Genomic DNA, 144,179 nt, shown 5'->3' with positions numbered 1-144,179 from the left:
TACTAACCTCACTGGATTTTGTACAAGGACATTTTTAGGTCAGAGCTGTTTTTAATTAATACATTTTCCTCTCAATAACAGAAACCTAAAAAAGGAAAAAAAGGCTTCTTGTAATTCTCCTTAAGTGGAATCCCCTGTTCAAAGTATGTCAGATAGTGATCTCATAAACAGCTGTCAATTCTGGCAGGTGGCAAGAAGCCTAGAATGTACTATTCTTAGATCAAGAAAATATAAGTAGGTCAAGTTACAGTGGTTCTTGTAAACATCATCTCCACAAGAATCAAAAACTGATACGAGGTCAGAAAGTTCTACTAAGCTGAGTACAGAGAGGAAAGAATGACAGGGTAGATTTAGTCTTAAAATATCCATCCTTCTGTCTAAACTCAAACTTTACCAAATTAGTTTTGTTTTAGATTCTGGCTGCAACGGAACAGTCTGAGAAAGTTTTACGCCACAGAGCCTTCACTAAGGCAATCGGGACAATGCTTTGGAGAGGTTTTGTTTATTTTAGCAACCTAAAGGAAAGCCAAAGAGATCAAACAGACCAAAAAGGAAGTTGCATCTTGATAACTACTTAATGCTTGCTAGCAAAATATAATGCCTGAGGACTGTAACAACCATATTAATTACAGCACTTCAGAGTCTTATTTTATTATATCTATACCGGTGCTCCTCTAAATGCTTCACCTGCCTCTGGAAATTTAAAGTTTAGCTCTTTGCAGGCACTGTTGTGATACAGCCAAGAACTACAGACTCCAATCTACAGATGGGGAAACTGAGGCACAGTGAAGTCCAGGGTCAGACTGCAACTCTTGCTCAGGTTTGATTAATCTCCTCATAGAGTAAGGTACTAATTAGCAGAATAAGGGTGGCAAAAAATTGTCTTTAAGTGGTTTGCCCATGGCTGATCAATGGCAGAGACAGGATTAGAACTCAGAAATGCATAGTTCCTAGTCTTATTATCAGGCCAGACCACAGTCTTTTTTTCTGCAGAAATTAACTGTTTTTTCTTTCATTTCTGGTGGTCACTTCCATAAATACAATTAGATGTGATCTATCCTCCTACCTACAGGGTTTTTTTAATTAGTGCCCATCACCATTGTATCTAAGCCCTTATCCATCGTCTCTCACTTTCCCATCCCGGTCAGTTTCCCAACACATTTTGAGCTACTTATACCTTCTGGTTGTGCAATATCTGGCCAGAACTGTAGGAGCACAGGGCTGCCCATGTAAGGCTGCCCACCCAGAGCAAGTCTTCCGAAAAGGAGGAGTTAGGGGCAGGAACAGACTGAGCAAGCTGGTCAGCAAGGCTGGCTGGTTGCACAGGAAAAGAGTATGTTGCACCTCTTAAAGTGCTGTAGCAAACTACTCCCTCTGCACAGCCAGGGAGCTTCAGGAGTCAACGTGCCTCTGGAACAGAATGTCTCCTGATGCTCTGGCTGGGGTGGTGCAGTTCTGCACTGCCTCTAACTATGGACTGTGGCTAAATGCTATGTGCACCATTGAAATCAATGGGAAATGGCCACTGACCCAACACTTCCTTACTGGGAGGAGATGGATTCACAGCCTTCAGGATAACCAAGCATTCTGCACAGCGTGAAGCATTCAAACGCATTTACAAGAATCTACCATCAACAAAATTCCAAGGCTGAAAATAAAGTTAATGCTGTTATTCAGCTCCTGTTATCAGTTCTAATAGACACACTCAGCCTTGACTAGGCTTGTACAGAGAGTCAGCAAATTCTCACCTCTTGCTTCCTTTTTCATGGCCATGTATTATACCTCCTGCTTGCTCCTCAACATATAGACCTAATAGGAACATTTGCAAATTGAAGTATTTTAAATTATTTTAAGTTTATGGTAATCTTTCTTTTCCACAGTGAATTGGATGCAGATTTTAACCCGGCCTGCTTTCATTTATTTTCAGGCTTTATTCCATATTTTATCTCTTTGCTTCTGGGCTGTTCCCAGCAAATGTCTTAAATCTTTTTCTAGTTTCTTACCCATTAAAATTTTGTTTCTATTCTTAGTTCTCTTTGGTGTCATGTTATACCTTAGGGATCTCCTCTCCCTAGATCAGATATTACCTAACTTCTTCTCAAGCTTGCATTTCAATAGGCATGAGACCCTTTTCAAGTAATGTTCAGCTATGCATTCTCAACTGTTATTTTTTACTTACAGACATAGAAAACAGAGATTAATGTTCCAGACCTTTATAGTGATGTTGAAAGAGGCAATGATACAGGAACATCAGTCGCTATTTTGCATGTGTAGGGATCACCCTCTGCAAAAGGGAAACTGCATGAGACAGAACTTCTGTATTTAATGGCAAAGGTACAAGCAAATATCACTCCAGAAGGATGTTTCAAAGTAATCCAGATGAACAAGTCACCATGAGAAAAATAAGCAAAATCTTTCTGTGACTGATACTTATACTACTATTATAACTGAATCAAGTGACCTAGTTACAGCGGGTTGTTTCTTGCCCTCATTAAAACATATTTAAAATTGTAGCACAGTTGAGATCTAACTGTATCCCAGAAACCCAATTAAAGTCTTTGACAGTCCAGGATTTTCATATGGATTTTCACAGAGCTGCCAACTCTTGGGGATTTTATTATTAGTCACATGATATAGAGTGTTTTCCCTTAAAGTTCCAGTTCTTAGAGTCATGTTATTACATCATAAATGTCAGATTTCATTTTAAACAAAAAATAAGTTTCTAGCCTTCATGGTTGCAGAGAAAAACTTCAAAATATGAATCTTCAGGGCTCAGAAACCTGAAGGCAAATAAAGAGAATTCCAGATTTGAAGTCTTGAGGTTAGCAATACTGTGATGATGAGGTCCCAGGTAGCGCCTAGTCACAATACAGCTTTTTAAGGGTGGAGGGCAACTGTGCTGTAACCAGCTGCCCTGTCTCAAATGTAATTTTAGTGTAGATGAGACCTACAGGCAGATGTACAGGTGAGTCAAACAAAGCAACTTCAAGTAACAGAAATAAATACAGACTCAACTCAACTACAAGAATGTGCAATTCTGGAACTTTTGTGAATATTAAAGAAAATGATGCCAAAATAGGGATTGGAGTGACTGAGAGGATCACAGCACAAGTGGCTAAAATTCTGCTGACGCACAAACAAAAACCAGCTAAGGTTAAACCTGATAAAGGTCAGCTCATCTGTGGCAAATTCGACAAACAACCTTGTTCACAAGTCAGAGGGGTTAATGTTTGGCCCTTTCCTCAAGAGCAGGTTATTACTCCAAGTTTTCATAGTGAACATGGAAATTGCTAGTGGTGGGAGACGCCAAATTGAATCCCTTATTAATTTGCACAGGAAAGAAGCAAGTGATTATTGGCAGAGCTCACTGCATCAGGTGATGATGCAGCTGTTCAAAGTGCTGCCTAGTTGTCCTTTTTGAATCTGCTTATAATTGTGTTTCAGGATCAAAGGTTTAACTTAAAAAAATTAAACCTCTAGCCTTTATAGTTGCAAAGATAACCTTCAAAACATGAAACAAACGTATATCAATGCAGCGATGTCCGCCCACGTCTACAGACAGGCTGAAACAATCACTCTGGCCTGGTCTACAACTGGAACTTAGTTTGATCTAGCTACATTGCTCAGGTCTGTGAAAAATGTCATGCCCTGTGTGATGTAGTCAGGTCAGCCTAACCCCCAGAGTAGGCGCAGCTCAGTTGATGGAAGAATTCTTCCATCAACCCAGCTACCTTCTCTCAAGAGAGTGGATTTACTACAGTGTCTACACTACAGCAGTATAGCTGCAGCATGGCAGTTGTACCACTGTACTGCTTGCAGTGTGACCATCCTCTCTGAGAGAGGTACAGATAACCACATTCATTTCAATGAAGTGTTAACTCTGAAGCTTTAATGACATCAACATTGTTAAAGAATGAAAAGCAGAATAACGCATTTCCCTACCATTGTGTGATGTAGTGGAAGATATTGCAAAGAGATGTAGTGGGATTGGTAGTTGTTGTCAAGATTTGATGGGGTATGGAGTGGCGAACTCAACCCCAGTTGCCAAATTTAAGGTCACCTCTGCCCTTTCCAAGACAAAAAAGAGAAGGCACATCCCGTCCTGGGTAGCAGGAGGCATGTCTACCCATTTGCCAAACCCTCTGTCTTTTATTTTAGCAGCTTCTCTGATGCTATGACAGGAATTGGCAGAAAGCTGAAATGTGAGAGTATGGCTGCAGCATAAAATATATTGAATCAACGTATTTAAAAAAGATGTACTGTATGGATCACGCTGCTCTGGATTATGAGTGAAAGGACGGGATCAGTGCCACATTAATCAGGCCTCTCTGCTGCATAGGTCATTCAAACCTGGCACATCATTTGAAACTAATGTTCCTCATAGGTCGGGGGCACTAGTAACTTAGTTAACAGTTAGTTTAAATAATTTAACTACTATAAGTTATATATATGTACTTTTATATTTTGACTTTGTATTTATTGAAGAATGCATTTTGGATTAATTTAATTTTTTAAATAGTCACCAAGTTTGGGAAAGGAAGAGGGCTAGTGTGCAATAAAAGTTAAATTAGCACAACCTGACATTTATGGGAAAGTAACCTAAACAGCTGTTTCATAGATTCATAGAGTCTAAGTGAGAAGGGACTACTGTGATCATCTAGTCTGACCTCCTGAACAGCACAGAGCATAGCACTTCCCCAAAATAACATCTTTTAGAAAAACATACCATTTCTGATTTAAAAATTGTCAGTGACGGAGAATCTACCACGACCCTTGGTATATTGTTTCAATGGTTAATTACTCTTACTGTTAAAAAAATTATGCCTTATTTACAGTCTGAATTTATCTAGTTCCTACTTCCAGACATGTTATATCTTTCTCTACTAGATGGAAAAGTCCATTACTAAATATTTGTTCCACATGTAGATACTTATAGAGGGTAATCAAGTCACCCCTTAACTTCTCTTTGTTAAACTAAATAGATTGAGTTCCTTGAGTCTGCCATTTTAAGGCATGTTTTCTAATCCTTTAATCATTCTTTTGGCTCTTCGCTGAACCTTCTCAAATGATTCATCATCCTTCTTGAATTGTGAGCACCAGAACTGGACACAGTATACAGCAGCAGTGCACTAGTGCTTACTATAGAGGTAAAATAATTCCTCTATTCTTAGTTTAAATTCCTCTGTTTAGGCATCCTAGGATTGCAATAGTTCTTTTGGCCACTTCGTCACCCTGCGTGCTCATGTTCAGCTGATTATCCACCATGACCCCCAAATCTTTTTCAGAGTCACTGCTTCTCAGGATAGAGGCTCCCATCCTGTAAGTATGGCCTACATTCTTTTTTCCCACATGCATTCGTTTACAAGTAGCCATATTAAAATGCATATTGTGTGCTTGTGCCCAGTTTAGCAAGTGATCCATATTGCTCTGTATAAGTGACCTGTCCTCTTCATTATTTACCAACCCTCAATTTTTATGTCATCTTCAAACTTTATTGATGATGATTTTGTTTTATTCTCTATGTTTAATAAACAAAGAGTGGGACAGAATCCTATAAACACCTTGTCACTCAATCAGAGGGGTTCGAAAATGCCTCATTAAATAAAATACATCCAGCAGAGACTAGTTTCCTGCTTTTCTGTGGCAATGTGGCCTGATAAATAACTGTCAGTGCTGAAGATGTGAGAAGCACAAGTATGACACTGGACTCATACTGTGGGCGTACCCCTGCCTAATCTTAATATAGAACTAGATGAGTGACGTTCTGAAATGCATACTAGGACACCCACACCTGGGTTTACCATTTCAGTACTATCAAACAACTTCAAATCACAAGTCTCTCCGCCCCAAGAAAACAGTTGGTAGCTAGTGCGCTAGAATGTGCTAAATGATTAATGCTACCTAGGTGGTGCATCCGCTCTCATACACTAAAAAACTGTGGATGGGAAACAGCATCCTTTGAAAAATTAATAAACCAGCTAAATACAACCTGGCTAAAAACAAGAGGCCCATTTTTCAGTTTTCCATTCCTGCACTGAGCAAAGGAATGGGAAAGGGAGGAGAAGGAGGTGGGGGCTACCTTAGTGCTCTGCCTTAAGCTACCTTAGTGCTCTGCCTTTGGAGCTGCTGGTGCCCCAAGCAGTTAGTCTCAAGGCTGTGATTATTTATGTTCCATTTTCCATGCCTCCAAGGAGTCCTGGGTAACTGAGATTAACCATAGGGCAGTTTACTGTGGCTACCTTTCCTACACAGGGGGCTTGGGAATAGTGCCAGAGCAGAATCCTTAAACCAGCCCTCAGTTCAGAGCTTGGACTGGGTAATTCAACCTGCGTACTTTGTGTTTGGCGCAGGCTTGCTCTCCAAAGTCTCAGCTTTCATTTGAAAACCAAACTTTCTAGCTGTTGCAGCAAAACCTTGAAAATGTGACTTGAGTGTCAGTATGTGACTGATACTGTGATGTGTGCTTGAGTCTGCTGAGAGCCTGAAGTCACCGAGGGTATGAACTTTCCTCTTCACGTCAAAGAGGTGTTAATTCAGGTGCCAAATGATAAAATGTCTCAACTGTTAATCATTTCACTGCTGCTCAAGGACCCACCACCGAATTGCTGCCGAAGAATGAAGAGGCACGGTAGAGCTGCTGCTGAAGCGCTGCTGATTGCGGCTTTATCTTTTTTTTTTCTCCGCTTCACCGCTTGGAGCAGCAAAAAAGCTGGAGCCGGCCCTGCCTACAGACTATGCAAATACTTGTTCTCAATTTCAGGTGACACTGTAAATAAGAAGTGGGCAGCAGTATCTCCCGTAAATGTAAACAAAGTTGTTTGTCTTAGTGATTGGCTGAATAGGAAGTAGGACTGAGTGGACTTGTAGGCACTAAACATTGTTTTGTTTTTGAGAGCAGTTATGTAACAAACAAAATCTACATTTGTAAGTTACACTCACCAGGCTACTGTGTTTGGACTCTGGGTCCGTGTGCTTTTTTAAGCATCATTTGGTCACTGGGTAGTCTCTGGCACACTTCCTTGGCACAGACTCTCACTCTGATGGCTCTCATTGGAAGTGGGGCCCCACTGCAATCTTGGAGCTTAGGCACATCCTTCCCCAAAGCTCTACTTCAAGGCCACTCTTGTTTACAGCTCCAGTCCTCAAACCATCACACCTGATCAGTTCACCACCCTGGAAGACTTTGCTTGGATGAAATGGCGCAGTATGGAAACTTGTATATTTACAGCACAATGGCAAAAACAGTCAAGTTTAAGCATCTAAATCCATAATTAGCCACCTAAATAAAAGTGACTTGATATTGCTGAGCAACCCCAGTTCCGACTGACTTGAACTGGAGTTGGATTGCTCAGCACCTCGGCAAATCAAGACATTTTTATTTAAATGCCTTAACACAGATTAAACTCAGGAGCGGAGGCCCCCTAAAAGTGGGGGACTGCTGGTACCCGAACCATGGCCCCATCCCCTGTGCTGCCCCTTGCCATGAGGTCCTGCCCCCGCACCACCCCTTCTCCCTGAGCCTCCACCCTCACACTGCTTCTATTCCCCAAGACCACCCCCCAGCTTGCTTCTCTCCACCCCCTCCCACCCTGTCGCTCGTCCTTACGGCTGGTAAAAAGTGATGGGGCCATGGCCCTCTGGACCCAGTTTCAGCACCCTTGATTAAAGTGTCTAAATTTAAGATCTATATTTGGCTATATGCAGCCATACGTAACACTATAAATCCTCATTTATTTCAACAAATAATTAATGTGTCTTTTTGATTTCTTCTGATGTATTTCTCTACTGCAAGGGAAGATTTTAGCTGCATTCCTCAGGCCATATATGAACTCATTCTCTTGACAGTTAGGTCAGCTAAGTACATTGTGAGCTGACCCTTTGTAGCTACATTTATTAATACCATACGAGGAAATGAAGGTTTTTCTTCAATAAAATGTTATAGTGGATTATTCTCCTATACCTTTGGGGGGTTCATCTAACCTTTCTAATGTTTCCTGACATAGCCTTGTCGTCTGAAGGAACACTTAAACCGAACTTTAGCTGAAATATTAAACCACAGCTTCTCCACTGTAACAATAATTCATCCAAGCAAGTCCTTCTGAAGTCAGATAATGTCCACCTGGCCCTTAATGAGCTCTTGTAGCCGAGAGTGACAGGTATTCTGCTGTCTGTGAAATAAATACAAGTTATGAAGTGGTTACCAAGGGAATTTTATAGTGTAAAGAGATACGGTAGCTATGGCAAAAAGATATCAAAGCCCTATTATTCACAGTGTGTGTTTGCTGCAAGTTGTATTTTTGTTGTCTTTCAGGCTTATGGAACAGAACAGTCTGGGAAAGCCAAGTCACATATGTATGTTGAAATAGGCTCAGTGTGAATACATATAATCACAAGCAGCAAAGAAAAGGATGCTTTGAATGCAGTTCTAACCAAGTACTAAAAGGTAACCTCTCTCTGGGATTCTGGAAGAGAGGATGCCACAAAGATTGATTAGTCATTACCCTTCAGGAAATTATTTTTAGCTTTACCCTTTTGTGACAGGAGCAGTTAGCCAAAGTTTGGGGCCCTGCAGGTTGTTTACTTTAGAAGGAGAAATTGATGACTGGGTCAGGAGCTTCTTTGATGCAATCCTGTTTATTTACAAAGAATATGCCAAGTGTCTTTCTTGAACACCAACAGAATGAAACAGCAGGGGGCAGTTTCTTTGCTCATAGCTCCAAGACCCTTTCATGCAGTACTCAGCCCAATAAGTTCTCTCTCTCTCTCAGCTTTTCTCAGGACCACGCTCCTGGTGCTTCCTGGCTGCCTTTTCTCTCAGCTTCTCTAGTCCTTCTGCTGTTTCTTTCACTGAAACACAAACATTCGCGCACACACACAAACCAAAATAGCCAGCAAAACCTGTCTGCCTACATATGCCATTGTTTTTTGAAGTTTCAGAATAAGTGCCCCTCAATCTGCCCCTGTGTGGTGCACTCCAGGAGTGCCCAGTCAGGTCTCAGGTCTGCAGTCGTTACCTGTCTCTGGAGAAAGACTCTTATCCCATACCATTATGGCCGGAGGGTTTTAGGTCTGCGCAGCTTCCTTACACTGTCATATCCCTAGCAAGCTAAAGGCCAGGGCCTATGTTTTGCTTTCTCTCTGAGGCTGTGAACAGTGTATTGCCAGCAGGCACAAGCTACCACACAGCTCTTTTAAAGTAAACACATTTATTCTTAAGGTAACAGCCCTGAAAAGCAAACATAATAAAAACAATATACAGATTTAAACCCACACTAAACATACCAAGAGTCAGCCATCAGTCTTATGGGGCCCCATTAGTCCAAAGTACTTCCAACCCTTCTGCAGGATTGGAGTCCTGTGATAGGATAGCTAGCTCATTAAATGAAATAGAGTACAATTCTCCTGCTCCAGTCTAGCTGTGCCCTATTTTGGTGTAATGAGGAGGGTGGGGCTTCCTCTTGGGAGTTGTAAATGGGCAGATGCCTCAGGGGGGAGTTCAGAACCCAGTGTCCAGAATTCAGTGCTCAAGAGTTTAGAAAGGGAAAGAGTCCAGAGCCCTGAGAGCACAGAGAATGAGCAGAGCTGGGCCAAGTGCTTTAGGGAGGGGATGCCTCGAAGGATGGAATGGTGAGAATTCCCTGGTTGGGCAGTGGAGCCAGACCAGGCTGCTGAAAATGGATGGCAGGGAGGCAGTGAGTCAATCAACTACAAACTTCCTCAGGCCAGAGAGTGATGGCTGGAGAGGGCTGAAGGCTGAGAACAGTAGAGGAAGATGCCTGCTGGCTTTCAGAGCTGGAAAGCTGAAGCCAGAGGGCTGGAGGCTGGGGAATGATGAGGAGTGAGTCCGCTGATGTCTCCAGGCAAGAGCTGGAATCCTATCTGGAAGAGAAACAGGGCAGAGAAACACCCCAGCTGGGGTGAGATGTGGTGAGAGATGCTGGAACCATCCCCAGGTGCTGGGATGAAGCACGGTGAGAGACCCTGGGGTCATGCTGGGAGCTGGGGTGAGAAATTGTGAGAGATGCTGGAGCTGTACTTGGTGCTGGACTGTTGAGATGAATGTACTGTTTGGTTTGTGCTAGAGGGATTCTGGATTCTTGTAGTGGGACTTTTAGTAATTAATAAACCCCACAAAAAGGGTTGTTTATATGCTCTGAAGGCTGTATTGAGTTTATCTGAAGAATCAAGAGGGAACCTGAGGTGAGGGGCCACTTGCAGGGCTTCCTTGAGGCATGCATGTGAGGAGGCACATGTCAACAGGCTCCTTATGACAAAAGTTCATGTCCATTTGCTGGTTTAGAAAGAATGCCCTGTGTCAGTTCAGACTCAGCCTTTTTATGCTAAAAGCCATTTCTTTGTCTGAGTCTCTGGAAAACCCAGTTTGAACTAATATACACAAGTCTCCACAGGAGGTGGTACCCCTCTAGAGCTGTTTAGTCTCAGTGACTTGCTTTAATCAACCACCACTGTTTTTTAGTGAGAAGCTGTGGTAACACTCTGCCCTTCCTCCCCCGATGGAATTAAACACAACTGTATGTAAAACATTCATAAATTTAATTCAGTGGGCCCCAAAGATACTGCCTAGAGTTATAATATCTAATATGGCCTGTGTTTCGAGTGGAGGCCACTTTGTTTCAGCTACATGATTATATTAAAGAACTTAATGGCAATCTTCAATGAAGAACATTGGTTACGCCTCCCAGTTTCAAAGAGGTTTGACCCAACCCTTCACATTATTTATTATTCATTCAGTGCAAGTATAGTTAGGTGCGTTCCAGGGAGGAAGACATAGTCTGTGCCCCAGAAGTCTTACAAAGTTATCACTAAGCTGAAACTGGAGAGTCCTGGGCTCACATAGTTTTGGCATAGAAGCCTATATAATGTATTTCTGCCTACGATCTCCTTCAAAGATATGTTCAATTCATTTCATGAAAAATATTTGTTGTGGAGCAGATGTGATGCTGATTCCAGTGGAAGGTTTTAACCTGGATGACTGTCCTCCTTCAATAGCCATCTCTTTGCAATGTGTGGATTCAGAATTTCTAAAGTCAGAAACAAGTCACCACATTACTCACACTGACTCTCATCAATCCAGACCACAAAGTCTTAACCACTCAGGTAGGTTAAGCAAGAAACAACCATAATAATAGGTGTCATAAACAGATAGTTAAGAGTTAATAGAACAGGAGTACTTCATGTCTCTTTTGCCTGTAAAGGGTTAACAAGTTCAGTGAGCCTGGCTGTCACCTGACCAGAGGACCAATCAGGGGACAGGATACTTTCAAATCTTGAGGGAGGGAAGTTTTTGTGTGTGCTGTTAGTGTTTGGTTGTTGTTCTCTTTGGGTTCTGAGAGTGACCAGATGTGCAACCAGGTTTCTCTCCAATCTCTCTGATACAGTCTCTTATATGTCCAGAATAGTGAGTACTAGGTAGATAAGGCGAGTTAGGCTTATGTTTGTTTTCTTTATTTGCAAATGTGTATTTGGCTGGAAGGAGTTCAAATTTGTATTTTGCTGAAAGGATTTTAATTTGTACTTGTATACTTAGGCTGGGAGGGTATTCCCAGTGTCTGTAGCTGAAAGGCCCTGTAACATATTCCATCTTAAATTTACAAAGATAATTTTTACTGTTTTTTCTTTCTTTAATTAAAAGCTTTTTTTGTTTAAGAACCTGATTGTTTTTTTTATTCTGGTGAGACCCCAGGGGACTGGGTCTGGATCCACCAGGGAATTGGTAGGGAGAAAGGAGGGAAGGGGGAGAGAGAGGTTAATTTTCTCTCTGTGTTAGGATTGCTTTCTCTGTCAGGGAGTCTGGGAGGGGAAAAGAGAAGGAGGGGGGAAGGTGGATTTTCCTCTCTGTTTTAAGATTCAAGGAGTTTGAATCACAGCGATCGTCCAGGGTAACCCAGGGAGGAGAAGCCAGGGAGAGGCAATGGTGAGGGAAAGGGTTTACTTTCCTTGTGTTAAGATCCAGAGGGACTGGGTCTTGGGGTTCCCCGGGCAAGGTTTTGGGGGGACCAGAGTGTACCAGGCACTGGAATTCCTGGTTGGTGGCAGCGCTACAAGTACTGAGCTGGTAATTGAGCTTAGAGGAATTCATGCTGGTACCCCATCTTTTGGACGCTAAGGTTCAGAGTGGGGGATTATACCATGACACTAGGTGTTTTTTTAATACAATACAGTTTTCTCATATTTTCTTTTGAAGATTCTAGGAAGAAATTTGACCTAGTGCAATGGTTTTATTATCCATGAACAGTATTTAAGCAGAGGGCTGCAGAGAGTCATTTATCATATGGAAAAAGTTATAGTTTGATCTCCGTGGGTGTTCAGAGCCTTTGAAAATCAGGTCACAGATATAGTGTTAAATTAAGGCTCTGTAAAAAAAACAAATAACTTTGCTGTTTTTAAAAAACAAAACAATAAAATGTCATTTAATTATGAGTGCAGCAGCTCAAAGCTTATTCTTTCTGCCTTTTTGATGTTTTACTGAAATTGTTCCAAAGATTTTGCAACTATGAAGAGTAAAACTGATAAGTGGAAATAGTTCCACTTATCTGGTGACCTTTTGTCACCTAGACCCATCCTGTGTTTGTAAGAGCAGGTAAGGCACAAGTGACAAATTGAATAAAGACTTAATTCAAAATCCATTGACGTCAATGGAAGGACAGTGAGCTTTGGATCAGGACTTAGAAGAAGGGTATTTTGCAAACTAGTCTCTTTTAGCACACTCACAAATAAAAATCACACTAAACCTGAACTTTTGCTTTATTGGTAATTTTAGATTTCTCAGGAAACATAAGAGCAGCCATACTGGGTCAGACCCAAAGTCCATCTAGCCCAGTATCTTGTCTTCCGACAGTGGCCAGTGCCAGGTGCTTCAGAGGGAATGAACAGAACAGGTAATCATCAAGTGATCCACCCTGTCGCCCATTCCCAGCTTCTGGCAAACAGAGACTAGAGACACCATCCGTGCCCATTCTGGCTAATAGCCTTTGAGGGACCTATCCTTCAGGAACTTATCTTGTTCTTTTTTGAACTCTTATAGTCTTGGCCTTCACAACATGCTCTGGCAAAAGTTCCCCAGGTTCCCCAAGTTGACTGTGCATTGTGTGAAGAAATACTTCCTTTCATTTGTTTTAAACCTGCTACCTATTAATTTCATGCGGTGACGCCTAGTTCTTGTGTTACGAGAAGGCAAAAATAACACTTCCTATTTTACTTTCTCCTCACTAGTCATGATTTTATAGACCTCTACCATATACCCCCTTAGTCATCTCTTTTCCAAGCTGAAAAGTCCCAGTCTTATTAATCTCTCCTCATATGGAAGCTGATCATCTGGTTGGATCTCCTGCATAACACAGGCCATAGAATTTCACCCTGTGATTTCTGAATCAAGTCCAGTAGCATTTGGCTGAGCTAGAACATATCCTTAAGCAAGTTACAAAATCTTGATTAAATATCTCCAAGTGATGGAGAGCATCAGAGGGGTAGCCGTGTTAGTCTGCGTCTGTAAAAGCAGCAAAGAATCCTGTGGCACTTTATAGATTAACAGATGTTTTGTAGCATGAGCTTTCGTGAGTGAATACCCACTTTGTTGGATGCAAAGAAGTGATGGAGAATTCATCCTTTGGCAAGTTTGGGTACCGGTAACTCTTTGAAAAACTTCTATAACCACAAACCAAAATGAGGTTAACCCCAAACATGCCTAATTTAAGATTTACACACAGAGCAAGGAGAGCGCTCCAAATTAAAAATGAGGCAATTGTTTGATATCTAACATTTTTATTTATATAATTGTATTTACTATATTATTTTCCTGTTGGGGGAGGTAATGTACTAGATCACTGTCTGAAAAATACATTGACTTCCTTTTGTCTTTCATCTTCCTTAATGCACTGTTACTTCTGTTCTTTCCTTGCATCACTTTGCTTAGGAAGTCCTTATATTGGGAAAGGGGTCTGCCTGGATGGATGCTGATGCACCTGCTGAGTCTCATTAGGGATTAGGATAATAGAGGGTATCGTTATCCCAATTGCTCCATTATTTCCTTATTTAGCATAATGTCTCTTTTGTGTAACTACTAACAATACTCATCATTATGTTCAGGTTTATTTTCAGTCCAGCTGTACCTTTTTGCAGTCTATACACACGCTCCTTTACCAATCCTTAGTGGAACTATACAAGTTTCCATACATTTTCCCATGCTCTCTGTGCATCAGAGGTTAGTGAATTACTCCCACATGAAGTTATGTATAGATTTCTACCTACGTCAATCTCTGGCAGGTATTCCTGAGGAAAGATAGAAGCAGTGGGTGGGGGGGAGGAGGGCACTGCCAGTTCCTCAGGTGGTATAGAGTCATAGAATCATAGAATATCAGGGTTGAAAGGGACCTCAGGAGGTCATCTAGTCCAACCCCCTGCTCAAAGCAGGTCCAATACCAACTAAATCATCCCAGCCAGGGCTTTGACAAGCCTGACCTTAAAAACCACTAAGGAAGGAGATTCCACCACCTCCCTAATTGGCATAGCTCTTTTGACTGGCCCATTGTTCGTTTGTGTGAACTGCACACTGTAGTTTAAAGAAGGCAAATTTGGCTGATTGTTTTTTTCATACCCTGCCCTCCCTGTTCCCTTTGAAGCAGCTGGGACCCCAGGCTTGCCAGGATGGAGCAATCTGCAGCCATCCTCAGGGGACGAAAATGCTCTTTTTACTATCTTCTATCTGCACAATTGTACCAGGGCTAGGAACAATCAAGCCCTTAATGTATATCTGGTTCAGTGTTCACTTTTTCTCTGTTCTTTTAAGCATATTGATGAGGTCTGATGGTGTCCAGTATGTATTTCCTAGGAACTCTGTGTAACCGTTGCCGGTTCTGTGTTTGTACAGAGCCTACAACAAGAGGGTCCAGGTCCATGACTAGGGCTCCTTGGCACTAGGGTGATACACATAATAATAAAAGAAAGCTGAACACAATGTGCGTCCCTTCTTAGTCTGCCATTCCTGCAAGAGCCTGACCTTATGCCGTTCCAATGCTGCATCAATCAGAGCAAGTGACATCTTATTAAAAATCCTAATCAAAATCCAGACATTTATTTTATAAATATTTCATTGATTGTAAACAGTTGCTCTCTGGTGGCGATGCTAATAGCATTGCCCCAGTCTGCTGGGATTCTCATTTCCCTAATGCATGTTATGAGCACCACAGCTCTCCTGTAAACTGCCTCTCACCTGCATTAATAATAAGCACCAAGGGCTGTCATCATCCCTTGGTATAATTTTGTGTCTTGTTTCACTCATCCCCAAAGCATCTACAGAGGAGTCAAAAGGTGTGAAACCCTGGGGAATGGACTGGAGGGGGGGGGAGGAAATGCAACCCTAGGGTAGATTTGGATTGTGGAATCCAATCATAGCATGATCAAAGGATAGGAGCAGAGGGAAAGTTTAGAGCTGAAATTTTGGTTTGGCATATGGTAAAATTTGAGGCCGTTTGCAAAATTTGTATCTGAGTTCCATTTTCAACATCCTTTAAAGTTCAGTGCAGACCCATTGTCTGTGGCAAGAGACTGCCCCGGTGTGTTCTAATCTATAATTTTTGCCCTGGTCAATCTCTAATATCTAAGCACTGTATGGAAACCACATTAATTTGTTAGCTGGTAACATACAGGGAGAAGAGGATTGTTTATTTCAATATTTAGATACAAATCTGCAGTTCATATCATTTGGAGCAGCATGTTTCATTTCAGACTTCATGCAGCTCACTTAGGGTAAATGAACTATGACAGTAGACAAGCATTAAAATGCACCCTCCCCCCATGACTTTATCTCTGGGTGTAGCTAAACACTTGAAGGATGGCAGAGGGAGGAGAGTGACTGCTGAGCTAAGCTCGGCTCCATCCTTGCTTTCCTTCATACCACTAGAACCTGAGCCTACTTCATGTTACATCACGAACATGACACAATGCTACCAGTTATAATTAGGGCCTGCTCCTGCTCCAATTAAAGTCTATGGTAAAAACTGACCTTAGTGGGAGCAGGATGAGACCCTTACGGTATGTCTACACTGGGATAAAAGTCCTGCTGCATGGCTACAGCTGGCCAGGGCTATACAAGTTCAATTTAGATGTTCAGGCTTGGGCTGGAGCCCATGCTGTGAGACCCCTGCGAGGGGAGAGGGTCTCAGAGCCAGGTCACCTTCCCAGGCTTGAATGTTTGCACTACAATTTTTAGCCCTGCAGCCTGAAGCCTGCAAACCTGAGTCAGCTGACTCAGACTCTGATACTCAGTGCTGTGGAGATTTTATTACAGTGCAGACATACTCTTAGTGGGCTAAGGAATGTGAGGCAGGCCTATAACCATGAACGGATGATAAATGTAGCTGACTGAAACATAGCTGCTTAAATTTAAGGTCATGTTTGCTATTGCATTTCATATTTCTCTCATTTATTTGGCTTCTGTGTTGCTATGGTTACTAGTTACTGTTGCTCAAAAAAATTCATCTCAGTCCATCAGGGAAATACTGTATGTAGGCAGTTAACAAACAAAACCACAGAAATACCGCATTATTTGTAGCAAAGATCTCCAGACTGGCTCAAATCTATTAACTGAATACTGCAGGTACTGAGGTAATTTCCCACTTGCTTTCAGCTCGTGATATAAATTATGATCTTTGCTGATTTCTCTGGAGCTATACCCATCTATACCAGCTGAATATGTGGCCTGGTAATTGAAAAGGCAATGCAATAATAATACTGTATTAACCCCACTTCAGTGAGTGTTGTGAGATACTAGCCCCTCTGGTATTTGGTAGCGTGCTGTGTTTATCACAAGTCGTAGGTACGCACTCCAGGGAATCTCACATACTATATATTTTTAGGCACAAGTATTTTTCTAAAGCATCTAAGACTTTGGTTGCATCTGCCTTTCTCTCCATCTGCTAACTGTAAGTGCTGACAAACGAGGCAGTAGTCCACCCACTTCTGTGTTCAGTGGAGCAGCTCTGACTGCCATGCTATCTTTGTCCAGCCTCAGAGCCACTTCATAATTCGTCCAGGTGGCCTGAAGATGCCCCAACTTCTCACAGGCGTTCTCATGCATTTGCATTGCAGCAGGCAGTGGAATGCTGCTCGCCGCCATTATTAATTGGACTCAGTGCTTCCAGGCAGCCATAATAAAGAATTAAAGCAGTAAAGAGCTGCACAGAGGGTGCCACTTGTGGTGCCCAACAGGAAGAAATGTAATTGGTCCCACAAAGCCCGTGAACTACGGTACATAGTTCTTCAGAGCTACCTACTGCCAACTTCTCTATTAACTACTTATATATATACTGACCCCTCACGTGTAAAGCACTTCTTTAGCACCCTGAGGACTAGGCTGGTCCATTCTGAGTCCAGAGGATACCTTACCTAGGGCTGCTTCAAACTAAAAAGTGCGATTTTCCTAGGCACAATTACTTCAATTACCATAACAATAAAGATCAACCCAACAGCTCCTAAACCTGTCCTTAGGGCTGTGCAGTACTGGGGTATAAAGATATCAAAATATTTGCATTCACCTCTGCACTGTGCTCCTGCTGGGCATAAGCATTTGCCCCCATGCCTCCTGTTTGCAGGCTGTGATATCTGCTCAGCCATGAAGGGAGGGAATGAGCTAGCTGGTTCATTACAACAATATAGGCACCGTTAGCCATTCTACTATATAGTTCTTTGTCTCTGTTCCAGACTCTGGTTCTGCCCTGTGTAGCTGAAAGTGTGCAGGCAGCTCTTTCCACACCCTCTAACATAGGGGTGGGAAAACTATGGCCTGGGGACCACATTTGGCCCTCCAGACATTTTAATCTGGCCCTCGAGCTCCCACCGGGGAGCACGGTCGGGGGCGTGACCCTCTCAGCACGGCTCCCAGAAGCAGTGGCATGTCCTCCCGCCGACTCCTATGCATAGGGGCAGCTAGGGGACTCTGCACACTGCCCCTGCCACAAGTGCCGCCCTTGCGGCTCCCATTGGCTGGGAACCACAGCCAATGGGAGCTGCGGGGGTGGTGTCTGCGGATGAGGCAGCACACAGAGCGGCCTGGCAGCTCCTCCCTGTAGGAGCTGGAGGAGGGACATGCTGCTGCTTCTGGGAGCGGCTTGAGATAAGCATCCCCTAGAGCCTGCACCCCGACTCTCTCCCGTGCCCCTGCCCCAGCCCTGATCTCCCTTCCCACTCTCCCTACCCCTCAGTCCCAGCCCAGAGCACCTTCCTGTATCCCCAACCCTCATCCCCAGCCTCACCCCAGGAGCCTTCACCCCCCTGCACTCCAACCCCCAATTCTGTGAGCATTCATGGCCCGCCATACAATTCCCATACCCAGATGTGGCGTTCGGGCCAAAAAGTTTGCCCACCCCTGCTCTAAAGGGTTTAAGTCAGAAGCCCAGTATTTATACTTCCTGAGCAGAAGCAGGAGGGGAGTTATAGTAATGTCAATGATGATAGGCACTCCAAAGAGGTGATAGAGTGTGGGGCCATAGCCCTCACCACATCCACATTGGCTGGCAAGCCAGACTGGTGCAGACATTACGCCTCCAAACGGTAGGTCCCATTTCTAAGCATGGTCCTTGTAGCACCCTTGAGACAGTCTATCTGCCTGTGTCTTCACAGTCAGAAGGCCTGTGGACACTGTCAGTGGTTCAATGCTCCTCTGAAGTCATCCTTGCAACATGGCTGAGGCTTATCCACCCGCATAATAGCCCTTACAGTACAGGCTGAGTGTATCACGCTGCATTGGCACAGCAGTTGGTGGCTACTGTAGCCAGGATAAAAGGTATCAAGTATATTTAGGATACAGAGGTGAAATATAAGGATTAACTAATGTTGTAACACAGGGCCTACAGGCCTCAGGCCTGTGAAATATTTAGCTTAGCAAAATTAGGCCTTAGAGCTTAGGCTAAGTTAGCATAAGTAAGTTAATAACAAAACCTATTAGGCTTATGGCTATGTTGTGGTAAGCTGATGTTTTGAAATTAACTACTGAGTTTGGATAATAATGTCTACGAGAGACCAGTAGACACCACAAGAGGACTATTGGTAGCCAGGGATAAATGTTAGAGACTTCCTTAAGGGAACCCATTGGTACTAGGGTGATATGGTCACATACACGTTAATGAGTATCAGAGGAACTAATGAGTTAGTCTATGAAATATGGGTCATCCCAAAAGTAGTGGGGTGTGGAAGTTCAAATAAGGAAAAGGGGTTAAAACCTTCATAAATACATATGGACTCCAGTGGGTGTCAGCATAATACATTATAAAAGCTGTTTCCTGGCCTGCATGCCGTGGTGGGGGGAGATACAAGGCTGGCTCACTGGTGATGATCATGAGGATGAGGACTAACATCCTCATCAACCCTTGTCGGTTTTTCCACAAAGCATAGTGTGAATAATGCAAATATTATGCATTCTGTATTGGTCTCTCTCTCTCCTTTACCAAATTGAAAGTGTGTGTATTGTTTGTTTGGTTTGATTGATAAAAGTCATTATTATAGAAGGAGCACTATGTATTCTCTGTTGTGCACCATGGGGTTCCCCTTTCTATTGATAACCTCTCTTCTATAGTCAATCTTGGGGGCTGAACACTTAGAACATCTTGGGGTGGGTAATTGGTTAAAATACTCCATAACTATAGATAAGGTTACAGTACATAGTAACCCTGTGCAAACCTCTCCATGTGGCAAGTATTTACAAGCTGCCTTGTAAATGACTCTGGAGATTTAAGATGCTTGCATGACAGCTATATGAGTTAGAGCTGAAAACCTCTCATATAGCAGTAGTGCTGATACAGCTGCTCATGAGGATAAAAATTGTATTTCTATGCTGTGCCAAAATGTTGTCTGTTACACACCAACCTTTTGTCCTGTAAGGGAACCAAATCTGTTCCTAGCATCCTGTTTGTACTATGAAATCACCTTTTTGATAGTACAGCAGAATGTATTATACAGTGACAGCTACTCTGTCTCCAAAGTGTATAATGTGATGGCAACCCTTGCAGTTCTACACCTGCGGAACAAACTATTGCCTTAATGTTATGCAATATATGGCTAACAATTATAAGGAAAAAATCTAGAAAATTACAAGGATGATCACACTCCTCTTTTTGCCCCTGGTAAATTCTGTTAAGTAATGGGTGTGATGTCATACTCAAGAGCCACCAAATTCTTCCAGTGTAAAGAGTTGCACTGACAGCTTCTGAGGATCAGCTGCTTAATGAGTAACCATTCCAGCAGTGCATTACCTGCACTAGTGTGTCATAAACAGATAGCTAAGGGTTAATGTCTCTTTCACCTGAAAAAAAGTAACCTGAAACACCTGACCAGAGGACCAATCAGGAAACCAGACTTTTTCAGGTCTGGGTGGAGGGAAGTTTGTGTCTGAGCTCTTTGTCTTTTGCCTATCTCCCTCTCGGCTATGGGAAGGATTTCTCTAGTTCCTGCTTTCTAATCTTCTGTTTCCCAGTTGTAAGTACAAAAGATCAGATAGTGATTTATATGTTTTTTTGTATTTTACATGTGTGTAGTGGCTGGAGTCTTTTGAATTGTATTTTTTTTTAATAAGGCTGTTTATTTATCTATTTTTTAAGCAATTGACCCTGTATTTGTCACCTTGATACAGAGAGACCATTTTTATGTATTTTTTTTTATATAAAGCTTTTTTTTAAGACCTGTTGGAGTTTTTTTTTAGAGGGGAACTCCAGGGAATTGAGTCTGTGCTCACCAGGGAATTGGTGGGAGGAAGAAGTCAGGGGGAAATCTGTGTGTGTTAGATTTACTAGCCTGACTTTGCATTCCCTCTGGGTGAGGGGGGAAGAGAGATTAGCTCTCGGTACTTCTGGTTTCCAAGGCTGGAAATGGGGAGGGTGGAATCCCTCTGTTTAGATTTACGGAGTTTGCTTCTGTTTATCTCTCCAGGAACCCAGGGAGGGAATACCTGGAAGGGAGAAGGGAAGGGAAATGGTTTATTCCCCTTTGTTGTGAGACTCAAGGGATTTGGGTCTTGGGGTCCCCAGGGAAGGTTTTTGGGGGGACCAGAGTGCCCCAAAACACTTTAATTTTTTGGGTGGTGGCAGCTTTACTAGGTCCAAGCTGGTAACTAAGCTTGGAGGTTTTCATGCTAACCCCCATATTTTGGACGCTAAGGTCCAAATCTGGGACTAGGTTATGACATGGTGTGCAGTGGTGGGATAGATAGAATCCAGAAGCCAGTAGGAATATTATATTTTTCTTTTCTCTGCTAGGGGCTTTTAAGCAGAGAGAAACAGTTTGGTTTTAAAAGGAACCAGAGATAATTTTTTTTTCTCTGCTCTCTCTTGCAGTTTCTGGCTTGCATATTAAGCAAGCAACCATTAAGTAACTATTACGGGTCTTTTGTCACACAATAGCACTCCCATTAGGAGTCAAATACCAGCACTATACACATGCAAATAAAGTGGTTTTTCTGGTTTACTTTACATTGAAAACATTAGCTAGAGGAAGAAAGGGAAAAAGACACTGTTGCTAGGCAGACGCCAGGAGGCAACAGAGCCTGCAGTTCAGACAATAAACACCAGAGGGCACTCCAACACAAGAAAACAGGAACCATGACTTCCAAGGAAAAAAGAGAGGCAGAAGAACAAATCAAAGAAGCTGAACACAGGTGACAACTGGAGCTGAAAGAAAAGGAAGAAAGCATCAAACTGGCAGCCTACAAAAGAGAACAAGCAGCCAAAGAGGCAGCCCACAAAAGAAAACTAGAAGAAGAAGAGGTGGCCCACAGAAGGAAACAAGAAGAAGAAGACATGGCCCACTGCCGAGAAATGGAAAAACAACAAAAAGAAAGTGAAGAGAAGGAAAAACAGAGAAAACATGAACTAGACTTAGCGCAAGCTGGGCTGCATGCGCCAGCCAATCCTAACAACCCTTTGCCAATTATGGTTCCACATCACAGAAAATTTCCCACCTACAGGGCAGGTGATGACACTGAGGCCTTCTTGGAAAATTTTGAAAGAGCCTGTCTTGGGTACAGCATCCCTGAAAACCAGTACATGGTAGAATTGAGGCCACAGCTCAGTGGACCTTTAGCAGAGGTAGCAGCTGAAATGCCTAAGCAGCAAATGAATGACTATAAACTTTTTCAAACCAAGGCCAGATACAGAATGGGGATAACTCCGGATCATGCCCGTCGACGTTTCAGAACCCAAAAGTGGAAACCAGATGTGTCATTTCCCAAACACGCCTATTACATTGGGAAAAATTATGAGGCCTGGATATCAGGACACAATGTTAAATCCTTGGAAGAACTGCACCTCCTCATACAAATGGAGCAGTTCTTGGATGGTGTTCCTGAGGACATAACACGGTACATACAAGATGGAAAACCCAAAAATCTCACTGAGGTGGGGGAGATTGGAGCCAGATGGATGGAAGTGGCAGAAAGCAAGAAAGCTACTGTCAAGGGGAATGAATACCCCAGAGGGCACACCGACCATAAACCCTACAACCGAGGGCAGCCAAAAACCCCACCTACAACCCAAGTAAAGCCACAGACACACTATTCTTCCACCTCACCAGTCTCCAGTAACTCACCTCGACCCAGTGACCCATCAGATGGAAGATGCTTTAAGTGTAATGAACTGGGACATATCAAGGCCAACTGTCCAAAGAAGGCCATCCGAGTGCAGTTCATTACACCACCATCACCCAAAAGATCCCCAGGCCCAGATGCCTCTCAAATACCCTTGGAGCGAAGGGAAAATTTGAGAGTGGGTGGAAAGAAGGTTACTGTGTGGAGAGACACGGGGGCACAAGTGTCAGCTATCCACCAATCCTTCGTAGACCCCAAATTCATCAACCCAAAGGCCCAAGTGACAATTTACCCCTTCATGTCACAAGCTGTAGACTTGCCTACAGCTGAACTGCCTGTCCAGTACAAAGGCTGGTCAGGGATGTGGACTTTTGCAGTCTATGACAATTATCCTATCCCCATGCTACTGGGGGAAGACTTGGCCAACCAGGTGAAGCGGGCCAAGAGAGTGGGAATGGTTACACTTAGCCAAACCAGGCAAGCTTCCAGACCCATTCCTGTTCCTGAGCCATCCACAGACGCCCCATCTGTGTTACCAGAGACCCAGACAGAGGTAGTGGACCCGGATTCCATGCCAGCCACTGAAACAGCCACAGCACCTCCAGTCCCAGGCCCGGAACTGGAACAGCAACCAGCACCAGCAAGTGCAACCACATCTTCAACACCAGAGGGCGCCAGCGAGCCAAAACTGGCAGAAGCAACAGACAGCCATACCCAAAAGGCTCAGCCAGAGCCTGAAATACCCTCAGGTGCACCAGCGGAGAGCGGTTCACCAGCAACGGAAACAACCCCATCACCTACATCGCTTCCAGAGAGACCAAGCCAAGTCCCCAGTCTGAGGAAGAACTGGTGACCCCAGCCTCAAGGGAACAGTTCCAGACTGAGCAGGAAGCAGATGACAGCCTTCAGAAAGCTTCGGCGGCGTCACGGAGCACCCCACCGCCTCTCAGCTCTTCTAATCGATCCCGGTTTGTTATAGATCAAGGACTTTTATACAAGGAGATTCTTTCTGGTGGACACCGGGAAGAATGGCAGCCGCAAAAACAGTTGGTGGTTCCAACTAAGTACTGGGGGAAGCTCTTAAGCTTAGCCCATGATCATCCCAGTGGCCATGCTGGGGTGAACAGAACCAAGGACCGGTTGGGGAAGTCCTTCCACTGGGAGGGGATGGGCAAGGACGTTGCCAAGTATGTCTGGCCTTGTGAGGTATGCCAAAGAGTGGGAAAACCCCAAGACCAAGTCAAGGCCCCTCTCCAGCCACTCCCCATAATTGAGATCCCATTTCAGCGAGTAGCTGTGGATATTCTGGGTCCTTTCCCAAAAAAGACACCCAGAGGAAAGCAGTACGTACTGACTTTCGTGGACTTTGCTACCCGATGGCCAGAAGCAGTAGCTCTAGGCAACACCAGGGCTAACTCTGTGTGCCTGGCCCTAACAGACATTTTTGCCAGGGTAGGTTGGCCCTCCGACATCCTTACTGATTCAGGATCTAATTTCCTCGCAGGGACCATGCAAAAACTGTGGGAAACTCATGGGGTGAACCACTTGGTTGCCACCCTGTATCACCATCAAATCAATGGCCTGGTGGAAAGGTTTAATGGAACTTTGGAGGCCATGATACGTAAATTCATCAACGAATACTCCAATAATTGGGACCTAGTGTTGCAGCAGTTGCTGTTTGCCTACAGGGCTGTACCACATCCCAGTTTAGGGTTTTCACCGTTTGAACTTGTGTATGGTCACGAGGTTAAGGGGCCATTACAGAGTGAAGCAGCAATGGGAGGGGTTTACGCATTCTTCCAGTGTAAAGAGTTGCACTGACAGCTTCTGAGGATCAGCTGCTTAATGAGTAACCATTCCAGCAGTGCATTACCTGCACTAGTGGCACATTGAAAGAGGAAGGATAAGGGTTGGTGGAAAAGGAGGGAAATAAGAAGAGGGTGTTCCTGTGTAATATCCATGGAAAGACAGGACACCTTTAATTAGATTGCTAGAATTCCCTCTCAAGGTTTTAGCAGATGGACAATCTTCCTCTGCTTCAGTCTCAAGTGATTCCCAGGGGAGAATTCAAATAGGAGGAAGTCAAATGGGTTGAGATAAAACAAGCAAACAAACAAGAAGAAAGCAACCCTGGAAAAGGCCAGGGACTGAACTTCAGGGGATATTAGTGTGGGCTGTGGTGGGCTAGCAATAAAGGAAAGCATTTGGACAGACAGGAGTAGAATAAGAAGGGCAAGGTGTCTAAGACTCAAGCAAACTGTAGAAAGTGGCTGAAGAGGTTGTCATAGCTGATGCAATGCTGGAAGTTAGGAAGAATGAGAGGAGAGAAGGTTCCCAGGCCAGACTACAGAAAGAAGATTCTCTAGGAGATTCACTGAGCACAACTGGAAGGGCACCTTTGATTCAGCAAAATGAATAAGACTGGTAGTGGAAATGATCAAGGGGGGTTGTTTGGGAGAGGAGGTTAGCTAAATAAGATGAGTTTCTCCGAAGATTTAGTACTGTGGGCCTTGGTCCTGGTCCAAAGCCCATTGAAGTCAACGAGAGTCTGTCTAGTGACTTGAATGGGTTTGAGATTAAGCCCTTGGACTGTAAGCTTCCTCTAATAAATTCATGAAGTTGCTCAACTTGATCTGCTGATAAAATGGTGTTTTTAAAATGAGCAGTTTAAGAAAAACATTGTTCATTTATTCTATTTTGTTTTAGGAAAGATGTTTACTGTGTGAGCAGGTCATATGTTATTGATCCTGCCTCATCAGGATCCTTGGGGTTTTGTTTTATTTTGATTTTTTTTGTTTTGCAACTGTTTTGGGAATTTGGTTTATCTAAATTCTTCTGTTTAGTTTTAGTTTGGATTACACTTGGGACATTCTCTGACTTAATCTGGATGAGTAAAATATGGATACTTAGTAACATAAAATTGCTTCAATTAGCTAATTTTGTAGGGCACATATATTGTCTTGATTGGCCTCTGACTGGGGCCATTGCTACGCAGGTGTATGATGCCATGAAAAGGCATTCTTGCACTGGGTTACAAAGCTTGGTAATGCACAGGAGATCATTGGTGGCTTTGTACGCATGGCGTTCTCAAACTGTATTAGGGCAATTAACAGGACCCAGGTACCTCTTATTTGTCACCCCTTCAACCAGAGTGCAGAATTTATAAAGAAAAGGCCTATTCCTCCATGGTGCTCCAAGGGCGGGCTGGCTGGCTACCCAGCAGGTTTACAGACATAAATGCAGGATTGTTTGCAAAGGGTCACAGTGCTAGGATGTTTCTGAACTCAAGTCTATTTACCTTAATGGAGAAAGGATTCTTTGCCCCCATGTACATTAATGGCCTGGATACTGCTCCAGTTATCGGTGTGGACATTGCTCCAGTTATCCTGGGAGATCCAGCTTATCCCCTGCTTGCCTGGTGAGTGAAGCCATTCACAGGCTGCTTGGACAGAAGGAAGGAGCTGTTTAACCACTGCCTCAGTAGTTCCAGCATGATAGTGGAGTGGGCGTTTGGCCTTTCGAAAGGAAGATGGCCCTGTTTGTGGAATAGGTTGGAAGCAAGAGAAGAAACCGTGCCGAAGATCAGAGCAGCATGTTGTTTTTTTGCACTGATTGTGGGAGTAAGGGAGAAAGCCATAGCGATGGGTGGGAGGCTGAGGAGCAGAGACGTGCTCATCAGTTTAAGCAGCCAGCAGGGCATCCAAAAGGAAATGGAAACAGTGGGGCAATACTATTGGGGATGCCTCGTGCTCCTACTGGGAATCACAGGGCTGAAGATGTGCAGCTATACATTCAGCCATTAACCTGTGGAGGGGCATTGGGATGGATTGTGAGCAATGCAGTGTTGTTTATGGGCAGTAGAAGCTGAACACTGTGGCAGCCTTTACCTTGTGTCTGTGCCTAGATACTTTTGTAAAGCTCTATGAATTATTTAGAATCTATGGATTTTTCTATGTAAAATGCATTGACTCTGTAAATGAATTTTCAAGAGTTTTTATTATTAAACACTGCATTATATAGCAAACCAAAAAAAAAAAAAAAAAAAAAAGGAGAACAACAGAGAAACAAAAATTCAAAGTGCAAAAAAGAAAAAGAAAGAACTCAAGATTGAAAGTGACGTCATGCAGTGGAAGGCAGAACACAACAAGGGGATGGGGAATTCAGGTCACTGGTGAGTATATGCCAGCCTGTGCCTCGGCCTCATCTTGTTCTTGGCCCTTCTGACGATGAGTGGCAAGCTATTAGGGGCCTTAGATGGCACAAAAGAGTTGGGCTCCCAGGTGTAGCTGATCTCACTGTTCTGAACTTAAGTCTGTGAAGAGAATGGCTTCTGGGAGCACTGCTGTAGCCATATAGCAGGGCGGAGTTGGTGTTCCTAGTCCCCTGTATTGTCTAGGGCAGTGGTTTTCAACCAGCTATACACAGATCTTCCAGGGCCTACATCAACTCCTCTAAATACTTGCCTAGTTTTACAACAAGCTACATAAAAAGGACTAACGAACTCAGTACAAACTAAAATTTCATACAATGACTTGTTTGTACTTCTCTATGTATCATGAACTGAGATGTAAGTACCATATTTATATTCCAGTTGGTTTATAATTATATGGTCAAAATGAGAAAATAAGCAATTTTTCAGTAATAGTGTGGATGTGACACTTTTGTATTCTTATGTCTGATTTTATTAGCATATTGTTTTTAAGTAAGGTGAAACTTGGAGGTCCACAGACAAATCAGGCTCCTGAAAAGGGCACCATAGTCTGGAAAGCTTGAGAGCCACTGGTCTAGGGCTGCAGAATATGGCTGGGTCCTGGTTTACAGCACGGCATTGCCTGCTGCCCTAAAGGCTGTATGTGCTGCAACCGAGCATTCTGGCTCTGTATTGTCTCTAGAGTTCCGCTCCATCCCCCTGTCTTTTTCAATGGTGTCTTCTGCCATGACTACTCTATAGCTGGCCATTGTGACACTGTCTCTGGCCACTCCAACAATCTCTCTGCAGAGCCCCATCTATTTCTCCCTCTCTGACCCCCAAGTTTGAGAACCACTGTTCTAAACTGAACATTCCCAGTCTTTTTAAACTCTATTCAAGTGGAACCTGTTCCTTAGTCCTTTTTGTTGCTCTTTTTTGTACTTTTTCCAATTCTAATACATCTTTTTGAGATGAGGCGACCAGAACTGAACGCAGTATTTAAGGTGTGGGCATACCATAGATGTATAGAGTGGTATTATAATATTTTCTGTCTTGTTATCTATCCCTTTCCGATGGTTTCTAACATTCTCTTTGCTTTTTTCACTGCCGTTGCACATTGAGTGGATGTTTTCAGAGAACTATCCACAATGACTTGAAGATTTCTTTCTTTAAAGATAACATTTAATCTAGACCAGTGGTTCCCAAACTTGGGCCTCTGCTTGTTCAGGGAAAGCCCCTGGTGAGCCGGGCCAGTTTGTTTACTTGCTATGTCCGCAGGTTTGGCCAATCGCGGCTCCCACTGGCTGCAGATCACTGCTCCAGGCCAATGGGGGCTTCAGGAAGGGCGGCCAGCCCATCCCTTGGTCTGTTCCACTTCCTGCAGCCCCTATTGGCCTGGAGCAGTGAACCACAGCCAGTGGGAGCCACGATCGGCTGAACCTGCGGACGCAGCAGGTAAACAAATGGGCCCAGTTCAGCAGGGACTTTCCCTGAACAAGTGGTGGCCCAAGTTTGAGAACCACTGATCTAGACCCCATTATTTTGTATATAAGCTTGGATTATGTTTTCCAGCGTGCTTTACTTTGCATTTATCAACAATGAATTTCTCTGCCATTTTGTTGCCCAGTCACCCAGTTTTGTGAAATCTCTTTGTAACTCTTCACAATCAGCTTTGCATTTAACTATCTTGAGCAATTTTGTGTTATCTGCAAATTTTGCCACTTCACTATTTACCCTTTTTTTCCAGATCATTTATGAACAGCACTGGTCCCAGTAGGGGACACACTATTTACCTCTCTCCACTATGAAAACTGACCATTTATTCCTACCCTTTGTTTCCTATCTTTTAACCAGTTATTGATCCATGAGAGGACCTTCCCTCTGAGCCCAGGAATGCTTACTTTGCTTAAGAGCCTTTGGTGAGGGACCTTGTCGAAGACTGTCTGAAATTCTAAGTATGCTATATCCATTGGATTACCTTTGTCCACGTTTGTTGACCCCCTCAAAGAATTCTAGTAGATTGGTGAGGCATGATTTCCCTTTACAAAAGCTGTATTGACTCTTCCCCAACATATCACATTAATCTACGTGTTTAATAACTCTGTCCTTTACTTTAGTTTCAACCAATTTGCTTGGTATTGAAGTCAAGCTTACTGGCCTGTAATTGCCAGGACTGCCTCTGGAGCCTTTTAAAAAAATTGACATCACATTAGCTATCCTCCAGTCATTTGGTATAGAAACTGATTTAAATCTGCAATTTCATATACATAGGAACAGCTGTACCGGGTCAGACCAAAAGTCCATCTAGCCCAGTATCTGTCTACCGACAGTGTCCAATGCCAGGTGCCCCAGAGGGAGTGAACCTAACAGGCAATGATCAAGTGATCACTTTCCTGCCATCGATCTCCATCCTCTGACAAACAGAGGCTAGGGACACCATTCCTTACCCATCCTGGCTAATAGCCATTTATGGACTTAACCACCATGAATTGATCCAGTTCTCTTTTAAACACTGTTATAGTTCTAGCCTTCACAACCTCCTCAGGTAAGAAGTTCCACAAGTTCACTGTGGGCTGCGTGAAGGACTTCCTTTTATTTGTTTTAAACCTGCTGCCTATTAATTTCATTTGATGACCCCTAGTTCTTGTATTATGAGAATAAGTAAATAACTTTTCCTAATCCACTTTCTCTGCACCACTCATGATTTTATAGACCTGTATCATATCCCCCCTTAGTCTCCTCTTTTCCAAGCTGAAAAGTCCTAGCCTCTTTAATCTTTCCTCATATGGGACCCTCTCCAAACCCCTAATCATTTTAGTTGCCCTTTTCTGAACCTTTTCTAGTGCCAGTATATCTTTTTTGAGGTGAGGAGACCACATCTGTACACAGTATACGAGATGCAGGCGTACCATGGGTTTATATAAGGACAATAATATATTCTCCGTCTTATTCTCTATCTCCTTTTTAATGATTCCTAACATCCTGTTTGCTTTTTTGACTGCCTCTGCACACTGCGTGGACATCTTCAGAGAACTGTCCATGATGACTCCAAGATCTTTTTCCTGACTCATTGTAGCTAAATTAGCCCCCATCATATTGTATGTATAGTTGGGGTTATTTTTTCCAGTGTGCATTACTTTACATTTATCCACATTAAATTTCAGTTGCCATTTTGTTGCCCAATCACTTAGTTTTGTGAGATCTTTTTGAAGTTCTTCACAGTCTGCTTTGGTCTTAACTATCTTGAGCAGTTTAGTATCATCTGCAAACTTTGCCACCTCACTGTTTACCCATTTCTTTAGATCATTTATGAATAAATTGAATAGGATTGGTCCTAGGACTGACCCTTGGGGAACACCACTAGTTACCCCTCTCCATTCTGAGAATTTACCATTAATTCCTACCCTTTGTTCCCTATCTTTTAACCAGTTCTCAGTCCATGAAAGGACCTTCCCTTTTACCCCATGACAGCTTAATTTATGTAACAGCCTTTGGTGAGGGACCTTGTCAAAGGCTTTCTGAAAATCTAAGTACACTATGTCCACTGGATTCCCCCTTGTCCACATGTTTGTTGACCCCTTTAAAGAACTGTAATAGATTAGTAAGATTTGATTTCCCTCCACAGAAACCATGTTTACTATTACTCAACAGTTTATGTTTTTCTATGTGTCTGACAATTTTTTTCTTAACTATTGTTTCTACTAATTTGCCTGGTGCTGGTGTTAGACTTACCAGTCTGTAATTGCTGGGATCACCTCTAGAGCCCTTTTTAAATATTGGCATTACATTTGCTATCTTCCAGTCACTGGGTTCCAAAGCTGATTTAAAGGACAGGTTACAAATCTTAGTTAATAGTTCCGCAACTTCACATTTGAGTTCTTTCAGAACTCTTGGGTGAATGTCATCTGGTCCCGGTGGCTTGTTAATGTTGAGTTTATCAATTAATTCCAAAACCTCCTCTAGTGACACTTTAATCTGTGACAGTTCCTCAGATTTGTCACCTACAAAAGCCAGCTCAGGTTTGGGAATCTCCCTAACATCCTCAGCTGTGAAGACTGAAGCAAAGAATCCATTTAGTTTCTCCACAATGATTATATCATCTTTAAGCGCTCCTTTTGTATCTCGATCATCAAGGGGCCCCACTGGTTGTTTAACAGGCTTCTTGCTTCTGATGTACTTAAAAAACATTTTGTTATTACCTTTGGAGATTTTGGCTAGCAGTTCTTCAAACTCGTCTTTGGCTTTTCTTATTATACTCTTGCACTTAATTTGGCAGTGTTTATGCTCCTTTCTATTTGCCTCACTAGGATTTGACTTCCACTTTTTAAAGGAAGTCTTTTTATCTCTCAGTGCTTCTTTTATATGGTTGTTAAGCCATGGTGGCTCTTTTTTAGTTCTTTTACTGTGTTTCTTAACTTGGGGTATACATTGAAGTTGGGCTTCTTTTATCGTGTCTTTAAAAAGCACCCATGCAGCTTGCAGGGCTTTCACTTTAGTCACTGTACCTTTTAACTTCTGTTTAACTAATCCCCTCATTTTTGCATAGTTCCCCCTTTTGAAATTAAATGCTACAGTGTTGGGCTGTTGAGATGTTCTTCCCACCACAGGGATGTTGAATACTATTTTATTATGGTCACTATTTCCAAGCGGTGCTGCTATAGTTACCCCTTGGACCAGCTCCTGTGCTCCACTCAGGATTAAATCTACAGTTTCCTCTCCCCTTGTGGGTTCCCGTACCAGCTGCTCTATGAAACAGTCATTTAAAGTATCGAGAAATTTTATCTCTGCATTCCGTCCTGAAGTGAAATGTTCCCAGTCAATATGGGGATAGTTGAAATCCCCCACTATTATTGGGTTCTTAATTTTAATAGCCTCTCTAATTTCCCTTAGCATTTCATCATCACTATTACTGTCCTGGTCAGGTGGTTGATAATAGATCCCTAATGTTATATTTTTATTAGAGCATGAAATTTTTATTCATAGAGATTCTATGGAACATGTGGATTTGCTTAAGATTTTTACTTCAGATTTGAGTTCCTTTAAAACTCTTGGGTGAATAACATCTGGCCCTGCTGACTTATTACTGTTTAATTTATCAAATTGTTCCCAAACCTCCTTTATTGATACCTCAGTGTGGGACAGTTCCTCAGATTTGTCACTTAAAAAGTGTGGGAATCTCACGTGTGGGAATCTCACGTGTGGGAATCTCCCTCACATCCTCAGCCATGAAGATCAATGCAAATAATTCATTTAGTTTCTCTGTAATGACCTTATTTTCCTGGAGTGCTCCTTTAGCATCTCGATTGTCCAGTCACCCCACTGGTTGTTTAGCCAGCTTCCTGCTTCTGATGTACTTTAAAAATTTTCTTCTAGCTTTGGGTCTTTTGCTAGTTGTTCTTCGAATTCCTTTTTGGCCTGCCTAATTGTACCTTTACACTTGACTTACTAGAGTTTATGCTTCTTTCTATTTTCCTCAGTTGGATTTAACTTCCAATTTTTAAAATATGTCTCTTTGCCTCTTCTTCTCTTATATAAAAGCAGCAAAGAATCCTGTGGCACCTTATAGACTAACAGACGTTTTGGAGCATGAGCTTTCGTGGGTGAATACCCACTTCATCAGATGCATCTCTTATATAGGAGGTCAGACTAGATGATCACAATGTCTCTTCTTGCCTTGGAATCTATGAATCTGTGAACTATTACAACTTCTGGGGCAAATCTTGTAGTCCTTATTCAATAAAAATGTCCATGAAAACCAAGGACTACAAGACTTGGTACATAATATTTAGATTCCAACTAGTATATAGTAGGAGAATGAAACAGGCTGTCTATAGAATTTTAAAGACCAGTATTTTGTATATTTGACTTCTAAAATATGCTATCAGTGGTTTTCGACCCTATTTAATCTGATTTAAACAGTGATTTAAAAAAAATCATCTTATGATCAATTATATCCCACAGTTCTTTGCAGTTGTAAAAGCTTATGGATCATGATAAGAAACCATAGGTGGTGGTGGTGGTGGTGGGGGAAATGGTGCTGAAAGACAATAGAAGGTCCTCAGGAGGGGATAGCTAATGCTGGGGAATGACAGAACTTGGGTCAGAATGCTGATGGAGATCTCTGTCCTATAGTATCACTGGGGAATGGAGATGCTATTGCAATGGTGATGGAGGGGTGCTATGGCCACAGGCGCTGATTTTCATTTTTCCTGTGGGTGCTCCACCCCCACTCTGCCCCTTTCTCTGAAGCCCCACCCTTGCTTTACCTCTTCCTGCCCCTGCTCTGTCCCCTCCCCCTAGACCCCACTCTCATTCTGCCTCTTCCCATCCTGCTCCACCCCCTTTGCTGAGACCCCATCCCACTTGCAGATTGCTGCTCTCCTCCCTCCCCTGAGCGCCTCCTGCCAGCAGCCAAACAGCTGCTTGGTGGCCCCACTGAACAGCTGTGGCCGGTGGCTTCTGTGCACCTACTATCTTTTTTCCGTGAGTGCTTGAGCCCCAGAGCTCCCACAGAATTGGTGCCCATGGCCTTAGCTGCTGGAGTGAGGTGGGGGTGGGTTGTGCTGCAAGTGGTTCTCTTCCTTCCCACTCCTCACCATCCTCTGAGTACTCTGCCCAGAGGCAGCAGCACTGCTTCCCCTCCCCGAGGGGAGGATCATGAGAGTGGGGATTGAGAGGCAGAGGAGCAGCCTCAGGCTTGCATGTCACCAGAGCTGGTCAAATAATTTTGTGCAGAAAGTTGAAACCAACATTTTTCACAGGAAAATGTCAATTGTGATTTAAAAAATTATTTTTCTCATGGAAAATCTCAAACTAAAAGTTTCATTTGGAACTGACCTTTCTAAATGCAACAACAATTTTTCATTTTGACTTAAAATGTTGATTCCTTTTGGCTTTTCAGTTTAAAAAAATGAGGCAAAACAACGTTATGATGAAGTGTTAATTGGAAATGACAATTTTCGTTTCTTTGGTGGTGCTTTGCTCTCTCCCACTCTTTGCTTGTGGCACACGGTTTAGTCTCATGAGGACTGAAATGTTTTGATCTAACTAAAATCTCTAGGCTCAAAATGAGGGTGTCGGGGTGAAAATTAATGGTCTATGTATACAGGAGGTCAAACTAGATGATATAGTGGTCCCTTCTGGCCTCATACTCAATTAAGTTATTCTGACATAAAAAGTTATTTCATCTTAAAACTGAAAAATGAAATGACATTCTGAGTTTAAATGAAATGAAATTGTTGTTCTGTTTAATAATGTTGATTCTAAACAAACACTTTCTTTACAAATTGGTTCAGAACTTCCGGAAGGAAACCCAAAAAATTTTGAACCTAGATTTTTCACCTGAAGTTTCTCATGAGAAAAATGTTGGTTTTATGACCAGCTCTTGGTAGTAGCCAGAGCAGGGCTGGTGCCAAGGACCCATGCAATTGTAGAGGGAGAAAGACAACTCCTTTCCTCTCCTGCCTTTGCTTTTAGTGAATGTTGGAATTTGCTATTTCTCCCTCAACCAGTGGAGTACACCCCACTGGGTGGGTCCTCACAAATCCACTCTGTTAAAATTACTGCTGCTGCTTCCCCTCCCACCACTCTGACCACATCACCTTGCCACTTACTCCTAAATTCCACAGGGACAGGACCTGGCCCTGGTAGCACAGGTCAGAACCAAACAGCTAAAGAACAGAACAGAAGAGAAGGGACATCATTAAGAGGGCAGTGGTCTTTGAAACTGTAATGCCTCATGCACTGAGAGGATTTTTGAGTAGCTTCCTGAAGGTCAGAGAGGGTGAGTGGCAAACACTAAGGACCTGCTCGTGTTTCTTTTGGAGTTTATGGGAGTTATGTTATTGACTTCTGTGGGAGCAGGGTTCGGCCCTAATTGTGAGGCTTACAGGTTTGAGGCTACTTTTATGAGGGGGAGGGATAGCTCAGTGGTTTGAGCATTGGCCTGCTAAACCCAGGGTTGTGAGTTCAATCCTTAAGGGGGGCCACTTGGGGACCTGGAGCAAAAATCAGTACTTGATCCTGTTAGTGAAGGCAGGGAGCTGGACTTGATGACATTTCAAGGTTTCTTCCAGTTCTAGGAGATAGGTATATCTTCAATTATTAATACATAATGGAATCAAATGGATAAGTCAATAAATGAAGTACATATACTTTATTTTATCTTATTGACACAGTGGCTTTTCAATAATGAGGTGCTGTCAGTTTAGAATGTATTTTAATTGTCAAAGCAAGTTCAGAGACTTCTTGCCAATTGTTACTATGCTGAGTAATCTAACTTGGTGGGTATTTTTATGCACTTATACCCAGACATGGTAACTGTATGCAACATACACACACCAGAGATTTATGTACCTTACAACTGTTTCATGTTTACCTTTGTGTATATAGAAAGAGGTCATTTTATCAAGTGGATCTTTTGGCAATACACTTCTGTTACACTAAGAACAGAGAGTCCAAGGCCACCATTGCCCAGACACTGACACTTAAAAAAAACTATTAATGAGATTTTATTAAGACGTCTTAAGACAGTCTCCACTGCAACAATGAATGCAGCCTTGTTGTATAAGAATTACTTGGAAAGATTGCATGGTACTTGATGTGTAGTCTAGAAAGAATTTGAGACAGACACAGCAACTTTAAATATAGACCAGAGCCTTAAGTTTGAATATGTAAGGCATGAGTAGGGAACTTTGGCAGGGTGTATGTGAAATGTTAGAACAACCAAATCTGTCAAAAGAAAATCAACTGGCCAACAAAAGAACTATTTAGTACATCACCAAAACCCAGCTTTATATTTAAAATATAATCATTTATCTCATCCTTTGCCTTCCATTCTCTTTTCCTTAGTCATTAGATGAGGTTAACTCACTAGATTAAGTATCAGAGGGGTAGCCATGTTAGTCTGGATCTGTAAAAGCAGCAAAGAGTCCTGTAGCACATTATAGACTAACAGACATATTGGAGCATGAGTTTTCGTGGGTGAATACCCACTTCGTCGGATGCATGCTGCTTTCACTAGATTAAATAAAGCATCCTCTTTTGCTACTGCCTTTAAGGTCTTTCACACTTGATAAAGAGCAAGGATATAGCTTAAAGAAATGGCTCAGCGGTTGACCCTATGGCGATTTTAGATTGTAGACTCTAAGCTGTGGCATACATAAGTCAGAAAAAGTGCCAAACATTGCATGATTTTTTTCTTTCACAGTTCAAGTCAACGAATGTTCCTCATCTTAATAATATCTAACATGGCACCAATTAAGCTTAAGGTCTTTTTGCAAGCCTTGTAGATATCCTGCCAAATGGCACAAAATCTAAATGTAATACAGTAGTTTGTCTCTTCTAAAATTACTATGGACTGTATCTGCCACTCAAAAATGTTCTTCCTTTGCCAGCTGTGTCTTGTGGTGATATAAAAAGTTCTGTCAAGTGAGTTGTCTCAACGTTGTCCATTGCAAGAGGAAAAATAAATTACTTCTGTCTTGATGAACATATAAAGCAGAAAGCCCTAATTAGAGTGTTATTGAATTATATTTTGTATAGTGCCAAAAAGCATGCCTGATATGTTCTAGACAATCATATATATGGGCAAGTTCCCTGCTCTGGAAAGTTTACAATGTAAAGCTCCAATCTTGCTAGCAGGACTCCCTGCAGGCATAAGCCTTGACTTGTGTGCCTCTGATTGCAGGATTGGACCTTAAAATCAGATTCTGTCAACCTTATCTGCATTGACTAGTAGTTTATTCCATAAGCAGTCCCAGCGAAAGCTCACTGAGTAAGGTCCTACACCACACAAGTAAGAGTGAAGGATCCGGTCCTATTTAGACACTATAGAAATAAAGGAAGGGATGCAAAAGAAGTGGTGATGTTTAGCATGTGACTGGTTAGTTCCACATTTATAATATTGTGTGGTTCAATAACACCTGAAGGAAGAGAGGGCTAGGTTTTATAGAGCTCTTAAACGAACTGTGGTTTAAAGCAGAAAGGATGGAAGGCCAAATCAGGAAAGAAATTTCAAGCATAGCGAGCCACATAGAAGAAGATGTGGACATGAGGGTGGTGGCTAGAGTTGCTTTTACCGTCATAATGATTTTTGATGGAAAATGTAGTTTCTGGCAAATAAAATTTTTCCATGAGAAAATTTCAATTTCACCAACATTTGTCAATTTCAGTTTTTCCCTTTGGGAAAAACCAAAAATGAAATATTTTCTTTTGGGCTGGTGTGATGCTAATCAAAATATTTCAGTGTGTTGAAGTGACCTGAAATGTTTCGTTATGAGTCAGTTCTACATTTCTCTCTGGTGCCATGTGGGAACTGCAGCTTGGGTATCTCAAATTCCCCCATCCTCTCCTATGGGCTGGGCTGGTGGCTAGTTGTGTGACTTGGATGGAACTGTATTACTTGTTCTGAAATAACGTCAGTAAATTAGGGAGTACAAACTGGAGTCAGTAGCTATTAAATGCAAAAAGTTAGTGAAATATTATGGTTATGACTTTAAATGCACAACAGTCATATGAAATTATAACTAATTTGTGTAACCACAGTATGCAGTTTTTGGAAATAATTGTAAGGGACCGATTTGGATATCCTTCCTAACTTGAACCAGATGCTGATACCCTGACTCATGTTGGGTAGCTCCTTATTCAATAGTGGCTGAATTGACTTCATAGAAATATTTGTGGAGTAAGGTATTCAGTGTAATTGAGGTGTCTGAATTTGGTCCAGTGGAGTGAGGACGGTAGAATCTTGCCCCAATTCTGTATTATGTCACACTGTTATAGTCTCTTTCAAATGTATTTATTTGATGAAAATGCTTTTCTGTATTTTAATAATATTTTTTGGTGACGTGTGTCCATTTTTATGACTGCCAAGGAGAAAAGCTAAGGTAAGGTGGGCAATATAAATTGGTTGGACTTCAGAGCAGTGTAATTTAGGGGGACAAATTCCACATTTGGTGAGAAAATATTTTATTGCAATTTTTTTACTAGCAACTCTTTCAAGTAGCTCAGGGGGTTAGAATGTTAGAGAAGTTCCCAGGGAAATGGGCTAATAGGCAGAATGCAGGAGAGGCAGTTAATGGGGCATGGCTAATGCAACTGACCATGATTTTCAGATACTTTAATTTATTCCCAAATCCTTATGTCCAGTAAATATTATTTTATTTAAGTACTGCATATCCAAGTGCAAAAATATTTTGCTCTAGTTATCTCTCTGAGACTAAATGAATAAGAACATGAGAAGTTGTTGAGACTATAATAACTATGTAAGGCAGCAACAGGTGCCTGTGCTTGTAAAGTAAACGATGTAGTCTGGACTTTGTTCAGTTTCTAAAGACTGGAAAGCGTCGTATATAGATCCGGAAAATGAATGTGGAATATTTCAAACTCCGGTTTTTACATTACGGATGAAGATCTTAACTGGTGAATTTGAAGCACAAAAGAAACGTTTGTAAAATCCAGTTGGTTCCAATGGTTTTGTGCATGTCTTTAACATTAAAGCAACTCATCAGAGGAAGAAATGAAATGGTCATATGTAAATCCATCCATATGCTCAAATGCATAAATAGCCCTAACTGAATCCTGAGGCCCAGCATAGCCTTTTTAAAATATTTAGTTGGTGATGTCATCACTTTTGTTGCCAATACACTTGTTGCTCTCCTCCCTCTGACTACTTTAGTTCCAACACAGAAACTGGGAATCCAGACTGCACTGGGAGATAGGCAGAAGCTGAGGAAGAAATAATATCTGATTGACCTAGGGTTCCAGAAGCTGTAATACCGTTTCATTTATCCTCTTCAGGTAAATCATGGGCTACTTTTTAGATCTATTTTTCCTTTGTACAAATAAAATATGAAGCTGACAGAGAAACATGAGGGCATGGGAATTTGTATAACTGCATTACCACTTATTGAGCTTTTAATATTTCATTAGTAAACTAAGACAATGTCCAGTTAAAGCCTTCTGTCTTTATTATGGTATGATACTGAACTTGCTCTTGTTTCCATCATAGATGTTACTTTCGAATCTAGCTTCTCCTTTAAGAGTTTGTTTGCATGGCTGCATTTCTTTTTTTTGCCCAGAACTTATTTCTCTCTTTATTTTTTAAAAAAGTTTTCATTTTTATTACACAGCATACAAATGGGGTTAGGCAGTAGGGTACTCGTCACAAATGTTATCACTTCTCCATGTATGCTCTGAGAAACATACACAAATCTGGACTTTCTGTGATTAAAGTGAATCACACAAAAACAATAGCTGATTAAAAGTTTTGGAATATATCTCAAAAGGCATTACTACTTAAGAGAACTGTAGCCACTTGAAAATGCAGGAGAGTCAAAAGAGTTTAGAGAAAATCCTATTTAATCTACTAGCATTAGCCCATGAATTTTGATGTTTTTCAGAAACAAAACTGTATAACTCTGCCTCTCTCTTTTTAGTTATAACAAAAATCCTTCAAGTTGTTTTCTCTTACAATAACTGCAAAGAAAGACTGAATTTAGTGATTCTTACAAGTTATACTTGCAGTATTAAAGTAAACCTACTATTAGGGAATGAAGAGAGAGAGATGTAAATATTATAGAGTTTAAGATTTGAATATCAGAAAAAAAATTGAATGCTAGTAATTTTTAATAGTAATATGTTTGCAGTAAGTATCACGTCAAAAGAATATGGCAGAAGCTTTTTTAAAAAAATAACTGTGCAAGTCAAAGCTGACGTCCAAAGATTGCTTGTTATGTGAGATGTATTTTGGGGTGACACTGAGAACATGTTTTCTCAAATGCTGGAAATCAAAGAAGGTGATAAGCTGGTAGAGATACTCTTTGCTTTTTAACTTCTGCAGCACACACTAACTTTTAGCAATAGAAATAACATTTACTTATAGTAATATATATAGCTGTTAGGCTTCCTAGCTTCATATGTCTGTTCTGTTGGTGTGTTTTTTTCAGGCGAGACTCTGACCTGGAGGCTGATCTCAAGGACTCTCGTGGAGGATTCCTTGAGAGTTTCCCTTTGCTTCAGCTGTTAGCCTCTGTGCTTCCCTGATCATTCCTGAAAATGGAACGATCCACACAAGAGCTTTTCCTCAACTTCATGATTGTCCTCATAACTGTGCTCCTCATGTGGATTCTGGTGAAATCTTATCAGGAGTAAAAGACTGTGCCATATGCCATGAATGAGTTTAAGTTTGTGTCTGCAGCAGTATATGACATCTGTACAACTGTGTGATAAGCTTCATGTAGCTCTAGAATGTAATCTTTTTTACTCTAAAACACCTGTTGCCTGAGATAATATGTATGTTTTTCATGGGTCTATGATGATGTAATTATTTTATTCTTTGGCAATCCAGCTGTAAAATGTACAAGGCAAGCTCCTCAGTAGTTGCTACACATGATTGTCCCTCCAACAGTTACTGTCTCCATAAACTGAGACAAAAGAAGCACAAACCTACAGAAGAACTGAAAGAGATGTGGAACCTTTTCATTTGCTCACCATTGTACTCTCCCGAATAAAGAAGAACATGTAAGACATGTTTTGTAGTTATTTTTATCCTTTCCTTGAGCTGATTACTTTTCAGTGAAGGATATGGTGTGTTTACTTGAGAAATACAGAACAACAGCCAGGGAAGTTTGGTGGCTTGATTGCCTTTAGTTAAAAAGTACAAATAAAGGTCCACTTAATTGCTACTGAGTCCCAGTGGAGCTCATACTGAGTCACATGAACACCAAATGAGTTCATCACAATAGTTAGTACAGTAAAATAGCCTGAGAATTTTCAGGGCTAGACCATTATTTATGCTACCAGTTCTGTGAACACAGACTTTAAAGAGATCCTTTGCCTTACTGCTGACAGTGCCATATAATTGCATCTTCTAGAGATGGATTTCAGATGTCACCTTTAGGGTCTAATTCTTGGACTTCATAGAATCATAGAATCATAGGGTTAGAAGACTGTGCATGGGGCATCTAGTCTAGTCCCCAATCCCACAGTTTCACCAAACTGTGATTGGCACACGAGGTGGAGGGAGCAGAGGCATGGGTTGGTACCAGTTATTACAGCAGCCCCAAGGCTGCTCTAACTTCAAGAAGCTGAAAGGTTCCACTGCAGCAGCCAGAGATCACCAGAGCACAGAGGCACTCCAGTCATATTTCCTTGCCCTCACCAGCTCTCCTATACAAAGGGCTGCAAGGGAGTGCTCTAGAGCAAATAGGCTGGTTTTATGCTGCTTGGTGTCTTCCAGCAATAGAGGACTCATCAGTTATCTACTCTGGCCAACTTTGGGACTGTTATACAACAGTGCTTAGGTTTGGACCCAGACAGTCCCTTCGACCCCTCTCATCTGTCAATCAGCAGCTAAAGTCTTCCTAAGAATTCAAACATGCCATCCTAATGGCTTCAAAAGATGCAACCTTTTAGATAAAATGAGGCTTGCATTAGGAAGTCTGGATCATTTAAATACATCTCACTGTACTTACATTGGCTCACTTCCTGGCTAGGACACTTAAAGGAATGAGTAAAGGTCAGGAGATTACCCAAGGATGATTTGTTTTACTTTTATTTAGAAGCATAATGATAGGCATGTTTTGGGAATCAGGCTAGTGCTTTAAAGGACAATACTGAAAATCTCAGGCTGCCTGGCTTTATTCCATCTGCTACAGTTATCTGTTTAAAAGTTGATATTAAGTAAGTTTCATTTTTCTGTTTAGTCTGTACTTTCCACTCTCTTCTATAATTTTCCTCCTCCTCTGTTTTCTCAAAGATGATTGCAAAGCAGTTTCTGCAGTTAATAGACTATCTCCTCTCCTGTTAATAAATCCTCTCTTTAGCAGGATACTTATAAAACTATGCAGTATAGTTGTAGGTATGTTGGTCCTAGGATATTATGAGACAGGGTGGGTGAGGTAATACCTTTTATTGAACCAGCTTCTGCTGGTGAGATAGACAATCTTTCATGCTCCACAGAGCTCTTCTTCAGACCTAGGAAAGGTACTCGGTGTGTCACAGCAAAATGATAGGTGGAACAGATTGTTTAGCATAAGCTATCACATAGCTTAGCATAGCTATCATATATTCCTAAGGGACCATTCAGGGGAGAGTGGCCCGTTAACCCCTCTGTAATCTTAGGACAAAAGGAGGGAGTTAGTGGGTTACAGATTGTTGTAATAAGCTATAAATCTAGTGTCTCTGTTCAAGCCATGATTTTTAGTAGCTAGCAAAGTTATGAATTTAGGCACCCAGACTCATCTTTCAAAAGTGCTGTGCATGTTTCCTTTGAGGATGAGAGTTGATCAGTCAGATATAGAGTGAGCACTTTGTCTAAAGTGTTCATCCACAGGTGACAGAGTGTTTTTGTCTTTTATCATTTTCCTGTGTGAGTTCATTTAAGAGCATAGAGATTGTCTGGTTTCACCCACATAGTTGTTATTGAGGCATCTAGTGCTCTGGGTGAGGTACACCATGTGTTGTGATAGGCATTAGTAGGATCCATGGATCTTTAAAAGGGTGTGGTTGGGTGGTTGGGGGGGTGTTGATCATTTTGCATTTTGCTGTGATGCTGGGAGTATCTTTCTCAGACCTGACAAAGAGCTCTCTGTGGCTCAAAAGCTTGTTAAAATGTAAGTCTTGTTTGTTCTTGGCTATGACTGAACTCTTTTCCGTTCAACATCTTCAGGCGATGTCTACTCTAGAGACCTTACAGCAGCACAGCTGTACCACTGCAGGTCTCCTGTGTAGCCGTCCTATGGGAGAGAACTCTCCCATAGGCATAATTAAACCACTCTCAATGAGTAGCAGTAGCTATGTCGTCTGGAGAGCATCTCCCACCAACATAGCGTTATCCACACGAGTGCTTCTTTCAGTGTAGCTTATGTCAGTCAGGGGTGGATTTTTTTCACACCCCTGAGTGATACAAGTTTTACCGACAAAAGTGCTAGTGTAGAAATGGCCTCAGGGATGTGAAATTTCTTGTGAGAAAGCTGAGGTGGCATTAAATTAGCCTGTGCCAACAAAAGCCACAACCTTGGGTTTTGATTCATCTGACACCAGGAGCTGCCACAATTCCACTAATTTACACAGTTTGTTTGCATTCCAAGGGCACATCTGAAGGCAGCAAAGTCTAGGGAAGGACATGGAAAATCTATTTTTAAATATAGTGAATACCTGATAATTCAATATGATTCTCGTCTTTCACATACTGTGCCTTTCTATCCCAGCTGGGCCTCTCTCATCCGGTATTATCAGATCTACACTGTGGCTTAAAAATAGATTTTCAGATTCTCTTGTGCATCACAGCTTAGGCCTTAGAACATTGCAGCTGTACAGCCAACTCTCGCAACTTCAGGGGTGAGAAACACACTGCGTACCACCTGGGTTGGAAGAATCTTTCCTGTTGATTCGTATACTGCATAGCAACACTTTGAGTGGCATAAGATACTGAGCCATCTTACACATTTGGTCTTGTCACAACACACAGTGATAAAAAATTACTGATACTTCACTGTTGAAAGCAACAAAGGGTCCTGTGGCAACTTATAGACTAACAGACGTATTGGAGCATAAGTTTTTGTGGGTGAATACCCACTTCATCAGATGCAATGCTCCAATAAGTCTGTTAGTCTATAAGGTGCCACAGGACTCTTTGTTGCTTTTTACAGATCCAGACTAACACGGCTATCCCTCTGATACTTCACTGTTGAAGAAGCTGCTAACTATTTTGGCCAGAGTTTCACAACTGCGGAGCAACCCAACTTTCCTTGAAGTCTATGGCAGTGTTAGGTGTGCAGCACCTTTGGACATCAGCCTATTTGAGTAAATAGATATAAGTGCCTCGCTTTTCAGGCATTTCTGACTTTCTGGAAGAATTTGGATGAAATTCCTCATGCATATTCTCAGGGCAGAGGTGAATTGTCTTTGAAAATGGTCATTTTTTCAAAATCCAATAGTTCAGGAAAGACCAAATGGAATATTCTCAACTTTACAGAGTTAAAGCAGGATGTTCTAGTGGCTGACACTAGGATTCAGATCTAGAATCAGTTCTGCCAAGTCACTTAAGCTGTCTGCTGTTCATTTCCCAATGGATTATTTCTAAAACTTCTGGCCTGATATGGAAAAACACTTTCAGGAGGAAATTTGCTTACAAACACAGTTTAGCCATTTGAAGATAAAAATGCTGTTCATGCAGATATTGGAAGCATTATATACTGATTACACTGCATGCATTTATATAGTGTATTTGTGTTTGCCATCCTATATGAATTTGAAAACATTCAAATAAAGATAAGGCCATTTATTTGAGTCTGAAATCACAAACTGAGACATGTTCATGTGACTGCTCATCAATTGTGTGATCCTTCAAATTTATCTAGGCCAAAATTTTCAAACTGGCCACCCAAATTTAGGCACCTAAATTGATGTGGCTAGATTTTTCTGAGAGATGCAGGACATCTGCAGCTGCCAAGGTCAAAGGGAATTTACTCTGGAAAATCAGGCCACTTTTCTTTAGGTGTCTAATTTTAAACATGCAGGTTTCAAAGTTTTGATCTCAGGACCCAATTTTAAGAAGTGTTGCACACTCATAACTTCAGCTGAAGCACACTGGAGCACCGGGTGTTCAGTGATTTTGAAAAATCAAGTGACTGATACCTAAATATGGCCAAACTTTAGGCATCCATATTTGAAAATTTTAGCTTACAATGAAAAACTGTTTTTTTACTAAATTAATTTTTTTTGCAAAAAGTGTCTGCTTTCTGTGACAAATTTCACTTTTTCTTTTGAAACACTCAATGGCTGAAAGCTGAAATATTCAGCTTTGAATATGCTGCCACAGTGCTTCATGGGAGTTGTAGTTCAATTGCCTCATATCCCCATTCTCTTCTGTGGGCTGAAACCCCCCAGCCAGAGTACATCTCCTGTGAGGCACCATAGTCAATGACTCCTATGATGAACTGCTTCCCTGCTCCAAGAGAAGGAAACCATGATGCATCCTGGGAAATGTAGTCCAACCAGGGAGCCTAGCCTATAGAGATGAAATAGGCCATGAAACATGTGATCTTCAGCTCCCATGAGGCAGTATAGACACCTCCTGCTTTTTGGCCAAAATTTTTTAATTTTCAAAGTTTCATTAAATTTTACCATGGAAAACTTAGAAAATTATTTTGTGTCTGTGTGGTTTGGCAAAATATTTCACATGGAACCCCCTCTCAGCCCCAACTTTCTGACCACTTCCCCTGGACATATCAAGACAGCACTACAGTTTAGGTATATCGTTTCTTTCTGGACCAAACCAAGAAATGTTAAGTATTTTGGTCCAGCTCCCCAAAAAGATCTGGACATCTAATGTCCATTAAAGCCAATGGGAGCTAGGTACCTAAATACCTTTCAGGCTCTGTACCATTTAAACTACTGTGGCACAAAACAATGCAAGCATGGTTCTATTTATACAGGTCTGTTTGCAAATGCCTTAAAGGCATTGAAACATTCTTTCAAATCAGGAACGAACTTCGCATAGTAATCGATTGTTTTTACTGGGGTCAGAAGTTAAGTAAGATCAGAAGTCTGACAAATGCTGATTCTCTTGGATTATATTGCAAGGGCCTTAAATTTTTCTTCACTCATACAGCTGAAATGGTTTGTCCCTTGTGCACAAGGCCTGCTCACAGATTAGCATCTTAATAGTCTGGACTGGAAAACCATTTGGCATTCTTCCCAAAGCCATAAAATACAGATGTGCAAGCCAATCAACTCTGACTTCACAGTTTAAAGGCTCAGCTTCTATTTTTAAAGCAAGAACAGTTTTGTGTGGCCAGTAACTTGCTACAAAACTCTCCTTTCTACTCATAATATGTCAGATCTTTGGCTGGTGTAAATCAGCATGACTTGGAAATGAATGGAGGATACATCAACTTTACATCAGCTGCCCCTTCATATAGAATAGGTTCTCAATAGTTCTTCATTTTAAGGATTAGGATGAAGAAGCTAACAGTTTAGTGCTGATAGAAATTTTAGCTGTGGTTGCCATTATCTTTTCTCTTACTGCAGTTAGTACTTTTGCTGTCTGGGCTTTGTATACAAGAAACTCAGGAGCAAAGATCATTTAACTTTGTATATATTCTCCACATACATAGGCTGACTATGGGCTCAGCATGAGCCTGAGAAGAACTGTAATCTTGGTCCAAAATGCCTATTTTTGTTTTCTGGTATATCCCTTGCCTTTGGAAAGCAAACAACAGCTCTGTCACTTTCTGCCTTGAGAGGAGAAAATCAGTACATCGGCCAAGAGAAGTATGTGATCCACCTCTTTGAACTACCATGTCCCATTCACATCACTGTACTGCTAGCCCTGCCAACTTATAATGAGGTAAGGAAGGAGTGCAGCCCAGATGGCATATAGCTTGAAGTTCAGCTGTGTCATAGCACTCACCATTGACCCAGATATTCAGGAACTTTCTCACATCCTTAAAAGAGGTTTACTAGTCTACAAAGTTGTGCCTAGAGCTATGTACGCCTGGAGTGCTTCCCATTGGATGCCTGTTGGAATCTGCACATTCCTTTAGACACACTATGTGACTCTGGTATTTCATTTTACTATGACAAACCGGCCTAGGCAAGCAATTCTAACTACTCAGCAGGAATGACCCAACTTGTCAACCTAAGTTATAGAAACAGACTGAGAAATAAATATTTAGGATGGATTACTCTCTGATGAAGTATTTATACAATTTAAATTAAGTTTCTTGTCCTTATTTACTGCTTTCAGAATGGTGACATTTTTTAATATCTGACTTATAGTTTTGCTGATGGCTGCATAACTCAGTATGAATAATCTAAGGCTTTCAAGAGTGATGGGAAAGCTTCATTTCTATGAACTATGGGCCAGATCCTGAGCTGACTTCAGCGGAGGTACACTATTGCACACCGGCTGTGGATCTCTGTATTTGTCTTTTTGTGGTATTGCTTTATTTTCAGTGGAAGTCTATGCATGTATCAAATGAAGGAGGTAGTTTGGGCTAGAATGTAGCATCAGATTTGTTGCTTTAATGCAGTGTTGAGTGGACAGGATTTAACAATAGGAGCACTTATACCCTGTGTTCATTAAACTAAATGAATGGACCTACTCCTGCTGCCCTGAATCCTTCTTGAATTTCAGATCTTGGCTTATGTCATGGCAGCAGTTTCTCATTCAGTTTGGATTGTTTGGTACATGTTTAGATGCTGAATAAAATGTGTTCAACTTAAGAGTCTGCGGTGGCCTCTGGTGGAAGGTGTGTCACTATTTATAGTGGGAGCAGATTCAGAACTTTTAAGGCCAGAGAGGACCATTATGATAATCTAGTTTGATCTTTTATATAACACATTCCACACACTTTCACCCAGTCATTCTTGCATCATGTCTACAACTTCTGGTTGAGCTACAGCATATCTCTTAGAAAGATATCCAGTCTTGAGTGAAAGACTTCAAGTGATGGGGAATCCACCATAGTCCAAGATAAATTGTTCCAAAGGTTAATTATCTTCATTTTGAAAAAATCTCACTTGTTTTCTAATATATTATGCACTTCATTATATATTATAAGATACTTTGCAGTTCTACCTTCATTACTAAGAATCCATATTAAAACATTAATCACAAATAACTCTTGGATACCAGTTCCAGTACATTTCTTGCCATGGTAAGAACTTAAAATAGCATTGTAGTTGCTGTTATTAAATGGCCCATTGACATTATAGGTAGCATTGTAGAGTTGGAAAACTACTAGATAGATTGATTTCCTAGTATTTTCTTCTTGCATTGAACAAAGAAAAGATAATTTAGGGAAGCATTGTGTAGGAATAAGATAGTTCCCAGGGACAAACCAACCACAGCAAGTAGTATGCTGGTGAAAAAATATTTTCTTCTAGGCAGATGGTTACTATGATTAACCATGATGAAATTGTGATGAACAGTTCTCACTGCACATTGAATGGTGGTGTGGATGGAAACTGTTTTATGGGTTTCTTTTTCTACCAGCACTAAATGCTTCAGAGAAGCCAACATCATAAGGACATTAGGAAATGTGTCTGGAAATTCAAAGCCCCCTTGATTCAAAGACCCCTTTAATATCTCCTTTTATGAGGAGAGATTAAAAAGACTGGGACTTTTCATCTTAGAAAAGAAATGACTAAGGGTGGGGGGATATGATAGACATATATAAAACAATGAATGTATAGAAAGTGAATAAGGAAGTGTTATTTATTCCTTCACATAGCACAAGAACCAGGAACCACCCAATGAAATTAATAGAAGGCAAGTTTAAGACAAAGAAAAGGAAGTACTTCACACAACACACAGTCACCCTGTGGAACGCTTTGCCAGGGGATGTTGTGTGAAGGCCAAAGCTATAACAGGGTTCAAAAAAGAATTAGATAAGTTCATGACTGTTAGACAAGATGGTCAGGGATGCAACCCTATGGTCTGGATGTTCCTAGCCTCTTACTGCCAGAAGCTGGGAGTAGACAATAGTGGATGGATCACTGGATGACTGCCTGTTCTGGTCATTCCCTCTAAAGCAGCTGGCCTTGGCCACTGAGGGAAGACAGGACACTGGGCTAGATTGCCCATTGGTCTGACCAGATATGGCCATTCTTATGTACGAGGGGTGGGAAAGGGACACATTATTCTTGGAGAAAACTCTCCCTATAAATATTGCCAGAACACCCCAGCATAAGCTGATTACAGCAATTACAGTATTCACTGTGTTCAGAAGTAGGTAGTAAGCATAAAAAGAGGTGTTTTTGATGATCCCTTCTAGACAGCTTGGAAAGGATGAGAGCAGTTTGCTTTACTCTCACATACAAAGGATGCTATTCTGGATCAGCCTGCAGGTGCCACTGTAGCAAATAGCAAGGGTAACCCTCTCAGCTTCTTAAAAGGTCCCAGATCCCTTCAACTCAGATAGCAAGAGAGCAAGAGATGGGAATATTTGAGGCTAGGGAAGTATATGAAAGGAAAGCAGCACTGAGTGGGTTAAATCAGACCACTGGATACTCTAACAGGATGATCAAGAACTGTAGTTTTCTTGACCGCTTGGACAAGCATTTAGCTGATTGACAGGCATTCTCTGCAACATCAGAAAATAATCTAATTTGACATGGCTGACTTCAATCCAAAAAGCAACCAATCTAAAGCAGACATATTAGCTATAATAAATCTGAACATAATGTTTAGCTACAAAATATTTCTTTTTGCTATGATAGGGAAAATAATCTTGAGAAATGTGATTGTTCCACCCAGGGCCGGTGCAACCATTTAGGCAAACTAGGCAGCCGCCTAGGGCGCCTAGTGGTTGGGGGCGCCTAAAAGTCCCCTCAGGCGAGGAGGTGGAGTGGAGGTGAGCTGGGTGCGGGGGCGCATGGGGAGGGCTTCCCGCAGTAACGGGGGGCACATAGGGGAACAGCTTTCTGCCCCAGCTTACCTCCACTCTGCCTCCTCCGCTGAGCACACAGCCCAGCTTTAAGTCTCCTCCAATGAACACCGCAAGCCTGGGTGGGGAGGAGAATTAGAGCAGCGCCAGCGTGCTCAGTGGAGGAGGCGGAGCCGAGGTGAGCTGGGGCGGGCTACCCAGGCAGGGTTAGCTGCCGTGGCCGGGGGAGGAGAGAGGGGAAGTCTCCCCAGGCGGCGTTAGCTGCCATGGCGGGGAGGGAGTCTCCCTGGGTGGGGTTAGTTGCTGGGGGGGGGGTTAGCTGTCACGGTGGGGGGTAGCTGCTGTGGGGGGGGGGCTCCCTGGGTCGGATGCTGAGTTAGCTGCCGTGGGGGGGGGTGAGCTGGGGGGGGGGGTGCAAGGTGGAAGTTTCGCCTAGGGCGCGTAACTTCCTTGCACCAGCCCTGGTTTCACCTGCACACAGATTTCCTACCCGTTAGAGATGGTGCTGCTGCTCCCATTTGCAGCAATAAGGCAGAGAGCTGGCCATGGTACTGAACCAAAGAGTACAATGGCTACCCTTGTTATGACTACTTTTGTAGTGCCACAAATAAGCATGACATTTTTTCTGACAAGAGAACAAAATATATATATATCTCAGTGCGATTACAAGCTATGTAATTGTACAGACAAGCATTAGCCACAGAAGGGAAAAAAAGGACAAAGGCCAAGATAATGCGGATGATAAAAATATTGATGCATGCACTGTAGAGGTGATGTATTACATTATTTTCCATACAAAAAATATCTTTTATTGGACCAACTTCTGTTGGTGAAAGACACAAGCTTTTGAGCTTACACCCGAAGAAGAGCTTGAAAGTTGTCGCTTTCATCAACAGAAGTTGGCCCAATAAAAACTATTGCCTCACCCAGCTAATAGCCTGGGACCAACACTGCTACAACACCTCCGCAAATTACTTTCCAACACCTTCTCGAATGTATGCACCTAAACACATGTGCTAAAAGTGAAAGAATAGGTTTTGGAATCTTATGAGAGGAAAATGTGTTTTAAGAAGAGACTTATAGATTCGTAGACTCTGAGGCCATAAGGGATCTTTGCGATCATCTAGGCCGACCTGCTGTATGAACTTCACCAAAATAATTCCTAGCTCATATATTTTAGGAAAACATTATTTTAAAAAAATGGTCAGTGAAGGAGAATCCACCATGACCCTTGGTAAATTACCCTCACTGTCATAAATTTATGCCTCATTTCCAGTCTGAATTTGTCTAATTCAGGGACATACACAGAAATTTAAATTTTGACCTCCTTTTGAAGGGGAACATTCTGTGGCTGCCCCTTATCCAGGGTTTTCAGAACCCCTAACAGTGGTAACTTAACTATTTCACGCCAGGCAGTGTCAGGAATAAATCAACAGCAACTCAGCAATTCTGTCTGATCAAAGGATTAAACGAAAGTAAGCATGCTCTTGTCTAACACTGCAGTTTATTAGATTTAAGCACACACAAACATAAGCAATAGGTTTAGAACATCCCAGATATTTACCTAACATCTGGAACAATATTGAATAATTAACAGCAGGTTCACAGTGGTCAGTTGCTCATCCACCGGGGAGAAAAGGTGTCAGGAAAAACATCTCTCAAGATGGCTTCAGAGGACTGCTCCAAAGTACATTTTATTAGCTAATCTTTTATAACTAATGTCTACAAACCACATAATGACCCCCTACTGAATCATCGGTTTTCTAACTTTCAATAAACTTTTAATACCAGAGGTGTCTAGACTCAAAGTTTTCCAACCACCAAGGTTTTCCATCTTAGTTGTTTACTTGTCTGTCCCCTCCTCCCATTCTGATTAGCAGAAACTGTAGCTAATTTTAAGCTTGATTCTGAAAGCCTGTCTTCAAATTAACCCTTAACTATGTGCTGTTCTATTTCATTAATTCAAAGTGGCTGAATGGACATTATATGGTTGCAATTAGCTTGATCACATTCTGGGATATACACACTCCTCAAATCTAGGGCAGCACTCCTGTCCCAGGAGGAACGTACTCTGCCCCCACCCTGGCAGGAGCTTGCTCTTCCCTCCCGCTCTACCCCCCCCCGGAGGAGCTCGCTCTTCCCTCCCCCCCAGTCCTGGAGCCAGAGGAGTTCTGTGCCCTCAACGATTATTGGGGGTGGTGATGGAGTGCCCCTTCTTGTCCCCCCTTGTGCACACTCCTGGTCTGGATCATGTTATACCTTTCTCTGTCAGCTTGAAGAGACCATTATCATATATTTTTTCTCCATGTAGATACTTATAGACTGTAATCAAATCACCCCTTAACTTCTCTTTGTGCAGCTAAATAGAGTGAGCTCTTTGAGTCTATCACTATAAGGCAGGTTTTCTAATCCTTTAATCCTTCTTGTGGCTCATCTCTGAACCATCTCCAATTTAGCAACATCCTTCTTGAATTATGAGCACCAGAAGTGGACATGTATTCCAGCAGTGGTCATGCCAGTGCCAAAAACAGAGGTAAAAACCTCTCTACTGCTAGTTGAGATTCTTCTGTATGCATCCCAGGATCACATTAGCCCTTTTAGCCATAGTATCACATTGGGAGCTCATGTTCAGCTATCAACCATGACTATCAACTCTTTTTCAGAGTCACTGTTTCCCAGGATAGAGTCCCCTATCATGTAAGTATGGCCTATATTCTCTGATCCTTGAAGAGAGGGTGAATCAGTTCAGGTAGCAAGTTCCAGGCATACAGACTACAGGGAAAAGATGTGGCAACAAGAGTGGAAGAAAGAGACAAAGGGATAATTAGTTTATTATTTATTAGCACTCCAAAAATATGATGGACAGAAATCATAGAAAAACATGGTCCCTGCCTGAAGGATCTTATAATCTAAATTTTAGATGTTACTCCAGGGAGGGATTCAAGATTGTTGTTGATTTTTTGGGGGGGAAGTGAGGGGAGATAGAGGACATGGCCAGAATGACTGTCAAGAAAAATTATCATTTGTATCTTGTATAGACTGGCAGGGGTAACATGAGCTTTGGGGAATCCATAGCTGAGGTGGTTACAGTAAGCAAGATAGGAGATAAGAGTTCTACCTGTCTTACCAATGACTTTTCCAGATGATCATAAAGTGGCACTGATGGCCCTTGAAGAGAGTTCTAACCACTCTTCCTCTCCTGCAAAGGCTTTCTCATGGCTAAAGCAGCCAGGAATCCTGGGCTTTAGTCCTGATTCTACCAGGGACTTCCTATACAATGTTATGGCCAAATTAACCCATAGACTGTAGGCCACTTTTCTCTCTGCCTTCTAACTTTCCACTCTGTAAAATGAAGATGGTACTCACTGAATTAATTACCAGCTGTAAAGCAAGGTGAGGTCCTTGGTTGAAAGATGCCATGTAAGTGCCCAGTATTATTCTTTATAAATTAACGGGCACATTTGTGTTTATTTATATTAAGAACATAAGAACAGCCGTACCGGGTCAGACCAAAGGTCCATCTAGCCCAGTATCTGTCTACCGACAGTGTCCAATGCCAGGTGCCCCAGAGGGAGTGAACCTAACAGGCAATGATCAAGTGATCACTCTCCTGCCATCCATCTCCATCCTCTGACAAACAGAGGCTAGGGACACCATTCCTTACCCATCCTGGCTAATAGCCATTTATGGACTTAACCACTATGAATTGATCCAGTTCTCTTTTAAACGCTGTTATAGTCCTAGCCTTCACAACCTCCTCAGGTAAGGAGTTCCACAAGTTGACTGTGCCCTGCGTGAAGAAGAACTTCCTTTTATTTGTTTTAAACCTGCTGCCTATTAATTTCATTTGATGACCCCTAGTTCTTGTATTATGGGAATAAGCAAATAACTTTTCCTTATCCACTTTCTCCACATCACTTGTGATTTTATATACCTGTATCATATTCCCCCTTAGTCTCCTCTTTTCCAAGCTGAAAAGTCCTAGCCTCTTTAATCTTTCTTCATATGGAACCCTCTCCAAACCCCTAATCATTTTAGTTGCCCTTTTCTGAACCTTTTCTAGTGCCAGTACATCTTTTTTGAGGTGAGGAGACCACATCTGTACACAGTATACGAGATGTAGGCGTACCATGGATTTATATAAGGGCAATAATATAGTCTCAGTCTTATTCTCTATCCCCTTTTTAATGATTCCTAACACCCTGCTTGTTTTTTGTCTGCCACTGCACACTGCATGGACGTCTTCAGAGAACTGTCCACGATGACTCCAAGATCTTTTTCCTGACTCATTGCAGCTAAATTAGCCCCCATCATATTGTATGTATAGTTGGGGTTATTTTTTCCAGTGTGCATTACTTTACATTTATCCACATTAAATTTCAGTTGCCATTTTGTTGCCCAATCACTTAGTTTTGTGAGATCTTTTTGAAATTCTTCACAGTCTGCTTTGGTCTTAACGATCTTGAGCAGTTTAGTATCATCTGCAAACCTTGTCACCTCACTGTTTACCCCTTTCTCCAGATCATTTCTGAATAAATTGAATAGGATTGGTCCTAGGACTGACCCTTGGGGAACACCACTAGTTACCCCTCTCCATTCTGAGAATTTACTATTAATTCCTACCCTTTTGTCTGTTACAGCTATCTCCCTATTCCATTTTGTTTCTTACAGCTGTCCCCATACTCCATTTTGTTTTTGTTCTCCTCCTGTGGCTGCCCTTCCCTGGCTGTTAAGTTATTTACCAGGGCCACTGCCCTTCTCAAAGGGAGGGCCCCTTGAGTTGTTTAACAAGAGCCATTGCCCTTCTCAAAGGGATGGCCACTTGTGCTGCGTGCTAAATGGGACCACTGCCCTGTTCAAGGGTTAGTCCTGTTATCACCTCGTAGAACCTGGGCTTGGTGTAAGGCAGGCAATGTCCAGCGCTGCAAGACCTACTGTGTTTTTAAGATCCTGGGCATGAGTCATAGGCCTCATGTGCTTTTGAGTCACCTATTGCACAGGACTCTGCCCAGACATGTTTCTGTGCTCACCTGCAGTCTTTTCCCTGTGCCTCCTTCCCTGTGACAGAGGGAGCCTATCAGGATTACTGGTGGGAAACTGCCTGAGTTTGACTTTAAAACCAGACATTTTTGAAACAAACATCAGAAAGGTTCCTGCATTGCTGCCTGGTCTGATCAGCCAGGGGTTCTGGGGGGTCCTTTCTCTGCTCTCGTTTTATTTTTTAAGCGTACCCGTTTTTTGAACCCCCCCACGAAGAACGAATTGCTGCCTGAGAGATCTCCTGATTATCAAGACCGTACTGAGCCTTCTGATGTTCTTGCTGCTTCTGCCTTTGCTGCTGCCTTAGGGACTGGTAAGAATCTCTCTGTGAAACTTTCCCTACTTTTATTTTATTATTTTAGCTGCTGACTCTGTTTCCCCAGCACACAGACTCAAGCTAAACCTTGGTCTGTGTCTTAAAACCTCTCAAACTCCGCGGCGCTTTGCCGCTAAAAATAAGCTTGTGCCGCTGCTAAGCTCTGCTCCTGTGGGCTTTGCCTCGGGGCTCCCTGCTTTCAGCTGTATCCATTGGCTTCAGCCACCATCCCTTGGCTTCCTTGGGAGCTGTATCCTGGGCACATACCACTCTGCCCTCTGTGACTTCCCCATAGCATAAGGTGCACCATAGGTTTTGTTTTTTTTAGTTTAATAAGTCATAGTTTGTTAAAATTGTAGCGCTTGTAAGTTCACCTGCCTTGTTATAGTTTACTGTTTTGTTGCTCCGTATAGTTGCTTGTTATAGTTTTGCTTAGAATTGTGATATTTGTTGTTTTGCCTAGTCGTTGGTTAAGATAGATAAGGTTTTTGCTGCTTAAATTCATCCTCCCGCTGTCCCGATCTCTCCCTGAACTTTCCCGTATCTGTTTTTCCCCCGCTCCCATCTCCCCCTCTGTGTGCTCCTCCATGTCTCCGTTATAACCCTTTGCTGCTTTTTCCCCCGCATCTGCACTCCCTCCGAACTTCCCAAACCCCTTGCTGCTTCCCCCCCTGCGTCTGCATCACCCTCCGAACTCCCCAAACCCCTTGCTGCTTCTTCCCCTGTGAAACTTCCCAAACCCTTTGCCGCTTTCTTTCCTTTGTTTTTGGTGTCCGCTTTTTGCTTAAACCTCTCTCCAGCCCTTCTTTACACTTCTCCGCTGCCCCTCCCCTACCGAAGATCACCATCACACTGCTCCATTGTCCTTACCCTGCAGGGCTTCAGAGTCTCTGGCTGCTTCCAGCCGCACTCTCCCCTCATCAGTTGCCACTAATTCACCCCCCCTCCTGTTCCTTGACAGATTATCTGCTATCCCAGCCTCACAAATTAAGTCATTACTTTTCTTTTATACCGTTACATTGCATAAGTTCACTTATATTCACATTTTACTTGTAATTATAACACCCCATTGGTTGCTTCCACTTTTCTGATATACTTTGTATTTGCATTGATACCATTGTGTTACATTGTGTATAAGGCCACTGACCACTTAATACATTCTATCTAAGATTGTTGACCATTTTATATAGAAGCTACCATTTTATTTTGCATTTCTTTTGATATGCTTATTGACTGTACTGTATCCCATTGTGCTGAACCCCACTTACTGTGCCCCACTGTTAGAACTCCCTACATTGTTCAATAAGAACCCCCCCACTATTGTCTATTGTAAACACCCTATACACCCCATCCCATCGTATTTTATTGTTAAATTCCCACCACTTCCTTTTTCCTTTAATAAAGAAATTAATTGGCACCCCACATGTGTGGTAATTGCTCCCCAAGATCCCATATACCTGCAGGCAGGGACACCACCTTTGTTCCCTGTCTTTTAACCAGTTCTCAATCCATGAAAGGACCTTCCCTTTAATCCCATGACAGCATAATTTACATAACAGCCTTTGGTGAGGGACCCTGTCAAAGGCTTTCTGGAAATCTAAGTACACTATGTCCACTGGATCCCCCTTGTCCACATGTTTGTTGACCCCTTCAAAGAACTCTAATAGATTAGTAAGACATGATTTCCCTTTACAGAAATCATGTTGACTATTGCTCAACAGTTTATGTTTTTCTATGTGTCTGACAACTTTATTCTTAACTATTGTTTTGACTAATTTGCCTGATACCGACGTTAGACTTACTGGTCTGTAATTGCCGGGATCACCTCTAGAGCCCTTTTTAAATATTGGTGTTACATTAGCTAACTTCCAGTCATTGGGTACCGAAGCCAATTTAAAGGACAGGTTACACATCTTAGTTAATAGTTCCACAATGTCACATTTGAGTTCTTTCAGAACTCTTGGGTGAATGCCATCTGGTCCCGGTGACTTGTTAATGTTGAGTTTATCAATTAATTCCAAAACCACCTCTAGTGACACTTCAATCTGTGACAGTTCCTCAGATTTGTCACCTACAAAAGCCAGCTCAGGTTTGGGAATCTCCCTAACATCCTCAGCCATGAAGACTGAAGCAAAGAATCCATTTAGTTTCTCCACAATGACTTGATCATCTTTAAGTGCTCCTTTTGTATCTCGATCGTCAAGGGGCCCCTGTCATAAACAGATAGCTAAGGGTTAATGTCTATTTCACCTGTAAAGGGTTAACAAACAGTGACCTGCAACATCTGACCAGAGGACCAATCAGGAGACAAGATACTTTCAAATCGGGGTGGAGGGAGTTTTGGGTGTGAGTTCTTTGTTCTTGGTCTGTTCTCTTTCTGGGCTCTGAGAGTGACCACCCGAATCTCCAGGCTCTTTAATCTTCTGTTTCCCATTGTAAGTACAGGAGTAGAAAGACAATATAGGCTTTTACATTGTTTTTCTGTATTTGCAAATGTGTAGTCTGCTGGAAATAGTTTAAATTGTATTTTTTCTGGATAAGGCTGTTTATCCATTTTCTATAAGCTAAAAGACCCTGTACTGTTTACCATCTAAATTGCAGAGATAAACCTTTTACTTTTTTCTTTATTTTTTTATTAAAAGCTTTGCTTTAAGACCTGTTTGAGTTTTCTCCTAGTTAAGGCTCAAAGGACTTGAGTCTGTGTACACCAGGGAATTGGTGGGGAGAAGGGAAAGAGAGCGGGGAGGGAAGGATAAATTTCCTCTTTGTGTCACATTCAAGGAGCTCGAATCTGTATTGCCCTGAGGGAGGGAAAGATAAATTTCCTCTTTGTGTTAGATTCACGGAGTTGAATCACGTGATCTCCTAGTGTACCCAGGGCGGGAAAGATCTGGGAGGAGGTAAAGAGGGGGGAGGGAATGGTTTATTTCCCTTTGTTGTGAGACTCAAGGAATCTGGGTCTTGGGGGTCCCCAGGGAAAGGTTTGGGGACACCAGAGTCTATCAGGCGCTCTACTTAAGTCCTGATTGGTGGCAGCCTATCAGATCTAAGCTAGTAATTAAGCTTAGGGGAATTCATGCTAGTACCCATATTTTGGACACTAAGGTCCAGATTTGGGAATTATACTATGACAGCCCCACTGGTTGTTTAACAGGCTTCCTGCTTCTGATGTACTTAAAAACATTTTGTTTATTACCTTTGGAGTTTTTGGCTAGCCGTTCTTCAAACTCCTCTTTGGCTTTTGTTATTATACTCTTGCACTTAATTTGGCAGTGTTTATGCTCCTTTCTATTTGCCTCACTAGGATTTGACTTCCACTTTTTAAAGGAAGTCTTCTTCTCTCTCACTACTTCTTTTTCAGGTTGTTAAGCCACGGTGGCTCTTTTTTAGTTCTTTTACTGTGTTTCTTAATTTGGGGTATACATTGAAGTTGGGCCCTTTTATGGTGTCTTTAAAGAGTGCCCATGCAGCTTGCAGGGATTTCCCTTTAGTCACTGTACCTTTTAACTTCTGTTAAGTCTGTTCAGTAACATATTAGCCAGGTTACTTCAAAATCCTACTTTTTTTTATTGCCAGAGGTCCCATGCATGTTTTTCTGCTGCAGGGCTTGCTGCAGGTAATTTAATAAGAAGGAAGATAATTTTCCACAATCTGTTTTGATTCTAAAAAGCAGTGAGCTGAAGTGTCCTGGAATTAATTCCTGGCAGTTCAAGGCAGGCATAGAATTGCAACTGTCATATTCAAGCATGCAGATAATACATCATCTGCCATTTCAATTTGCCTATGGATTATTCAGACCTTCTTTTAAAGAGATACACACTCTGATAAACATTTACCAAAACTTCTGATCTGAACCAGATGGACATCAGATACCAATGGCATACCCTTATGTATGCAAGGTATGCATTGCATGGCCCAGGACTTTCTGTAGCTGCAGGATGAATCCCTATGGCCTCTGAATGTAAATGGAGGATGCCATTTTGAAGAACAAAATTCTGCAAAATGGCATCCTTTGCACAGTTTGACTTTGCAAACACTGCACATGTAAGGTCAGGCTGCATGGAGAATGCCATTTTGCATGCAAGGGTACAGTTGCATGCCTGACTAAAAATGTCACAGCATGCCTCTGCTAGATGTCAATTTTATAGAGGTGGTTACATTTTTAGTAGTATCAAACTATATTCCCCAAAGTAGTATAGGCTGCCTTTCTTCACAGTGCCCTACACACTGACTGCCAGTCTATTTTGACTTTTTTCTATAACACCTGTCGTTTTAGTATCCAAGCACAGTCACCATCTGTAGAATGATGAAATAGAACACATGGAACAGAACATACTTAACAGAATACACAAGAATGGTAGATAATCATTATAGGCAGCCATACTACATTTAAGGTAACTATGTACAATGCTTCTGCTATATAATGGTGTTTCATCTGCGTGTAATGTAGAAGAGGTAGCAGAGTAGGTGATAAAGATTTAGTCTCTGCACAATTCTGCAGTTCAGCCATGCGAGTGCTGTAGTTTTCCAACTGCATTGCCAAGTCTCAGGGTAATGCTTGGTTGTTTATGGAATCTGAAAGGAGTTCTGCATTCATACAGCACTGGAATTCCTACAGGATACCTGAATCACTGAATGGCTTTTCAAGGGGGAATCAAGTATTCATGAGATACTTAACTCTCATACTGCAGCTCAAAGACACATTTTCTAATCATAGGATGGGGAAGGGAACCTCTTCTGCTCTAGTGAGCAGATATTTGACATTTCTATCATTGCCTGGGGATGTAACTTTTCACCTGCCTGAGGGAACGAGAGTGCTGTGTTTTGAATGCTGCTCCTTAAACATATTCCTGAGCTCATAGAGCTGCAACTCCAGTTATGAGCTAAGTGACGATTACCTTGCCGTCACCTGTATCTGCTGATAAAAGGCCAGATCTGCGCGTGGTGTGAAATGGTAGTGCTCCATTGCAGTCAGTGAAGATTTACACTAGCAGAGGAGTTGGCTCATGGACTGGAAGAATGAGTTCCCTCTTCAGCAGCTGAAAAGGGCTGATACCTCATTACTTAGGGCAGGAGGATGCTTGGGGAGGGGCAGAGCAGCACCAAGCCATGTGTGACCACCAGTCAGTGATGGCATCCACCCTCTCCCACACGGAATCTCTGAACTCCTAAAGCTGCCACTAGCCTTTGTGAAGTAGGCAGAGCAATAGGATGCACCAGCCCTGAGAGGAAGTAGAGAACAGAGAGACCAAGACAGTTGAGCTGCAGCAGCTCTTCTGCCCACACTGCAACTGTGACCCGCAGGTGGGGCTGATGCAGGGTGGGAGGGGAAAGCATCTGACAGCTCCTGCTCAGTAGCTGACCCATCTGCTTTAAAGCAACTGGTCGTTGTGGGAGCAACACAAGAGGGGATGCTGCCCAGACACCCTTTCATGTAGAACTCCTCCTTTTTGCTCCCTCATGAATACCCAGGTGCCCCTCCTCCAGAATGGCTCTCTTTGCAGAGGTTGGGTGTGAAAAAGACAACCCAGGAAAGCTTCACAGAGGAGGGCGAGGAAGCCTGGCAAGCCAGAATAGATATTGCTTCCTTGTTTATTCTTAAGAAATGGGGGACAATAGGAGAGAGAAAATGGGAAGGCAAGTGAGGGGTAGTAACAACTGCACTAGGGAATGTGGCGGGGCACCAGCAGCTAACCAGTGCAGTAGGGGCTGCTGACCACTGAGCTATGGCCTCTTTTGCCTACATTCCTTTCTGTTTCCTCCCTCCCCGCTATCAGCAATGCAGGTGAAGCTTGATCTCTAGTGGACAGAGTGACTCAGTTTTGGAGTCCTGTGAGGTACAGGGCACATTTAACTTCCACTAACTTTCACTGCAATTGAGGGGAGTTCAATAACCTTCAGAACTGGGCTCTAAGGCCTTGATCCAGCAAAGCATTGAAACAGGTGCCTACTTCCAAGCCAGTGAGCAATCCCATTTGCTTCAGTGCGACTACCCATGTGAGTCAAGTTAAGAACCTGTTGCGCTGAATTGGTCCCTTACTTTGTAAAGTGGAGATGACTAGGGCCCTTGAGACAGCACTGAGTTACTGTATTTGATGTAAAGATTTATTCTGATTGCTCTGTGTGCGTACTATTGCTTCAGCTATGGTGAAACAGGAATGGATAGAGGAGGTTTTGAAGCTGCTTTCACGAGGATTTAGGTAAGTAACATCATCCCCCCCTTTTCTTGCATCAGTGCATTGCAGTGATTCACAGCAACTATCCCCATAGCTCGAGGCCCTGTGCTGCATTGTTTCACTGAATGTTTCATCAGGTTATTGAGCACTTATTAAAAACGCAGCCAGCCCATCACTCACTGGGCTCCCACATTTCCACCTACCCATTGTTTATGTCCTGACATTATTTCACTCCACACTCATGTCATCTCTTCTGTGCTCCCTTGTCTCTTCCCTCCCAGCTGCCCCTTCCCATTACATTCCCCCCTGCACTGCTCCCCACCAGCTCCACCTCCTCATTTCCTTCCCATCTCTATTCTCCTGCCCTCATCCCATCTCTGCATCTTTCTTCCTCTCCTCTCCACCTTTGTCACTGGTGACATCTACTACAACTCCAGCTCTCCATCCCTGCCTTTACACCATCAGCTCCCCCACCCAACCTTCCCCCTGGCCATGTGGTCCCTCAGGAACGCCTCCTTCATTTCACAAAAGACCACAGATATCGATGACCTTTTAGTCTCTTGCTTCCCTTGTTTCCCAGCAGTTGCTTAGGCCTGGATCCCTCCCTCACAGTCATGCTCTTTGCTGCTGCAGTCATCTAAATCTTCTTGCATGCAACCCACTGCAAATCCAGGGCAAGCAGTCAGCACACAGGGGTTGCAGCTGCTTTTCTAGCCCACTGAATAGCAGGTGCCAGAGAGTGGGGGGAAGGGCAGGAGTGAAGAGGGTTAATGGGTAAAGAAGACTCATTGGCTTTGAGTTCACAAGAGGGATTTCAGCTCTTCCACCCACCATCACCATTACTCAGGCTTTACAATTTGGAATAGATTTCAACCCTACTTATTTGGTGTGTGTACTGTCCTTTGGAGATGAAATACATTTCTCTACATGTTCACTGTTACAGCAACAATGCACTAGAGACCAGATTCAATTCAACGGCAGTCACTCCATTGCTATAAATAAGTTGGATAAGATTCGAGATGAGCTATTTATATTCTTCTCCACTGCTTGAAGGATTCTCCTATTATTAAAAGCTCAAAACCAGATCTCCATCCTCATCTTCCTTGACCTTTCACACCATTGAACACGTTCTTCGTGAAATCTTGTCCTCGTGGGGCTTTTTTTATTCTTCTCTCTCCTTGGTCTCTTCCTATCTCTCTACTAGCTCCTTCAGAGGATCCTCCTCATCCCCTTCCTGCTTTCTCCGCTGGGGCCCCTCACACTTGGGAGGAGCTCCCCGTAAACACCCACCAAGCTACCTCAGTCTCCTCCTTCAAAATCCTGCTTAAACTCTCCTTTGCTGTGATGCCTACAAAAAACTTGACAAGGGTTTGGCCACTGGTGTGCAGAGACCACAGCCTGTCATGTTGACCAGTACTGTCTTCTTGTTTCCTTGCATCCCCCAGCTGTTGTTTTATACTTAGATCATAAGATCACTGGGGGCAGGAGCTGTCTTTTTACAGGACCTAGAGCACAATGGGTTTCTGGTCCATGACAAGGGACCCTACATGCTACAGTCATACTACTAATAAGAAAAATTAATTGTTAAGGGGAGTGGTCTGGTCTAAGCTAATTCCTATGTGTCTTGCTCTTGGGCTTTTTTGGCCAAATTCGTATTTGCTAATGACAGTTATACATTAAGAATATTTTCTCTAGTTGAATAAATAATCATGTGATTGATATTGCATGTAGCCAGCAGGAGAATGCACACGACCAGCCCTGGTATCTTTCTACAACACCTATTGTTAGAAAAACTCCTCCCTTATATTTTTCAAGTCTTGCATCAACCTTGGACCATTGCAAAAGAAGGAAAATAAGACATTCATGTTCTTAACCCATATGTTTTAGGGTTGTTTTCTACCTCTGTTTAAATAATTCGTCTGATTTTTAGCTACACTGAGTGGCTAAGACAGTCAGACTGAACATAAACATTCTGTACTGTTCTCACCATAGCCCAGAGGTTTCATTAGCACAAAATTCCAGCTTATATTTGGCCAAAATCCAATTTAAGCTACAAATCTCAAGACATTTAGGCAGATGTAAACCTGTGAAAACTGGGACAGTTCTGTGCAGCAGCATTAAACCATAGCTTGGGACAAGCAGCCAATAAAGAGTTTTCCAAAAGGGCCAGGAGAAGTCTTATTTCATCTGATACAGAGCCAACTGGGGGCCAGCGGTTTGGGGGCCAGCATTACCTCTCCCTGAAAAAAAGAATGATTTCTGATATAACTGCCTCCCACAGTCTGATGCACAGTACTCCGATCAGAGTGGCAGATAGATGTGGATGCAAGTTGGTATTTACTCTGCAGCTCACACCTAGAGATCCACAGCCTGCTGGGACACAGCCACCTGTGGGCCAGCATGACAGCAGGGTTGTCATCCTTAGAGAGAGATGCATAGATAAAGCCAAAAGATCAAAACAAAATGACATTTTGAAGCAAGTGCACAGACAGAAACAATGTTAAAGATGCCCACCTTGGGCCAGACTGGAGAACCACTGACAGTGCCTCATAAAATCCATTGCCCATTGTATAATCAAATAAGAGGGCACGGGGGAAGGGAAAGGGGAAATCACGATTTTGGTGACCTCTCAGGTGCAGCAACAACAGTGACGCAAGATCTAGATTTGCCGATCCCAGATCACAGCCACCCAATTCACCACAGTTTATACACACACTCCATACTCCAAACACTGCCGCAATCTCAATTTACAATGTGCTGAAAATTCCTCACTAGCCAGTGTTTCCATTCCACCATCTCCCCTGCAAAGTGTCTTGGGGCAGATGGCACAGCATCTCTCATGTGCACCAATCACAGGGGCTCTTTAAATCAGCTGACTGCTCAAACCTACGGTAGAACAACACCCTGCACTTACCTCCGTCCATCCTGGGCAACTCTCCAGCGCAGCCCTGGTGCAGGAAGAATCCAAGGGACAGCATGTTCCAAGAGCTAAGGCGCCTTCTGGAGACAAGTCTCTTATTTATGTATACACAAAAGTAGACTAGTGCCAGCAAAACTGCATTTCCTTGGAAAAGAAAAGCAATCAAATAAATGTGAGAATAACTCCTCTGAGCTATTGGACAAAATAGTAACAAACTTACTAGAACCTGGAGAAAGCTAGAACTCCAAATGAAAGGCTGATACCTAACAGCAATACCTCTCACTCACACGCACCATCTATGTAGGGCTATAAGAAAAACAAGGGCCTCACACTGTCAGTCCTGTAGTAGTCAATGTCCTGCAATGCTATAGGAGTCCTGACAGCACCACAAAAGCCATTTAAGTCAAGGGCTTTATGTTGTGGCAGCTGAATGAATCTTGGCATGGTCAGAAAGATGGGAAATCCTCATGCTATTTCACACAGACTTAATTTAATGTGATGTCACTTATTTCCTTCCATCAGTAGCTTGCTCCATGCTTCCATTTCTGCATCACACCACGGTAAATCTTTCAATGCCAGGGCAGTTTTCCCATATCCACACCCAAAAAAGATTGGTGTTATGTAGCACAAAGCAGTCTGTAATTATCTGCCAGTGCAGAGACAGAGAAAGCAGCCCTCTGGGCAGAGACTCCTTTCACAGCACTGGGGTGCTGCTGTAGAGCACTTGGCAACAACAGTCTCTGGGATCTCTCTCAGCATCCTCTTTACTCCAGCACTAGTGTCTGAATACAAAAATACATAAGACTTATTTAGCACTTGTGTTAAACTATGGCATCTAAGCTTGGGTAGCTTTTAAAGTGAGATCCTCAGTTCAGCCAGAAGTTACGGGTTGCACTGGGTTAAATTCTGTAGGCTGAGGTATACAGGAGGGCAGACCAGATGATCACAACAGTCCCTTAAAATCTTTTATTCAAATTGAAGGCACAAAAACCATAGATGCCGAGAAAGATAAGATCTAAGACATCTGACAATAGTAAGTGAAATTAGCATTTCACAGCTAAGGCTTTTCTCTGCTCCAGGAGTATGAGAGATATTTTCAGCATAGCAAAATGGGCCCAGTTCTGTCCATGGAAGGCAGCAGCAAAAGATGAGACAAACTCTTTAGTTGCTTACATTCTCTGTTTTCTCTCCCTGCTTACAAGAAGCTAGCATCTGGTCAAATGTCTCCTGTAAAGAAGGTTAAACACAACAGACTAGAACTCAATAGGGGAGTGCACAGAACAACAAACTTTCAGCCCCAGAAACGAAGCACCAAAGAGGTCAGAAAAATAAAAACATGAATTAATTTAAGTCTAATACAAACACCTCTCTGGAACGTTGGTGACACACTGTGATGGAAGACGCTTCCTGGTTAGAAAGATGGTGGCTTTAAGATCTCAATATTTATATTGTGGTAGCACCTAAAAAGGCACAATTATGTTGGGACCATTTGTGCACAGAGCTGTGCAAAACATAAAATAAATGACCTCTTCTCAGCAAGCTCAATGCAAAGACAGCTGCTGAACCATTTTCTGGGGTTGGATGGAGAGAAGCAAGACTGAACTCATTTTCTTGTGTGGCAGGATCTGAAGTCAGTAGAAGAAAACACACAGATTCCCTGAGCCACCCTCTCCTAATAGCTCACAACCATCTTGATGGAGCCACTCTATGCTGCAGATAGGACAAGAACGAGAAGACCAAGGGTACTGCCCATCAAGACCTAGGAAAACGTGGTCTGCAAAAATACGTACCTAAGTAAAATAAAATACACAAAACAAAAATAGTGAGGCTTCCTGGGTGGCAATGGAGATATGAAGGGTCTCCAAGGGAAAGGGAAATTACATGTTTAGCACCATTAAATCCATCTCTCTGCACACTACTCACTTTCTTATTGGACCAACTTCTGTTGGTGACAGATACCAACTTTTAAGCTTACACAGAGCTCTTCTTCAGGTCTGGGAAACTAACCCAGACATGAAGAAGAGCTCTGAGTAAGCTCAAAAGTTTGTCTCTCTCATTGACCATTGTTGGTCCAATAAAAGACGTTATCTCACCCACCTTGTCACGCTAATATCCTGGGACTGACACAGCTACAAAAACACTGCATACCACTCTCTGTAAGATAGCAGAAATACCACAAAAGCAACTGGGTTATCATTACACTGACACATAACTAGATGTTATTTTCTGAATGTATAGGCAGCAGGCACCTGGAGAAAAGCCATGCCATACCATAGTTGTTAAGGTCACAATATTAGGGCTTGTCTTCTCTACTGGGGTACAACAACTGAAGTTACACTACTCTAGCTATGTGAATAACGTAGCTGGAGTTGACGTAGCTTAGACTGACTTACTCTGGTGTCTTTACTGCACTGTGTTGACGGGAGATGCTCTCTGGTCGACTTCCCTTACTCTTCTCGGAAAGGTGGAGTACTGGGGTCGGGTGGAGACTGCTCTGCCATCGATTTAGCAGGCCTTCACTAGACCTGCTGCATCAATTGCAGCAGCATCCATCTCACCGTAGTGAAGACCAGCCCTAGAAAGGAAACACTGACCTGGATTTTCTCTTGCAAATTCAGATGCAGAAGATCGAATGCTGTGTCTTCCTTTAAGATCTCAGCAGGCTGCAACTATGTGCAAAACATTGCAACCTGAATTGGATTGTTTTGCTCAATTAAATGTGAAGGGGGAGGGAAGAGAATTGTAAAGCATCAAAAGTTATAATCCAGACTCTGTTTTAGATGCTTTTTCCAAGTTTGAGACAGAAAAAAAATCATTTAAATATAACGTTGCTGGCATTACGTACATTGTTCTCACCAATACTGTAAGTAATCTCTCTCCAAATCAGTGCTAACCAAGTACCAAAATAATTGAACAAATATCTTATTACTTCCATTTTCATGAACCACCCAGAGGATTCAGGGGGCCTGGGGTCTTTGGCGGCGGGGGTCCTTCTGCTGCAAGTCTTTGGGGCATTTCAGCAGCAGGTCCCAGAGCGAGTGAAGTACTCGCTGCCAAAGACCCAGAGTGGAAGAAGCCCTAGCCACTGAACTGCCGCTGAAAGACCTGGAGCAGAAGGAGCCCTTGCCACCGAATTTCCGCCCGGAGTGGAAAAAGCTCCAGGTCTTTGGCAGCAGATCCGTCACTCGCTCCGGGTGTGCTTGGCGGCACTGGACCTGCTGAAAAACTCTTGTGGGGGCCCCTGTGGGGCCCAGGGCACACTGCCCCACTTGCCTCCGCCTCTGGGCAGCTGTGTGTGCAACAGTGGGTATTATGAGTTTCTCTAGTTTCTAAAGTCATTGGGTAAAAATTGCAGTCCTCAAAGTCAACCGGAGATTTGCCTATGAAAACAGAGCAGGATGTGGGTGTCTAGCCTTACGTGGGAGACGTGATCCACATTTGTATAATCTTTGTGAAGCACACGATTGACAGGACCAAAATCTAGATAGTTTCCTAGAAAAGGCTAATCCTCTCCTTGTTTTCTAAGTGTCTGGTCCAAACTATAAGGAGCAATAGCTACTTTTACAACACAAATAGACTAATGTGTTTTGGAACAGAACTTGTGAAAAGACTCCCACAGGATCCAATGGGCTTTGGATCAGGCCCATATTGCTTTTCACATTGGCCAGAGAGAAGCGCTGCTGAGATGGTTATGTTCCCTTTCACTCAATGACATCCCTGAAAGCACAGGAACATTCATTTTAATTTACATGTATGTACCTTAGAAATAAAATCCCATGCTGCTTCCCTATTGAGAATGACAGATAATGTATTCATATAATTCACATAGTTGGGCAATAGTCAAATTTAATCTCAATACTGTGACAAAGTTCCTCCTCTACCCTGGTGGGTCTTGCACTTATTGGTGGATTTGCTCGCCTCACAGATTCACCCTGTGGGTCGGGAAAAAGCCCAGAGACCTTCCCCCTCTGGTAGAAGTCACAGTCCAGGTCAATTCCTCCTGTGTTTGATCAGGAGTTGGGAGGAACCCGGGCCCACCTTCTACTCCGGGTTCCAGCCCAGGGCCCTGTGGACTGCAGCTGTCTAGAGTGCATCCTGGTACAGTTGCGCGACTGCTTCAACTCCCTGGGCTACTTCCCCATGGCCTCCTCCCAACATCATCTTTGTCCTCACCACTGAACCTTCCTCCTGATGGCTGATAACACTTGTACTTCTCAGTCCTCCAGCCATATGCCTACTCACTCTCGGCTTCTTGCACACCTCTTGCTCCCAGTTCCTCACACACACTTCCTCTCCTCTGGCTCCCCCTGGCCTGACTGAAGTGAGCCCTTTTATAGAATCAGGGGGGCTTTAATTAGTCAGGTGCTTAACAGCCTCACCAGACTCTTAGCAGGTTAATTGGAGTCAGGTGTTCTCATTAGTCTGGAGCAGCCCCTGCTCTGGTCACTCAGGGAACAGAAAACTGCTTATCCTGTGGCCAGTATATCTCCCTTCTACTACTCTGCTTTTCCAAACTGGCCTGGGTCTATCACAATATGCAAGTGATAAAACAAACTTTGACTAATAATAAAACTGATTGTTCAGAAGGTAAAAAAAAAAATACCCAGGGTATGAAATGCCACTGGTCAATCATAGTGACAGACACCTTTTTTAAAGTGATCTGGGAAACTTGTGTGATTTTCCTCTAAACCTTCTAATCAATTATTTCTCACAGTTCCTGGGAATTGATTTGACAACACAAAGCAAATTTTTCAATACTTCCAAAAAACTGCACCAAAAAAGAGACTTTTTTTGCTCAGCTGAACTTTCCAAGCAAAACATGATCAAATGTCAGACATGTGAAATATTAACCCCTTGTGCACAGGAATTTAGATGTGCTAGTGCAGTGGTTCTCAAACTTTTGTAGTGGTGACCCCTTTCACATAGCAAGCCTCTGAGTGCGGCCTCCCTTATAAATTAAAAACACTTTAAAATATATTATAAAATATATTATAAAAGCAGGAGGCAAAGCGGAGTTTGGGGTAGAGGCCGACGGCTCACTACCCAAAATGTAATAACCTTGCAACCCCGAGGGGTCCCAACCCCCAGTTTGAGAACCCCTGCACTAGTGGATGCTGGGTGGCTCTAACCCTATGCAACTTTTTGTAAAGATGGCACCTGAGGTGTTCAGTCATTATGAATATATTTGCTCTTCACTATGAATGCAGCAGTCTTCAGCTCATTTTGTATTCAAGTAGCTGTGGAGTCTCATAGCAATTCTGCATATTTTAAATATATTGTTCCCACTGAAGTTTGTCTCAAATTTTCATTAATTTTTCATGAAGCATGAATGAATGCATGGAAAAAAATTAGTCTTTAATGTGTTTTTCTGCATTAGATTAAAGTTACATACATTATCTTCTAGATGAAGTCCAAACACGTACTTTGCTTGAAATGTCAGTAGTTATCACAAAACATATCAATAAGTTTAAAGGCTTTCACAATACAAGATTCAGATAATTATTCCACATATACAAAACATAGCTAGAGAAATACAGTTCTTCAATGTCGAATTATGGGAAAAAAGATCTAAAAAAATAGAAAACTCTTGATACCTGGACATCAATTCAGAACGTAACACTGCATAATGCCGCAATATGAGCACCCATTTAATGAGAAATCCCCTGGAAAGAGAAGTGTAAGGGGATCTAATGTTTATGACAAAAAGAGATGAATACTGCACCAAAAGGCATGCATACAATCGCCATGGTCATTCAATATGTTAGTGATGATCTAAAGTGTGACCTAAGGGAAGAGTGAGGCAGTGTTCTCAAATCAAATCAAGTGAATGACTACATGTTGATTAAGCTTTCTGAGGCAGCAAAGTGAGGGCACAGAGCCATGTCTGGATTCTGGAGCTGTTTTAAAATTCGCTTGTGAAATTTCTCTCGCACACGGTTAAACTCCATTATGTCCAGTGGATCTTCTTCAATCCAGAATTTATGGAATTCATGCATCAGATAGCCTAATAAAAGAATTCAATATATAAAGAATTAGAACACAGGTAAAGTTGTTCCCTTTAGTCTACAGAATAGCAAGCACTGCAATCAGAAATCATAATGCACATTGTGGGGTAGGTGAAGCTAGTATTATTGAAGTGTGATGTATTACAGTATTTAATGAAGTTGTGTTAGTCTTACTAAGAAATGAAGCACTACAGCATACAACATTAAAACAAGCCTCTAAGAGGCATCTTCAAATAATTAAAACAAAATAACTTATATAGCTCTGCTAGCAATAGTAATGGAATTACTATAATTTACTTCTTAACAGAAGAAAATACACTAATTTTATAACACCAAGAGCCCCCAATCAGGAGGACACGTACTCATGTGTTTTAAAGTTTTCCCAAATTGCGATGTCTTGAATTAAGGCCTAATTTAGAGAAGCACTTTTGAAAGATTACTCAATTGCCTAATGCAAACTTTAAACAAAATTTTTATTGGTACTTATATGAATGAAATGGCCTAATTTTACCAATAACTAACTAAAATGAATCTATCAAATTACCAGATCTCTCCTCTCTTGATATGCAGTTACAGAATTGTTAACTTGTGCCTGGATAAACCAAGTGAAATACAAATATATTTTAGTATTAAACTGCAGGCTACAAGCATTAAGAGATGACATTATTAATCAGAATCAGTCTTTAATAAGCATCTTTTGTTTATATTCAAATTATTCTCATGCTCAAATATCTATGAAACAACACTTACATTATAAACAGCCTCTAGGGAAGTGTCTATTATAAAATATTTACTGAACAAGCCCTACACTTAAAAACCATTTAATTTATGAATTGCGAGTTAACATAACTTACAGTCTGAAAACAACTAGTTACTGGATCTTTGCCAGGAACATTCAGTTTTACACTTGTCTTTCTAAACATGAATAAAGGATTCCACCATATTGGGTTTGCACATAATCGTGGCTAGACAAATGCCAAGGGCAAGAAATAATTGGCGTTGGCAAACTCCCCTTGTGTAAGGAAAAGGCATGAGAAATCTATACCCTATGATAGCTGCCCTGATAAAGGTTTTTTTTCCTTTTTAAAGTCTTTTTTGTTTTTATTCTTTGCTCCCTCTGTGACCATCTGTGATTTCTGCATCACCTTCCCAGCAGTGGTCTGGAGGTAGAACATTGTCGACAAACAGCTGTGTCAAGAAATACTATGGGTTGTGTAGTCCAGTTCAGCAAAGCACTTAAACATGTGCTTGAAGCCAACAGGCCTTACATACAACCTTATGTGCTTTCCTGAATAGGGACGGACTTAAGCATATGCCATGGGCTTTGCTCAATCAGGACTTATTGCAGGACACTTTTATTATGTACTTTATTCCATCTTTGGTTTGATAAACATCTCACTCAGTCTATTCACTTCCAAAATGGTACCTTATTGCTAGTCTTTACAAGCTACACAGTGGATTCCATGGTTAATTTATAAACTAAACCATTTTCATGTACTTGGGCAGACAGATACTCCTCCTAAAGCTGGAAGGTTTTTCTTTGAAGGAAAAACCTAGCTCAGCAAAATACCTTTAAAAATTATTATTAAAGGGAAATATATTATGGTTGGGATTCTCACAGACAGATCCGGGTGTTTCAAAAGTATTATTATTTATACAGCATGAGAAGTGGCTTGGTGTTCAGCGTGTAGGGTCATTTTTATTCCATCAAAAGGAATTTCATATTAATTAATGATATAGAATTGAGTGCATTGCTTGTAGTATCAAGAGATTTCAGTACTGCCCTGGGAATAGTCAGACAAATTCTGCACTCAGCTACACCCAGGCAAGCCCACCAAAGTCCAGGAGGACTGGATGGGTGTAGACAAGAACATAATTTGGCCCGGTGTTTGAGAGGTCAAATCAGTACAGCTATTATATTCTTTCACCTAGAAATAGTGCTTGCTGTGCATTGTAATTTTGACTTTCAGAATCACACATGCAGCCTGCAGGCATTTACTGCAGCCTAATTGTGTTTCAATTTTTCTCAGCTGAATTCAATTAGTTGAAACCTAGGACGACTCAGGCCATGGGGGAAAAGTGTCAGTGTAGTGGGAAAGAATACAGAACTGTGTGAGTGAGTGAAAAACACAATGAGGCCTCCCACTTCCCAAACAATGAGACAGGCATTACAACAACGTATGTTTGGCATGGTCAGTCTGTCAGATATTTGATCATAAAGAAAGCAGCACTCCTTCTCCACATATATCCTGACTTTCTTCCCACACACAATCCCACCATGCTGGGACTACTCCAGCCATCCCACATAGCCAGCAGCTCCACCACCTCCCCCACCAGCATGAAAAGTCTACTCCACCCTGGAATTCTTAGCCTTGTGGTTTTTATCCCACTGCAGCATTAAGCCAGGAGAGAGAGTGGTAAATGTAATTTCTTAGCCCTACTGGGCCTACTCCCAAACTATCTCCATGTCTCTCCAGGGAGCTCCCCTTTTTTTGTAGGTACACAGAGTAGGCAGTGAAATAAGATGGAATTGTAGGGTAGCAGTAAAGATGGGAGCAGAAAAAGCATCTGCAATGGGATCAAAAAGCAGAACAGTGACACCTGGTGGCTGGATCTGAGCACTGGCACACAGAAAACAAGCATTCTACGCATCCGAAGAAGTGGGCTGTAGCCCACGAAAGCTTATGCTCAGATAAATTTGTTAGTCTCTAAGGTGCCACAAGTACTTCCATTCTTTTTGCAGATACAGACTAACACGGCTGCTACTCTGAAAGAAAACAAGCAGTCACCTCCGGAAAGCCATTTCTAAAGTGTAAAAATTACTTAAAATTTTGTGGATTTCAACAAGACTTTGAGGATGCAGCAACACTGGAGATAACAGACAATGTGAAAACAACATAAGCCTATCCAAAAGATCCACTCGCTCATTCAAAAACTAAGGCACACTGGCCAAGAAGGGATTTGCAGAAACTGATGACTAGACAGCATCAACAAGAAAGACTCTCAGAGTCTTCTGAGAAAGGGCCTTTGAAATGTTGAAGAATTTGTTCCTCTTTGTTTGCCAAACAACTCATTGTAAACTTACCTTAAACATACACATTCAGCTGTAGTCTGCAGAGATTATAATGGAATCTTTGTATCTGAATGTCACATGCCACACAGTAAAAGTGTTAGCTCCCCTGATCACAGCCAGCTCCAGTCAGCTGTGACAGCCCAGAATCCATCATAAAACCATACAGGCTGATCCCTGCTGATGTATGGAGCTTGCCCACAGGGTAATGACTCGTCTTATACAGTAGCACATTTTCGAAGAGAGTTAGTGAATATCTGAAGAGCTTTAAGATGTATTTACTGTATCTAACAGCCAGCATGTTAGGCACTTCACAGACATAAAATAAGACAGGTCTCAGTGCCAAAGATCTTATTGTCATCTAACCAAACAACATCAGAAAGGGGGAACAAGCAATACAGTTATCGACACTATTTCCATTCCTTTTGTCTCTGATGATCCTACTTGAGAAAAAAAATTAACATCAACTTCCTCTTCTTACGAAATGCTTGCTTATATATTTTCCATTTTATTTTCAGCTACTTCTCATTCTAACCCGTTTCCCCCCAACCCCTCACCCATATTCATCCATTAATTCACTCCCTTCCCTACCCTCACCCATCAGCAGCTACCGACTGCTGCCTACTAGTTAATTCTAGACAGACCCTTCTCTAGTTACTTCTGGACCTCCTTTCCCAAATAGAGGGGAATGATCACATCCCTCAATCTGCTGACAATGCTCCTACTTATACAGCCCAAAATGCCGTTAGCCTTCTTGACAAGGGCACACTGTCGACTCACATCCAGTTTCTCGTCCACTGTAACCTCTAGGTCCTTTTCTGCAGAACTGCTGCCTAGCCATTCAGTCCCTAGTCTGTAGCAGTGCACACGATTCTTTCTTCCTAAGTGCAGGACTCTGCACTTGTCCTTGCTGAACCTCACCAGATTTCTTTTGTCCCAATCCTCTAATTTGTTTAGGTCTCTCTATATCCTATCCCTACCCTCCAGCGTATATACCACTTCTCCAAGTTTAGTGTCATCGACAAACTTGCTAAGGGTACAGTCCACACCATCCTCCAGATCATTAATAAAGATATTGAACAAAAACAGCCCCAGGACTGACACTTGGGGCACTCCGCTGGATACCGGCTGCCAGCTAGACATGGAGCCATTGATCACTACCTGTTGAGCCCAACCATCTAGCCAGCCTTCTATCCACCTTATAGTCCATTCATCCAGCCCATACCTCTTTAACTTCCTGGCAAGAATACTGTGGGAGACCGTATCAAAAACTTTGCTAAAGTCAAGGAATAACACATCCACTGCTTTCCCCTCATCCACAGAGCCAGTTACCTGGTCATAGAAGACAATTAGGTTAGTCAGGCATGACTTGCCCTTGGTGAATCCATGCTGACTGTTCCTGATCACTTTCCTCTCCTCTAAGTGTTTCAAAATGAATTCCGTGAGGACTTGCTCCATGATTTTTCCAGGGACTGAGGTGAGGCTGACTGGCCTGTACTTCTCCGGATCCTCCTCCTTCCCTTTTTTAAAGATGGGCACTACATTAGCCTTTTTCCAGTAATCAGAGACATCAATCATCATGAGTTTTCAAAGATAATGGCCAATGGTTCTGCAATCACATCTACTAATTCCTTTAGCACCCTCAGATGCAGCACATCTAGCCCCATGAACCTGTGTTTGTCCAGCCTTTCTAAATAGTCCTGAACCACTTCTTTCTCCACAGAGTGCTGGTCACCTCCTCTCCATACTGTGCTGCTCAGAGCAGTAGTCTGGGAGCTGACCTTTTTCGTGAAGACAGAGGCCAAAAAAAGCATTGAGTATATTAGCCTTTTCCACATCCTCCGTCACTAGGTTGCCTCCCTCATTCAGTAAGGGGCCCACTTTTTCCCTGAAAGTCTTCTTGTTGCTAACATAACTGAAGAAACTCTTCTTGTTACTCTTAATATCCCTTCCTAGCTGCAACTCCAAGTGTGATTTGGCCTTCCTGATTTCACTCCTGCATGCCTGAGCAATATTTTTATACTCCTCCCTGGTCATTTGCCCAATCTTCCACATCTTCTAAGCTTCTTTTTTGCGTTTAAGATCAGCAAGGATTTCACTGTTAAGCCAAGCTGGTTGCCTGCCATATTTACTGTTCTTGCTACACATCGAGATGGTTTGTTCCTGCAATCTCAATAAGGATTCTTTAAAATACAGCCAGCTCTCCTGGACTCCTTTCCCCCTCATGTCATTCTCCCAAGGGATCCTGCTCATCAGTTCCCTGAGGGAGTCAAAGTCTGCTTTTCTGAAGTCCAGGGTCAGTATTCTGCTGCTCTCTTTTCTTCCTAGTATCAGGCTCCTGAACTCGACCATCTCATGGTCACTGCCTCCTGTAGTAAGTGAAGGCCCTGATAAAGGCCCAGTATGAGGCCTGAGGCCTGAACTAAAATAATGGCCAAGACTTTGCTAACATAAAGCAAAGTGAAGCTGTGAGCCAGAGGCAGGCCCTGCTCACAGAAGCTGGCAAGGAAAGGGCTGATGCTGCAAGAAGATACGTACCTAAAAGGTACTGAACACTAGAGATCAGAACATTCACATACTTGCACATTCCACACAGATAACAAGGAACAGACTGACCAATCCCAATGACAGGGGCAAAAGGGTAATATGATGGATAGAGTTGTTTTGATCGAACCAACATGTACAAGGTGAGAGGCGGCACTTTAATCCGTAGAGGGGTTGCACCTCAATACGTCAGGAGTCATGTGTAACTTGTTTGTACCTGTGTATAAAAATGTATCCCTGGGGCGATGTCTTTATCCGGCCGAGGGGGCAGTGGAAAGTCCCGCCACTGACTGAGCTGGGTCCATTGCCAAGAGGCACTTTCTCGTAGTATGCCCTGAGTTAGGCTAAGAAACCTACAGGGAACTGCCATTGTGTCCAAGATCGCAATAAACCTAGCAGACGTGACTTTGCACCTTACTAGAGTCTGTGGTCATTGGGGGTTCTCGTCAGGTCTGCTGTATCAGCTATCTGCAGAGCTGGGGCAGCACACAGGGTGAGCTCACGCACGCAGCCGAGTGATACCAACAGAGAGAGCAGAGCACCACAGCGGTAGCGTCTGACAACACCTCTGACAACAACACTCTTCTGACAACACCTGCCAGGTTCCCATCCACTTTTGCTTTCCTACTAATTCTTCCCTGTTTGTGAGCAGCAGGTCAAGAAGAGCTCTGCCCCTAGTTGGTTCCTCCAGCACTTGCACTAAGAAATTGTCCCCTACACTTTCCAAAAACTTCCTAGATTGTCTGTGCACTGCTGTATTGCTCTCCCAGCAGATATTGGAGTGATTCAAGTCCTCCATGAGAACCAGGGCCTGTGATCTAGTAACTTCTGTTAGTTGCCTGAAGAAAGCCTCATCTACTTCATCCTCCTGGTCTGGTGATCTATAGCGGATTCCCACCACGACATCACCCTTGTTGCTCACAGTTCTAAACTTAATCCAGAGACTTTCAGGTTTTTCTGCAGTTTCATACTGGAGCTCTGAGCAGTCATACTGCTCTCTTAAGACGTGCAACACCCTCACCTTTTCTGCCCCGCCTGTCCTTCCTGAACAGGTTATATCCATCCGTGACAGTACTCCAGTCATGTGAGTTATCCCACCAAGTCTCTGTTATTCCAATCACACCATAATTCCTTGACTGTGCCAGGACTTCCAGTTCTCCCTGCTCGTTTCCCAGGCTTCTTGCATTTGTGTATAGGCACTTAAGATAACTCGCTGGCCATCCTGCGCTCTAAGTATGAGGCATGAGTCCTCCCCTCTTGTCCTCTCCTGCTTCCTTCTGGTATCCCACTTCCCCACTTACCTCAGGGCTTTGGTCTCCGTCCCTCCTTCCACCTAGTTTAATGCCCTCCTCACTAGGTTAGCCAGCTTGCTTGCAAAGATACTCTTCCCTCTCTTCAATAGATGGAGCCCGTCTCTGCCTAGCAATCCTTCTTGGAACACCATCCTATAGTGAAAGGATCCAAAGCCTTCTCTCTGACACCACTTGTGTAGCCATTCGTTGACTTCCACAATTCGACAGGCTCTACCCGGGCCTTTTCCTTCCACAGGGAGGATAGACGAGACCACCACTTGTGCCTCAAATTCCTTTACTCTTCTTCCCAGAGCCATGTAGTCTGCAGTGATCCACTCAAGGTCATTCTTGGCAGTATCATTAGTGCCCAGGTGGAGAAGCAGGAAGGGGTAGCGATCCAAGCATTCGTGAGGCCTCATCTGGAGTACAGTGTCCAGTTTTGGGCCCCACACTATAAGGAGGATGTGGAAAAATTGGAAAGAGTCCAGCAGAGGGCAACAAAAGTGATTAGGGGGCTGAAGTACATGACTTATGAGGAGAGACTGAGGGAACTGGGATTGTTTAGTCTGCAGAAGAGAAGAATGAGGGGGGGACTTGATAGCTGCTTTCAACTACCTGAAAGGGGGTTCCAAAGAGGATGGATCTAGACTGTTCTCAGTGGTAGCAGATGACAGAACAAGGAGTAATGGTCTCAGGTTGCAGTGGGGGAGGTTTAAGTTGGATATTAGGAAAAACTTTTCCACTAGGAGGGTGGTGAAGCACTGGAATGGGTTACCTAGGGAGGTGGTGGAATCTCCTTCCTTAGAGGTTTTTAAGGTCAGGCTTGACAAAGCCCTGGCTGGGATGATTTATATGGGGATTAGATCCTACTTTGAGCAGGGGGTTGGACTAGATGACCTCCTGAAGTCCCTTCGAACCCTACACTTCTGTGATTCCCCGTACCATCACCAGGACCTCCAAACCATTTACAGAATTTCTCATCCTGAAAAGCCCATTTTTGCAAGTTCAATTTTGAATTTTTCTTTTAAAGCTAAGATTCAGATCCTAATCACCAGTGTGCTGCGGTAGTGGAAGGCTGTCTGAAGAGAACAGAATAACCTATACCATGTGGGTGCCATAAGAACTGGGAACATTCGCTTCTGAACACTATACTTCTGAAAAAGGTCAAGCTGCCAATGTGTCAGTTCACCACTCCTGTTTACAGTGCTGAGTCCCTGCTCTGCAGTGTATCCTTATCACAGATGTTCTGCAGGTAAGCTTGAATAGATGGGAGAATTTCTTTTGTATGGCTCTGTCAAAAAACATTTTTTTTTCTTTTTCCTGAACTTGTTCACCTGTCTGTTTTGCACATCATCATACACAGTATGCTCCGGGGTCCAAACATCACAAAGATAAAATAATAAGGTTAGGATGATGCCCATCCGTGCTGCACTAATGTTGTTCCATGAAATTCACCAGTCCTGAGTGATTTTAAGAAAGGTGTTACTGGTAATGCAAACAAAAACAAAAAAACTTACAGAAAGTCTGTTGGAAATGGGATAACGTTGGAGCCTCTGGAGCAACATTGTAGAAATGGGTCTTCAGCGCACCACTCACAAGCAGGTTGTATGCAAGGTCAGTTATGTTAATGCCAACAATAGCAAAAGAGTAGCTGGAAGAAAAGTAAAGAGTAGGATTTATAGGAAATGCTGATGAAACTAAAAGGCTGGGGGAAGTAAATGTAGCACAGATTTTGTTTTTAAGAATAATGCTTGACTTTGGTTAATTTTCCTCTTATCTGACAAGGTTCTTAGAACAAAGTAAATGAAAACAAAAGAAGATATTTATCCTTTTTTCTGTACATTTTAAAGGCAGTGTTACACCTATGATATCTGCCTGTACTATACTGAAAATAATAGTTTCATCATCTTGCTAATCATTCCCACAGAAGCACCATGGAAATATTTCTGTGGAAGAGGAATAAGACCTGCTTATTAAAGTCTCAGTATTCTTGAACTTATTGTAGAAAGGGAGTGCTACATATGACATAGTTTTCATTATGACAAGTAATTTGTTATTATTACTGACCTGCTACACTTTAAACTACCACCTGTATCGTATGTACATAGTTACCCCAACAGTTAAGAATGATCAGATTTGGATCAGTATGAGATTAACAAAATGCTGCCAAGGAGGGTATTACACAGTCTCTTTCAACATATAAAAAGAGCCAGTTGAAATATATGCATAGGCTCCCTGCTCGTCCCAGCAGATGCTGGAAATGATAAAAAGGGATAAAATATTCTTTGAATGCCCATAGGTTTACATTGCTGTTGGGAAAAGCCAAGACATGTAAATAAATCTCTAGTATAATGATTCAGTTACCTCACTGTAGATCAAAGACCTGTTTGAAAAGGAAATGAATTATCTGCATAATGGGCAACATCCTACACAGTCATGAAAGTGAATGATCAAGGAAGATGAATTTTAGTGGGCAGTCAATATGGTCCTTGTGTTAAGAAAAAGGACATTATCCCCTGATTTGTGTTTCTCATTAAACAAAGGAAGTGATACAGTCATGCCAAAATCATGGCTAAGAAATCCCACATCACTTATCCCAGGCCACTCATCCTGTTATTACAGTTGCTGGCAAGTGGCCTGTTCATAAATCACAACTTGTCTATGCCACAGTCAAAAGTGAGACCCCACCTCGTGAGGTTTATTCAACCCTTGATATGTGCAGTTATGCACAGTTACAAGTAAATGCTTATAATTTTAAGAAGTTCTTCCAGTTACTCGGAAGCAATCAGAAAAGTAGTACATTAGCTATAATCAACGTATGGCTAAGATAAGCATAAAATAATAAATGGTGGTGTTAATACTGAAATTTCATTAAAAATTGAATTAAAAAAAATTAAGAGAACTGATTTTTACATGCACAACATCAATCAGCATAATTGTATTTATGTCAACTTATTTTTAAAGATCTTGTACTTACCCAATTGCCTTATCAAACCTTTTCTTCTCCCATTCAGCTTTGCTGAATTGGCTGAAAAAATGAATTCAGATGTTACCATACACGGCTTTCCAATTTGTTTTATATTGTAATGTTATCTAACACAGGCTGGGGATTTTAAGTGCAGTTGAGCTGCCTAGTAGTATTTTACTTTCCTTCTATGATTTTGCCGTAGTTTGATCAAACTGGTATAATAGGTTTGAAGTGAGATTAGCTTCCTCGATTTACAGCATCATCCATGTATTGTTCTCATCAGTGCAATCTGAAAGGAGGCTGTGGCTATGCTATTCTCCCAGTCAAAATCAATTTATTCTGTCTCCTCTTCAAAAAGATGGTCCACCTCAGTTAAACTTGAACAAGTGTTGAAAACTCTACATTTCTTTTAACTTTGATCAAGGATGACTTTAGCCTTTGGTGTTCTCCAAGATATATATGACGTGAACCACTTGAAACAAATATGAAAAAATAGTACTTCTCCAGCAGCAAATGGATAGGGGAAATGTTATCTTAAAGAATATATTTTTTTATTAATCTGAGTAAATTAGCAGCTACAGTTTAAGCAACACTAAAAAGCAGCCATATTTAATGCCTAATTACAAGGAAGTCTAGAGCAGTTTATAGATGCTTACACATCACTCACAACAGACAATTAACAAAGGAACTTTTTTATCTTTTAGGAGGTAAGATAATACAAACTAGGGTATGACAATGGAAAGACTTCTAGAAAAGGTAATTTGATACCATTTACAAGTGTCAATTAACTGAGGTTTCAGTGGCATAGCTGAACTGTATATGCCAAATCCCAATGACATCAATGGGAGTTTTGCCTGAATAAGCACTAAGGAGAATTTTCAGAGTTTGGACCCACTATAGGGAAATATACTTGAGTGCAAAAATACAGCCACATGTCATGTTTAGATTGCACCTGAATTGTGAGAACTCAGAGCACATACTTCTGTGTATATCATTTAGAATAATTTTTGCACAATTAGAAATATCCACATTTAGTCCTCCAACAGATATTAAAGATATTATTAGCAGAACAAGGATTTGTGCACACATTCATCAGAATGCTGATCTGCTTATCTTCCCAATCGCCAAAACTTTGTTTTCATCTCCTGCAATTTGGTGAAAGGCTGAAGGGGGTTTATTATTGGCCCAATGAAGGAGACACCACGTTTAAAAGTGTCCACAGTTAGTGTCATATTATAGTGGAAGGTGGAACAGGCTCAGTGGTGTCTTCAAAGGAAGGTAACGAATTGCTAAATGAGAAGATACAGCAATAATACAATTTAATAAAAACAGAAGCAACATTCATCATCATCACATGAACACCAGCACAACCGCTAAACAAACACATCAGCAAACACAAAGAGCATCACTAGAAGCATTTTACCCTCTGTGGATGCTCTTTCAAGGATGGAGCGCACATGCTCATATACAGCATTCCAAAAGGCTTCTAAGTGACATAACATGTAAATGAAGAATACTAATGCAATTCATATTCCCTGTCTCACAAATGGGCCACTGGAATATACACAGTGCTTGTGAAGCTACGTTGGTGCAAAATTCCCTAGCCCAGAAAGGCTCATAATCCAAATTTAATTTGCCATGTAAATTGATGAAAATTTTAATTAAGATCTTTATTTTTTTTACATTGAAGGACAAAACCATTTAAAAATTAACAAACACACCCTGTTTATTAGCAAATACAAATTTCCTTTCATGAAGATGGTAATGATTAAAAAACAAACAAAACACTGTCCCCCCATCCATAGGGTGAACAATATAAAGATTAGGTAAAACCAACTAGAAATGAAGCAAACTCTGCTAAAAAACAAAACAAACTAAACTTAATAAAGAGATTAAAAAGAAGCTGTGTACAATAATAGCTGAAAGATACAAAGCTAATGTCTGTAGAAAACTGCTCTTTTCAGATTTTGCTAAGATATAAATGTCTTTGGCAACAATATAGTGTGGTCATTTTGAATCAATTTTATCTAACATTAAATATTACTACTGACTACTATGCAATAGAAACATTTCCAAGAGAAAGCTCACATTAGGTGTAAAATATTATTTCTCTTGGGTATAATAATTGGTTCTACATTTACAATATTGTAAATTAGGAAGTAGCTTTTTCTTTATAGAAGTTATTCATAATTTATCGAAATTAAACAAAACAAAGCTTTCACAAACTAAGGTGAGTCGGGCCAGGGTAGTCTTTAGATGGAAGAATTTTAAGGAAAGTGCTGGAGGAAGTGGTTTTGGCAATTCAACAGCAACACACACAATGAATCAATACCAAACCCATGAGCGGAAAGAAAAGCCATGGTTCAGATGAAATATAAAATTAATATCCTAACCAAATTCTCATTGAAGCAGTTACACTCTGGCTACTTAAATACCTCCTCTGCAGTCTTCACTTCCAGCCCTACACAGCTGTGCTGTGGGACAGACACTGCATTCCATCTAAAGCTGCGCAAATTATTGTCTGTGCCTTACAACACTAACAGCTAGGTTTTAGCTAGGATTGCTTACTGCAATTTTTCTGAGAACTGAAAATTATTTGCACTGCAGCACTCAAAAAGGCATGTTTGTGATAAAATTCACACTTGTTTAGTATGAAGAGCACTAAGAAGTGGGGCTACCAAAAGTAGAGAGTCTGGAAAGGAGCTTTCCTACTGTTTTGATTTAATGGCTGGCTGAGAGCATTTGTTACCACTTCTGACTGGTTAATGCACCTGACAGGCTGAGATTATTTATTATCTATTTATGATTTTATTTAACATTTCTTGGTGGTTATTACTGATGGTGATTATGGCTGACCCTGATGGTGTGGTTGATGTGATAAGGTCCTATGATGGTGTCCCTTGAATAGATATGCAGACAGAGTTGGCACTGGAGTCTGTTGCAGGGTTTGGTTCCTAGTTTGGCATATAGTTTGGTGTTTCTGCTGTGTGGTTCCTAGTTTGGTGTTTTTGCTGTGCGGTGTATAGTATTGCTGCAGGTTGGGGGGCTGTCTGTAAGCAACCCTGCAACAAACCCTGGTGCCAACTCTGTCCACATATCTATTCAAGGGACACCATCATAGGATCTAATCGCATCAGCCACACCATCAGAGGCTCTTTCACCTTCACAACTACGAATGCAATATATGCCATCATGTGCCAGCAATGCCCCTCTGCCATTTACATTGGCCAAACCAGACAGTCTCTATGCAAAAGAATAAATGGACACAAATCTGACATTAGGAATCATAACATTGAGAAATCAGTAGGAGAACACTTCAATCTTTCTGGTCATTCAATAACAGACTTAAAAGTGGCAATTCTTCAACAAAAAAACTTCAGAAATAGACTCCAACGTGAAACTGCAGAACTGGAATTAATTTGCAAACTAGATACCATCAAATTAGGCCTGAATAAAGACTGGGAGTGGTTGGGTCATTACAAAATCTGAACCTATTTTCCCCAATACTAATTTCCCCCTAACTTCTTGTCAAGTGTCTGAAATGGACTACTCATTACCACTTCAAAAGTTATCTTTCCTGTCTTGGTATCCTGTTAAGTGAATTGTCTTATTAGACTGACCTCACACTTGGCAAGGCAACTCCCATTCTTTCATGTATTTATACCTGCTCCTGTATGTTCCACTCCCTGCATCTGATGAAGTGGGTTTTAGCCCACAAAAGCTTATGCCCAAATAAATTTGTTAGTCTCTAAGGTGCCACAAGGACTCCTCACTGTTTTTGCTGATACACATTAATACTGCTACCACTCTGAAAGCTATAACTTCTGTATGGACTCCCCCGCCCCCACTCATTGCTTAAATAAAAATGTATAAGATATAAAAAGACTACTGACCTAGGAGTCAGGTAGTCTCAAATCCTATTCCTATTGCTGGTTCTGACAGGCCTTAATAATACTTTGTGCTTGCCTTGTATATTACACAAACATTTAGCAATGAGATGAATTAAAGGGGACACACGATAGATGTATATAAATTAAGGAACTGCATAGAGAAGTTAATTGATTGCTCCAATTTTCATATTCTCTTACTACAAGAGCAAGGAGATGTCCATTGACACAAAAAAATTTAAAAATGATAACACGAAGTGATATTTTATGCAATGCACATGGAACTCATTGTCACAAGGTATTAGAGGCCAAGAGCTTAGCAGGACTAAAAAATGGATTCTTTATATGGATAATGAGAACACAAGGAATAAACATTTTTGTTCTTTTGGGCAACTGTGCGCCTGAGCTTTTGGGGAAGAGGGGCAGAAACTTTCCCTACAGATAGGCTTTTCCATTATTACCCATTAGATTAGCTTCTTGCACCTTCTTCTAACGTATCTGACACTGGCATGGCAGTGCTAATGTAGCCAGGTGATCACAATTAAGGAATAGCAGACAGTTGATATGAACAACTTGTAAGCTTAAAACTGTTAGCCCAAACTATTCGGCAAATACTTCTGACTAGTAAGTCAGGGTTACAGAAGTCTGGAACTGTTTGCATGTCCTGAGAATTTTAATTAAAGAGCTAAATTTGTCACACATTTTATTTGCAACAAATAATTTGTCCAGTTGTAGCTACAATACGCAGAATCTGCTTTAAATATGATGAAGCAAGGCTGACATTTGATCTTATACACATCAGCATGTTTAATTGCACCATATCCTTGTGCAGCCAGTAAGATTTGGTGACCACTGCAGCATTGAGCTAAAGAAGGGAATACATCAAGTACACTCTTGGAGAATACTTGGATAAATGTTGGGTTTACTCCAAATATGGTTTGATCTTTATTTACATGTAAAAGCTTACAAAACTGAAAGGAGAGAAAACAATACCTCAGCTCCTCTTTAGTGATGTCCCTTCATGGTGAAAGACAAGAGAGAATTAAAGAAAAGCACATAAAAAGATAAGTAGCTTAAAATTAAAAGAATATGGAATAAAATGAAAATATTTAGCAATAAAATAAACTATGTTTGATTCAGTACATGAAATACATGAGTTTGTCCTCTCAATCTGATTAATTTACAGTAGCTAGCTATTTTAATTTAGAGACAGGGCTTGCCTATAAGGACAGTTAGCATTTCAAACAGCAGTAGGTCAAAGCGCACTAGGGAACTTTTAGTACATGACAGCAGGGTCTGTACGGCCAGTTAGTGCACAGCAGGGCTAGGGTGCTGTAGATTTACACCCCACTGTGCCGTGCATTAACTCTCCACGTAGACAGCCCCAGAGACAGCATATGGCAATACCTGAGCACACAAGTCTAACAAAAATTTATTTGAAGTCAATTTATTGTTAGCCTCAAGCATTACCTGTATTTCGGCTGAAGGGAATCAGAGAGAACTTGCTGAGCTACTGCAGCATCCCGTTCAGCAAAATACCTGTAGGTGCACACATTAAAATACTTAATGCAATTTGCGAACAAAGTCAGGAAATTCTTAATGCTGGCAAGCTATGCTCATACAATAGTCCCAATACTTTCAAATATTGCCAAGGGCAGTTCTGCATATATACGATGGTATATAAAATGCTTTAATATATTGATAATATATTTTTAAAATGATCAGTGTGTATATATAAAGTATCCAGATATCTTTATGTACATATTAAGGAGTGCATGTTACATGTCCCACCTCTGTCCCTGATATGCACAGGATAGGAGTCTGTTATAGCCCCAGCTACAGAGCTGTGGCACTTGAGCTCAAACTGTAGCAGCTCCTGCTTTTAGCTCTGGAGAGCCTCAGTTCAGTTCCCAAATTGTCAGCTAAGACTGGCCGTCACAATACCACAATGCCAAGTACAATGGGAATGATTTCTTTTGCGATCAAAGAGTAGAATTTGGAACCAGGAGCTGGAATTCTAAGATAAGCTGTGCCACAGACCGACATTGGCTGAGTCACTGAACCTTTCTGATTCCCACTCTGCACCATGAAAAACATTTTCCTGACCTCACAGGGATGTTGTGAGGAGTAGTTTATTAAACAATTGTAAAATACTTAGATATCTTTAGATCAAGGGACAGAAGCAGCACAGGATTTTTGTGTTATTTAATACTGAGATGTCAAAAATCAAACGGACAGATATTATGGTAGCAAATAACGAAAAAATAAAAGGCTATTTAAAATTCACCAAAGCAATCAGATTTTTTTTTTCAGGGTCTAATTATAAGATTGAATGTGATCTAACTACAGACAATAACTAACAGTGATGGCATTTTTTTCAGTTCCAACCAATAAGTCAGAACAAAACTCCTCAAAGGAGCAAACATATATAGGCAAACAAACAAGATTTTTATATTTCTTACAGAGTATATCTCTACACACAAAAAATACTATAAAATAAAATAAATGCTATATGCTTAATGGAAATGTTTCTGTTCTCATGTTTGTTTAATGTTTCACAAATGAGTACAAACTCAACATAAACAGAAATACCACAGTAAACCATGTGCATTGTCTAAATTTCAAGATTCGTGGCTTAAGGTTTTTAAGAAATATTTCTATCTCAAGATAAAATTGTTTTATTTGGCACAGTTTTCTGAGATGAGTCTTTAGTGTTTCAGGAATTATGCCTATAAACTTTTAACAATATCAACATTTGTGTTATATTAGTAGAAGTAGCATTACATCTTCAAACTCAAGTATCTGTATATCTACTTACAACAGGTTATATAATCCCAGGAGGCCCATCCCTCTAAAATCTGTTTTAGGATCGTCTCCTTGGAAACCAATTTCACACCACTGCTTCGAAATCCGAGCTTCCAATGGGCAATCAGGCTTCAAACATTTCCATAACTAGGAATATTACAGAGAAGTTAACGATTAAGTTTTCCATGTATATAATAGGTCTTTATTTTTATGAAATTCTCCATGCAACCTAAGTGCATCACTATGCATAGCATTCAGCAACAAGAGCCTGTGGCCAGGTACCAGCCTCTAAAAATTTTTCTTTAATACTGCAAACAATTCAAATACTACCCTAGGAAACCCCCTCTGACATTATACAAGAGTTGTACAAACCCTCACAAGCACTTGTTTCTTTATACTTTAGGCATCGAAATAGAAACTGCCTCCATAAGCAGAGTCAGAAATACGTTAGCATTTTGTTGTAAATAACTGACATGCCAGCAGGCAATCAATCTTCTCAGTTCCATAAGGCTCTGCAGCAATCTTTTCTGATACATCTTATGCAATACTCTAGAATTATCAGGAATTGAGAGTGGTGACTTGGCTAACACTGCACTGAAACTATAAAAGAGAAAAACCTGAACAGGAATGGCATAGTTCACCTTCATACTTAATTCAGGGACGAGGCCTTCACTGAGCTCACATAAAAACAACAAAAGAAAAAGTTACCATGATTGAACAAACTGGTGTAAATCAACCAAGTTTCATTGGTCCACAGTATCTAGTTGTGGGAATAGATAGTCAGAGAGATGTGTCATTTTCATAGGCATTTTAGATGCCTTTGCTCCTACATATCTTTTTACAATCGCCATTTTAAAGCCGTTTATGAAACTACATCCACAGTGAATACCATGCCTAGATGCCACAATGATGGACACCCAATAAAATGCTTAAATTGGCAGGATTATTCAAATAAGAGGCACACGATGTACATATTTATGTACCATGGCGTAAAACAATACATTTTCTCATTCTGATGTGAATAAGACAATTGTTGTTAATCTAAAATCTACTATCACCGTATCATCAGCTCACTCAGATATTCTTGACCAATGTCTCAAGGAGCACTCGTATGAAAAAGCATTCTTGAAGTGCAAAAAATCATTAAATACTAGGAGGGGAAATGAAATTCCAGAACTCATAATTTATAATATTACAGAAACTTCACATTCTAGAATTCAAAATGCAGTTTAATTTTTTAAAAACTTTATAAAACCATTTGTTCAACTTTTAAAAAAAATAAGCTTTATCTTTATTAACATTTCCTGTTTTATCATGGTATGCAACAGCATGTAATATTTTAAGCACATTTCCAAATTCTTGCTTATACAGCCAGCAACAGTATTCACTGCATCAATATTATTCTTCGCTAGTTCAATCACATTGGATAAATCTTTACCTTATCTCACAAAATGTCCTTCTGGTAACATGAATAAATAATAACCATTAAGAACTAGGAGAATTTCCCACTGGAGAGATCATTTAATCAGAATGTCTAGAAACAATGAGGAGGAATCAACCTAATCTTCCCTGATGTGAACTGAAAACAAATCGAAGCCCCAGACAGACTGCTATTTGGTATTCACTAACTCTTATGTTGAAAGCATGCTGCAAACTGATGCTTGATAAATGGTATGGGAGGCAAATAGTGGAGACTGGACATCAATGTCCTTATTTTAAAAACAGGAAGAACTTTACTGTTTAAAATGAAATTTTCACAAATATTTTTCTTATTACAATCAGTTTCCATCTGGCTTTAGTTCTAATTTAGGAGAAAAATTTTTCAAAAGCACCTATATGATTTAGGAGCCTACATTCCAAAGAGATTCAGGCACTTGGGGGAGGCCAGGTTTTTAAAATTGTTTAGGGACTCAAAGATGCAGTTAAGTGCTTACTGGGATTTTCTAAAGCACTTAGGCACTTACCTCCCATGGATTTCAATGACTCCCAAGTGACTCCTTGAAATGACTCTCCCTAGGCTATCATTCTGCAAAGTTACAAATGATGTTGCAGATGATGGTGCTATTCAGAGATACCAATTATAACTTTTAATAAAACAATCAAATGTTTGTTTTTCAAAGACTGTTCAAGTTTATTCATGATGATAAGAGCTCTATTTCAGGAATTTGCTGGGTGAAATAGGTGTGTTAAGAGGAAACTTTTCCTTGGGGGCAGGTTATCCCCTCGCCAGTAAAATTGCAGAGCTTCTTGTACCTTCTCTGAAGCATCTGGTCCTGGCCATTTTCAGAGACAGGATACTGGACTACATGAAACATTGGGCTGAATCATTATGGCAATAGATACTTTTCCCATTACTCTACTCCTTCTTCAGCTCTGGCTGCTACAAGGAAGGTGTCTCTGCTACCCTATCCCATCCCACAGTTTCTGTTTTTGAGCCCTGTTCTTTAGTGAATAAGGCGAGTGCCTGCTTCTGCTTAAGCACAGGGCGGTCCCCAAAGAATTGCATAGTGATTCTGATCTGATTCCTATCAGTTTCACTGCTGCCAACAATGATTCTGAAGAGCAGCATTAAAAACTCACTAAACTAGTCAGTTTTGGCTCTGTATAACCTGGAAACCAGAGCTGACTGACTGCAATATTACTTTAATTGTGTATTATTATATATGAGTTTTTAATATATATTCAACCCCCACACACCTGATTTTGAAATAATCATAGCTGGAGGTCTGCTTCTGGTGTAAGAAGTCAACACATTCAGAAACAAGAGAATTTACTTTGCCTAATGTTGGAGAAAAACGAACTTGGTTCTTTGCTTGAAGGAATTGTTCAGACATTCCTTCGGTACAAAAATGACAGCTCAGTTCTATTGCCAAAGGCAGCAAGAGCGTGGGATTGTCAGTCAGGTAAGTGATAGACATCTGTGGGCGCGTCCAAATGGCAGACCATATTTCTAGGCTTTGTGTTGGTGACAAAAGTGGGAATTTTTGGCATAATTTTTGTGAACATGCGTCTCTCCCATCAAACTTTGCATTCTTACCCTCTGGGAGCAGAGGAGTTAAAATGCTTCTCCTACAACAAAGGTCTGACACTGACAGACCTGGTGCCAGGCCATGCCAAGGTCCCTTGGCCTCCATTGAATACTGACAAATACACAGCTGAAATCAGTCTGGCTCACCTGTGTGTTAGTACTGTTAAAATAGGTGTGAGAATTACAAGTACGTGTTCAGACTTTACTGAATGCTTGTGAGTTGCTGCATGCACTAATCTCACTTATAACATCTGTATCCCACATTGTAAGTGTTTGCACTGTAAGCCTCTAACTGTGTAGATCACCAGACAGGAGAGAGACATTAACTACAGTAGAAGCTCAGAGTTACGAACACCAGAGTTATGAACTGACTGGTGAACTACACACCTCATCTGGAAGCACAAGTACACAATAAAAAGCAAAAAAAAGCAATAAAAAGCAAACACTGAACAGCACAGTACTGTGTTAAACTACCAAAAAATAAAAATAAAGGAAAAGTTGAAAAAAAAAATGCGACCATGTAAGGAAACTGTTTCGGTGCTTGTTTCATTTAAATTAAGACGGTTAAAAGCAGCATTTTATTTCGGCAAAGAAAAGTTTCAAAGCTATATTAAGTCAACGTTCAGTTGTGGACTTTTGAAAGAACCACCATAACATTTTGTTCAGAATTACAAACAATCCAGAATTACAAACAACCTCCATCCCTGAAGTGTTCATAACTCTGAGGTTCTACTGTAGTGTGAAATGCTGGTCTCCAACAGATGATGTTATGTCCTTCCCAAGGAGGAAGGTCCATTGACACCAGAAGGGTTACAGTGGAACATTAAAGAGGACAAAAGACTTTGTTGTTTACTCTCCCTCCCCCATGAAGATGAGTCTTGCAACTGGATTCCTCTCATCAGCCAAGTTTGCCGCTCAGAGCAGAAGGAGGGAAAAGGAATAAAAACCTCTAACAAGGAGGAACTATGTGTTTATGCTGCTCGGACTCTAGGGAGCAAGGATTATTAGGCATAAGCAAAAGATCCCTAGTGCTTACCCTGGATTATCCCTAAAGGACATATAGAGCTTGCTTATTATAGAGAAAGCTCATGCTCCAATACATCTGTTAGTCTATAAGGTGCCACAGGACTCTTTGCTGCTTATTATAGAAGTTTCCATTACTTTTTTTTAAAACTTACGATTGGAACTCATTTGTCATTGTATGTTTATCAGCTTTAACCTTGCAAGTAACTCTCTAATTTCCTTTTCTTTTCATTAAATCTGTACATAGTTTATTATAGGACTGACTACAGCGTTGTCTTTGGTGTGATATCTAAGGTGCATTTGACCTGGGGAAAAAGTGGCTGGTCCTCTGGGACTGGAAGTAGCCTGAATATTGCTGTGATTCATGATGTAAGGTACCATCTCTGTCACAAAGGGAAGTTTACCTGGGTGGCAAGACAGATTGGAGTACACAAGATGACAGTCTGACTCCATGTTAAGCTTGTTATAGTGCCCCAGGAGTTTATACTTGATGATTTGTTGGTGAAGGTGTCAGGGCCTGTGACAAGTACAGGGTTCTATGACATACAGGCGCTTTCACTTGGGACTGAGAGACAAAGGGAAAGTGTGAGAGTGCTAAAATGGATTCCATAACAAGCTGGCCTTTGTTGGTGAAGGTGTCAGGGGCCTGTGACAAGTACAGGGTTCTCAGACATACAGGCACTTTCACTTAGCACTGAGAGATGAAAGGACAGCGTGAGAGTGCTAAGATGGATTCCAGAACAAGCTGGCCTAATGGAGCCCTGACTTTAGCCAATATGAATCCTGTCTTAACCTTTTGTTCTCTCTGCTAACCTAAGGACTTCCCAACATTGTATTCCAGCTGACTATTAAAACCTACCCAGCTTTGGAAAAAAGATTTCCTGTTGCTGCTGGTTCTACTTACTGATGTGCACTGATCCCCAAAGGGTGTAGAAAATCTCTGAACAGGAGTCTACCTCAACTGGATTCACAGTTATGAGCTCATGCCAAGAAACAGGGATTGTTGGATCCCAAAGGCCAGTCTCAGAGGAGTTGAGGGCAAGTGGCCAGCCCTTCTGGAAAAGTGTGAGCCCCTGAAGGTCTGACTGTTTAAAGGCTGGGGCATAGCACAGAGCCTGTAAATCCACGATAGTGTTCATAAATAAGTGCAGGGTAGCTGCATGTCTAGCAACTTACAACCTGTGTTGATGAATACTGCTGAAATATGCCATTTTAAGAGAGCACGGAGGAAGTTAAGAAGTACCTGTGGAAACTGTGTATGACGCTTTTACAAATAGGGCATGTGGAATCACCAGGAAGCAAGTGTTCCATGTCAAAGTGATTTCAGCGCTCACCTTTAGAAGCATCTCTTCATGTTGGGGATTCTCTGAATCATATGGCTCTCTGCGCAGCTTTTCAACCTCTGCAACCAGATTTCTGTACCCTACAATCTGTAGGAGACAGGCCTGAAGAGATACTCCTAACCTAAGCAAAAAGAAGTCAAACAATGAGGTAGGGTACTATACTGTACACAGACACTTAATTTATATATTTGGGCATAAGCTTTCGTGGGCTAGAACCCGCTTATGCCCAAATAAATTTGTTAGTCTCTAAGATGCCACAAGGACGCCTCATTTTTTTGCTGATACAGACTACCATTTAACATGGCTACCACTGAAACCTTAAATTATATGAATATCCTCAATGAATCAAAAGCTTTAATAAGTTTAATTACGGAGGAAGAATTTTAATGGGGACAATTCTTCTTACTAGAAAAACTACATTTAAAGATAGGATTACCACATAGCAACTGTGAAAAAACAGGACAGGGGGTGAGGGGTAATAGGCACCTATAAGAATAAGTCCTCAAAAACGGAAATGTGCCTTTAAAAACGGGACGGATGGTCACCCTATTTAAAGAGATCTTGTACACGGCACAATTTTGCCATTTACTAGCTCTCTTTAGTATTTGGACTTTCTTTGTAAGTTAATTCTACGCCCCCTCTCCCCCAAGAACAGCAGTGAAATCTCTCACATTTGTTAACATCCCATTCTGACTGTATACAGCAGCCGTGTGGACGCCTGCTAAAAAGGACTGCATCAGATTTTTCCCTTCACGCAAACCACAGCTTCTCAAAAAAAGCTCTGAGACAGCTATGAACTAAAAAATTCACATTGAATTAATCATTAAAACTATGTTTTGTTTCCATGTCACAAAATCCCACACAATAGAGCAAAAAGGCTGAACTAATGCGTCTTATGCAGCCTTTATGGGATCTGCCCTTAGGTCGTCATTTTTTGCCTCACATGCTGAGAACTGCTATAATGGTTCTGTTTTCACTCTATTATAAGTCAAAACATTTTAGGATTTTTATGCACCATTTAAAAGTCACTAGGCTTCTACTGCTTTAAATTACGGCAATTTATTCAAGTGTTAGGTTGGACAGTCTAAAGCATATTATTAAATGCAATTATATACTAATGTTATTGAATACCAATACCTTTCGTATTGCATATAGAAACACGCTATGAATATTTAGGCAGGTATTTAAAAGACATTTCCATAAAATCTCAAATTAATATAATCCCTAACATGAGTAAGGAAAGCACAATCCCCTTAATTTCAGTGCCGTTTGCATGCCACTAAATCAAAGATATCAGAGATAAGATCTATTAGGTCCATTTCTCTAAAAATGCAAGACTGTCCTGTTCAGTACTTCGTTTAATCTATTGTAGTATTAAATGACTTGAACATAAAAACTTCCACTTCTTATCCTTGAAGACTGTTCCACTGAGTGGAACTGATATTCATTAGGATATTTTTCCTTGCCTCAGTTTCATACTATGACTCCTAGTTATACATTCTTGGTCTACCCTAAACAAGTCTCCTCCTCCTTTGGTGTTTATATGCTTCATTTTTATAGTACCTTCCAATCCAAAGAATGAAAATGTGCTTTAGTAAACTATATATAAATGCTTTCACCTCATTCTAAAATGCTGCCATAATGGGACTTAACTACAGCAATGACACATCACAGTTTAGAGCAGGGAAAGAAGAATACCACTGGCAACTGAAACCGAGTAATTATTCAAATTAGAATTACTTTTTTTTTAAAATTATATTTATACAATCTTATGGACACACACTTTTTAAATTTGTCTGTAGTACACACACACAGTATATCTATCAATACATAGATGTATGGATAGATTCCAAGGTCAGAAGGGACCATAGTGGTTATCTAGTCTGAACTCTGGTATAACACAGGCCATAGAACTGCCCCAAAATAATTTGTGTTTGAACTAGAGCATACGTTTAAAAAAAATGCCAATCTTGATTTAAAAATTGCCAGTGATGAGAATCCACCACCATATATACAAAGTCTCCTCTCCATCTCCTCAGCCCCTTGTTCCAGTCTTCCCCCTCATCTCTCCATTCCCTGATACACACACACCACCACCTCCGCCCCAGGACTCGCTCCTCACACCTTTGCATTCCAGTCAGGCTCTTTCCTCTTTCTCATCCTTGCTGATAGGGTAAAAGCAGGGGGAGCACTGAGGGCAAAGGACCAGGAATCTTTCTTCTCTTAAATTCCTTTTCTTGGCACCAGTAACCCCTAGCTAGCAGTAACAGCAATTCCAGGAAAAGTCCCATTCACCTCTGCAGCCCTGGGATGGAGTACACACAGGACCGGCGCAAGGGATTTGAGCGCCCTAGGCGGATGGGAATTTCGCCGTCCCGCGCGCTGGTCCGCGGCTCCGGTGGAGTTGCCGCAGTGGTGCCTGTGGAGGGTCCACTGCTCCGCGGCTCTGGTGGAGCTGCCGCAGTCGTTCCTGGGGGAGGTCCACCGGAGCCGCGCGAGCAGCCGACTGTCCGCAGGCACCACTGCGGCAGCTGCACTGGAGCCGCGGAGCACCGGACCCTCCGCAGGCACCACTGCGGCAGCTCCACCGGAGCCGCCTGCCGCCCCCTCTGGCAAAACGGCGCCCACCATTTATTCTGGCACCCTAGGTGATTGCCTAGGCTGCCTAAATGGTAGCGCCGGCCCTGAGTACACACAGCAGAGATGGAATCTTTGGAAAAAACTTTGCCACCAAATTCTAACAAGTCTCTACTGAGTAAATGTAGAAACAGATTTTCAGATGTGCAAACTTGGCCAAATTTGAACCAATTTTTACAGAGATGGTAAAAGGCGTATATCTCAAGTGCTAGGACAAGTCCTTGCTCCAAAGCATTGGGGCACTAGAGCTTCTCAGTCATGCAGTTTTTAGATTTATTTTTTTTTAAAACATGGACAGAACAATATTTTTTCTCATCTCATTTGGAGAAATGGCTGAACAATTTTTCCTGAAATTTCCCCAACAAAATTCAACCCGAGGTATATAGCTGGCATGTAAATTTTCAGCCCAAATGGTCAAAATTTGACTAATTTATAAGCAACTAAAAACAAGGTCTTATAACAGAAAGCGTTTGGCAACCTTAACTATAGTCCTTGCTACCTAACACACACACAGTACATACGTACTCATACACTCCTCTATAAAATATGCCTGCTGTTGGAGATATTTATTCAAGGGTTAGAAAAATTATGTTCACTAAGGGCTCAGACCTGCAGAGTGTGGAGCATACCCAGCTTTCATCCAGACCACATCACACAATCCATTGTCTACAGCCAAGCTCTAAGATAGGCTCCAATCCCTCAGACAGAGACAAACACCTAGAGGATCTTTATCAAGTGTTCTTAAAACTACAATACCTACCTGCTGAAGTGAAGAAACAGATTGACAGAGCCAGAAGAGTACCCAGGCCCAACAAAAAAAGTAACAGAACATCACCAGTGCATCATCAAGGATCTACAACCTATTCTGAAGGATGATCCCTCACTCTCACAGACTTGGGGAGGCAGGCCAGTCCTCGCTTACAGACAGCCCCAACCTGAATCAAATATTCACAAGCAACCACACATCACACAACAAAAATACTAATCCAGTAACCAATCCCTGCAACAAACCCTAGTGCCAACTTCGTCCCCATATCTATTCAAGGGACATCGTCATAGGACCTAACCACATGAGCCACACCATCAGGGGCTTGTTCATCTGCACATCTACCAATGTGCTATATGCCATCATGTGCCAGCAATGCCCCTCTGCCATGTACGTTGGCCAACCTGACAGTCTCTACGCAAAAGAATAAATGGACACAAATCAGACTTATAACATTCAAAACCCCAGGGCTTTGGAGCTGCGTTCTGGCTCCACTCCAGCTCCAGGCAAAAACCTGCAGCTCCCCTGCTCCACACTCCAGCTCCGGGATCTGCTCCAAAGCCCTGCAAAAACCTGTAGGAGAACTTCAGTCTCCCTGGACACTCAATAACAGACTTAAAAGTGGCCATTCTTCAACAAAAAAACTTCAAAAATAGACTTCAACGAGAAACTGCAGAATTGGAATTAATTTGCAAACTGGACACCACCAAATTAGGCCTGAATAAAGACTGGGAGTGGATGGGTCACTACAAAAACTAATTTGCATCTGCTGATACTCACACCTTCTTGTCAACTGTTTGAAAGGGACCACTTTGATTGCACTGGCCTCATTAGCACTACAAAAGTGATTTTCCTTCCCTTGTTATTCACCCCCTCGTCAACTGTTGAGAATAGGCTGCTTCCACCTTAACTGAATTGGCTCGTTAGCACTGACCCCCCCACTTGGTAAGGCAACTCCTATTTTTTCATATGCTGTGTATTTATACCTCCCTACTGTATTTTCCACTCCATGCATCTGATGAAGTGGGTTTTAGCCCACAAAAGCTTATACTCACATAAATTTGTTAGTCTCTAAGGTGCTACAAGGACTCCTTGTTATTTTTGCCAAATCCAGGAAATCACTTTAGCATATGCTTCAAGTTAAGCACGTGAGTAGCCCTGGGCAAAGTTAAAAATGTGCTTAAATGCTTTTCTAGATAGGGACCTGTCATGGTATAATTCCCCACTCTGAATCTTAGCGTCCAAAAGATGGGGTAGCAGCATGAATTCCTCTAAGCTCAATTACCAGGTTAGTACTTGTAGCGCTGCCACCAACCAGGAATTCCAGTACCTGGTACACTCTGGTCCCCACAAAACCCTGCCCGGGGAACCCCAAGACCCAGACCCTCTGGATCTTAACATAAGGAGAGTAAACCCTTTCCCTCACCGTTGCCTCTCCCAGGCTTCCCCTCCCTAGGTTACCCTGGAAGATCACTGTGATTCAAACTCCTTGAATCTTGAAACAGAGAGGAAAATCCACCTTCCCCCCTCCTTCTCTCTCCCCCTCCCAGACTCTCCCTGAGAGAAGCAGTAATCCTAACACAGAGAGAAAATAACCTCTCTCCCCTCCTTCCCTCCTTTCTCCCCACCAATTCCCTGGTGGATCCAGACCCAGTCCCCTGGGTCTCATCAGAATAAAAAAACAATCAGGTTCTTAAACAAGAAAAGCTTTTAATTAAAGAAAGAAAAAACAGTAAAAATTATCTTTGTAAATTTAAGATGGAATATGTTACAGGTTCTTTCAGCTATAGACACTGGGAATACCCTCCCAGCCTAAGTATACAAGTACAAAGTAAAATCCTTTCAGCCAAATACACATTTGCAAATAAAGAAAACAAACATAAGCCTAACTCGCCTTATCACCTAGTACTTACTATTCTGAACTTATAAGAACCTGTATCGGAGAGATTGGAGAGAAACCTGGTTGCACGTCTGGTCCCTCTGAGTCCCCAGAGTGAACAACCACCAAAAACTAACAGCACACACACAGACTTCCCTCCCTCAAGATTTGAAAGTATCCTGTCCCCTGATTGGTCCTCTGGTCAGGTGACAGCCAGGCTCACTGAACTTGTTAACCCTTTACAGTCAAAAGAGACATAAAGTATTCCTGTTCTATTAACCCTTAACTATCTGTTTATGACAGGACCAAAGTGCTCAGTGCTTTGTAGGATGGAGCCCTGAAACTCTGGTTTGACTGACCACTGTTCATCTGGACCTTGACTTTATATATCTTCTGAAAGACGGCATCTCTAGTAGCATAGAGCCTACAACACCATGTTGCGTCTTTGCCACCAAACATCATTTCCAACTGAGCCATCCCATCAAAGTAAGCCTGTGAGAAAAGTGATTTACCTGAATTGGCTTGGCTATCGTATCAGCAGTTAATCAAGCCAAACCTTTCTTTCTTGTAGTATTTACGCAGTCTTGTCTGATCCTTTACCATTTTGGTCCTCTGAATTTGCTCCAACATCTCAGTATCTCTGAAAGATCTTGATGTGTTCTGAGCACTGCACAATACCTGAGATGTGCTCTCACCAGGCACAGACAGAAGGTGTGGCAAATGAGATAGTATCCATCAACACATCATTTTTGCTATAGATGAAGTTACTGAACTGAGGATTTTAAGGCTTTGATGCAGAGGCTGACCTATTTCCTAACAATTATGCTAGGGGCTTCAGAGGTACCCACCTATTTCCTAACAATTATGCTAGGGGCTTCAGAGGTACCCTATGGGGGACAGGGGAAAGAGAACGTTAATTTGGTTGAAGATTCACAAATCAGTCTGGGACATGACGGGATGTCTACTTATTAATAAACAACCCAAACAGAGGAGAAGAAAACAATCTCAACTATACAGATAAAATGATGGGGATCTTGGAGTCATTGTGGATAGTTCTCTGAAAACACCCACTCAATGTGCAGCAGCAGTCAAAAAAGCTAACAGAATGTCGGCACTCATTAGGAAAGGGACAGATAAGACAGAAAATATCATATGGCCTCTATATAAATCCATGGTACGCGCACATCTTGAATACTGCATGCAAGTGTGGTCACCCTATCGCAAAAAAAGATGTATTGGAATTAAAAAAGGTTCAGAAAAGGGCAACAAAAATGATTAGGGGTATGGAACAGCTTCCATATGAGGAGAGATTAACAAGACTGGGACTTTTCAGCTTGACAAATAGATAACTAAGGGAGGATATGATAGAGGTTTATAAAATCATGACTGGTGAGGAGAAAGTAGATAAGTCTTATTTACTCCTTTTCATAAACACAAGAACTAGGGGTCAACAAATGAAATTAATAAGCAGCAGGTTTAAACAAAAGGAAGGATTTTTTCACACAACGCTGAGTTAGTATGTGGAACTTTTTTGCCAGGGGATGTTGTGAAGGCCAAGACTATCACAGGGTTCAAAAAGAACTAGATAAGTTCCTGGAGGATAGGTCCATCAATGGCTATTAGCCAGGAGGGGCAGGGATGGTGTCTCTAGCCTCTGTTCGCCAGAAGCTGGGAATGGGCAACAGGGGATGGATCACTTGATGATTGCCTTGTTCTGTTCATTCCCTCTGGGCACCTGGTATTGGCCACTGTCGAAGACAGAATACTGGGTAAATGGACCTTTGGTCTGACCCAGTATGGCCGTGTGTGAGAGAGAGTGAAAGAAGGGGAGAGGTGAGGAGAAAGGCAGGTAACTGTACAGTAGAAAGGAGCTTTCAAAATGGATATGGGAACACTCGAAAGGCATACAAGTGCCTGTTTACTCTGGGAAGCAGACATACATATAGCACTGAGCAAAACTGGAACATGCTGAGCAGTTTTGAGAACAGATTAAAGCACTGACCAACACACTACATCTGTGCAAACACTGGGGTGACTACAGAGATACAAGCTAGGACTCTGCAGATAATATATTAATGCAAGCTCACACCTGCCTGTCTGAAACAGTGTGATGGCTATAACTGGCAGGGCTGAGAAGCACAGAGGGTACACACAGAGGGTAAAACACTAACTCAGTGGGGGAGATAACAAGACACTGAACTGCCGACAGGAAGAAAGAGAAAGATCCTCATTTCATACAACACAAACAACTGAACCCTAAGGGTATGTCTACACTACGGGATTATTCTGATTTTACATAAACCGGTTTTGTAAAACAGATTGTATAAAGTCGAATGCACGCGGCCACACTAAGCACATTAATTCGGTGGTGTGCGTCCATGGTCCGAGGCTAGCGTCGATTTCTGGAGCACTGCACTGTGGGTAGCTATCCTGTAGCTATCCCATAGTTCCCGCAGTCTCCCCCGCCCATTGGAATTCTGGGTTGAGACCCCAATGCATGATGGTGCAAACAGTGTCACGGGTGATTCTGGGTAAATTTCGTCACTCATTCCTTCCTCTGTGAAAGCAACGGCAGACAGACAATCATTTCACACCCTTTTTCCCTGGATTGCCCTGGCAGACACCACAGCACGGCAACCATGGAGCCTGTTCAGCTTTTTTTTAACTGTCACCGTATGTCTGCTGGATGTTGCTAACAGATGCCGTACTGTAGCGCTACACAGCAGCATTCATTTGCCTTTGCAAGATAGCAGAGACAGTTATCAGTTGTTCTGTACCGTCTGCTGCTGTCATGGGTGCCCCTGGCTGAGGTTGGCCGGGGGCGCAAAGACAAAAATGGGAATGACTCCCCGAGTCAATCCCTCCTTTAGGGTATCTAAAAACAGAGTCAGTCCTGCCTAGAATATGGTGCAAGTGTACTAGAGAACCAGTGTACCAGAGAAACAGAGAGCACAGCCACTCCGTGTTAGATCCCGCAGAAATGATGAGCTACATGCCATTTTAGGGGGTGCCCCTGCAACAACTCCACCTGTTGCCTCCCTGTTCCCCCAACCTTCCTGGGCTACCGTTGCAGTGTCCCCCCATTTGTGTGATGAAGTAATAAAGAATGCAGGAATAAGAAACACTGACTTGTTAGTGAGATAAAATGAGGGGAAGGCAACCTCCAGCTGCTGTGATAGTTCAGGCAGGACATTAAACGGTGCACGGGAGAGTAGCCCAGCATCCCGCTGCTATGATAGTCCAGGCAGTACAGAATCTTTTCTTTACACATGAAAGGGAGGAGGCTGATGGAGCTCAGGCCCAAGTTGCTATGATGAAGACAGTTACCAGCCGTTCTGTACCATCTACTGAGAATGACCGAGAGTCATTCCTATTTTTACCCAGGCGCCCCCGGCTGACCTCACCTGAGGCCAGCCAGGAGCACTCACGGGCTGATGACGACGATGGATAGCAGTCATATTGTATCGCCTGCCACCAGGGAAGGGAGGAGAGAGGATACTGCTGTTCATTGCCGCAGCATCGCGTCTACCAGCAGCATGTAGCAGACATAGGGTGACATTCAAAAAAGTAAAGAAATGATTTTTTTCCCTTTTCTTTCCCGGTTGGGAGAGGGGGGTAAATTAACGAGCTATACCCTGAACCACCCCAGACAATGTGTTAGACCCTACAGGCATTGGGAGCTCAGCCAAGAATGCAAATACCTTTCGGAGACTGCTGGGGACTGTGGGATAGCTGGAGTCCTCAGTACCCCCTCCCTCCCTCCAGGAGCGTGCATTTGATCCTTTGGCTTTCCGTTACGCTTGTCAAGCAGCACTGTGCTGTGGACTCTGTATCATAGCCTGGAGATTTTTTTCAAATGCTTTGGCATTTCATCTTCTGGAACGGAGCTCTGATAGAACAGATTTGTCTCCCCATACAGCGGTCAGATCTAGTATCTCCCACATGGTCCATGCTGGAGCTCTTTTTGGATTTGGGATTGCATTGCCACCCATGCTGATCAGAGCTCCACGCTGGGCAAACAGGAAATGAAATTCAAAAGTTCGTGGGGCTTTTCCTGTCTACCTGGCCACTGCATCTGAGTTCAGATTGCTGTCCAGAATGGTCACAATGGTGCACTGTGGGATACCGCCCGGAGGCCAATACCGTTGATTTGCGGCCACACTAAACCTAATCTGACACGGCAATACTGGTTTCAGCTCTACTCCTCTCGTCGGGGAGGAGTACAGAAACCGGTTTAAAGAGCCCCTTATATCGATATAAAGGGCCTCGTTGTGTGGACGGGTGCACCGTTAAAACGGTTTAACGCTGCTAAAATCAGTTTAAACGCTTAGTGTAGACCAGGCCTAAGGTGTAAAGTAAATACCTGCTGAAATCACTGCGCTGTCACTGCAAGAGCTGTAAACCACAACTCAGGAGTGACCATTGTGATGCTCCAGTCTGCATAACCTGCAGGCTACATCTGAGTTATACAGATGACCTGCATAACAGACCACATGATTTCACCCAGGGATTCCTGAATCGAGTCCATCCACGTGTGGTTAACTACAGTATCTCTTCCAGGAAGCAGCCAATATTTGGCTTAAAGAAAAGAATTTTCAGGAGGTTCTTGTCACTTTCTTCAAAATCAAGCCCCTGTAGGGTGTCATAAGTTGGACACCCAGAACATCGAGGTAACCTGAAAATCGTTACTCCTTTTTGAAATGCCATCTTTTGCATGAGAAATAAAACCAAAGTCCTGAACACTTTTGGTGAATGACATCTTGTGGCATTTAAATTAAAAAAGAGAGTTAATCAAGTTGCCCCGGTCAAAATTCCAACTTGGGTAAGTTAAAGGAAAATTTTAGTTAGAAACAAGAATATTGTTTGAATTGCTTAAGGTATGCTTCTTTCTTCCCTGCACTAAACTGCTCTGTAATGTTGCTGTGCATTGCTAAAAAGCCATCATTTTTATTGCCATGAACACCAACTACAGCTGCATTTCATCCCAGGGGGAGAGACCACTATATAATTTGTATATCAGTTTATAAAAAAAGACAGCAAGATTCAGAAAACAATCAAGTAAAGAGGCACAGGACTGTTGCAAATTATAGGCACCATAAAAGATTACTTATTTTTCAGTAGCATTATTTGAACAAGAAGCACAGAGCAGATTCACACTGAGAAATAAAACTAAGCATGAACGCCTGATTCACAGGAAAGACAGCAACAGTTCCAAATTTTCTGATAAAGAAATAAAAACTTACTGTGGATTTATATCTGGATTAATCTTTTTCAGTTCCATGATGTCATCTATAGTTTTTTCAATGGCATCTGGATGAACACTTACTGAAGTTTGCAGCAGCTGGAAATATGTTTTAACATAAATTAACTACTATATGATGATATTTAGTGGATACTCATTGTGGTGGAATATGATGCACATGAGAACTTCTAGATTGACAGCCAGGGAAACTCAACCTTTCTATCTGCACACAGAACAAATACACTCTGAGCAGCCCTTCCAACGTGTTTAATACCTCACCTTGATTCTGATCACCCTCCCTCCTAGTGAGAAGCCAGGTTACTTTCCTAGGCTCACTCAATCCTGTACATCTCTATGGTAGCTGCCAACTGTGAAGATGTTTTGTACTGTGGACTTTTGTCTAATAGGAACTAAATTGAAACCACTAATTCAGAAAAATATATCTGCATTTCTGGCCTCCATTTGGTATAAAAGTACCAAAGTACATAGTATATTGGAATGTTGTGTAAGGTAAACTGACACACTCTGGGCATATAGCAACTGAGCAAGAATTTTTTTTTCATGTATTCCAAGTGATCCCACTACAAAGATTAGAGATGCACAATCTCTAGAGTGAATTAATAGGAAAGAACCTCTGAACTATCAAATGATCAAAATCTAGCAAGAACTCAGAGAAGTTCAAAATAGATTGAATCTTTTGAGAATTTGCTCTGGAAACCTCATTTGTCACTTGCACTTGCAGAACAGAATCACAGAAACATAGGTCTGGAAGGAACCTCAAGAGGTCATCTAGTCCAGCCCTGATAGCATCCAAGATGTTCTTAAAATCCTCCCAGGATGGGCATTCCACAGTCTCCCTAAGTAACCTGTTTCTGTGCTTAAAACTATCCTTATAGTTAGAAAGTTTTTCCTTACACCTAACCTAAGTCTCCCTTGCTTCAAGCTAAGACCATTATTTCCTGTCCTACACTAGTGGATTTGGAGAAAAAATTATCACTGGTCTTCTTTATAACAACCTTTCACGTATCTGAAGACTTATTATATCCCCCTCAGTCTTCTCTTCTCTGGACTGAACATGCCTAATTCTTTCAAGCTTTCCTCATAGGTCATATTTTCTAAATGTAGAGCCATACTATCCATTTCCATTAGTGGCACTGTAATATGTATAAAGTAGATGCCATTTAGTTTATTTTGCGAAATTTTTTTAAAATGCAGACATAAATAACATGCTTTCCAATGACACCAGATTTCCCTTCCCAGACAGAAGTGTATAGTTTAAAAATATAGTTTTTATGTTCTCCTGCTCTTCGTTTTAACTTGTGCAATGTATTTAAGATAATAGAATTCTAATTTTACAGTTTGAGGAGAAAAGACTGAGAGGCTGTTTTTAATATTTTTATGAACATTCATGAAAGTGAGGGACAAAAAACACACTGCCCAGGTACTTCTACTTGTCCCCCAATCACCATAAGGTACAAAAGTAATAACCCCATTTTTACAGATAGAGAAACTGAGGCACAGGGTGATTCAATGAATTGCCTCTGGTCACACAAGAAGTCTTTGGCAAAATCAGGAACTGAACCAAGGACTCCTAAGTCTTAGTCCAGTGCCTTAACAACAAGATCATCCTTTCTCCCTTTTCTTATTTGTCTCCATTACTGCCTACAAAGCACTAAGCATTGTATAAACAGTTTCCCAATATAATTTTGTTGAACAACTCAACCTTATCTTGCAAAATCACCTGCTACTCTAGCCACAGACTTCTCATGAGGAGAGCCTGCTATTTATGCTAGTGTGTCAGTCTTTATATAGGTTTTGTGAGGTGGGAAAACTAGTGTGCTAATTTTGACAAGTGAACACTGTGATGGGGTGCCTAGCCCACACAGGCATAGAAGGGGTTAATCATGCCCTGCCCCGGAAGGAGCAAGGGAGGTGAGACCTCCGAGCAGCCCAGAGAGGCTGTGTGAAGCACAACCAGTCAGAGTAGTTGCAAAGAGCACCCAATCTGGGCCCAGTGGGCTGGGATAAAAGGGAGCTGCAGGGTCAGTTGCTGCTGGCAGCTCAGGGAGTAAGGACTGTGTCCCTCGAGGGCTGAGAGAACCAAGCATCTTGGACAGAGCAGCTGCCAGAAGGGACTGAGGGAGGGTGAGGGACTCCTGGCTGGCTGCTGGTACTGAGCAGTGCCCTGAGGTAAGGGTGAAGAAGGTGCTGGGGCTATGGGGAAGGGGCCCATGGAAACACAGCAGCATTGACAGAGGTTACAGAGGAGCATAGCAGGAGGCTGCTATTTACAGAGTCCCTGGGCTGGGGCCCAGAGTAGTAGGTGGGCCCGGATCCCCACCTCCCCACTAAGGAAATGGCTGGATTGTTGGACAGTTACCCCCTCCCATCCCTCGGAAGGTGGAAACACAGATTATGGCATAGCCTGAGAGCTGAGTCACAAAGAGGATGCTGCAGTTTTGGGAGCTGAGAGAGGTGCAGCAGGAAGGAGCAGAGAGAATGCTGTTGTGCAGACCATGGACATGGCCACTGGCCTTGAGCTAATCTGCAGCAAGACTAGGAGGCAGCAGCCAGTCTGGTGATGAGGGTTGTACCCTGTGACAAACATGTTTTCCTCTACTGTTAAATTTCATTTTACAAATTGGAAAGAGGCATGCTGTGAAATGCTGAGTGGAAAAGTATATGGGAGAAAGAAGTTCACTCACCTTATTTTTTGAACCTCTCAGTGATGTCTCTGTTAAGAAAACAATTATTTAAAAATGTAATTATCTCAGTTCATTTTCAAGCCAAACAACATACACTGTGCGTGTGTCGTGGCCACACTTATGGACAAAGAACAGGAAAGTGAGGAATACCAGGTATTTTACACTTACCTATCTTCATAGTTCTGCTAGCCCCAGGCTTGATATTGTAACAGATCCTTTGCAATTCACATCGTCCCGTTAATTTCCTCACCACAAATTTCAGACAACGCCACAAACATTTACAGTAGAAGTACAGGCACACCTGGACAAACATTCTGTCAAAGGAAACCTTAAAGTGAGAATTTGGAACTGAATTTGTCTAAAACAAAACAGATGATTAAGACACCTAACTGTATATCTGAAGGACAAACCTTTTATACATATGGAGTCCTATTCTGCAATAGATTTCTTATACATGTAAGATTTGCAGAATCAGGCCCGTCAGTTTTACCCAGCTAAAAAAAGCCAAACCATGAATCAGCTCAGAAAAGAATCCCCAAAAGAATTTTACTTCTATGAAGTTTTTTTCCCCTTAATATATGAGTCTGTGTGCGTAAGTCTTACTAATGTCAACAGGAATTATGCCCATATAATAAGAGATGTACAGACCTCAGAATGATTATAGTATTGTAAAGTCTAGTGAGCCACAACTCCTTAATTCTATATCCCGCTCCAATACAAACTCTATCCCCTTGGGCCAGTCACTCAACCTCTCATCTTGACTGGAAGTTAAAGGACTATTAATACTGATTAATACAATGATGATACCTAATTCCCAGGGGTGCATGAGAACGAATGGCCCTAATTAGGGAAAGCACTGAATCTTCCTTTAACCAGGCCTTTAAGTGGCTGTCCTGGACAGGAATGATTCCTGAAGAAGGGCCAATGTTTGTTCAGCCCTTTGAAGATGGGGAGCAGCCATACAGCAGTGTTTATAATAACCACAAGTCACGGAAGTCTGGAAACGCTGCAGTTCTGAAGAGGATTCTATTTTATTCATGTTAAAATTTTGTTACTAAAATAAAAATTCTAACAATGTATGTTATTGCATTTATTATGGTGCTGCTTAAGGATCAACCAAGGATGGGGACTATACAAACACAGGGTAATAAACGGCCCCTGCCCCCAAAGAGCTTACAGTCTAAACAGGTAAGACAGAGAAAGGTTCGGGGAAAAAGGGATACAACACACAGAGTGAACTATGTGAAGGCAGCAAGTGTTCCACAATTATTATTATTAGCTGTGTTTAGTTAGGAGGGGTAAGTAAAGACACAATAACATGCCTGCAGTTAAAACAATTGACACAGAACTGTGACTATTATGTGCAGAAAAACCTTCAGACCCAAGAAATACATTCTCTGAGCAAATTATCCATGTAGCCCTTTTATTGCTGTGGATCTGAAGGGCCAGATCCTGAGGAGTGGAGCTCTTAACTCCCATTCACTTCACTAGGAGTGGAGGGAAGTGCAGGAAGCACTCAGCACTCCAGAGAATCAGGCCCTAATTTTGGAAGCAACAGTCTAATTACAAAAATAGTTCTGATAATTGGGAGAATGACTCATTAGTTTTCAATTGTATTATGTTAGAAGGGCTTAAGAAGAGCAACCCGTTAAGTTCCACGTCTCTCATTCTACTATAATTTTATATAAAGGAAGTAATGGGATGACTGCTACGTAAATGCCAAGAATATTTGGAAAACAGATTATAAAAACCCTACATATTTGGCAACAGACCCCGAAGTTAAGCTTATATATCAAGTTCTTGAAATTAGTTATACTGAAATACTAAAGCCTTGTTTACACTTCATATGCTTTGGGCAGTACAGCTATACAAGCAGAGTCCCCTAATGTAGATGTGACTTACGCTACCAGAAGGAGTTTTCTGTTGACACAGTAACACCATGTCCCCACATGACAACAGCTATTCCAACAGAAGCACTATTCTCTCAGCATAGCTGCATTTGCACTCGGGGTTTGCAGGCATAACTATGTCAGCCAGGGTTTTTGTTTTTTAAACGCACTCCAGACCAACGTAGCTAAGCCAACAAAACTTTGTAGTGTAGACCTGGCCACTGTGTAAGATACTCAACCAGTGGAAACTGACTCAGCATTTATAGAGCAGCATCAATTCACAAGAGGTAAAGATCAGTCCCTACGGGCACATTTACATGGAGACGCTAAGGTCTGCTCTACAACAGAAAATTAGATTGGCATAACAAGGTCACTCGGGGTGTGAAAAATCCACACCTCAAAGTGGCCTAGTTAAGTGGATCTAATCCTAGTTTCCTCTGGGGGAGGTGGTTTATCTATGCCGATGTCAGTGTATGTAGTGTCTACACTGAAGGGCTATAGCTGTGCTGCTGTAGCATTTTAAGTGTAGACATACCCTAAGGAAAATTAAGCCACAATAACTAAAGGTGTGAAGATAAAAAGTGCATTAAGCCCCTGTGTAGGTGCTTCGCTTGCTTTAGTTTAAGTTAATCCTCTTTGAAGGAGGATTAAGCTAAAACCAAGGAAGGCCACTTTACATCTGAATAGGATTATCCACATGAGGGTTAAAGGTACCTGAACTAATGTGCTTTGACTTTACACCATTAGTTAATTTGTCTTAACTTGCCTAGGTGTCCCCTTAGTGTTCAGGCCACAGGAAGTCTGTATTTTGGATTCAGTCACAAAGCCTGAAGACTTCTAAGGGCTTGTCTATACATACACCGATGCAACTGTGCCGCATATGGTGAACATGCTCTATGTAATGGCAAAATCTCTCCCGTCGACATAGCGCTGTCCACACCAGCGCTTATGGTGGTGTAATTTATGTCCCTTGGGTGAGTGGTTTATTCACACCCCTGAGCGACAAATTATGCAGGCATAAGCTGTAGTGTAAACATAGCCTAAATGTGTCCCCTCTGGTATCTGAATCAAATATACACAGATATTGATACCCCAGTTGCTAGCACTAAAATGTTCTTGCACATTAAAAAAAGTAGTGAGGATTTGCTCTTAGTATTAAGAGAGCAAACAAAACAGCAATCAGGTAAAAAAATCCCATCATTAAGCAGATGCATAGACATTGTTAAAGTCTGCAGCAGTCAGAAGTATAAATCAGGCGAAAGGAGAGAATAAAATGTGTCACGCAAAGGCAGCCAATGTCTTCATCCATAATCTTCAATTCTGCTCCTGCAAAAATAGTCTCTAAAGCTGCACATTTCAGTATTCCTGCAGTCACATATGCCCCATGAGTCACTGTGGTTGTTGCTATCCTGGATTAGGTTACTATCTTCAAACAAGAAAACAAGCATAACTTAGCAACAGATACATGATGAAGCTGAAGTAACACTAAAGTGCTCTGCTTCATTCCTACTAAGGCAAAACTCCCCATAGAGTAAATTGAAGTTTTATCCGAGAGCACTGATGGACGGGACCCAAATGGAGTAAGACAAAAAATGTGCTTTTTGATCACTGATCTGTGCTGTAGATTAAAATCACGTACTATTGGCGTGCAGTGAATTCCGTAATTATAATATACTCCTATTTCAGTAATGTCTGTAGGCCACAGTGGTCGTCTCTTCTTTGCATAAAGAAGATCCATTTAACTTCAAGCAAGCTGCTCAATCAAAATATTAATTTCCAACGTATAGAATCACTCATACAAACAGCATAGCTCCTTTATAATAACTGTATGATTGTAGTTAACTCATTCCCTTGGAGCTTAAACATTACAATCCATCTTTATTACTGGTAAAAATCTGGTTTCATGGAAAATAAATATTCTTGGAAATGGATAAAGTTTCAAAAACTTGCTAGTTGTGACATGTTATTTGGTCACTGCCTTTAGGTTCACTGATGAAACGTGCTTATCATTAACAAGGAGTTTGGACTCAGAGCTGTTTTTCCCCTGTTCCAATTTATGTTCATCATTATAACTTTGTGTATGGCTTGTACTGCACATGGCTATTCCCGTCTATAAAATGTGGATAATGATACTGACCTCCTTTGTACAGCATTTTGAGATCTACGGATGAAAAGAGCTAGATAAATCCTAGGTTATTTTTATTATTAACAACCGAAATACAGCTATTAAAAATGGATCACAGTGCTACAGAATGACAAATATACTGTATATGTGACTTACCATAAGACATTTGTCAGTGGCTGTTTTTAATAAAGCAGACAGCATTAATTATAATTATGAACCTAAAGTTAAACAAGAAAATCTTTGTTTGGTAGATACCTGTAATGTTATACTACTCGTCCATCTTAACCTTTTGATAGTGGAAGTCTTCTTTACAACGAGAATGGTATGAACAGTTACTGAAATTTGTTTTCAATTATTATTTTTTTAATAAAAATGAATTCTTGCTTGCAGAAATCCTGTAATGAAAGCACACTGCTGATGAAATGGGCTAGATTTTTATTTTAAAGTGAACTGACAAATTCCTAACACCCATGTGAAACAAAGATTGAGCACTTAAAAAAAAAAAAAATCTAGTGCGGCATTCCAGCATGATCACTGAATTAGGTTGGATGATACACAAGTGACTGCCTCTGGCAACATATGCCATACCTTCCGAATTCTCGTGGAAATACTCCTTCCTCCCATCTCCCAAGCTTGCTCTGGGTCTGGTACATGTTTTCTTTGCACAGAAAATGTAGAGCCTGATTCACCACTGGCTTGTGTAGTCATTTACACCTGCTCAAAGTGGGTCCAAAATGATACTAAATCAAACTTCTCCACTCAAGTGAGTATTAATTCAACATTAAGGTTCAGAAAAACAAGTATGCAAAAGTCAGGACATTTCTAAAAGGTAGGGTTTGTTCCTCCACAGCATGAGCTCCCCAACACTGCAGACCTGCACATTATATATAGCACACATACGTACAGTCTGCATTATGCATACTTTACACAGAAGGAAAGCCTTCCGTCTTTTTAACCAAAAATTCCTAATTTTACAAAAGCTATTTGCCCTTTTTTTTTTAAACCAATTTTCACTCTTATTTTGGACTACCAAAGTCCATGAAAATACTGATTTTATTATGAAAATCCAATATGTTCCATTAGGTAGAAAATTTTATGTTAATAATAAATTAGTCTAAGTGTAAATGCGAGGCAGTCTGTTAAACTAAGGCAATGTAATGGAAGACAAACACATTCATGCATGTCATATGCATACATTGGTTATTGAGTCTGGATGGAGAGATGGTGGCTTGGCAACCTGGGCCACTCAGTACCAAGACACCATCTCTATTTATTGCTTTTTTCGGTCCTTCTGTCCCCAATATTTACCCTATTTGCTCAGAAAACTATTAAGTTAATTTTTTGCTCTGATTTTAAACCTTTTTAAAAATTCTGTAGTAAGCACTGATAAATTCCTAGGAAACTTTAAACTAACTAAAAAGCTAAAATGAAGGGCCTCGCCCATAAGTTAGTGGGGTACCATTTAATCAGGAAAAACGCAAAAAGAAAATACTGTACAACATGCACGTGGACATGTTAACAGAAGTAAACTAGTAACTGTAAATATCTTAAGGTTCAGGCATTAAGCACTGAAAATTAATGATGCATTTAATACTAGTACACATGTGCACATGCACACACAGAAGCACACATTACCTGGCATAAATCTCTCTCTCTCGTGGAATGCGTGTGCACAGACACACATGAACTCCATCCCTTAGCCCAAACATTTTGAGTATTCAAAGTGATTTGTTACATGCAGAGTAATATACTTATGAAGCTCAACGTAACTGGGATAACATGGCTTAGAAAAAGTTACTCTGACCCTAAGGAAGCATTTCTCTCTATTTCGGGCTCCAAGAGGAGCTTTGGTGGGGCAGAGTGAATGGCTCAGAACTCTCTCCCTCTCTTCATCCCCCACTGCTGCCTCTCACACCACCTCCCCCTTTACCCATGAATGTTGCCCTGGTCCATTGTCTTCCTGCCACACCCACTCCTTCCTCCTGGCACAGCAGTTCCAACATGCCTCCTGCAAATACTTTATAGCTTGAAGGGTTAGAATTCTTCAAGATCAGCCAGTGTTCAAAGGAAAGCACCAATATCGAGCCTCCCATTCTGTGTCAAAAACCAGTTTGATAAACTATAACCTGCACATGGCTAATGTAGGCAAATGAAAGCACATTAAACCCTCATGTGGATGTTCTCATTCAGAAGTAAAGTGGCCTTAGTACACTGTAACTTGTTCCTCCTTAGATTGGGTCACAGCAAACGAAGGACACAACTTCTGAATTAGAGCTTCCAAATGGGGGTTTAATGTGCTTTAACTTGCGTGCATTACCCACATAGCTAATCCCTTACACTACTATGATCTCAAACTAAGCTGAGTTGGTCTTGGAGAGTAGTGGAACAGGAACGCTCTCAGGAAGTCTACATGCAGCAGAGCGTGGTGATAACTTGGTAGATTATGTTCTTCACTCTACAGCTGTCCACATGAGCATTTCCAGCTGATCTTGTAAAGGGTGTCACATATTTGCTCTCAGTTAGCACCAGGGTCCTTTCAACTGGTGTTAAACATCATTATCCTAATGGACTGGATAGTGTCCCCTTAGTTCAAAATAGTCAGAGAAAAGCATATTTGATGTGGTGGTTTCTGATCAGCTCAGTCAGACTTTTACATAAAGGGTAGTGGAACTCAGCTGATCTTCTCTATCATAGCAAAACATGGGGACCCATGTTTGTTATCCATTGTCAAACACAGACTGAAAACCTGAGAAAAGACTCAACCAAAGTTAATACTGAAGCCATATCTCAACACTGTGTGGTCAACTTGATTAATAATCTATCCAAAGTTTCTTTGGTCTTCCCCTCTGGTCCTAAACCATTGTGCAATACAGCAGAACTTCAGATTTATGAACACCTCAGGAATGGAGATTGTTCATAACTCTAAAATGTTCGCAGTTTTAAACAAAGCATTATGGTGGTTCTTTCAAAGTTCACAACTGAACATTGACTTAATACAGTTTTGAAATTTTACTATGGAGAAGAAAAATGCTGCTTTTCCTTTATTTTTTAGTAGCTTATGTTTAACAGTACATTATTTGCTTTTTTTCCCCTCCTCCTTCGTCTTTGCTGCTGCTTGACTGTGTATTTCTAGTTTCAAAAGAGGTGTGTGGTTGATTGGTCAGTTCGTAATTCTGGTGTTTGTAACTCTGAGGTTCTACTGTATTCCCATGCCCTGTTAAACAAATATTATGTCCCATCCAAAACATGGCTGCATGTCAATGACTGGTGACTTAACGGCCTGTTCAGCACTTTCAAATACTACAAAAGGCATGAAAAATGCAAGTTAATCATGACTGAGTTCTCTTACTGCAGACAACAGTACTTGTTTTATCCATGTTTAAAAGATCAAACCCTCTTTTCAGTCAAAGATTTCCAAATTCCCTAACACATCTGAGAAAAATCCTATCCTGCATGAAGTAATCCCCCCAAGAGTTTAAAGGTGGGATATTCAAAAGTGCTCAGCATTTCATTGATTTCAATAGCAGTGAGTCAGGTCAGTGAGGAGAGCTTTTGAAAATCCCACCTTAAATTAATGAATGGAACAAGCCCGGTTCTTCTTGTCTCAAATGATTTTTTCAAAGCCACAGGAAGATTAGTATTTTCAAAGCCAAGAACAGATCAGTATTAAACAAATTCAATTGCCTGAGTCCTTGGTAAACTGAATGCTTTTTAATTAGATGCCCAGTGCTGATGAGTAAGTTTGGTATAAATTAAAAAAAAACTTTCTAGTCTAAAAATCCATCCCATAGATCCACAGTTTGCCATCCTTACTGTCTTCCCTTCATGCCTAGTTTTACCTACTGCAGATACACGAGACGCCTATGCAGAGAGGCACAAATCAGTGGAAAAGATGTTATTTCTGTCACATCAGAAAATGGATGATGTTTATTCATTTTGTCTGCTGGATGCTGGTGCAATACGCTAAGAGTTGCTCACTGTACCGTTACTGAGTAGCTGCACTCCGATTTTAGCTTGGAAACAAAAGACTTCTATATTCCATCCACAGAACAGCAGCTTTTCCAAGTAAGAAAAACCCTTTAAAAATGTTACACTGTACTTTTATGAACAATTCAATTTGACTGGTCCTCGTTTTATTTGTGTAACTTGCAGCTGTAAACAAGGATCACCAGTTAAGGTTCTCTGTTGGCCATCGTTACAAGGAGAATTATCTGTCTGCCCCACACAAACCTGATTGCTCCTTTTTTTTTTTTAAACAATTGTACGACATATCAGACAGTTTTTCAGACATAAGGAAGACTGAACTCCAATTTGCCCAACCGCTTATACGTGGAGGAAAATCACTATAGCAACCAAGGAACACATCAAGACAGAGTCATTCAAAAGCATTCTATACTAGGAGCTGCACCTTCGCATTCCTTACTTTCAACTGCCTCTGTGATTTTTAATTTACTTGATGGGATCAGGGCAAGACATATAACATATTGTAAAAATCTGCTAGTGCTTGCAGGCTGTTTACCAGTAGACCAAGGGAGGGTGACAGAGATTTACTGAGAAAAACTGCACTCCAGCCAACTCCAGCAGGTGTTAAGTAGAGTAAGTATGTAATTATATTTTAGTATCTGAAATAACAACAACAATAAAAGGAAGTGACATCTTGGCAGCCTCACCAAGACCAAGTTGTGAGCAGAGCTGGTTGAAAAGTGGAGATGTTTTCTATGAAAATCCTTTTCCCATTTTTGCCAAAAATGTCAAATTTTAGGAAATTCTTCAAAATGTTCTTGCTCGTGTTGAGCCAGGAAATGAAACTGAAGCAAACAGAACCCAAGACTATGCATGTGTAATAAGAATCAGAAAGTGAGAGCAAGAAACAACTCTTCCTTCTGGTTGGCTTATCAAATTCACACTTACCATTAAATTATCTGATAACTGAGTGCCCAGATCAAATGAGCTTTTCATATGAGTTTGTCCAACAAAAGAAGGGGAGGAACTAATGAAAACAAAGAAAGCTCTGGAAAGGTTATATTAATCCCTCCAAGAGAATGCTCTTTGCAATATTTATAAGTCCTCTGTTGGTGCTGCACAATAAGAGTGAAGGGTCAGGTGCGTACATAAATCTGACCATATGGACAGTCTCAATTCAGGAACAGCGTCTGTCCAGTTTTAAGTCCTCAGAGAAGCCTTCCCAAAGCAAAAGGGCAGTTAAAAGGCAGAATGTGGAAAGTTGCAGATCCAAGCAGATCCCTTATATACAATGAATATATATTGTCTTTAGCTGGCTGGACCACGGTTGGAATGTGGAATAGCCTCACACTTTCACAAGCAGAGGGTGCTTTCTACCCCTCACCCCCCCCAAAATCTGCCAGAGTTTCAGCATTGCTAAATGGTCATTAAATGGGTGGAGCCTCTTACCTTAGAACACAAGGTGCAGAACTACAAAAACTGTGATCAGCAGAGACATTTAAGATGGAGTCTCCTTGCTTTAAGTAGGATGGACTGCTGGCAGGGCATTCTCCATGAGAAACCTTTGGCTCTGGCATTTGCTACCCCTTTGGGTCGCCAGAGGCAAATTGCCTTTCCAAACACGCCACAAAGTCCATTTTCTCTCATTGGCAGAATCATGGGAAGGGACTGAACAGATGAGTTGATCAAGTGGACAAGGAATGTCTGAAGGAAGGGTTTAAAATCAAATATATATACAGAGAAAGATTGATTGTGCTTTTTAATCTCTCAAGCACTGCAAGACTTCAGTTTATTAAATGAAGTGTCACTGCGCAGCATCATAACTAATTTCTTCATAGGAATCTTTCTAACTTAGCCCTACATATAATAACTTAGTCTCAATGTCAGCAAGAGTTACTATCATTCACATGCAATGCCAAGTTTTTGAAAACTTTTCCAAGGCTAACCCACCATCCCTCCTCCAGGTGGAAGACAGATTGCTTCACAGTGAGGAAAGGTAATTTTAGAGTTCAGCCATTTCTGAGTTGTGTGTAAGAAGCGCTTTTAAAGGATATTTTCTACTTGAGCTTTTTTAAAGTGATCAATTTTTTAAAACCTATTTTGATAGAATAAGCTTTAAATAGCATGCCCTGAAAATTTTGATATTTAATTAAAACAAACCATATATACAACAACCACATCATCAAAGGAATGGGTCAGGATTTTAAACAGATTATCAAAATAACCCACAAACAATACATCAGCAGAAAAGGAACAGATTAAAAACCACACAGAACCCAATATGCAAATTACAACAACTTCATCCTTATCTGAAAACTTGTCCTATAACAACCCTTAATATTTGTCCTGTTTAGCCTCATCAGGACATGAATTAGTGTCTTGAGCTCCTGTAGCACCTAGAGGCTCTGTCATATATATGTACAGCATCTAGCACAATCAGAGACAGCCCCTATCCTAAGGGCCTCACAGTCTGAGGAGACAAGACAGACAAAGGTGGAGAAAGCAAGTATCGTACTTTTCATTTTACAGACTGAGAAGAGACATCGAGCAATTATGTGATTTGTACATGGTGTCACAAAGAAATCTGGGGCAGAGCCAGAATGGACTAGAGCTCCTGAGTCCCAGTCCAGTGTGTTAACCACAAGGCCATCCTTCCTTTCCACAAGCCCACTCTAATGCTATACTTCTAATACACACTCTGAACCTACCTCAGTAATTAATGGAGAGAATCTCTCATGCCACAGACTCTGCACTTACACAGACATGTTTTATCATATGTGATAGACCCAGGCCAGTTGGGTACAGCAGAATAGCAGAAGGCAGATATCTGGCCACTGGATTAACAGTTTTCTGTTCCCTGACTGACCAGAGCAGGGGCTGCTCCAGACTAATGAGAACACCTGATTAATTAACCTGCAAAGAGTCAGGTGAGGCCATTCAGTTAATGTGACCACCTGATTCTAATTAAGGCCCTGCTGATACTATAAAAAGGGCTCACTCCAGTCAGACAGGAGAGAGCCAGAAAGCCAGAGGAGAGGAAGTGCGGCTGAAGGGCTGGTTAATGAAGACACCCTCAAACCATCATTAAGGGAGCCCTAAGGGAAGGGAGAAGCAGGAGAGTTGTGGGGAAGTGGCCCAGCGAAATGTAGCAACTCTGGCAGTGAAAGGTTGGCCACCAACAGCTGCTACCATTAGGGTCCCTGGGCCGGAACCCAGAGTAGAGAGCGGGCCCGGGTTCCCCCCAACCCACCACTACAGGAACATCTCCTGGGAGGAGAAGTCAGGCCCCTGTCAGGACAGGAGGCTGAACAGAGACTGTGGGAGTTCTCTCACCAACCTCCTTGCAAGCCTATGATGAAAAGGGCTCAGTAGACTGTAACCCTGGCCCTAGAGAGAGAAGGGCTACGTGGAGGGTCACAGTGAGCCACTGAGGCTAGCATAAACCGCCCAGAAGCGCAGGACCCATGGGAGCAAGGTCAGAGCTCTGCCACACATATCATCTGCTCTTTCTAGAGCCTATTCTTGTTCTCCAGCTCTCTCCCCAAGTCTTCTTTACAATGGCTGCCACTCTGGGAAGTTCATAGGGATGGAGTAGTTTCCATTTTGCTTCAAATGAACTCCCTCAGCATGAGGCAGCTTCAAAATACCTTTATCACTCTCAGTTTCTACCCAGTCTCCTTACACTAAAGCAGTGGTTCTCAATCTGCGGCCCAATCAGCACACAGCTGCGGCCCATGTGACATCCTTAGGGCCATACAGGTAATATATATATTGTGTGGATGCAGCCCCCATAACAGAGAGAGCTGCATGTGTGGCCCACAATGGTAAATAGTCTGAGAAGCACTATCCTAGAGCCTAACTGGAAAAATGATTGCACTAGGAGGCAGTTCTTTCACCTTGGCAAACAGTAGATATCAACTTTAGAAAGCTCCTGTTCTGCCACGCTTAATTCTATCACAGATGTCTAGCATTGTGCACAGTTTCTAGGTGTTGTCTCACTAGTGTTATTTAAACCAAGATATTATCACCTCCCTAGCCTGGAGGATGCATCTGCAGCTCCAAATTTCATTGCAGTTTTGCAATGATATTACGCTACATGCTGGTATCTAGTTTGCTGCTCGCTATCACCCTAGGTCTCTTTAACGAAGCTAATTGAAATTTTTCAACTAAAAAACATGCTAATACTGGAAAATTATTTGACAAAAAACTTCCAAGAAAAATGTCAATTTAGATTAATGTTTTTGATTTTATGATGGGGGAGATTCAAAATGAGATGTTTCATTTTGAAATATCAATTCAAAAATGAAATATTTCATTTTGAAACATACTTCAAAACTGTCCACTTTTTCCACTTCAACATTTCCAAACTGAAACTTTTCAGAATTTTTCATTTTGCAGAAACTTTTAGCTATTTTGACTTTTCAATCCAAATCAGAATGGAAAGTAATTTCAAAATGTTAGACTTCCCCATGAAAGGGAAAAACTGTTTCCCAAACAGATATTTATTTGGCTCTCACTGGTACAGCATCTGAGTGCCTCCCAAGACTCACTGCCTTTAGGAGTATCATAAAATGAAGTAGAGAGATGGCAGTTTCCTTCTGGCCATCCACAGGAATTTATTTTAATTTCAAGTGTGCCCATCACCATGCTCACAATGGGCAATGCTAACCCTCCCTATTTAGTTACTAACAGGAAGAGAATAAGAAACAATGGGGAAGTGGTTATATGAGTCAAAATGAAGGCATTGTTTATCTGATTTGGACTGGACTAAAACAGGAGCTTTATTAATAGCATATTAAAAACAGAGAGCTAGCTGTGTGCATACAATTCTAAATCATCAGCCTCATTCCCCAGGGGACTTATATACAGTCAGTGACAGACAGGGTGTAGTGCTGCTGGAGTAGTCCAGAGTGTTCCTCCGGCACCTGAAATCCAGGACAGAGCAGCCCACTGGGATTCCACCTGGTGCATGGGGTTGCAACGCCATTCCCTTTCGACCCGGCCACCCTTCCGTCAGGACAGGGAACAGCCTGGTCAAATTTGAGCAAGTGTCATTGCAACCTGGCATGCAGGGTTGAAGTTTCACTCAGGTTTGGCCTAGCTGTTCTTTCATCACCCCTGGCCACCCCTCTGCCTCCACCAAACTGGACTGGCACTGTGACCCCATGTGCAAGGCTGCAATGCCACTCACCACTCAAATTTGGCCTATGCTGTGTGTGTTAGCTGGGTGATGGAAGCTAATGAAGCTTCTGGGTGGTTACAGTTGACAGGAATCCCCCTAACCTGGGACAGAAGCAGAGTGCTGAGCCAGGGATGTGCTGGTGAATGGCCAGGAAAGTCCCAGGGGTAGTGGGTAAGCAGCAGAGGGGAGAGTTGTCGATGGGCTAAGGAGTGAATGAGGAGTGCTGAGGGCCTTGGGATGAGGGACTGGAGGGCAGGGGGGCTGCAGTAAACAAGATGTATGTTATGGCTGCTGGGATGTGTCAGCAGGCTGTCAGGGTAAGTGGGCTGGTGGAAAACTATTGTCACCCTAGTCTGATTAGCCAGTCAAATCAGGTTTATATGGAGCAGCTCAAAAGAAGCTGGAACAAACCAGTGAATCTTGCCCTCATATGAAATTTGCAGAGAATTATGAATGTTGTAAAGACAGTATTTTACATGTGCTGCCAATGGACTCTTTGACTAACGATGTGTGTGCTCTGACCATGCTTTGCTACCTAGCTTAAAGTTTGGAAAATAAAAGCTGAGTTATGTGTGTTTCATGTTGAGACGTGCGTGTATTTATTACAAATGCATGAAGGCTCACTACTGCTGTTGTGCAGATTTTCAATTAGATAAAATTTCTTGGTAAAACATTAGCCTCCAAAATCTAAACTACCTTGTGTCACTGTAAGACAAAGCACCCATATTCAAACCCTATCGCACATGACAGAATTACTAACTTGAGATCACTTCTCAAGGCTCCTACACTATAAAATTTAGCACTACATCACTGCTGAGAGAAATAGTGACAGAAACTCATTTAAACAAAAGAGTGAGGGCAGTGAAATTGGCTTAGGTACCAGACCATTACGGATGCTCAACCTTAAGTAACAATACTGAAATCTGCAGTACCAAAGGGATTCTCTGCCATTAACGGATCATTCTTTAGTTGTCCATTTGTGAGTGTCTTCAACTTTCCTCTGAAACATCAGGTACTGGTGACATGCCACTGGATTAGATGGATCACTGATCCGATTCAATAGGCCAGTCCCTATATTCTGTACAACTGAAAATGAAGTTCTAACACAATCTAGCATTTTGACAGTTTTAATTAAATGGTAGTGGCAAAGTGGCTGAAAAGCAACCAATAATAAGCTATGTTCCACAAGTTACATAGAAGATAAGGGCCAAAATACAGCAAAATTGTTCTACAGGGAAATGAGTTATCATTAGACATAGTTTTGGAGAAGGGTTACCTCAGGAAGTGCTTCATTGTGGTGGCTTTGACGTTCCAGACATGCAATCCTCCTCAACCAATCACAGATAAAGTTGTTCTTGAAGAAATAACTGATGCTGTAGAAAAAATTATATCTCTGTTACTAAATAGGTCTAACAGTGTTTCAACACTCAGTTGTTAATGAGTTTTTTCTACATACTTCCTGCAATTATTTTAAGAATTCTAATTCCAACAAAAATAGTAAGTTTATGTTCAAGTCCTCAGCCTGAAATCTTACCTATACTACTTTGCTCTATGCCTTTCTTTTTCAGATTACAGATTTTCTTAGATAAAGCCCAGGACTAAGAGCAAGAATGCCTCCCAACAAAAACTCTTCCACAGACTTCCTTGGAACTTGTGAAGTTGCAACATTGTCCCCATTTGTAACTGCAAAAAAACATGCACCTAACCTCACAAGGGCATTGTAAGCCTCTCTTGAGCATCTGTAGCAGTATTTGAAGATCCTCGGATTAAAAGCACTAAATAAGTGCAAAGTATTATGACTGGATCCTGATTTGAGACATACATGAGAGACAAGACAGTAACTACCCTTCCAGGCACCAAGATCCTTGAGGTGATATGTTTGCTGTCTTGCAATTTACTTCCTCACATTTTACTCAGCATCTCCACTAGACTCTTCTAAGACAGGCAAGCCTAGTTAAGTTCCATTGTGATTACCAGTTAGCTGAAAGCAGTGGGTGGAATTCAGATAAGAAGTCAGTTTCTGGGAAGCAAGCCTGTACACTACAGATTTCTGGGACTCTCCCCAGCAACCTCCTTTCTCCATAAGCTTCTAAAATGTAGCATTGTTTTCACCCTGAAATAATACTTCCAATAAGATGTAGAATTCAGCTATTAATTTTACACACCAAAATACTCAAAAGGATCAACAAAACATCTTTTATTTACCACCTTTCATCCAGGAGGATCCAAAAGCCCTTTACAGACTTCAAATATAGGGACCATTCGTCCATTACGGAAAGGGAACTGCCAACAGGGAGGCACATTCTGTGCCAGTAATAAACTACACCACAGTTTTTAAAAGGCAGAGGAAGCAAAAATGTCTAAAAAAATCTAATTATCTACGTGCCAGATTTTCAAAAGAACTCAGTTCACATTTAGGCTTCTGATTAAAGGCCAGATTTTCACACAATTGGGCACCCAATATTTTGAAGAGTTCAGCATCCTTTTGAAAATCTTGCAGCTTTTGGGGGGGCTCAAAGGGAAGATGACCCCTGGAAAATCTGACCCCATGTACTTTTGCAGGACCAAATGATACTGCTAATCTGATGCAAACTTCCCCCTCCCCCACTCGCCTTCTTCCACCTAGTGAGCATTTTCCTTTCCTCTTTCTGACATCTCTGAATATTATACTGTCACCTGCTGCTAAGAAAAGATCAAGTGCTCCATTTATAAAAACATAGCTATCCAGTTGGATCACATCATGCTGTTCGCTAAAAATATATAATCCCTAAACTGTGAAAGCTTCAGTCCATTTAGATTGTTTTTGACTGGCTGAACCATGCTGCTGTCCCCCGAATACAGCTGTAATTGCTACTGCCTGCTGTGACACCTGCTTGAAAGGGTGGACAGAGGCTAACAACAAACTCTGGTTCAGGCAGGCTTCTAAAGCTCCCTAGGGAAGCTTTTGATGTTCCTTAGACAATATCAAGTGCAGGTGAAATGGGAAAGGAGGGCCAAGACTGGAGGGGACGTAAATTGCCCTCCCTCCACAGTTTTCTGTCTAAAGATATAATCTGTACAGCATTCTCATTGCTGGGTCTTAGCATGAGATAAATGAAACAGCCTTTAGTCTTAAAATATTCCGACCCATAATGACAGTAGGAGCAGGAACAGGACACAATCTAGGCCCTCTACCGGCTGTCATACATCACCCCATGCTAAGCATATATGTTGCCCTCTGAGCATCCCTAATCAGTTCCTTCTTGAACTTGGTCAGTGAAGGAGCTTCCTGTTGGAGACTGCTCTCTGTTACCAGAGCTCCAGAAGGGAGACCAAATGCACTTATGGTTCTGCACCCAAAAATTCAGAGCTGCAGTGCTAGGAATCCTTAGTATTACGGGTTTGTGAAACCTTCTGTCTTCATGGGCCTCAAGGTCAGATTCTGCAGAAAAAGTAGAGCTGGTCTGAAGTTTTTGAAAAGTTTATAATTAAAAATTGGTCTGTTTCAAAAAGTGGTTTTAAAAAGGTCAATACTGGTTTGGGGTTTTTCTTCCTTTTTTCATATCAAAGTTACTATTTTAAAAGCAAATACCTCAACAACATGTGTTTATGAAAAAAACTGTTTTGGCAAATGAAAAAAATGTTGATAATTAGGGCATTACCAAATTCAGGGTACATTTTGGTCAAATTTCATGGTTATAGGATTTTAAAAATAGTTAGTTGAAATCATGAAATTATTTAAATATGAAATGTCATGGTGTTGTAACTGTAGGGGTCCTGACCAAAAAAGGAGCTGGGGAGGGTCACAAGGTTACTGTGTATGGGAGGGGGGTGTCACAGTATTGCTACTCTTACTTCTGTGCTACTGCTGGCAGCGGTGCTGCCTTCAGACCTGAGCAGCTGGAGAGCAGTGGCTGCTGGCCGAGAGCCTTGTTCTGACGGTAGAGCCACTGCCAGCAGCAGAAGTAAGGGTGGCAACCATGGCATGGTAAGGTATTGCCACCCTTACTTCTACACTGCTGCTGGCAGGGCACTGCCTTCAGAGCTGGGCACCTAGCCAACATCGCCACTCTCTGGCCGCTGAGCTTTGAAGGCATAGCAGAAGTAAGGGTGGCAATACCGCGACCACCCTAAAATAACCTTGTGACCTCCCTGCAACTTCCTTTTGGACAGGATGCCCAATTTGAGAAACGTTGGTCTTCCCTAAGAAATCTGTGTAGTATAGTACAAAAAGCACACAAGACCACCAGATTTTACAGTCCATGACACATTTTTCATGACTGTAAATTTGATAGGGCCCTATTGATAATGCTTTAGATCAGTGTTTCTCAAACTGGGGTCTGCAGACCCTTGGGCGTTCCTGGGGGTCCCTGGGTCCCACTGATCAACTTCTCTCCCTCCCTCCCAGAGCCTTCTGCACACTAAAAGTCTGGTGGCGCAGTGGGGCTAAGGCAGGCTTCCTACCTACCCTGGCTCTGCATCATTCCCTGAAGTGGCTGGCACGTCCCTGTGGTCCCTGGGGCTGGGGTGGGCAGGGGGTCTCCGTGCGCTGCCCCCACCCCAAGCACCAACTCTGCAGATCCCACTGGCCAGGAACTATGGCCAATGGGAGCTGCAGGGGTGATGCCTGTGGCTAGGGGCAGTGAGCAGATACCACCTGGCCCCACCACCCAACCCCCTGCTGAAGCCTGGTGAAAGTGAGAGAGAGAGAGAGTGAGCAAGTGGAGGTGGGGCCTCAGAGAAGAGACGGGGCCAGTCCTGAGCAGGGGGGCTTGGGGAGCCCCAATTTTTTTTTAAATCAAAATGGGGGTCCTTGGGTTGCTAAAGTTTCAGAACTGTTACTTTAGATAAAAATGTCTAAAAAAATTTTAAAATTTTTTAAAAATCAGTCCATTTCAAATCATTTGAAACTTAAACGGCTTTGAAATTACTCACAAAACTAGCTTTTTTCTTTTTAAACAAGTTCTAGAAAAACAGAGGACAAAGGTTAGGACTGAAATTCTAGCGCCCATTGACATCAATGGCAAACTCTCACTGACTTCACTGCGTTCAAGATTTCACCCTAGGAACTTAAAAAAGCCAGTCCCCAAATGCATAGATCTGGCCAAGTATAGGAAGCCTTTGGTGTGAATGAGATGGCAGCAAAGATAACTGCCTCAAGAATGCACATCTATTGCCAGACTTCACCTAAATGGCCAAAGAGAGCAGAGCTGGTAGAGGGGTCTCTTGGTCCTGAATCCCATCTCCCATGTAGGTGTAGAAACTTACTGTGATTGGTGGGTAGTATCCATACTCAGCATGGGATGGCCAGTCAGGGACCCAGACTAGTATCTTCTGTGAGGTTTGCTTGGAGCATTCGATTAGCACAATGCTGAACAAGTTGCCAGTCAATAAGCACTTTAATTGCCTTCACACTGATTTTGGGTAACAACTGACATAAACATCTAAGTCTTACCAAAAAGAGATGCAACCGGACAACGCAGGACAGCCCTTTGAGGCAAAAGGAAGATAATGCAGCAGCATCAATCTAGAAATTCAGGGAAACTCCAACATGATCCATACTGATTGAGCAGAAATCCTTCCTATGGTAAAAAGCTCTCCTACCATTGCATCCAGACAGCTTTTGTGGTAATGACAACTTTACCCTGATGCTACAAGAGGAAGACAAGCTGAAAAGGGGTATGTGAGAGAAAACTATCCTTGTGTTAACATTTCATGGAGCCAAATGACTGCAACAGGACCCAGGATATACCTTACTCCAGTAAAGTGAGCCAGTATACAACAGTTCAGCAGAAGGATGGCACAGAGGAATGTTATTTTTGTGAAGCACCGAGAGCCTCTGATGGAAAGTGTTATGTAAGTGTTAACTATTTATCACAGTCCCTCTGAGGATTGCATGACCCCAGACACAGCTAAAGAGCAATCCAATGAACTTCTGATGAGTCTGCAGTTGAGCTGACTCAGAAATGAGAAACAGTTATTTCTGAAATTCTATGGCCTATTGATTTGGCTGCTGCTTGGTGCTCAGTGAACTGTTCTGTATGCTGAGGAAACCAGAACAATTCTGTGTGTATGTATGTGACCTTGCTGGGAGCCCTGACTGTGTGCACAATGCACAACAAAGCACATTTTATGGATTACATTTTAGAGCAAGCTCTGTCTGTTTTAACAGGGTCTGAAAGAGTTCTAGATGCCTATGGAGAGTAGGAAGTTTCCCCAACCAAGTGCTTTCAACTTCTGCAGCCAGTAAGCTTTAATTTTATTTGAGAAGTTTGTAGATTGTAAAGCAAACATGGCAAATGTGAACCTGTTATAAACTGATTCAGGGGCAACTTCCCAAGGCTGCAAACAGGCTCAGTGCTTCTGCTGCTCCTGATCATTTCTCCCAACCTACAGCAATCACCATAGTCTTGTCAGTTTTCAATGTCCCTATTCACAACCCTCTGACTAACCAAGAACTGATGCGAATTAGGTCAATTTCACTCTTCTGCTGCTTGAGATGGCTCTGAGCAGCACCAGGGGCAGACATTGAAGCTAGTCATGGAAGAAGAAAACCTGAACAAGGAAGCTATGACCTGAGATGGGTACTGGGAACATTTACAGAGAGTAGCAGAAACAGCCCATCCTAACAGCAGCTAGGCAACTGAGGCCTCAGTGAGGCTTGAGGGGGCTAAGGGCAGAGACAGAATGCTTGGTCTCCACTGCAGAAGAAAGAAGGTTTTGGAGACCAGGAAAGAGATTCCAATCTATCACTCAACTAACAGGCAGAGACTGATATGAAATACAAAATCAAGCAGGGTCCAGGAACAGCACCCTGGTAGGAAATCACACACCAGACCCTTTTCCCAACAACTGGGAAAGGGGTGTGTGGAAAGAAAGGGCTGTTTCTCATCAGGGTGTTATCTCTGGGCAGTGACTATTCCCACTCCCACACCCTTCTTATGCTGTTAAGTATCTGGTAAAATTTCCAAGCTACTTGTAAGAGTTGTGTGTGTGTGTGTGTGTGTGTGTGTGTGTGTGTGTGTGTGTGTGTGTGTGTGTGTGTGTGTGTGTGGGAAGTATAGTGTTGACAAATAGATTTTTGGTGTAAATAGAGTCAGGAATGAGGCAAAGAACACAATATGGCAGGGGGAAGAGAATGCTGTAAGTGAATAAAGGAAGATAAAAGGAATACAAGATACACAACATGATCTACTGAAGAAAAGAAGAAGTGGAGTAAAGTCAGGAAGAGTAAGAAACTATAATTAAAGCAAGAGACAATCAGCAGTAAATGACTTTTTAAAAAAAGTTCATTAAATAGAAAGTTGATTGAAAGCATTACCATTATATTACTCAAAATCCAACTGTACACAAACACAACCATTACACTGCAAAGGATACGTAGGTGAAGATATTTTCAGCCCATGAGGTAGATAGGTTCTGGGCAAAATTTTCAAGCTCCATCTTTTTATCACTTTACATAGTTGTATTTTCAACATTAGTTTCATTGTCTTTTTTTTTTTTTTAATTGAAAAGGAAAAAAAGGGAGCAGTCACAGAAGCCCAAGTTTCCCGAAAATTTATGACAGGAAATATGATGAGAATTCAGTAAGGATGTACAGTCCATGCTATCTTAGAGATTGTGATCTACATGCTGAAGCTGATAGCAATAACCTTGGCAGGAGAAAGATCTTACGGTTGCATTGCAGCGAACGATGTTGTGATCCTGTACCTTTGTCATACTATGGAATGAGTCCTCTTGGACTGTGTATACAAACCAAATAATTTCTCCATAGAACATAGTAACACCAATGTAGAAGTTCCAGACATCACAAGAATAGGAGGGTAGAGTTTCTTATGAGCACCAACATCACTTGTGAAAGAGGCTTTTACAATACTTTTACAATAGCTTATGTGATAATGTACGTGACATGAGCTATGTTCCATCAGTTGCTCTTGTGGTGAGGAAACTCTGCAAGATGAAACTCAGGAATCCCCTCTCTTTCATTTGGATTTCCCCCACAGAAATGATCAGATGCCTCTTAGTTTGTACGTTTCAGTTTCATTCTGCTTACTTTGATTTTTTTCCTTCTCTTTTTCATAGGAAGCAGCAATAGCTGTGCCCATGCAATCTGTATGTAATACAATGAATGTTTCAGTGCTACCTTTCCCCTTCTGCACAATACAAAACTGAATAAGGTTTTTCATTTTATTTTTATCCAGTGCCGGGCACGGTACAAACACATAGTGATAGTTCTTGCCCCCAAGAACCCGGAATCTACACAGATAAGACAGGCAACAGGTGGAAGAAGAAACATGGCCACCTCACAAAGGCCCCTGCAGTTTTGACCAGGGTGCCCTTGCGGAATGGCTTCCATACACAGTAGATGCGTGGGAGGCTTGTTGTGAAGTCACTGTTTCCTTTTTAGCTCAAGCCCAGGGTTTAAAGGATATGAGGGTGAGCATAACTCCATATCTGCTGCTAGAAGCAAAGGGAGAGCTTCCCTTCTCCTCCCTGGCTTAGGCAAGCTGTGCTCCCCTCTCCTGTTTGGCTGGTGCGATGAGAGTTCTCCTCATTGCCTCCCCCGCACCAGCTCTCCTCATGTTTTCTCACTGTTGCCTGTGCCAGGGACTATCAAATCCCAAGAAATTAACAATGGGGGAAAATCTGCCCAAAGAAATAATGCTCTCAGTTATCTTCCAAAGAACAGAACCTGTTTCATCGCACACATCCAGCTCACCAATGTTATCAATACCTGCAGGAAACAGGGTAACTGAACAATGTCAGTTATCAGCAGGGCTGTAGTTTTGTCAAGGTACATTTGGGGGAAAAGCTGACCTGTTTAGTATGATGATCACCACGTCAGAGTCATGGAAACTGAGGAGAACTTCCAAGAACTACAGGCACTGGTTTGTACCCAAAGTGTTTCCATTCTTAGCATGTGCCAGTCCTCCTTGTTGGCATACTGATCATAAAGGATAGTTGACATAGAAGTTGCCACACTACAGATGGATGTACTCTCATGACCTGAAACACTGTAGAGGAGGGTGAGAATCTTTTTCCATCATATTTGCATGGTAACCAATACCAAGCCCACTGAAGTCAGTGCAAAGACTTCCATTAATGTCTTTGTATTTTGGAAATGGCACATAAAGCAACCTGTTCCTGGTTCATGCACCAGCAGAGCGGCATCATGAACATAGAATGACCTGGATCCTATATGTGTTCTTTTTTTCCTCTAAACTGAATGACTTCAGACACAGACACATACTATTGGCTGTAATTAGAGACTTGTTTACATGCATTATGTAAGAGGTAAATGGTATCACTATTTATTTTAGGTTTTAAATTTCACAGGCATGCTATGTTTTCCCCAGTTGATGTCTTCCTTCCCCAATCACCTCCATAAAAGCATTAATTGTGAATGAACAATGAATTAATGAAGAGCCAGCATCATCCAAGGGATTTTGGTCTGGGCTATGAGCCAGGAGTTCCTGAGTTCTAATCCTGCCTCTTGCACAGATTTGTTCTGCAGCCTTGGGCAAGTCATTTAATCTCTGCACCACAGTCTCACCAGATATAGCTGACAGATAATAATTACAATTACCTACCTCACAGGGCTGTTGTGAGGATCAACCAATAACAGTAAAGGACTTCGTAAGTATTGTAGCACTTGGGGGCAAAGGGGAGAGATTATAGCTATAAGACTACACGTGCAATTCATTCTGGGTGCAGAACCATGATTCCAGCACCCCTGTACCTGCTAGGCCCCCTCCAAGACAGGCCCAATCCTCCAACCACCTCTAACAAGTCACAATTTCCCTCTTGTCATACATCAAGTCTGCAAACCATCTTCTGAACCTCTCAGCTCCTCTTCACCTCCTGACACCACAAACTTTCTTCTCAGACCCTCATCAACCTACAACTCTCAGTATTACCCTCACCAGCATCAGTGATCCCCACTCTCCATCTTATTTCACCTAAGTCCAATCATCCACCTTCATTTTATTCACTCCTCATTTTGAATCCCCCCAAATCACCTGGTTTCCTTCCCAGCACTCTAGCAAGCTCATCCAGATTAGGACTCTCCTTCCTTCCATAAACTCCTGAGAAATGTTCTGCTCTCCCTGGGCTTGTGGTCTTATGAAGATCTACACCATCAAGCAACAAAGACTACTGAGGAGTATCAGACAAACCTTCTTCTCAATGAGGCTTAGCAGACATTCATGAATGGTACAGACTAACTCTCCCAAAGACCCAGTGGCATTTAGAACCAGTAGGCCTTGCTCTCCAGCCAGCCCAGATTTTTCTCTTTGCAATTTTCTGCTAGTGCTGCAAGTGGCCCATGGAGCAAATAAAGCTCCCTTTGGTCTGGTTTTGTGCATCTTATACCTCCTCTATATAATAAAGCAGGATCAGTGCTAATAATGATTGCAGCTGGGCCAGTGCTGATCACAGTTCAGCTCTGAATACAAACCTACTCTGAGCAGGATTAGAATACAAGGTACTTAATTTGCCAGCAGCCACCTGAAACCTTGTGTACCTTAGTGCTCCCACTACTGAGCTACACCTGCTAGCAACAATGGGAATTTTAAAAGAAAAGAAAAGCTAGTGCAGCACAGCCTTGAAGTGCCATAGCTTAAGTATGGTTTAGCATTCTGGCTGTGTTAGCAGTACTAGTCTCATTGGCTTACGATTCTGTGGCAAGGTCAGTAGAAAAAGATCTTTTGTCACTTAACAAAATGCTTTGCTGCATAGAACTAAGGACAGTATCTATCTACTAAAACTTTGTGCAACACCTGTCCTGTGGGCTCTGACTCCCAAAGGGTTAAGAGGCACTTTCTACACTGCTGACATGATAACAAATAAATAATAATATATGGAGATATACCTATCTCATGGAACTGGAAGGGACCCTGAAAGGTCACTGAGTCCAGCCCCCTGCATTCACTAGCAGGACCAACTACTCATTTTGCCCCAGATCCTTAAGTGGCCCCCTCAAGGACTGAACTCACAATCCTGGGTTTAGCAGGCCAATGCTCAAACCACTGAGCTATCCCTCTCCCTTTATATAACTTCATATACAGGCCTATTCCCTGAAATGCACCAAAGCTAGCAGGAAAATTAGCAGTGTTTTGTGGGAAATCTGTAGCATTCATTGATATTCAATGGTCTCCTGAAGTTTTTTCTACAAATGGCTATTTGTCTTAATGTGAAATACATCATCTCTGAAAAACAATGCCTATCAGTTTCAGGCAAGAATCTAGGTAGGCAATAAATAATCTATTCCAAAAGTGAAACTGACAACCACACTTAACATTTCTAGCAACAGCTTTCACCAACTCTAAAAACTAAGACATTAAATTCAAATATGTGGCACTGCATCTGGATTCTCCATGCTTGGCTTAGAAATGTGACTATCCCAAATATATTTTAAAGGTAACCACAGAAAGATGCTATTGTCTACTGTCATAACTGCTCCTAAAATCTAATTTATTTATCACCATGTAACAGGATGAGAAGCATGCAATACATCCTCACAGAAATTACTACTGGTAGGCATCAGTGCTCAATTAAGCAAGATGAGCAGCACATGTACATTGAACCATTTCAACTATTCATGGCTGGAGAAGTACACAAAATAGTTCTTTCACTGTGTAACCAGATGTTTGAAACAGGAGATGACAATAAGCCAGCAGCAGTGCATGTGGGAAATATATGCTGTAGTACAGAAAGGAAATTTAACTTTATTTCCTCTATTTTATTTCTCTGTTACTTCAGTTTTCTACTCTCCAAAAATGTACACCCAATTTAAAAGTGATCTCTTGGTTTACAACCACAAAAGCATGGAGATAAATAATTTCTCTCAAGCATTTTCTAAAATGGCTCCTTTGTTTCAAATGCCTTTGTCACCAGAACTGTTTGTTATCTGAATGTTGAGCTGCTGGGACTTGACAGTAACAGTACTTCTCATCAATTATTGAATACACAGTGGCCTCTTTCCTCTAATACTTTTTTTTTAAAAGGCAGGAGGGGGCAAGGAAAAGGGTAGAGGTTGGTGGGGGATATAAACTTGAAGATTACAATTATGGTGATTTCAGAGCAAACTTTAAAATGAATGGGGTTTGCATGAGATAAGCACCCCAAGGGGCCTGATTCTGATCTCACAGCTTCCATTGACTTCAGTGGAGTTATTCACAATGGTGCAATTGAGATCAAATCTGGCTTCAGGTGTTTCTCTCTGCTTTCCACCATATTGGCAACTCCACTTATATTAGGATGGTTGTCAAACCATCTGCATGACACAAACACTGCAGAGCTGCAGAGCAAGACACCTGGATATCTGCCCAGAATTTCCTATCCTCCCTCTCAGTGCTTTAGGATGTTTTGTTTGTGTGCTTAAGTGCAAGAGTCAACCTAATTTCTCTAACACATAAAATCCCACTGAAATCCAAAAGTCCAAAACGTAAAGGGACAAACTTTAACTCCAATGATTTTAATGACAGTTACTCAGCTAAATTCCAAAAGAAAAAGGAGACGTTTCATGCCAGCTCTGGGGGATTACAAATGTGTGTCACTGGGCTACACACAGTCACTATAAAAACGTAAAGCATTCTGCCAAGGATAAAAATAAAAGCCTCTTTTCTCCAGCACTTACCTTCGCTGGCTACTCCCTCTCCTGACAGTGACCTGGGAAAGGCGATATGGCCGTGAGCAGCTGCTCGAGCACGAAGGCAGGTTGTAACCACAGTCACCAGATAATCAGCTCAAAGAAACTGCTCCACACACTAGTGTTTACAGCCCTGCCACAAGCCTACAGCGATCACCGCAGCATCCCCCCATTCCCGGCCCACGGAGCGGGCAGGGAAGCCGCTGCCCTTCTGGCTGCGATGCGGATGGCACCGGGGTGCTGCCAGGCGAGACCCCGCACCCTCTGCGCCCCAGGAGCTCGCGCCTCTCCAGGACCAGATACACCGTCGCTAGGCGACCTGCACGGAGCCCAGGTCCAGCCACTGAGAGCAAAGAGCGGGAGGCGGCTGCTACCAGGCTACACGATGCACCACGCCCGGGAGGCTGCACAACCAGAGCCGGGGAGAAATGCAAAATGCGCCGGGGGGGGGGGATACACACTGTTGCTCGGTCTGTCTGGCAGGGCACCCTGCTGCCGGGCTCCGTCTAGGGCAGCGCGGCCGCGTGCAGGGAGAAGGAGGGGGATTTACAAGGCGCCCGTGCGGCTCCCTCACCTCTCTCCTGCCCGCGGCGGGTGCTACGGTCCCATAGCGCCGCAGAGCCGCCGCTCACCAGCCTCTGCCCCCCCTCGGCAGCTGCCGCAATGAGCCGCTGGTTCGGCTGCACCGGGAATCGCTGCGCGGCGGCGCCGCTGGAATGTGGGTCAGGAGCTGCCAGCTCGGGGGAGGGGCCGGGGCCGCACGCGCGCTGGCGGGGAGGGCCGAGGAGCCGCGGGCGGGGAACAGGGTGCGGCTGCCACCTACTGGCGAGGGCTGAGAAAGGGGGTCAAGCGCCTGCGGGCCCTGTGTGCCCTGGGGCAGGCGGGACATTGCCCGGGGCCCCTGCGTGTGATGGGGAATGGCTGCCATAGCACCGCCCCCCCCCGCAAGAGAAAAGGTAAAACTGACATGCCTTGAGGGAGAGTTTTTGCATGCATGTCCCCAGCGCTCTACAGGCATTAAGGGATCAGGGCTGGTCCTCATCCAGCAAATCACTTAAGCACCTGCTTAACCCTGAAATTAATGGGCCTACTTGAAGTTAATCATGTGCTCAGATGCTTTACTAGATGGAGGGCAGGATGCTCAGCACCTTGAAAGATTGAGGCCTGAGTGAGGGTCTGATTTTGTGGGTGTGGCTTTGCACCAGGGATAAACTACATTCACTGTTCTGTGCCCCCTGTCACTTCATGCTTTTTTTCACTGGCAATGTGTTGCATGCACAGTTTATTGTAGGCATTGAACTGCAAGCTCAGCAAAGATGAGATAAAAATGCTACATACAAAATTCTTTGCATAGTGCACTACAGTAGTCTTAGCATAGCAGCCATGTTAGTCTGTATCCGCAAAAAGAACAGGAGTACTTGTGGCACTTTAGAGCCTAACAAGTTTGTTTCAGCATAAGCTTTCTGTTCTTTTTACAGCACTCTTAATTGCATTAGTCATACTTACTGCATGCAGGCACTGGAAATGTGCTGCTGTACTTTGTATTGTATATAACCTTTTGGTTCCCTTTTCCCTGTGCTCCTACTGAATACATTTAGAGGGTTTCCTTGGCTGAGTGTACTAGGTATCCCCAAGTGCCCTTACCAGGAAGGGGCAGAAAGTTCTCTGCTCTTTAAGGACATAACACAGAGACTGAACCTTAAAAACAATCTAAGGTCACAGTTCTGTATTCTGATCCATGTAAGCATTCTGCTGCTCCCAGGCAGAGCCCCATTAATTTAAATGGGCTTCAAGTGGGTGCAGCAGTTTGCTTGGTTAGGATCGATTTGCTCTAAGTAGAAATGAGGATAGAGGAAAATAGGATTAAAACAAAAGAAATAGGCTGCATAGCATATTTAGTCCTACAGCTGGCAAAAAATAAACTGCTCTGGGTACAATTCATGTCATTACAGTAGAGAAGCATTTATAAAGACCAAATACATTCTAGCCAGCTTGTCCCTTTCTTCTATGTTCCCTTTCTTGGCTAACCTGCCAGTGAGATGCCCCTGCCCTCTAGCTAAACTGTCATCTTCTGCTTTCCCCTGTCTCCCACCATCGCACATATCAAGTGTCCTGGATCCCTCCCCTTCATCCCACCTCTTTGGTAGCCTGTGATCCTTTTGATCTTCAAAATGTCAACATCATCCCAGGCATTCAATCAAAGATATTTACATAGGTATCCCCTTCAAGGGAAGATGACAATTGTTTCATTCATGAAATGTCCACAGAATGCTTTAAAGATAATTGCCATTGGGTAAACAGATTAGGTTCCAGCTTTTCCTCCAGTTACATAGATTTCTCCAGATGTTTCTCTGAAGCTGTATGCAAACTTTCAAACCACATTGGCATCGATCCACTGTCCAATTGGTTGTCTGGTGTTGGAGAAAATCCCTAGGGATGCTAATTAACCTCTTTTCAAATGTTTCCCATCCCTGACCAAAGATGTGAACTTGAAAATAGCTCACTGCCTGCCTGTTAAAGAGACAAGGCTTATATATTCTTTTAATTCCTTTTTTACCAGTTATTTTTTCTCTATATCAAATATTACATCCACAAATCTTTGCTAAAAATGTTGAGGTTGCAAAATCAGGCACTTAGTAGTTAGGAAATGCCAGAATTAAGGCTGCATGTGCAACTTTAGTTCGGCTCCCTTGTGCGTATGCATTATGGCACAATCTTTAATTAAATGATCATATATTGTGTTTTTTCCACAGGAGTCCTGCTCTCAGTTCTGATACCTCATCCCCAGCAGCTGGGAAAAGCAATTGCAGGGAAAGTCCTGTTCTGCCTTGTGCAGGCCTAGGCTGGACTCTGGAGCATAATCATTACAGATGAACACTTTGAGGAATTTAGCTGCCAAACTCTAACAAATCTTTACTGACCATGTACAAACTGGGATTTCAGAGGCCTATAACTTGGCCAAATTTGAACGTGTCTTCACAGAGAGAGAGAGCAAAAAGCACATCCCTGACACCAGAGCAACATTCCCAACCCCTTCCTGAAATGTCAAGCCCTTGTTCCAAAGCATGGACGTGCTAGAGCTTCTCATGAAAATGGTTGTAAGGTTTTTGGGCTGGTTTTTTTTTTTTTACATGGACAAAACAGTGTAGTGTTACCTCTTTGATCTGAATGACTAACCAAAAATTTGGGGGGTTGTAAGTGTTCCAGTTGGGAATAGAAATTTACAATGAAGTCTGATGTTTTCTTTGATGCAATTTTGTATTTTATAAGCAACATACAGTCCTTTTTCTGTGACTTCATAAGGAATCAAGTGGCAGGATACAAACAGTTCCCTTGTTTGTGGTTCCAAGCCTGCCTTTCCAGTCAACAATCTGTGCCCAAAAAGCATTTTCTGTTAGCTTTATCTCGAGGCTACATCATTGTGTTTCCATGCTGTATCTGCTTGGCTTTTTCTCTCTGCTGTTTTGCTTCTGTTTGCTTCTGCTTGTATAGTCTCTCTCTGTCCCCCCCAGACACACTCACATATGCAAAGATTGTGGAGCTCTCTCCTCAAAGTCCAAATTAATTGGATGGGCTTGCACTCTCTCTTTTTTTGGGTGGGGCTTTTTAGCTATTGCTCAACTATCGTAAATGAGGGATGGAGGTCAAAATAGTTTAGAAGAGGTTTAACCCAATCAATTTAACAGTATTTCCCCCTAACATTATTTCATAAACATTCCTTTGTTTTAACTGAAATTAAAATGAAAAACCTTAGCCTGAGGCACAACCCAACACCCCCCCCTTCCAACTAATGGACCAAAATAACTGAGAATCAAGTCCAGTCTGTCACATCGACCACCTTCCAGCCCAAAGAACAGCCAAAATCTCCCAAGGCAGACTTGCCATCCTACAAAATCTGGTCCCTAACATAGCAGATGTTGATAGGTAAACAGGGCTACTAGGATGTTCATAAAACTCCCAATAAGAAACAGAACACCCTAGCCACCTGTATAAAATCTTGTGCCCAGGAAATTTGTGGCATGTCTGCCTACACCCAGGCATTCAGAAATGGTAAAAATTGTAAAAATAAACACATTCAGGAGAAAAATACAAGCTCCCAGTAGTTGAGTAATGTCACACTCTCCCAGAAATGGCTCATGGAACCTGCTGGGAGTCATAAGGAAACAGCAAGGTCACCCACAAGTTAAATTTATTATTGGAAAGAAGGTGACAGGAACAGCAACAAAAGCTTATACCAGCACAACTAATTCAGATCTTAATGTAAATCAAAAGCCAAAGCTACTTGTTATTTTGGATGGGAAATTTTTGTTGTTGCACATTTTACTGATGGAGACAAGGTTGATGCAAACTGTGTGTAATATGCCCTTCACAGAATATTAGGGTTAGAAGGGACCTCAGAAGATCATCTAGTCCAGCCCCCTGCTCAAAGCAGGACCAGTCCCCAACTAAATCCCCAGATAGCCCCCTCAAGGATTAAACTGACAACCCTGGGTTTAGCAGGCCAATGCTCAAACCACTGAGCTATCCCTCCCCCCTTAAGAAGAACTTATCATGATTTTAACACCTACCAGCAATGTTCCTTCCTCATTGCCAGTGCCACTCAGCCACCATTAAAGCATTGTTTGAAGTTGGTATTCAATTAGTTTTCATGGGAAGCCAGCGCTTATATAGCTTTTGTTTCCTCTTTATCAAGTATAAAGTAGCATTTTACATTTTGTAACAAATACAGCTTGTATTTGAAATATTTTAGTTGTATAATCTGTTATTTCAGATATACTATAAGAAGAAAATATTTTGACCAACACTTAAGTGCTCATAAGAACTGCAATAGAAGAAGAGGAAAAGGAAACAAGAGTGATGCTAGACGAGTGTAAATGCTTTCCCTCCTGGAGGGAGCATACGTCCCTCTGGAGATACATTTTCTTTAGTTTTTTTTTAAATGCAGTCAATAGCCCTGATTCAAACCCTACCACCTTTGCACCTGCCCTTATTCTGGGGGCTGGTAGGGAATTGCCCATCAACTGGTATACATTTGAGCAGCTTCAGGGCTTCTTTAATTTACTCTCAGCTGTCTATGGCTTGAAGGGGGCATTTTGTCAGATGAGAACAGTCAGCACACAGCTGGTCATACCCGCTTCCTCAGTCATTCCACTGACACATTCCCTGTGCCAAGAGCTGTTTGCCGTCCAGAAGTCCTTATTCCCTACTGACCAGATCCACTGGCTTTATGTCATAAGTGACTTAATGGATTTTAATGCAACAGGCAGCTGGGCCCAGTTTTATCATACATTTGATAGAAGTGTGCTGCCACATACAATGAAACTGCTGATAGTGGAGAAGCCGCCGTGGAATAAATACAGCTGAACTAACAGCTTGTGTCTTTATTATTGCAGCAGTTCCCTAACTGTGAAAGACAGATTAAATTAAGGTGATGATCAGACTTCCCAGATTCAGGGAATATGCTGCTTTAGCAAGGCTGTCCTGGTATCCCAGCCTATTGAAACATGTTTTGTCCCAGTTTCAATCTAAACAGACATATGACCTCGGCTCATCTGCCAATGCACAGCTCCTCTTTCCGTGCAGCCACCCAACCCAAGCACATCAGGATAAACTAGGTGCAACTGTGCTGGATCCTGGCATGATGGGACCTTCTACTCCACAGTGGAACTCTGATGTGTGATGAAATTAAGGCACCCCAAATCCAGGTGCCCACCAGATTGTAAAAGACCATGGTTTAGTGAATCTCACACCAGCGTGTGCACAATAGTTCACTTGACATTAGTCCTCTGCACAGACACAACTGGGCCATAAATTCATTGTTTGAAGAGGAAGAAAGAACACCAGGGGTCACTGCACAGGAGAATGTATGGTCTCCAGGAGGCTGGCAGGATCAACAGGACCCCATATTAAGGACACTAATCATCCAAAGCTCTATAGTGAAACGTGTTCACAGCCAACTCAACTCCCAGCTGCCAAGCTTGGCCATATACGCTAGTGACTAGTACTTGTAATATAACCAGCCCCCTCACCCCACTCCACCAGTGAAAGACTTCTACATCCTCCCATAACAAGTCCTTTATATTAAGCTCTTTACTATTTGCATAGGCAGCTAGAGCTTTAGTTTATACCAGGGTAGATTGATTTAAATCAAAACAATTTAAAATCACTGATTTTAATAATAATTTATATCAGCAATCAGGAAACCTTGATTTGATCATCAATTTTAATCTTCTTGTGCATTTGTACTTTTAAGTTATTTTCCTAACGAAAAAGATGGATTCTCATTCATCAACAACCGTTAAAACATTATTTGCAACTAACTATAACTTTTCCACTACATTTGGTGCTCTTTTTTTGCTAACCAGGAGGACACATTATATCTGTGCACATTTATTTATGCAAATATATATCTTTACTTACATTTATTCAGATTCTTACTTTTACATATTTTATTATGTTAGAAAATGGTGAATGCTTCATTTCTTATTTACTAGAGTATGATTTATCTTTTCCTTGTGATTTGTATCAAATCCTCTTTAGATGGAAATTCATATTAAATTAAAATGCACAAAAACAACATTTTCATTTTTTATTAAATAAAACTACCTTGAAAGTGCTGATTACATAAGAGAAAGTTTATTAAAAGATGTTTTACATTAAAACTAACTGATTTGCTAAACAAAAGAATCATTATCTGTCATTAATTAATTGAACAGATTGTTTCTGGTCACCATGTCCTTCAAGTTTTTACAACTAGTAGATCTCATCTTCTCACATCTACTTTTTATTCATAGATTGGAAAAGGAAATCAAGCTTTCTTGCTTTTTCAACTCCAAACTGATTTCTTAACTTTGAATGACCTAGTCCTTGAAATGAACTAGTAGGATAAAGTATCAGAGGGGTAGCTGTGTTAGTCTGGATCTGTAAAAGCAGCAAATAATCCTGTGGCACCTTATAGACTAACAGATGTTTTGGAGCATGAGCTTTCATGGGTGAATACCCACTTCCTCAGATGCATGTAGTGGAAATATATATATATGCTAGCAAGCAAGCTAGAGATAACGAGGTCAGTTCAATCAGGGAGGATGAGGCCCTGTTCTAGCAGTTGAGGTGTGAAAACCAAGAGAGGAGAAACTGGTTCTGTAGTTGGCAAGCCATTCACAGTCTTTGTTCAATCCTGAGCTGATGGTGTCAAATTTGCAGATGAACTGAAGCTCAGCAGTTTCTCTTTGAAGTCTGGTCCTGAAGTTTTTTTGCTGCAGGATGGCCACCTTAAGGTCTGCTATAGTGTGGCCAGGGAGGTTGAAGTGCCGACCGCTATGCCTACCTTCATGCCTCCAGCTTCCATCCCGGACACATCACACGATCCATTGTCTACAGCCAAGCACTGAGGTACAACCGCATCTGCTCTAACCCCTCAGACAGAGACCAACACCTACAAAATTTCCACCAAGCATTCTCAAAACTACAATACCCGCACGAGGAAATAAGGAAACAGATCAACAGAGCCAGACGTGTACCCAGAAGCCTCCTACTGCAAGACAAACCCAAGAAAGAAACCAACAGGACTCCACTGGCCATCACATACAGCCCCCAGCTAAAACCCCTCCAACGCATCATCAAGGATCTACAACCCATCCTGGACAATGATCCCACACTTTCACAGGCCTTGGGTGGCAGGCCAGTCCTTGCCCACAGACAACCTGCCAACCTGAAACATATTTTCACCAGTAACTGCACACCGCACCATAATAACTCTAGCTCAGGAACCAATCCATGCAACAAACCTCGATGCCAACTCTGCCCACATATCTACACCAGCGACACCATCACAGGACCTAACCAGATCAGCCACACCATCACCGGTTCATTCACCTGCACATCCACCAATGTAATATACGCCATCATATGCCAGCAATGCCCCTCTGCTTTGTACATCGGCCAAACTGGACAGTCTCTACGGAAAAGGATAAATGAACACAAATCAGACATTAGGAATGGCAATATACAAAAACCTGTAGGAGAGCACTTCAACCTCCCTGGCCACACTATAGCAGTTCTTCTTTATTTAATTTAAATGATTTTTTAGTTTATAAGAACTTTAGGCCTTATGACAACATATGTTGTCAGTTTCCAATTTAATTTAAATGAAAAAAACCCTATTTCAATTTTTAAATCTGTTTGTTGTGGTGGTTATTAAATAATTGATTTTATTCATCCTGGTTTATCTATTTAAATAAATAAATAGAAACAGAGGCGCTGACTTCCTGAGTTCTTGGGGAGGGAGAGGGGTGCTCCACCCCCACTCTGCCCTAGGCCCTTCTCTCACTCCACTCCTTGCCCCAAGCCTCCACCCCTGCCCTGCCTCTTCCTGCCCTTGCCCCACCCTGTTCTGCCCCTCCCCCACCTCTTTCTGCCCCTGCTCCTTCTCCCTCCCGCCTCAGCGCCTCCTTCATGCTGCTGAACAGCTGACGGTGGCAGGCAGGAGGCACTGGAAGGATGGGGGAGGAGCTGATTGGTGGGGCCTGCCATCAGGCAGGGGGAAGGGGAAGAAGCTGATCTGTAGGGCTGCCAGTGGTTGCTGGACACGGGCAGCCACTATTTTTTTTCTATGGGTGCTCCAGCACCCCAATGAGTCAGTGCCTACGAATAGAAACATCAGTAAAGGATGTGGAATCAGGCTCTTTTATGGATCTATGAAAGTCTAATTTTATTGCACCAAATTCCTGTGTGTATTATAGTTTGGACTTCTATTGAGACTTTCATCTAAGGATCTTCATTTACTTTTGGTTGGGTTACACCTCCATTTTATGTCTAACACAGCACTACATTCTGGAGATCCTGTATTCTTCACTGTATATAATAATGTGCCAGTTGCGTATGTAACTTATACTGGTATGTATGTGCTTAAAACACAAGCAGATAAATAAAGGTACATTGGGGAACACACTAGAAAAATGTATTATAGGGAACAATTTTGCTTAGGCAGAAAGATCAACTAGATGACATAATACGTCTTTTCTTTATCTAATTTTATGATTGTGTTTGACTAAAATATCTGATTACTCTAATTAAAAACATATTGTTACAAAAGTGATCATTTCTTGACTATGGATGTGCCTTACTGCCCTACATTGGAACAGCTGTGGTTTCTAGTTTACAACAAGAATCACACATAGGTACCTGCAAAAGACTGCATTCTAAGGGACTTGACGATACTGATATTGTGGTAACGAAAGTTATCTGAAGAAGGCCTTTCACTCTCAGATCTTAAGCCTCTTTCCTTATCACTTGGTTCATTTATGGCGTCCCATTTTACTTCATTCATATTTGTTTGATTGAAGATGCTGTACAGTTTAACAGCGGAGTCAATAACAACAACATGTAAATGATGACAACGTCAGAGACAACGTGTGTCAAGCTTATTCACATAGCTTTCAGACAGATGACAGCTCAGAGAAGTGGCTAGTATGCTGATTTAGTTTACTCGACTCTTAATGTCAGTAATTCTGCTGGAAAAGATAATTTCTTCATATGAAGTAAAAAGTTTAATTTATTTAATGGAATGAATTGTTCCATTCATTCTTTCCAAGTAGAAAAAGCTCCATAGAAAAGACCAGGGATGTGAATATGAATTCAGAACTCCTTCTGCTAAGAATGAATGTTTTTTTTTTAGCAAAGGTGATTATAAATAGAACCAACTTCAACATGCTAGTTACCATCAAAATATACCTGTATCCTCTACCTTTGTGTATCTGTGAAGAAATATGTCTACGATATTTATTTACATATAAAAAAAGGTATTTACAATAAAGAATGGTCCTTGAGTCAGATTCTGAATGATAGGAAGAAGGAAGAGGAAATTAAAATATGTATGAATCCTTGTTTTCACTATTCTTCCATAATTAATAATATGCACACTTTGCATTTATATACTATATTTAATCCAATGATCCCAAAGCACTGCACAAGCATTGATGAATTTTGTAAATATTATTATACTCATTATACACATTGGTAAACTGAATCATAGAGAAGCTAAGAACCACAATTTCAAAATAGCCTACTAATTTTGGATGCCTCAGTTTTTGGGTATCCAACTTGAAACACCTGCATCCTGATTTTTAGAGGTGCTGAGCACCCACAACTCCAGCTGAAGTCAAAAGGGGCTGCAGGGTCACAGCACCTTAAATTAGGTATCTCAAGGTGGGCATCTCAAATTAGTGTGCATTTCTGAAAATGTTGGCTTAACTGATGTGCCAATCTTAAAAAGTGGGCCAATTGCAGAGCCAGGATAATAATACAGGGGCCTGGTTCTTCCTCCACAGAATATAAGTAAATCTCATGAGTAACAAATCAATGGAGATACTCATATAGTGCTGATGAGTGGGGATTGAAAGGATAGGCCCCACTGGATCCCAATCTTTATAAGATATTGCCTAAATTTCTCCTACCTCCTTATTCTACTCAGTGAGAAACTTGCCTGGTGGAGGAAGTCCAAAAGACCTCCAAAAACTAACATGTAAATCATATAGTTCTCCAGTGCATGTAAACAATATTGTCCCCTTGGTAAACTGAGATTGCAGATAGGGTCTGGACTGCAAGTGCTGTATCTTTAAAAATATGTATTATTTCGGTTGATGGAGTGGACAAATTCATGGTGTTCCATCACTGTTTTTATGATATGTGAATACCCTCAAGGATTACTCTGGGAAGCTATGGTTTGCAAAGAGATGGAGGAAAACAGAATGCCTGCATAGCAAATAGAGTAGTGAGGATCTTTGGGTAAGGTTGCATAGCTTTCCGACTGCCTACCAAATCCTAATTGTATGTGACAGAACTGGGTTTTGTCAGGTTAGTGCAAGAATTTGACTTCAAGGATAGAAGAGAATAATATTATTGAAAATCAGCTATTTTGAAAATAATACTTCATGTCTCACCTTCCATGTAGAATAATGAGCGAAAGGAGAATGTAAAGTAGCTGTACTGTGCAAGCAGGCTTTTGAAGGCGAAAGAATCATTTTTAGTCTTTGGTCTGCCTAAGAAAACACTAGTGTTTTCCAAATAAGTTGCTTGGACAAGCTTTTCATGTTGAGGATAGTGATTTGGAGGAAAATCATTAGAATCATAGAATTATGGAATATCAGGGCTGGAAGGGACCTCAGGAGGTGATCTAGTACTACCCCTTGCTCAAAGCAGGACCAATACCCAACTACATCATCCCAGCCAGGGCTTTGTCAAGCCTGGCCTTAAAACCTCTAAGGAAGGAGATTCCACCACGTCCCTAGGTAACTCATTCCAGTGTTTCACCACCCTCCTAGTGAATAAGTTTTTCCTAATATGCAACCTAAACCTCCCACACTGCAACTTGAGACCGTTACTCCTTATTCTGTCATCTGCTACCACTGAGAACAGTCTAGATCCATCCTCTTTGGAACCCCCTTTCAGGTAGTTGAAAGCAGCTATCAAATCTCCCCTCAAATCTTCTCTTCTGCAGACTAAATAATCCCAGTTCCCTCAGCCTCTCATAAGTCATGTGCTCCAGCCCCCTAATCATTTTTGTTGCACTCTGCTGGACTCTTTCCAATTTTTCCACATCCTTCTTGTAGTGTGGGGCCCGAAACTGGACACAGTATTCCAAATGAGGCCTCACCAATGCCAAATAGAGGGGAATGATCACATCTCTTGATCTGCTGGCAATGCTCCTACTTATACAGCCCAAAATACCATTAGCGTTCTTGGCAACAAGGGCACACTGTTGACTCATATCCAGCTTCTCGTCCGCTGTAACCACTAGGTCCTTTTCTGCAGAACTGCTGCCTAGCCACTCAGTCCCTAGTCTGTAACAATGCATGTGATTCTTCCGTCCTAAGTGCAGGACTCTGCACTTGTCCTTGTTGAACCTCATCAGACTTCTCTTGGCCCAATCCTCTAATTTGTCTAGGCCCCTCTGTATCCTATCCCTACCCTCCAGCATATCTACTTCTCCTCCCAGTTTAGTGTCATCTGCAAACTTGCTGAGGGCACAATCCACACCATCCTCCAGATCATTAATGAAGATATTGAACAAAACTGGCCCCAGGACCGACCCTTGGCGCATTTCACTTGATGCCGGCTGCCAACTAGACATGGAGCCATTGATCACTACCCGTTGAGCCCAATGATCTAGCCAGCTTTCTATCCACCAAAAGTTTTGCTAACGTTATGGAATATCACGTCCACTGCTTTTCCCATACTAATCCTGTAAATATCTCCTGACCTTACTAAGAAGTGAATTAATATAAAGTAATAAACCTGCTAGCTGATTACTGGATGTCTTCCTCCAGCTCGGATGAGTTGGAGAGAAAGGATCTTTCATATAGCGGAAAGTCCTGTGGTGCCCAGTTCAGTTCCCAATCGGTAGAGGACTCCATAACCCCTAGATTAGAGGAAAAGGAAGTACTATCCTGAGACCATTGAGGACTAGGCTTGGGAGAAAGCTAGAGGTTGTGTGTGAACAGAAGCAGCTGCCTGGAGGCAGCTGCCTGGGAGTGTGGCTAGGGCAGAGGTTCTCAACTGGGGGATCAGGACTCCTCAAGAGGTCACGAGGTTCTTACAAGGGGATCACAAGCTGTCACCTCCACCCCAGACCCTGCTTTGCCTCCAGCATTTGTAATGTGTTAAATATATACACAAGTGTTTTTAATTTATGGGAAGGGGGGTGTCACACTCAGAGGTTTGCTATGTGAAAGGGGTCACCAATACAAAAGTTTGAGAACCACTGGGCTAGGGGTTGGGTTTGAAACCATTGGGTTGAACCTCATTGTCACAGTAATTTGAAGTAATTGTGCCTAGGGAATTTGTCCCTTTTAGTTTCTAGCAGTCTTAGGCAAGGAATCTTCTAGACTCAGAGTGTGTATGTGTTTGGAGGAACCCACCGAGGGCAAGAGCCTTGTGTTTGGAGCACTGCCAATACTTGTGGCCAAACTTGTGGCACACAGAGCGTGCCACCAAGCATCTAGAGGGGACCATTATACCACAGAACTCACGGTGCCCCCTGCAGTGGGGTTGATTTTGTATGTTAGGCTAGATTGTGGGTTGATTTTTGTGTACTTGTGAGGGGTGTAATGGGGAGTCAGACCCTCCTGTATTTCCCCCTGTGGGCCACCTAGACCCTAGATCTGGGTGGATAGTGGTAAGTGAATGCTACACACCCATTACTCACCCATTGCAGCAGGTGAGCAGATAGAAAAGTTGGAGAGGCTGGGAATGGGCCCAGTACCCTGTATGGCCAGCCATCAAGCAGTGCTAGGGTTTCTCTCCGCGTCTAATCTTAATTTTAGGCAATAGTTAAATGTGGTTTGTTTGTTTGTTTGTTTGTTTGTTTGTTTTAAAATTAAGGGGTTTTTTTAGAAAAGCTTTCAAACTGAGAGAACCAGGGAATACATATGGTTGTCCAGCTATTCAGTAAAGAAACTTTTTAATTTATTTAGAGATCAAAACTAACTTCAGCTGGCCCACTCTTCCATGGCACCAGTACTTTCAAGTTAGGCATTATGTTTCTCAACTTTCTAGGAAAGTTGTTTTGTACAC

The 144,179-nt window shown here is 42.0% G+C and overlaps 2 protein-coding genes across 6 annotated transcripts; one reads left to right on the top strand and one right to left on the bottom strand.

The window, feature by feature from the left end:
* Positions 1-38,467: 38,467 nt before the first annotated feature.
* On the top strand, positions 38,468-40,306 carry SLN (sarcolipin). Its single transcript, XM_030560830.1, has 2 exons — positions 38,468-38,576; positions 39,725-40,306. The coding sequence occupies exon 2, from the start codon at positions 39,834-39,836 to the stop codon at positions 39,927-39,929; it is 96 nt and encodes a 31-aa protein (XP_030416690.1). The 5' UTR covers positions 38,468-38,576; positions 39,725-39,833; the 3' UTR covers positions 39,930-40,306.
* Positions 40,307-68,968: 28,662 nt separating this feature from the next.
* On the bottom strand, positions 68,969-131,345 carry ELMOD1 (ELMO domain containing 1). 5 transcript variants are annotated; one of them, XM_030560785.1, is made up of 13 exons: positions 131,182-131,345; positions 119,256-119,352; positions 114,247-114,501; positions 104,989-105,134; positions 104,821-104,849; positions 102,117-102,214; positions 91,583-91,712; positions 86,211-86,344; positions 84,863-84,931; positions 84,386-84,409; positions 79,515-79,565; positions 78,055-78,188; positions 68,969-69,630 (listed from the first exon to the last, which is right to left on the bottom strand). In XM_030560785.1, exons 3-13 carry the CDS (start codon positions 114,372-114,374, stop codon positions 69,458-69,460), a joined length of 1,116 nt encoding a protein of 371 aa, XP_030416645.1. In that variant the 5' UTR covers positions 114,375-114,501; positions 119,256-119,352; positions 131,182-131,345; the 3' UTR covers positions 68,969-69,457. The 5 variants fall into 5 exon arrangements, with proteins under 5 accessions (XP_030416645.1, XP_030416676.1, XP_030416650.1 ...); XM_030560816.1 differs by lacking the exon at positions 114,247-114,501 and adding an exon at positions 109,090-109,229; XM_030560790.1 differs by lacking the exon at positions 131,182-131,345 and adding an exon at positions 130,596-131,004.
* Between the last annotated feature and the right edge of the window lie 12,834 nt (positions 131,346-144,179).

Source organism: Gopherus evgoodei, chromosome 1 (genome assembly GCF_007399415.2).
Source record: "Gopherus evgoodei ecotype Sinaloan lineage chromosome 1, rGopEvg1_v1.p, whole genome shotgun sequence".
In the NCBI taxonomy this organism is placed as follows: domain Eukaryota; kingdom Metazoa; phylum Chordata; order Testudines; family Testudinidae; genus Gopherus; species Gopherus evgoodei.
The sequence above is the reverse complement of the archived record's forward strand: the minus strand, read 5'-3'. Positions and strand labels throughout refer to the sequence as shown.

What these genes read in the sequence shown, in the direction of transcription:
- SLN (XM_030560830.1), top strand. Translation starts at nt 39,834, where the DNA reads ATGGAACGATCCACACAAGAGCTTTTCCTCAACTTCATGATTGTCCTC.
- ELMOD1 (XM_030560785.1), bottom strand. Translation starts at nt 114,374, where the DNA reads ATGCCAGAGCCAAAGGTTTCTCATGGAGAATGCCCTGCCAGCAGTCCA. An exon ending in TCTGCACCTTGTGTTCTAAG is followed by an intron (nt 105,135 to 114,246) that starts GTAAGAGGCTCC and finishes TTCCTTTGACAG; the next exon opens with AATGTTTGTCCAGGTGTGCC. An exon ending in TCCCTTCAGCCGAAATACAG is followed by an intron (nt 84,410 to 84,862) that starts GTAATGCTTGAG and finishes TTCACCATGAAG; the next exon opens with GGACATCACTAAAGAGGAGC.